Here is a 121,896-nt window from a genome sequence, read left to right on the forward strand (position 1 = left end):
GCAAGCTTTTTTCCCAAGTCCACGTCCATTTTCCAATCCCAAGCAACCTGCAGAATGCTTACATCTTTTGATGTTATATGGTGCTCTGGAGGTTGCCCTGCTGGTACAAATCGTGTGATGTGGACATTTCCTGCCGATGTTTGTGGGAGAGCATTTGTGGTGATTCACCTCTGTTCCAAGGTTGATGCCAGCTGTCTGAGAACTTGGTTATGCCACCAAATGTACCACCCCTGGGTGAGGCTTGTGGTGTATCCTGTTAAAAAGAGCCTTAGTGAGGCAGGTGCTTGGCAAAGACAGCAAGCGGGGTCTTCTCCCCACCACTGATTCAGGTTCTGGGATGTGGGTAGGAGGTCATAAGTGGCTCTGATGACAAAACTTAGCTGAGATCTCTCCATCTCCCAGATGTCATGCCAGCTAAGTTTCCTCTTTTCCAGGCTCTCCCATTGGCCCTGCTTGGCCATTGAGACGGCCCTGGCATGTCGCTCTACCTCCTCCTGTCTTCTCACCATGAGCCGTCTCTTCTGCACTGATGTTGCCTTGTGCCATTGAGGAGTTTTTGGGACAAGCCCGAGCCCGGCTCTCCCATGTTGGACTTGGCCAACCACATCCCTGAAGCGAAGAGCAGACTTAGCACTCTGAACGGCATCAGATGGGGTTCACTTCCTCCCCGTTGCCACACGGGGGGCTGTTGTTCGAATAACAGTATCTTCAGATTCAGTGAGGGTCATGACCAACCTTGCGTTGGTGCATTTGAATTCTTCCACAAGACTTGCAATTGGTATTTCCAATTTGCCTTTCCCGTACAGTCCAACGGGACTTAAGCATCGTGGAAGCCCAAGCCACTGTTTTACATGTGTGCTGATCACTAGAGCTTTTCAATCTTGTTGATGGGGATTTCATACACTGTTAAAGGCCACATGAGTCTTGGAGTATGCCGAACTGGAAGCACCACAGCTTGAGTTTTCCTGGCAGCAAGGTCTTGTTGATGCGAGCTGTGTACATGATGGTATCCTTTTTTAGTTGTTTAAACTGCTCAGTGTCCTTGAGCTTAGCATCATACCATCGGCCCAAGCTCTTCACTGGCATTTCTGAAGCAGTTGGGACAGGTGTCCCGTCAATCTAAAATCTTTTATCCGTGACTTGACCTTTGACGATGGAGATGGTTCTGCACTTGCTGGACTTGACCTTCATCCTCGCCCATGTGGTGTTTTGATGAAGCTTTTCCAGAAGTCTCTTGGTGCAGGGGACAGTTATCGTCAGTATTGTTATATCGTCCATATACTGTCATATGGGTGGTAACCGTTGACCAAACTGTAGCCTTTTTCCTCCCGCAACCCATTTTGAGGCTCTGATAATGAGCTCCATTGCCATAGTAAAGGCCAATGGGGAGATGGTGCACCCCGCCATGATGCCTACTTCCAGTGGTTGCCACGTTGTGGTGAAGTCTGATGTTGTGAGACAAACTTGCAGATCCTGGAAGTAGTGTTTTACCAGATTTGTTGTTGTTGCAGGCACCTGAAAGAATTCAAAAGCAGTCCACAGTAGGGAATGAGGAACTGATCCATAGGCGTTGGCCAGGTCGATGCAGATCCTTTCTTTCTTTCTTAGCCATCTGGATTTGATGCCATATGATGAGGGTATGTTCAAGGCATCCCAAGAAGCCTGCTATGCCAGCCTTTTGGATTGACGTATCAATGAAATGAAATGGTAATAATCTGATTTTTCATGTTTCCTTCCAAAGTGGATGACCCCGCTTTTACCAACATTGTACTCCATCCGCTAGATCCTTGCCCACTCACTTAACCTATCTATATCTCTCTATAGTCTCTCCATATCTTCTGCACAATTTGCTTTTCCACTTAATTTAGTGTCATCAGCAAATTTAGATACAGTAGATTAGATTATAAGGACACTCAGTCCTCGTTTATTGTCATTTAGAAATGCATGCATTAAAAAATGATACAACATTCCTCCAGAATGATATCACAAAAAATAACACAGGACAAACCAAGACTAAAACTTACAAAACCATATAATTATAACATATAGTTACAACAGTGCAAAGCAATACCATAATTTGATAAAGAGCAGACCATGGGCGTGGTAAAAAAAGTCTCAAAGTCCCGATAGCCTCATCATCTCACGCAGGTGGTAGAAAGGAGAAACTCTCCCTGCCATGAACCTCCAAGCGCCACAAACTTGCCGATGCAGCACCATTGGAAGCGCCCGACCGCAGAGAACTCTGAGTCAGTCCGAAAACTTTGAGCCTCCTACCAGCCCCTCTGACACAGCCTCTCCGAGCACCATCCTCTACCGAGCACTTCGACCCTTCCCTGGCCGCCGAGCAACAAGCAAAGCCGAGGACTCGGGGCCTTCCCCTCCGGAGAATCTAGACCACACAGTAGCAGCAGCAGCGAAGCAGTGAAGCACTACACTCAGTCCCCTCTTCCAGATCATTAATGTATATCATGACCAGCTGTGGGCCCAACACTGATCCCTGCGGCACACTGTTCTTCACTGATTGCGAACCAAAGTAATACCCATGTAGCCCAACTCTCTTCTTTCTGTTAGTTAACCAATCCTCTATCCATGCTAATCCATCACCCACAACTCTATGCATCCTTATCTTATGGATAAGTCTTTTATGTGACACATTATTGAATGCTTTCTGGAAATCCAAGTAAATAGCGTTCATCTGTACCCCTCTATCCAATGTGCTTGTTATATCCTCAAAGAGCTCCAGTATGTTTATCAAACAGGATCTGCCTTTGCTAAATCCATGCTGCATCTGCCTGATGGATCTATTTCTCTCCAGATGTCTCACTATTTCTTCTTTAATGATAGCTTCAAGCATTTTCCCAACTACAGATGTTAAAGTAACTGGCCTATAGTTACCTGCCTTTTGCTTACATCCTTTTTTGAACAGTGGCGTGACATTCGCCTTCTTCCAATCCACTGGGACCTGCCCAGAGTCCAGAGAATTCTAGTAAATTATCTACTATAACCTCTGCCATTTCTTTCAGGACCGTGGGATAAAATCCATCAGGAGCAGGGGACTTGTCCATCTTTAGGCCCACAAGTTTGCTCAGCACTACCATCTTCAGTGATAGCTGTTGTATTGAGGTCCTTGCCTCCCATTGCATCCATATCATCTCTCTTTGATATGTTAGATGTGTTCTCCACTGTGAAGACCAACACATTCAAAGCCTCAGCCATTTCTTCATTACCCAATATCAATTCCCCCTTTCATCCTCCGAGGGACCTACGTTCATTTCAGCCACCCTTTTCTGCTTTATATAATTATAAAATCTTTAACTATCCATTTTTATATTTTGTGCTACTTTATTTTCATAATCTATCTTCCCTTTCTTTATTGCTCGCTTAATGGTTCTTTGTTGCTTTTTAAAGTTTTCCCAATCTTCCAGTTTCCCATTACTCTTGGCGACTTTGTATGCAAGAGCTTTTAGTTTGATGCCTTCTTTTATTTCCTTAGTTATCCATGGCTAACTCTCTCCACCCTTACTGCCCTTGCTTTTAACTGGAATATACTTTTATTGAGCACCGTGAAAAATCTCTTTGAAAGTCTTCCACTGTTCCTCAACCATCCCACCAATAGCCTGTGACCCCAGTCTATAGTAGCCAAATCCTCCCTCGTCACATTGTAGTCTCCATTGTTTAGGCATAATACACTGGTTTTAAATCGAAATATTGGAAACTCAATCATACTGTGATCACTCTTTCCAAGAGGATCCCTAACTACAAGATCACTGATTTTACCTGCCTCATTGCACAGGATCAGATCAAAGATAGCACATTCCTTTGTAGTAACATGCTGTTCAAGAAAGCTATCATGTATGTATTCTATGAAGTCCTCCTCAAGCTTTGACCAACTTGATTCATCCAATCTATGCACGAGTTAAAGCCCCCCATAATAACTACTGTTCCATTGTTTGATGCCTCAGATATTTCTCGGTTTATTGCCTGTGCCACTGTAATGCTGCTATTCGGTGGCCGTTGGACAACTCCCACCAGTGATATTTCCCCTTTACTATCCCTAATCTCTACTCAGATGGATTCAACATTCTGCTCCTTAGATCTTATATCGTTTCTCACTATCACCCTGATCTCATCCTTAATTAAGAGTGCTACTCCACCTCCCTTACTTTCCTGCCTATCCTTCCATATAACCTGATATCCTTGGAAATTTAGTTCCCAATCCTCTCCACCCTGCGACTACGCTTCTGTAATGGCCACTAAATCATACCCCTTTGTATTGAGTTGTGCCGCAAGTTCACTGACCTTGTTTGGAATGCTACAGGCATTCAGATAAAGTGCCTTTACACTCATTGTGCTTTTAAAATATAGTAATCTTTATCTCTTTTGTGCTCCACCCTTTCTTTTCTCTTTTTTTATCTTTTACTTTTATTTTATATTTATCCACACTTTTCTCTTTTACTTTATCCGTACTTCCCAATCTGTTGAACCCACCCCCTGCTATTCAGTTTAAAGCCCTATCAAAGCCGTATTTATATGATTTGCCAGGACTCAGGTCCCATCACGGTTCAGGTGGAGCCCGTCTCAATGGAACAGTTCTCTCCTTTCCCAGATTCCCATGAATTCAAACCCATTTCTCCTACGCCACACATTTGACTCTCTAATCTTCTTAACCCTTTGCCAATTTGCATGTGGCTCAGGTAGTAATCCAGAGATTACCATATTTTTGGTTCAGTTTTTTAACTGTGAGAAAGGTGGTTTGTGAGAATACACAATAGACAATTAATCTGCTCTCCCAAAACATCAAGTAGGAATGTAATAGTAGGTGATTTTAACTTTCCACATATTGACTGGGACTCTTGTACTGTAAAAAGGCTGGATGGGCAAGAGTTCGCCAGATATGTTCAGGAAAATTTCCTTAATTAGTACATAGAAGTCCACCTAGAGAGAATATGATACTAGATCTTCTGTTGGGGAATGAGTCAGGGCATGTTGCAGAAGCTTGTGTAGGGGAACACTTTGCATCTAGTGATCATAATGCTATTGGTTTCAAGGTAATTATGAAAAGGATAAGTCTAGTCCACAGGCTGAGATTCTAAATTGGAGAAAGGGCAATTTTGAAGTTATCAGGAAAGATCTGGCAAGTATGTATTAGGACAGGGTGTTTTCTGGTAAAGGTGTACTCAGTAAGTGGGAGGCCTTAAAAAGCGAAATTTTGAGAGTAGTCTGTATGTTCCTGTCAAAATAAAAGGCAAGTGTAACAGGTTTAGTGAACCTTGGTTTTCAAGAAATATTGTGGCCCTGGTTAAGGAAAAAAAGGGGTGCATAGCAGGTATTGGCAGGCAGGAACAAATAAAGTACTTGAAGAGTATAAGAAATGCAAGAGAACACTTCAAAAGGGAGTCAGGGGGCTGAAAAAAAAGACATGAGGTTGCTCTAACAGAGAAGGTGAAGGAGAATCCTAAAGGCTTTTAGAGATAAAAAAAACAAACGGGACAAAATTGGTCCTCTGGTAAATTAGAGTGGCAATCTAGGCATGGAGACAAAAGAGATGGGGGAGAACTTAAATGGATTATTTGCATCTGTATTTATTTGGGAGATGGAGACAGAGTCTAAAGAAGTGAGGTAATGCAGCAGTGAACTCATAGACCCTATGCAGATTACAGAGGAGAAGGTGCTTGCTGTCTTGAGGCAAATTAGGGCAGACATATCCTCTGGGCCTGAAAAGTTGTTCACTTGGACCCTGTGGGAGGCCAATAGAAAAATTTGAAGAGGCCCCTAGCAGAGATATTTTAAACATCCATGGTCACGGGTGATGTGCTGGAACGTTGAAGGATAACTAATGTTGTTCCATTGTTTAAGAAAGGCTCTAAGAATAAGTCAAGAAATTATAGACCAGCAAGCCTGATACCAGTAGTGGAAATGTATTGGAAGATATTCCAGGGGACCAGATATTAGTAAGTATTTGGATAGCAGTGTCTGATTAGTGATAATCAACATGGCTTTGTGTGTGGTAGGTCATATCTAACCAATCTTGTAAGGTTTTTTGAGAAGTTACCAGGAAAGTTGAAGGCAAGGCAGTAGATGTTGTCTACATGGACTTTAGCAAGGCCTTTGACAAAGTCCCACATGGGAGGTTGGTCAAGAAGTTTCAGTCCCTTGGCCTTCAAGATGAGGTAGTAAAATAGATTAGAGTTACACACTTTTGTGTTAATAAAAATGAAAGGATAGCAAGGGACAAAATTAATCCTCTAGAAAATTAGAGTATTAGCACATTTTTTTCTTGTTTTTAAAGTGGATTAGGTATTGGATTTGTAGAAGAAGCCAGAGAGTGGTTGTAGATGGTTGCCTCTCTGACTAGAGGCCTGTGACTAAGGGTGTGCCGCAGGGATCTGTGCTGGGTCTGTTGTTGTTTGTCATCTATATCAATGATCTGAATGATAATGTGTTAATCAGGAACAGCAAATTTGTGGACACCAAGATTGGGGGTGTAGTGGACAGAGAGGAAGACTATCAAAGTTTGTAGGGGGTATCTGGACCATCTGGTGAAATGAGCTGAAAAATGCCAGATGTAATTTAATGCAGACAAGGTGCTACACCTTGTGAGGATCAACCAGGGCAGGTCTTGCACAGTGTGCTTTAGGGCACTGAGGAGTGTGATAGAACAGAGGGACTGTGTCTAGTTTTGTTCACCTACCTACAGGAAAGACGTAAGTAAGATTGAAAGAGTGCAGAGAAAATTTACAAGGACATTGCTGGAACTTCAGGACCTGAGTTATTGAGAAAGATTGAACAGGTTTGGACTTTATTCTCTAGAATGCAGAAAGCTGAAGGGAGATTTGATAGATGTAAAATGTAAAATTATGAGAGGTATGGTTAGTGTAACTGTAAGAAAGCTTTTCCCACTGAGGTTGGGTTAGACTAAAGCTAGGGGGCATGGGTTAAGGGTGAAAGGTGAAACGTTTACAGGAAATATGAGGGGGATCTTCTTCACTCAGAGTGTGGAGCGAACTGCCAGTGCAAGTGGCAGATGCAGGGTCAATTTCAACATATAAGAGAAATTTGGATAGGTACACAGCTGGGAGGGGTATGCAGGCCTATGGTTCAGGTGCAGGTCGATGGGACTATGTAGATTAATGGTTCAGCACAGATTAGATGGGCTGAAGGGCCCTTTTCTTTGCTGTAGTGTTCTATGACTCTATGGTTGCTGATGCAATCCTCTAGTGCTGTGGTAGTTACCATATAATAATAGGCATATTACATGATATGAGCATCATGGCAATGTCTGGGAATTCAGGGAGAACTACCAGTTTTTCATCCACAAATCATTGTGTTTCCCCACCTAGTCTTTCTGAATATGGTCTCCTTGAATGGGGCCAATCAATCTCCATGCTTGTAGTAACACTAAAGGAATCAGTTTTATTTTGCAATTTCTCTGCAGAATTGCACAGATAGAGAATACACCTAAGAATCAACCTAATTTCTTGACATGTGTTACATGAACTTATATATTTCCTTTTAAATAACCCATTGGCCTATTTTGGATCTTGAGATGATTGTGTGGTTTCATTTTAATGTAAGCTTCAACCGCAGGGTCAGGAAATGACATGAAATAGCACAAACGGAAATAAACTACGGCACAAACATTATATAAGAAATAAATGATTAATGATTAAATGTCACTGTTTTAAGCATTAATCAATAACATTTTATTGAAAAGGTCAAATAAAATTCTTACGATATTAAGAAAATGAGAAAGAGCCATTTTTAACTAATAGTAATACCCTGGAGAGATGACGTCACTCTGAACACTGACCTAATTTTTGTTAGAACATCTACACAAAATATTCCTACTTATTAAGCTTAATATTTCCTGTATTGGGTGGTTAGACATTTATTCATCAGTAGGTTTGAACTTGTGAGTTGCCAGAGAAAAACCTTGACAACTGATGAACTCAGTTGCCTAGATTTTCCACTCTCGTAATACTAACAGAAGTGTGTCAGGGTGGGACTTCCACCCAATCTTCAAGTTTGACAGACAGCCAGCTCATTTAAACCTCTGCCGTTGATGTTCCCAAGAATGGCTGCGAAAAGAATGAGGCTAGCTACCCCACCCCATAAAACGTAGAGCTACAGAAATGCCAGGAGAAGCTCCAAAGACCTCATCCCTGGGACAGGAATAGAAGGCACATCGGGGACACCTTGCAAGACTGGCCCAGGACAGAGGACTCTGGTGAGCTTCGGCCAGCATCCAGTGCCCCAGTAGGGGTGATGGGCTTAACGCTCTCCTCATTTAAACATTGCTGAGTGTACAGACACATTAATCACTTCACACTGAGTAGGGGCAGGGATGTGACACACTGCAAGGTTGGAGGTCATGCAGTAATCAGGGAGTGGCTATCCAGGCAAGTCTACCAAGGAAAGGAAGATTCAATTCAGGGTCTGAATCATATATTTCCATAATATTGAGCAGAAATTCTCACATAGCAAATAGATATAAGCAGAGGCTCTGTATTTGTGCTGACAGTGGTAGTGTGGGGCATTATCAGGGAGACACCAATGTGGTAAGTGGCCCTTGCAGTCTCTTTCCCTGCGATCCCTCTCCAGACAAACAAATAATGTGAAAAATATCTAAATGTGAGATTCTAAAGGATGAATAAGGTATTGCAACCTCAAGTACACTGTCCCAAAGGATACTGTATGACTTATTCCATCATCACTTATATAATTCTTCGCCTGATTTTTGCTACTTTCTTATTACTGCTCCATATCTACCTATTCATCTTATTTCATTATCTAGACTTTATGCTTCCATGTGAAAGGCACATGGATTTCATGCTGTTGCAAACAGCAGGTGTTGGTATCATTGATGATCTATTATAAGATATAGGAGCAGAATTAGAGCATTTGGCTAATCAAGTCTGCTCTGCAATTCCATCATGTCCGATTCATTACCTCTTTCAACTCCATTCTCCTGTCTTCTCACCATAACCTTTAATAGCCTTTATTAATCAGGAACCTATCAACCTCTGCTTAAATATACTCAATCACTTGACCAGTCATCTGTGGCAATGAATTTCACAGATTCACCACCATCTGGGTAAAGAAATTCCTCCTCATTTATGTTCTAAAGGAACGTCCTTCTATTCTGAGGCTGTTCCACCTCACCCTAGATTCCCCCACTATAGGAAACAGCATCTCCACATCCACTCTGTCTAGGCTTTTCAATATTTGCTAGATTTCAAGGAAATCTTCCTTCATTCTTGTAAACTCCAGCAAGTATAGGCCCAGAATCATCAAACGCACCTGATACCTTAACCCTTTCATTCCCAAAACATTCTTGTGAACCTCCGCTGGATCCTCTCCAATGCCAGAACATCCTTTCTTAGATCATCATCATCATCTGGCCGTGCCCAGTTTGAGCTTTGACTGCCATGGCCAACACACTCCTGTTGCAGGTCAAGTGGATCAGTTCATTGGTATTCATTTCCAGTTCTCTGGCTGCTGTCTCCATCATCATTTGTCTTTGTCTTCCTCTTGCTTTCTTCCCTTCAATCTTTCCCATAATTACTGTGCATTCTAACTCCTCTTTCCTAATCACATGTCCAATGAAGTTACATTGCCTTTTCATGATTTCATACATTATTTCTCTTTTTGTGTTTGCTCTGTTCATGACATCCTCGTTAGATATTCGCTTTGTCCATGATATTCATTGCATTCTTCTCAAAAACCACATCTCTGCTGCTTCAATTCATTTCCTCATGTTACTAGGTATTGTCCAACATTTTGAGCCATATAACATAACTGGATAAACGTAACATTTCAGTACTCTGAGGTGGGTTGTCATGCCTAGTTTAGTGTTGGTCAGTATATTCTTCATTCTCGTAAAGGTGTCTTTTGCCATCCCTATTCTTCTTTTGATGTCCATGTCGCACCTGCCAACTGATGTCACCCAGCTTCCTAAGTAGCAAAAGTTCTTTACTTGTTTTATGTCTTCCCCATTTATTCTCAGCCTGAAGATAGCATTCTCCTTCTTTTTGGATATCACCATACATTGTCTTTTTGCAATTGATGGATAGACCCATTTTTGCACTTTCCTCAAGAATTATATCAATTAAGTTTTGTAGTTCTTCCTCCATACTTGCAACTAACACAGTGTCATCTGCATATCTGAAATTATTGATGTTTTCACTGCCAACTTTGATTCCCAAGATTTCTCTTATTTTTTGTAATATTGTTTCACTGTACACGTTAAATAAATCAGGGGAGAAAACACACCCTTGTCTAACGCCTCTCTTGATTTTCGTAAATGGACTCACTTTTCCATCTATTCTTACACCGGCAGTTTGTTCCCAGTACAGATTTCTGATTAGGCGGAGGTCTTTCGAATCTAGATCTAGAGTTTTCTGTAATATTTCAAATAACTTATTGTGCTTCACTTTATCAAACGCTTTTGTGTAGTCGATAAAACAAACAAACAAATCTTTTTGCACTTGAATAGCTCGTTCTGATGGTATCCTTAACATCAATTTTGCATTTCTTGTACCTTTGTCTTTCACAAAACCACACTGTTCTTTACCTATTTCAGCTTGTATCTTACTTTTAGCTCATCATCAAAATTCTTAGAAGTATCTTGGATAAGGGGCCCAAAACTGGTTTCAATACTCCAAGTGATATCTGACCAATGCCTTTCTCAAGCTTCAGCATAATGTCCTTGCTTTTATACTCTAGTCCTCTCAAAATAAATGCTAACATTGCATTTGCCTTCCTATTGCCAACTCAACCCACAAGTTAGCATTTAAGGAATCCTGCACACATCTGATGTCTGAATTTTTTCCCTATTAGAAAATAGCCAAAGCCTTTTTTTCCTTCCACAAAAGTGTACAACCATTCACTTCCCTGCGCTCTATTCCATCTGCCACTTCTATGCCCATTCTCCTAATCTGTCTAAAACCTTCTACAGACTCCCTGAACACTACCTGTCCCTCCAACTATCTTTGTATCATCTTCAAACTTGGCCACAAAGCCATCAATTCTGTACTTCAAAGCATTGGCATATAACATGAAAAGAAGTTTTCAATACCGATTCCTGTGGAACACCACTAGTCACCAGCAGCCAACCAGAAAAGACCCCTGTTATTTCCATTCTTTGCCTCTTGCCAGCCTGCTGATCTATCCATGCTAGTATCTTTTCTGTATTACAGGAAAAATGTCAGTGGATGTTGTTCACTTGGATTTTCAGAAGGCCTTTGACAAATAACCACACACGAGGCAGCTAAACAAGATAAGAGCCCATGGTATTATTGCTTATCAGACTCACATGCGGCACCTTGTCAAAGGCCTTCTGAAAATCCAAGTAAACAACATCCACTAACATTACTTTGTCCATCCTGCCTGTTATTTCCTCAAAGAATTGCAACAGGCAAGATTTCCCCTTAACAAAATCATGCTGATTTTGGCCTATTTCATCATGGGCCTCCAAGTACACTGAAGCCACGTACTTAATAATCGATTCCAACATCTTACCAACCACTGAAGTTAGACTAACTGGCCCATAATTTCTTTTCTTCTGCCTCCCTCCCTTCTTAAAGAGTAGAGTGACATTTGCAATTTTCCAGTTTTCTGGAGCCGTTGCAGAATTTAATGATACTTGAAAGATCATTGATCATACCTCTACAATCTCTCCAGCAACCTCTTTTAGAACTGAGGGGTGTAATCCATCTGGTCTGGATGACTTACCTACCTTAAAACCTTTCAGTTTCCCAAGCACCTTCTCCCTAATTATGGCAACTACACTCACTTTATCCCCATGATACTCTTGAATTTATGGCATAATGCTGGTGTCTTTGAAACACGCACCCTTTTTCAGGAAGGACTGCACACTAACAGCTCTCCGGTCATTTGTGAGAAAAGGCATAGTGAATGAGGTGAAGTGAGGGTCTGTGTGGGAAGACATGCCTAGTGCAATAGTCAGGAAACAACAAAAAAGGCCAATATGCACATGCAGCAAGTGATTAATAATGCAAATGATTAGTTAACCTTCATTATGATAGTTCTTTTTAGATTATGAGAACACTCAGTCCTCATTTATTGTCATTTAGAAATGCTACATTAAAAAATGATACAACGTTCCTCCAGAATGATATCACAAGAAAACACAGGAAAAACCAAGACTAAAACTGACAAAACCACCTAACTCTAACATATAGTTACAACAGTGCAAAGCAATACCATAATTTGATAAAGAGCAGACCATGGGCACGGTAAAAAAAAGTCTCAAAATCCAATAGCCTCATCATCTCATGCAGGCAGCAGAAGGGAGGAACTCTCCCGCCATGAACCTCCAAGCGCCGCCAACTTGCCGATGCAGCACCATTGGAAGCACCCGACCGCAGCGGACTCTGAGTCTGTCCGAAAACTTCGAGCCTCTGACCAGCCCCTCCAACACAGCTTCTCTGAGCACCATACTCTGTGGAGCGCTTTGACCCCGCCCCGGCCACCGAGCAACAAGCAAAGCCGAGGACTCTGGACCTTCTTCAGAGATTCTCTACCACACAGTAGCAGCAGCAGCAAAGCAGGCGTTTCAGAAGTTTCACCAGATGTTCCTCCGTGCTCTCACGTCCGTCTCCATCAAATCAGGATTGTGCACGGCACCATACTTGACAAATAACAGACATCACCACTGGAGTGGCCGCTGCAAGCTATATCGCGTCGCCATCTTCTCTTCTCTATTTGATTATAGTGTAATGCCCTGGTTCATATTTTTACTGTTATGCTGTATGTATTTCATTTTGGCAGTTCTGTAAGAGCAGTCTGTTCTGTTTTCATGCTTGTTTGGGTTATTGTTTAAGATAAGAGATGAGAAGAAATGTGTCCATCCAATTAGGATGGTTGAATCTAGGGAGGTTTCTCTGGTGAGGGACACCAAGGCTGGGCTTGGGGCTTTTGTTCAAGAGGAGATGAAGAGAGAGGATGTTGGGGAGAACCAGTCATAGCATATGATCCGGTGAGAGACCCGTTTGTTTGAGGTGGATTGAGAGCGACGTTCAGAAGATGGTGTGTGCTTTCACATTGACCAAGGGCCCAGTGTGTGAGTGATAGAGAAGTTCAAGATGAACTCCAACTTGTGCACATTTGACTGTTTAATTAGAATGGGCCCTTTTCTTTGTCTGTTATTTCGTGGCACTAATTTGTAACAGGGTAGCAAATTACACAGTGTTGTTTATGTGGCCTGGTTACACAACAATGCTATTATTAAAAATGCCAGAGATGGGAGCTAAGGTTCATGGTTCTTTACTGACAGAAACTGAACTCGGCACACACGTACAGATCAATACGTGCCTAATAGCGCATGCAACGACGTGTTACTAAAACATAAAGTAGTCCCTTATTATACTGTCACCTATATGGTACACACAGCATCCATACAAACAGGGGTTTGGGGTGGGATCGGCCTTCTCAATCTTACTAGTTTGGCAGGGCTTGAATAGGGATACAGGAATAAGGAAGTCTCATTGCTATTGTATAGAGCTTTGATGAGACTCTATCAGAAGTATCATTTCCAGTTTTATTCCAAAGAAAGAACCTACTCTTAACACAGGAAGTGCAATAAAGATTTACTGTGGCAGGGCAGCTATAAAAGAAGAGATTTTTTAGACTGGGATTAGATTCACCAGCGTTTAGAGGAATAACAGATGATCTCATTGAAACTTGTAAAATACATAAATTACTTGACAGGCTAATTTTCAGGAAAGGCGTTTCCTCTGACTGAAGAGGGTAGGACAAGGGACACATTTCTGGAATACGGGGTATGCTATTTAGGACTAATATTAGGAGAAATTTCTTCACTTATATTGTGTTAAACTTTTGGAATTCTCAACCCCAGAAGGTTGCAGAGATTTAATTTCAAAGCACAAATTGATAAAATTCTTGACAATAAGAGAATTAAGGGATAGAAATTATTTCAAAATAGCACACATATCAGCCACCATCTTAATGAATGGCAGAGCAGACTCAAAGAGTTGGTTGACTTCCTTCTGGTGTTGCTATGTTGTTACAGTTGCCTTAAGGTCACTGCCCTCCTTCTACAGCCAGTATGAAATGCTACACTGCTAGAAAAAATGCAGAAGAAAATTACTGACAAATGGACAAAGTGTATAACTGTATCAAGGGTTCTATTCTCACAAAACTCTGTAACAGTACTGATGTAACCAGAGCCTGACTTGTGATTCCTTGGGTTGTCAACTGATCATTTCTCTTCAGAATGCAACACAATTTTTCTTGGACTCTTTGTTCTAAAGAAAGATAATTGATCAGAAATGTTGGCTCACTTTCTCTCTCTACAAATGCTTGCTGATGTGTTGAGTATTTTCAACATTTTATTCCATCCATAAGCAAAACTAGTTATAGAATAATGATAAGTAGGTAGTGAGGTGCCCCTTTCTGGTCCTATTATCTTTCTGCCTCTGTGGCTCATGAGTATGTTTTGTGCTTGTGTGGCATACAGAGCAGAGTAGTTTGGTAGTCATACATCTCAAAAACTTTTAGTCATTACTTTAACTGGTTTTAATGCAAAGGTCAAAAATTCTGTAAGTTTCTGATGTCATTATTTGCCTTGCTTCTAGTGCTTGTAGTAAGCCTTTTTCGGTCAGGTTATGGAAAGATCATGAATAGCCACAGTTTCTGAGTCCGCTCTTACTCCTTTTTCCGATTGAGGTATTTGAGCTTCACAGTTCTCCTGCCAGCCCAGACATTGGTGCTCCAATAATTTGAAGTTAAACAATTAAGGATCCTCTCTGTTGGTCATCCTTGATATGTTGAGGATTATCCATGATGACTTATCAAGAAAATCTTGAAGAGATATTCCTGCAACAGAACATGCCAGGTTGTCCAACAGGTTAAATATATAATACCAATTGTTTTGATCCACATTGTGTATTGAGTGGACACTCATTGTTATTGAAGTCAACAATAATGGATCTACCCTCAACTTCTGCCTTTTCTGATTCATTTCTGTTTCTGAAAACTCTTTCCTTTCAATTTCAATGAATACCATCCCTAAAGTTTATGAATCATCATGAAAAAGAGTAAATCTGATCTCAAGAGCATTTTTCCTATGTTAACTTCTATTGATGTTCTGATAAAAACCTGTTAGTCTTGGTGCTGACTACATGTTTTGTCAAGTATGACAATGTGGTTCATAGATTTGTTTCTATGACCTTTCCAGCCCTTCCTCCGTTTCAAGGTATTGATCACCATATTTCTGTTGGGCTCAATTTTGGTTCTGAAAAATTAGTATGTTTGTTACCCCAAAAAATGATTCAGTACCTTTATCTTTTCTTCCAAATTTCTTTATGGAGCTTCTGCTTCAATAATCAGCCAAAAAGCACTTCCATGATTCCAGTCTTTGGCCTTCTTTTTCTTTCCTTTCCATTTTACTTTGGTTCAGACTCATCTTCATCTTCTTTTAGCATGCTCACCTTTCCAGACTCCAGATTGTCTGTGTTTGCTGTGCTTTGACTGCTTTGCCGTTAGCACTGTGACCTAATTTCTGATAGTATAAACATCAAGTTACTCTGATAGATCTGAATAGTTTCCTTGACGAAGATAACAGTCTTTTCTTGTCTTATTGCTTCACATGGCCTAGATCTGATGTACAAACCCTTTTTCATTCAAGGCATACATGTGCATATCTGTCTCCTGCATCCTAAATGGAAATTCTCTTTTCAAATACAATGTATTTAAGAACTTTGTCTGAAACATGCTTGTCGACAAGTCAACAAACAAAGCAATCTCATACGATATTCCCTGCGAATACTTTAAAGTTAAGTTAGCACAAAAAATCATTTAATTCATTGTTTCCCTAAGTTTTTAATTGTGAGGTACAAAAATGTAACTTTCAGTATTTTCTGAGGGTAATTGATTAAAGTTGTGAATAAACTCTTCTGAGACTTCAAGTCAGGTGTAGGTATCAATTGTAACTGACGATTCAATGACAAAGTCTGCCATCTTCTTCAGGGATGATGCCAAGGCATGTGCAGTCCACTGGTATTTATACCACTGTTTATTTGTCATATATGCCGGGAAAGCACTAGATCTTTTTTGATTAAAGTGGCCCCATAATATTACAGCAACTGTGTTGAACTGGGTTGCAAGGTATTTGTAGATAAACTAACATGTCATAATTATCCTGGCCTATTTCCACTAGCAGGGCAGACTTCTTATACTCCCATCTGCCACCTCTGTTGCATTATTAACATGGAAAAATAATTCCAAAAAGATACCAAGCATTTCCTGCTTCTTTGTGTACTCTCTGATTTCTATTAGCCTGCCATTTTACATAACTTTATGTTTGTTTCTTAGATACATCTCTGGACTTGCTGCACTTGCTTGCAATGTTCTCAAATTCACACACTTTCTCTAGTCCCGACTTTTCATAGGGACCGATGCTTATTACCATTGTCCGGGTTGTCTGCGCACCCTAGTGAGTGAAGAGCCAATCAAAGTCAAACACACTTCTGAAGGAGCAAACACACGTGACTGTTTATTCCAGCAGACACTCTAAATTGAACCAACGTCTTTGTAGACATTGGTCCAAAACCTGGAAATAATCAGCGGATCAGACAACTTTTACAGGTAAGTACTACAGAGAGCTATTGATGATATGATTCTGCTGAATGAGGTAGTAAGCTTAAAGTACAGATATTCTGTAAAACCCATTACTAGGTATGTTACAGGATCGGTTTATAAGTAAATGTTGTGAGGTAAAATAGCAGACCATATTGTCGTATCCTGTCAGTGCCAATTTCCTTTATCTCACTCCAGAGTTTTCTTTCATAGGTCCCAACAACTTTTTCTCTCTTGAGGGTAACCTTACTAAAATGGCAAGCTATCCTTTTGTCTCATTTTACAATACTCTTGTCTTCTTTCGGCTTGACTATCCTAAACCATCAATGGAAAACATCGTTTAAAAACTGGAGTAAAATCATATGTGTAGCACATTACATGACACTGAATTCTGTGAGCCAAAACTTTAAACTGATGTTTCCTCCCTTATTGCCAGCCATGACACTTTCTAGATTGTGCAGTACTTCCTTAGTATGGCCTAGCAGTGGATGCCGCTTTTCAAGGGAGCTGTGAGGGAAAACTGTCAATGGACAGTTGAAAAGCTGATCCAACAAATGCCAAACACAAAAGATTCTGTAGATGCTGGAAATTTTAAGCAACACACGTGATGAAGAGTCGCAGCCCACAACATCAGCTGTTTTTTCCCCTCCATAGATGCAGCCTGACTTGCTGAGTTCCTCCAACAAATGTTGTCAGGTTTAGCTCTATAGTACATCAGTGGACAGAAATCTAAATTCATTAGTTTAAAATACAGGATTTCCATTAAGATTTTGCACATGTGCACTATTTTTTAAGATAAGATAAGATAAAACTTTATTTATCCTGAAGGAAATTATTGTTGCAAGGTTATTCAGTTAGAGATATACACTTTAAAATACAAAATGTAAGCATTGAGATATGAAACAGAATACAAAATGTGTATTAAAAAGTAATAGTGCAAAATACAGACGTGCAATGAAACCATACACTGATATATGTGAGGAGGACGAGTTGTAGAGTATGATAGCCACAGGGTGAAAGGATCTCCTCTGGTGTTCAGTGGTGCACCCCGGTGAAATCAGTCTTCCACTAAAGCTGCTCCTCTGTTTGTCCAGCATGTCATGGAGGGTGTGAGAGGGATTGTCCATAATGCTCCGTAGCTTCTGCAGCATTCTCCTGTCAGACACAATCACCAAGGAATCCAGTTCCACCCCCAGAACAGAACCAGCCTTCCTGATGAGTTTATTGATCTTCTTGGCGTCAGCAGACTACAGTGTAGAGTAGAAGGCTGGCCACCACTGAGTCATAGAACGTCTGCAACATAGCACTGCAGACGTTGAATAACTGGAGTCTCCTCAGGAAGGAGATATAACTGGAAGGTAAATCTAAAGGATGTCCTTTTAAGATGAACGAAGAAAAGTTTTGGAAGATATCAGAGGTTGGTTTTTACACGAGAGTTGTGAGTGCCCCAAATCACTGTCAGGGTGGTAGCTGAGGCTCTACATTAGGGACATTTAAGAGATTCTTAGATAGGCACATGGATAAAAGAAAAATAGAGGGTTATGGGTTATGTAGCTGGGAGGGATTCGATTGATTATGAAGTAGGCTTATAAATTGGCAGAACATCTGGACCAAGGGGCTCATGTTGTGCTGTATTTTTCTGCGTTCTGTGTAATGAAAATGTTGTTACCAATTTACTGTGTCCTTGACAGTTGACATACTAACCATGAGGTTATGTTGTAATGAAAAGTCACAGTTATTAAGCCTATTGTGGTCAATGTGTCGTAGATTGAGGTTAACACTTAGCACACAGCTAATACCACTTAGAGAAGTTAAAAATGTTAATCAGTTTGATTGAAAATCATCATAAAAATTAATTTTAACAGTATCAGTAGAAGGCAGAATTTTTTGAAGGTATTATTCAAAAGATTAAGATATGCTATGGCATTTAAATAGAAATCCATATTTTTGATGAATTATTTCAGAGAAGCCTAAAGGAACAGAAATCTTTTATAGACCACAAGACCATAAGACATAGAAGCAGAATTAGGCCATTTGGCTCATCTGCCATGGCTGATCATTTTTTTCCCTCCTCAGCCTTCCCACTCCCCAGCCTTCTTCCCGTAACCTATGATGCCATGTCCAGCCAAAAACCTATCAAGCTCTGCCTTAAATACATCCAACGATCTGGCCTCAACAGCTGTCTGTGGTAATAAATTCCACAAATTCACCACCCTCTGGCTAAAGAAATTTCTCCGCATCTCTGTTTTAAATAGATGCTCCTCTATCCAGAGGCCGTGCCCTTTTGCTCCAGATTCTCCCTCCATGGGAAACATCCTTCTCCAATGCCAGCACATCTTTTCTTAGATGAGGAGCCCAAAACTGTTCAAAATACTCAAGGTGAGATCTCACCAGTGCCTTATAAAGCCTCAACATCACATCCTGCTCTTGTATTCTAGACCGCTTGAAATGAATGCTAACATTGCATTTGCCTTCCTCACCACTGACTCAACATGCAGGTTAACTTCTAGGATGTTCTACATAAGGACTCCCAGGTCCCTTTGCATCTCAGATTTTTGGATTTTCTCCCCATTTAGAAAATAATCTGCACATGCTAGCAGTGAAACTGAGCTTGAATTAAAAATAAGTCAGTATGGCAATATTCATTCCAAGAATCCAACATATGAAGTTCCAAACTAAGTTTAACGGGCTCAGTATTTGCATTGTTACTCCCTTTTAAAAGTCATGAAATCAGAGATCATGATAGTTACAGCATGCTTAATATGAATATGAAAACTCCTGTAATTCTCTCTCTGGTCCATTGTTGGTGAGACTTTGAACACTTACTTTTGCACTTGATTAATATATTGAATTTAAATTGAAGTCCATATTTTTGACGACTTCTAAACTTGGAGATATGTTTTCATGCATTGTAGAAGTATTGTCCCTCTCTCCTACTGTAGATGTAGACTAAGAGAAGGTGCCGGAAGGAAGTGACACCATGGCTCCACATGTGTGGTTAATTCAGACCACACATGATTGGATAGAACTTGAACTTGCTGGAAGAACCAATCACTCAGTTTAGGATTGAAAATACAAGATAATGCATTATTAATTATAACACTGCAATAGATTGAGAGGGTATTACAGGAATAGAAAAATAATCTGGTAATCCTGTGAGTTGTTTTCTTTCTGCTGAAATGTTTAAATGGAGGGTAGTACAAAGGGATCAGGGAATCCTGGTACATGATATACAAAATGTTAGCATCCGATTAGGAATACCAAGAAAATGTTGAATGTTTTGATTCAGATAGGTGACTTTGTATCTGGAATACTCCATTCAATTTTAATCTCAGCGTTAAAGGAGGATATACTGGACTTGCATTGGAGGCAATGCAGAGAAGATTCACTAGGCTGATTTTTGAGTTAAGGATTTAGTGCGTAAAAAGAAGTTGAAAACATTAGCTTATTTTGATTGTAGCTTAGAATTAATTATAAGAAAATAACTTATTGAAAGATTAGATTCTCAGTGAGATTGATATTATTGATATCGAGAAAACATTTCCCCCAGTAGGGGTGATAAGGGTATTCTCAGATTCCTGTAAATAATGATTAAGGTTGTGTCTGTGTATTCTGGTTTGAGAATGGCTGCAGCGTGTTTGAGCAGCTGCTCTTTGGAGTGAGATAAGTTTTAAGAGCTCACAAAACCTACAAGAGGATATCTCCTGACTTTTCACAATTTTGGTTTCGACAAAAATCGGTTGCTGATGGAAATTAGACAGGACATTCCTTTCTTAATTAAAGCATAAAAGTTGGTGGGTGTTCTTATCTTTGTAATTAAGTTTTGGCTCCAACAAAACAGGTAGGGCATTCCTTTAAAATGGCTGGAGCGTCTATCAAACTGAATGTCCTTTTGTATCAATAATCCACTTACTTGACTGGAATATCTATTTTGTTTGAGGTGATTAAGTGGTCTTTGTCTCGGACTATCACTGTTGCTGAGCATGTGACTGTGAGGGTTAGCTAGAAATAGTTTTCTGCATACGTGCAAAGATGTATAAAAACTCTGTATCTCTGTGCTACGACAGAGAGAACTCCGTGGCTGTGAGAGTGCAGAAAGAGGGCTCTCTCTCTCGTAGCTTGCTACTAATAAAGGTGGAAAAGAATGAACTGTGGTTCTTGTTTCATTACATTGGGTTGATCACCGTTAACAATTTGGTGAGCCAGCCAGGAGTTCAAACGAGTGATCTCCATGAGACGGCGTCAGCGATAATCTGTGTGGCAACGACCTGAGACAGATGAGCCCACAAGGTAAGATTCACCTTGATTTCTCTCACTAGCCAGTCGCATGGAAAATCCATTCGTCTCATGGGCTACTCTCTAACGGACTCCTGCAGAACCTAGTTAAGGATCACCCAAGTGCCATGGTTAGATCTGGGTTTGAGTCCTCGGCTAAGCAAAAAGAGTTGGGTTCGAGGCCACATCTTGAGTATCTACACCCTGCCTTAGACCGGTTGTTAAGAGGGGAAATCCCCCATGCGAAGGTCAGGAACCTGAAGTGGGCGGAAGGAAAACAGTGGCCGATTAGTGCTTGAGAGACGAATATATAAAATTGTACGGAACGGTGGGTCAGACCTTAGATAAAGCGGGAAATAACACACTGTTATTTAAATTATGTAAAGATGATCCAGAAAAAGAAAACAACTATCGTAGGTTATCAGCATGCTTAAATAAGTAATTGGGTAATGATATTTGGCCTTTGGGGGAAACTTGGGATATTGATAAATGCCTCAAAGCCAAGAGGTGATTTGGAAACACAACACCGGGCAGAAATGAAAAGTCTTAATGTCTATTTGGAGAAAAACAGCCGAAGAATTAACCAATAGATCTAAACAAACTAGCTGGGAGCACAACATGCATTGGAGAGTTACCTGATACCGAAGGGGAATCTGAAGTCTTGGGAGACATTGAGGGGTCAATGTGAGGATTATGATAATCAAGAGCAGAAGAATTATAGGCAAGGTAGTAAGGACAAAAGTAATAAGAAAGAAAAGGATAAAAGGAAGGCTAAAGCTGGCAGAGGTAAAACTGAGGTACCTCTTGACCTGTCTGGACTGACCATGCTATTTGACGATAATGAGACCAAGCAGAAGGAGGACTGGAGAGATCAACCCATGGTCCCCATCCACCCCTCCCTTCTACCACCACCACAACCGCCATATAATGCAAGTACAACCAACAACCAACCTACGCAGAGTGCCTCCCCGATCCAATCCCACGATCCCATAGCCTCCCGAATGAGGGGCCAGCTCAAGCAGAGGCGTAAGAGGCCTGCAAAGAGGCTCTGTATACCAGGCACTTAAGCCCTGTGGCCTCCAGTTTGGCCAAGGGACCAAAAGAATTGCTAGAACAGCAGAAAGAGGCCTTCGAGGAACTGAACAAGTCCCTCTCCAGAGCGCCGGCACTTGGCCGCCCGCTCTATGACCAGCCATTCCAATTTTCTGTCAACGTCTTAGATGGATGTGCCACCGCAGTGTTTACCCAGACCCATGGCAACAGGTGCAGACCCGTTGCTTATTACTCTACTAAACTAGACCCCCTAGCCCAGGGACTGCCCCCTTGCTCACAGGTGCTCCCAGCCATTTACTCCCTAGTTACAGGGGCATCAAACATCACTCTCCAACAGCCGGTGACAGTTTATTCATCGCACACCATTACGGCTCGACTTACCTCGCACCAGACACAGCAGCTTACCCAGGCGAGACTAAGCCGATATGACCCACTCCTTACCTTCACCCTATTGTAACACTATCAACCCAGCAACATTCCTAGAAGCACCCCCAGCCGAGTTGGGAGAACCTCCTCATGACTGCCTGCTACGGAACCATCTTCTCACCTCACCCCGACCCGACCTCTCAGATACGGCCATACATGGGGCACAACTCACCCTTTACGTTGACGGCAGCTCGACAGTCTCTGAGACTGGGGAACACCTCTGTGGATACGCCGTTACAAACGATGCCCAGACCTAAGAGAGTGGCTCCCTTCAGCCCCCTGTCTCTGCCCAGAAGGCAGAGCTATTTGCACTCACCCAAGCCTGCATCCTGGCCAAGGGTAAAGATGCAAACATTTACACGGATTCCCGCTATGCTTTTGGGGTAGCCCATGACTTTGGACAATTGTGGGCTCAAAGGGGGTTCCTGACCTTCTCTGGTGGGCTGATTCAGAATGCTACCTATGTAAAGAACCTCTTCCAGGCTACCTTCCTCCCTGAGAAATTGGCAATTATAAAATGCTCAGCTCACCTACATGATGATTCTGCAGTGACTAAAGGAAATAATCGGGCAGACTTAACAGCCAATCAGGCTGCGCAAGAGGCAACTATTGTAGTTTTAACTGCAGAGAAATCAGCCTTTACAGTAAGTCATCCCAAGCACCGGGCACTCCAGAGATGGCCACAATCCAAAAACTACAGGGGAACGCCCCTGATTCCGAGAAAGAACTCTGGAAGACACAGGGATGTGCGCGTTCGGTGTCCATAGGCCTCTGGCATACCCCAATCGGCCAAGTCTGTACTCCTAATACATTACTGCCAATGTTGCTTGATTGCGTGCATGCAGACACCCACCTTGGCACGGAGGGAATATTTTACACCGCACATGGTGACATCCAAGATTGGAAGAGGCTGCCAAAGTAAAAATACAATCCTGTTTGATCTGCCAGAAGACTAATGCAGATAAGGGGATAAGATGCCCCACAGGAAAAACTCCCTTGCCAGGTGAGCCATTTGAATGCATTCAGCTTGACTTTATTGAGTTACTGCGGGTGCACTGTTATAAATATTGCCTTGTTGTGGTAGATGCTTTTAGTAGGTGGATCGAAGCCTTCCCAACTACCAATAGTAAAGCCTCAACAGTGGTACAATTAGTACTGACAGAGATCATATCAAAGTTTGGGGTAACTCAGCAGATTAGTTCAGATAATGGCCCACACTTTGCGGGAAAGATTAACAAGGAGCTGTGTGAGGCCTTGCACATTGAGCAGCAGTTCCACTGTTCCTATCACCCCAAAGCAGCAGGTATTGTGAAAAGGGCAAACGGAACGCTGAAAAACAAGCGAACAAAATTGACCTCAGAGACGGGGCTGAATCAGTTAAAGGTGCTTCCCTTGGCCCGATATCACATGAGAATTACCCCACACTCTGCCACAGGGGTATCCGCAGCAGAGATCGTCTATGGCCGACCAGGAAGAACACTCTGGGATTCCAATATAACACCCCCCGACTCAGGTGGATCTCCACATCATGTGGGAGGAACTGCAGAAATATTTTCACCAGTTAACACCCTCTTTAAAGTTTCTCCACTCTCAGGTGCAGAAGACCTTTAAGGAACCCAGGCAAGAGGCAGACCAGCCGGACCTAAGGATTGGAGACCGAGTGCTAATTCATGACTGGGAACGACCCAAGCTTGGACCTAGGTGGAAAGGTTATCTTCAGGTCCTGTTGCAAATGCCCATAGCCGTTCAGGTACAAGGCCAGGAACATTGGATACACCTCAGCGACTGCAAGAGATGGCTCCCAGCCCAAGATTAATCATTTACAGACTTATCTCTTTGCTTTATGATGAATTTAATGCTTTGGAAGATAACCTGTTTTATCAAACACATATGCGATTGCCTGTAACCGTACTGCATGCTATTCTTTGGCACAATCTGCAGAAGCACTGTTTATAGCTAACCCATCAGGGCTACTCTGGAAGGAGCATGATCTAACAGTGAAGGATGGATCAGGGGCAGAATGTAGAGGGAGACGGGGAAAGTTTTGGAAAGGGATATGGGGACAATGTATTGACAATCTAAACGATACGACTATAGATAATCATGCCAGTGGTAAACAGAACCCTGGGTGCCTGGGAACCCGCAAGTGGCATGGGGTAAGGGATGGGGGAGAGTGGGTAACTAGCCCGTGCTGCAAGAGCACAAGGGACTACCCCTTCTGTTTCTTGGGGAAAGGATGGGGGTGCGTCACAGCCCAGGTACCCAGAGAAATACCTTGCTTGGAGAAACATTGTTTGGACCACCAATGTAAGATAACGAAGGGAAAATTCTCTTGCGAATGTATCCAAGAGCAATGCGTGCCCCTTTCAAAGGGAATTCAGTATGTATGTGGATATTGTAATGGGACTCGTGTTAGCTGGCTCAGGGACTTTTGAATACTCCTCCCTGTACCCCAAGGACCATTTATGGTATGATAAAATGTTAGCTGGTAATAACACTTGCTATTGAGCCAAGAAAGGATACGTATTCTTGTTCAACGGCACCTATACTAAGGCTACCACCAACCTGCCTCCATTCTTCACGATCAGGACAAACGGTCCCCTTTCTGTTCCCTGCCCCACATCCGACAGCGACTGACAGCCCAGTCTGTGAGTAAGAAATTCTGTACAGATTGGAAAGATCTTGTTACTCTGGGCTCCTCTTTGGGCCATGGGTTTCTGAGTACTCTCTCTCTAGGGGGTTCGGCAGGAACCATAGCCGAAAAGAACGTGACTACCTCATTTGTGAAGGCTGACGGCACTGGGAAACAGCACTATGAAAGGATTGGAGGCTATCAACCAGGAGATGGCGGAACTACAACTCTATGCACAGCAGACTCGATATGCTGTAGATTACCAGTTAGCACAACAGGGAGGAGTATCTGTGATTGTGGGAGGCAAGTGTGTTACCCATGTTAGGGTTGAGTCCTATAATGTATCTCCAGGAGCAACTAGACAGTTTTAGACAAGGACCCACTGGAGGGGATGGGTGGTTAGGCTGGTTACTAGGAGGAGATCTTGGACATCTTATTTGCTACACGGAGCAATAATACTGATATTAATTATCATAGCATGCTGTGTATTGCTGACTCGCTTTAAAGGCTGCTGTAAAGCCTTTAGGAACAAGCTCTCTGATCCATTCTCAGCACTACTTTAGTTTATCATCAGATGATAAAAAGGAGGGAATGATAAAGTCTTAAGGAGATTCTCAAATTCCTGTAAATAATGGTTAAGGTTGAGTCTGTGTATTCTGGTTTGAGAATGGCTGCAGCGTGTTTGAACAGCTGCTCTTTGGAGTGAGATAAGGATTAAAAGCTCATAAAACCCACAAAAGGATATCTCCTGACTTTTCACAATTTTGGTTTCGACAAAAATCGGTTGCTGATGGAAATTAGACAGGACATTCCTTTCTTAATTAAAGCATAAAAGTTGGTGGGTGTTCTTATCTTTGTAATTAAGTTTTGGCTCCAACAAACCAGGTAGGGCATTCCTTTCTTAATGAAAGTTGCTGGAGTCTCCATCAAACTGATTGTCCTTTTGTATCAATAATCCACTTACTTGACTGGAATATCTATTTTGTTTGAGGTGATTAAGTGGTCTTTGTCTCAGACTATCACTGTTGCTGAACATGTGACTGTGAGGGTTAGCTAGAAATAGTTTTCTGCATATGTGACAAAGATGTATAAAAACTTTGTATCTCTGTGCTACGACAGAGAGAACTCCGTGGCTGTGAGAGTGCAGAAAGTGGGTTCTCTCTCTTAGCTTGCTACTAATAAAGGTGGAAAAGAATGAACTGTGGTTCTTGTTTCATTACATTGGGTTGATCACCGTTGACAGGGATATCTAGAACTATTCAGTATTAAGATAAAAATGTGGAAGAATTTCATCACTCATTTGGCTGTGAATCTTTGGAGAGTTGTTTAGGTGGAGAGTGAGCTATGATGTTGGTGAATGGAGTAGACTTGACAGATGAACTGTCTACTCCTGCTTCTATTTCTTATGTTCTTATATCCCCACCTGGAGATGATCATGGCCCACATTCCAAAGGATGACAAAGAGATACTCCAGGGTGACTACAATGAAAGGGCTGGAATGTAAGCAAGCCTGTGGTAAGGCTTAAGAGGTAAAGAATGAGCAAGGAAAGGCAACAACATTGGAATTCTCCACCTGACAAAATGTTTGAATAAGGTATTGTCATAACCGAAACTTGCTTGGATTGAGAGACAAAAGTCCTCAAAGCAGCACATTCAATCCAGGGATTGACAATGTTCGGATTATGTCGTTATCCCAGCGAGAGACTGCAAGGATGTTGGCATCATCCATGCCATGACTGGTATTGATTATAGTTTGACTGACCACTGCCTAGTCCACTCTGTTATCTCTATTGGCCCCAAAACAAAGAAAATGGCATAAATGATACTGCAGGTCCTTAGGACTTCTCAAAGAAATCTCTTCTCAGAAGTACTCCATCAACTGGCAGATGAGTCCCACCCAATGAGATGTAATGTTGTCCGCCGTTATTAACACCTGCAAAGGAACTTACCAACTAAAAAATACCAGGAAGTGTCTGAAGAATACAACTATAATATCCAGGAGCTAAATAACCTCAAACCCAATACATTCTTAGATTGGAAACTTCACCAAGGGAAATAGTAGCTTTAAAAGCATCTGAAGGTCAAGGTCTAAGGAGGGCCATGTGGGAGGGAAGAGATAGATTGATGTTGGAGTAGATTAGAAAGTCAGTATAATATCGTGGGTTGAAGAGCATGTACTGTGCTGCACTATTGGATGTTCCATGTCCAACAAAATAGATGTGATCTGAATAAAGTAAGTGAGTAGGAAGAATGTGGGAGATCCTGCAACTCACTGATAGTCACAACTTGTATGGATTCTGCAACATTGTCAAAACTATCCACGGTCGAAACACACAGTACTGCTGAGAGCCAAACCTGAGGAGAACTTGTCATGGACAGAAAGTCAAGCACCACCTGTTGGAAGAAATATTTTGAAAAACTCATCAATTTAGACTCAGTCCTTTGAAGGAATGCCCTTGACTGCATCCCACAGTCCACTGTCCATCCAGTCTTGCTGCCATCCCAGAATGACAAGAAACTGGAAAGGTCTCATGGCAACTGAGAAAGATTGTGTCCTTTAAAGCAGCAGTATCCTTGTTGAAATCCAAAGTTTTGCAGGAAAGGACCTTTAGACAAACATTTACAACTTCGTCTCCTACGCTTGGTATGAGGAGGACTTGCTATGGGCATCAGGGATACTGTTATCAAGATCATCGACAGGAAGGGAGACAAATCTGGTGACTGTAGCTGCAGAGGAGCCTCCTGTTGGTATCTCTTCCATCGCTTGTTCCCAGTGACTGAAGAGCTGCTTCTGCAATAACCACCCTGCTCCTGGCACTAAAAGGCCACAATGAAACATTTGCATTTCTTGGGGATCATTTCTCAATGAAGGTGAGACATTGATGATGAAATTCTCATCCCTTGCAATATGGCAGCAGGGCCTTTAGCCATCTGAGAAAAAATGTGTTTGAAAGTAACAATCTCAAGCCCAACACAACTCTATTGGATAGCAGTAATCCTTGCCCTGTTGTACACTTCAATGAACACTTCACTTTATTTTTTGAAGTACTTCAAAGCCCTAGAAAAGTACCTCTTGTGCCAATGTCTGCAGATCCTACATTGACCTCACTGGCCACCTCAAAAATTAGATGGAAGACAGTTATCTTTAATCCCAAGGGCCATGTAGGAAAGACAGGATTAGATTCAGAGTACTGTTGTAAACAATATACCCTTGTGCTAAATGAGGTTGTGTTTATGAAACTAATATGCAGTAAATGCAACTATGTCAAGATGTGGGTGCAAAGGACATGTTAACTTGACTCAAGATCAATATGTATTGTTATGGTGAGGTAAACTCTCAATCTCAAGGCAATACAGTTGAAGCAAACATATCATCTGGTGCTAACGCGCGAAAGGACCGTGGTAAAGCTTGCTGTGTAGGTGGTGATCAAGAGAGATATGATGCAGTATTCATTGCAGCATATCAGAAAGATGTCCAGTCTATAACACGGAGTGGTTGGTATTCCAGTTGGGATCGATAAAGGTACACTATGGCAGTAACATGACTTCAATGCAATCTTTTCAGCTGCCCACTTCAAAGAAGAACGTGCGGATGTTTTTAGTCACACTTGAGAGAAAATAGCCAATAGTAAATCCATCAAGGTAAGCTCCACTAATCTACCTCAATGCACTATTTAGTAAATATCTTTGAAGGAAAATGCCATTTGGAATCAGTGCAGCACTGTGGGGATTTCAGAGAAAGTTGCATGATATTTCTGTAAGTGTTGTTGAGTACAGGCCAAAACTGATAATTTCTTCAAAGAAAAAGGACAGTGGAAAATGTCATGCTGTATCAGGACTGAACACAGCAGATACTCAAAAAAAACCCCACTCAAACTGTAACAGATATCATCTGCACGATTTGCATCTGCTTTCTATAGTTGTCATTTCCTTCAAGATCTCAGCTTGAGCTTAGCTCTGGCTTTTTTTTCTCCTCATCAAAGGGGAGAAATTAATTAGTAAGTGTGGTACATCATAGAGCAGCACAGAAGGACATCCATTGGCCCAGATACTTGCCATGCTCTATTAGTGGGGTTCTAGAGCCCTTTGTGTGTAGCCATCAACTGCGTATGCAGTAATGATTGTCAAGTACTGCAACAGACTGCTCCAGGCATTTTCTGTCCTCTTGCAGATACCAGTACTTACTGTCTACAAAAGGACTGGTTAGTACAGTTCTTAGCACATGTAGTATTTTGTTTCGTCACTAGGATGTTGCCGCTTCAGAGGGCACCAAAAACAGGTGAAGCCATATTAAAAACTGGAAAGAAGATAGCAAGCAACACACACAAAATGCTGGTGGAACGCAGCAGGCCAGGCAGCATCTATAGGAAGAAGTACACTCAACTTTTCGGGCCGAGACCCTTCATCAGGACTAACCGAAAAAAGAAATAGTAAGAGATTTGAAAGTGGGAGGGGGAGGGGGAGATCCGAAATGATAGGAGAAGACAGGTGGGGGAGGGATGAAGCTTAGAGCTGGAAAGTTGATTGCCAAAAGGGATACAGAGTTGGAGAAGGGAGAGGATCATGGGACGGGAGGCCTATGGAGAAAGAAAGGGGGAAGGGAGCACCCGAGGAAGATGGAGAGCAGGCAAGGAGTTATTGTTAGAGGGACAGAAAGAGAAAAGAGAGAGAAAGAGGAAAAAAGGAAAAAAATAATAAATAAATAGATAAATAAATAAATAGATAGATAGATAGAGGGATGGGGTAAGAAAGGGAGGAGGGACATTAACGGAAGTTAGAGAAATCAATGTTCATGCCATCAGGTTGGGGGCTACGCAGATGGAATATAAGCTGTTGTTCCTCCAACCTGAGTGTGGCTTCATCTTGACAGTAGAGGAGGCCATGGATTGACATATCATAATGGGAATGGGACGTGGAATTCAAATGTGTGGCCACTGGGAGATCCTGCTTTCTCTGGCATACAGAGCATAGGTGTTCAGCGAAGCGGTCTCCCAGCCTGCATCAGGCCTCACCATTATATAGAAGGCTGCACCGGGAGCACCAGACGCAGAATATCACCCCAGCCGACTCACAGGTGAAGTGTCGCCTCAGCTGGAAGGACTGTCTGGGGCCAAATAAAGTCAGCAGCCAGCACTGGGAGTAAATAATGTTAAACATTGTCATTGCTGAAATACTGTACAAGAGAGAAAATTAAGAAACTGGTGGCATGGTGCGAAGACAATAACCTATCCCTCAACGTTCTCAAGACGAAGGAATTGGTTGTTGATTTCAGAAGAAATAGCGGACCGCACGACCCAATTTACATCGGTGGTGCACAAGTGGAACAGGTCAAAAGCTTTAAGTTCCTCGGGGTCAATATCACAAATGACCTGACTTGGTCTAACCAAGCACAGTCCACTGCCAAGAAGGCCCACCAGCGCCTTTACTTCCTGAGAAAACTAAAGAAATTTGGCCTGTCCCCTAAAACCCTCACTAATTTTTATAGATGCACCGTAGAAAGCATTCTTCTAGGGTGCATCACAACCTGGTATGGAAGTTGTCCTGTCCAAGACCAAAAGAAGCTGCAGAAGATCGTGAACACGGCGCAGCACATCACACAAACCAATCTTCCATCCTTGGACTCAGTTTACACCGCACGCTGTCGGAGCAGTGCTGTCAGGATAATCAAAGACATAACCCACCCAGCCAACACACTTTTTGTCCCTTCTCTCACTGGGAGAAGGCTCAGGAGCTTGAAGACTCATACGGCCAGATTTGGTAACAGCTTCTTTCCAACTGTGATAAGACTGCTGAACGGATCCTGACCCGGATCTGGGCCGTACCCTCCAAATATCTGGACCTGCCTCTCGGTTTTTTTGTACTACCTTATTTTTCATTTTTCTATTTTCTATTTATGATTTATAATTTAAATTTTTAATATTTACTATCAATTTGTAATCCAGGGAGCGGGAAGCGCAGAATCAAATATTACTGTGATGATTGTACATTCTAGTATCAATTGTTTGGCAACAATAAAGTATGAAGCTGACTCAAGATATAAACAAGTCCAAAGAAGGCCTACAGATTCTAATGCCCTGATAAGGATGCACTGAATATGTGTGTCAGTGGTCTCAGCTGCTGCCTAACATCTGAAGTTATCCAGAAATTTCTGGGCTAGTGATGGCCAGTTCTGTGGCCAAGGGAGAAGAGGAGCTGTGGAGTCTAGCAATAGGTAAGGTGAGGGTTGGGTGAAGGGAAGAGGGAAAGAGACTTTGAAAATCCATGAGCAGAAAAGCATCAAAACCTGGAGATGGGTGAGTGTACATTGAGGAAGAGGAATCAGTGGCATTACATGATAGATTGTCAAGAGGGGGGTGGTGTTGGGAGATTGAGAGTTTTGAAGTGATAGACTAAGGAATAGAATATCAAGTTAACATGGTGTTCAATTCTTGTACGTGATACACGGCAGCCTTCATCCTTCTAGATGGTAGAGGTTCTGAGCTTGGAAGGGTCTATCAAAGTAGTCTGGCTATAACTACAGTGCATGTTGTAGTCATTGTGGGCTAGTGGTGGAAGTAATGTATGTTTAGGTTGGTGAATGAGATACCAATTAAGGGAAATGCTTTTTCCTAGATCACCATGGAGTTATGGAGAGAAGCAGCTTGGAAACTGGACTTTGACCCACCAAATCAGTGCCAACCATTTCCAACCTGTCATGGTGCACTCACAGGGGACTGGACCCAGGAGCGGAAGAATAGCAGGATCCCCAGGAAGAGTCAGAAACAGGAGACCAAACATCGGAACCAGAGCCTCGAATGAGCGACCGAGCAACGCCACGAGGTAATTCATCTTCTCCAGCACAAACCTACTCTTCCCAGGAACTGCAGTCAACAGGCTCATGACTCGAACCAGGAACAGAGGAATGGATCCCCAGGAAGAGACGAAAACAAGAGGTTAGACATTAGAATACCAACAGAGTCTCAGAAAAGCGACTGAGGCTCTGTTCATTCTCTCCGACACAGTGACCCTGTTAGGCACTGGGAAAAATGTGCCAGCCACAATTAACGACAATATTAAACCGAAAATCCAGGGGCTTAACAACTCCCTTTAAGATATTGGTTCGTAAATACAGGTGTTCAAAAACCCTATAAACTCAATGTTCTATGGCAAGCCACAGGGCTCATGACACAACCATTGATATCAATCCTATATTTTTCCTTTTTTATTTTCCTCACATTCTTATCAGTTACCTCCAGATTTTATGAGTCATTGCACACTTGAGGCCATTTAGAGCAGCCAGTTCACCTCGTAACTCTCATGTTTCAGGGATAAGGAAAGAAACTGGAACATCTGGAGGAAAACATGTGGTCAAAGGAGAACAGGCAAACTCCATGCAGGCAATGCCCAAGGTTAAAATTGAACTCTGGTCTATGGCACTGTGATGCAGAGGCTCTACTAGGTACACCACTAGTCCACCCTCTTGCGTCAAGGGCTGCAACAATCAGTCCGATCGTTCAGACAATAGATTTCATAAAGTTATAGAAGCATACAGCATGGGAACAGACTATTTGGTCCAATTTGTCCTTGCACGCTTCCATATTTACACACTGATCAGCACTTGTCCATATCCCTCTATGCATAAGCAACTCAAGTGCTCATCTTGAAACTTCTTAAATGCTGTCAATGACCCCGCTTCAGCCATTCTCTTAGGCAGAGCATTTCAAATGCCTACCACTCTCTGGATGAAGACTATCTCCCTCGTATACCCTTTAATCCTTCCCCCTACCCTATAGTTTTATTTACCTCTGATATCGGGAAATTCTTCCTGTTTTCTACCCTAACTGTGCCCCCCATAATCCCATATACCTCAATCCTGCTTCCTGTTAACCTCCTCCACTTCCGGCAGAATAGATCCAGCTCCTCCAGTCTCTGCTCACAACACCCTGCTCCTTTCACCAGCACTCTCACATCTTTCCTCTACCTTGGTGGCCAGTGTAAGCAGTAGCTCAGCTGAAGTCTGAACAAGGTTTTATAACTTTGGAACACACTGATATTGCCAACCTTTGACAATCTTTGGACCGTTTCTCCAAGGTCCCTCTGTTTCTCAGTACTCCTTAGGGCCCTATTATTCATCTTGTGTGCCTTAGCCTCACCAGTACTCCCAGAATGCGAATCTTCACATTATTCTGGATTACACTCCATCTATCATTTTCCAGCCTATTCATTCTCACATTGATATCTCTTTCTCTTTATAGCCTAGGACTACCATCCACACTAATGCAACACTGCCAACCTTTGAGTCATCCACAAACATGCCTCCCACATTCAAATCCAAGTCACTTATGTATATATCAAACTGCAAGGAACCAGAACTGATCCTTGTTGGGCACAAATGCAAAAACAACCCTCTACCATCATGCTCTGTCTCCTATTGCCAAAACAATTTTGACTCAGTTTGCTAATTTGCTTTAGATTCCATGGGCCCTAACCTTTCAAACCAGCCTCCCATGTGGTACTTTACTGACGTGTGTGTAAATCACATCTACAACCTTGCCCTGATTGATACACTTCATTACCTCTTCAAGTAATTCAAACAAATTGGTCAGACCGATCTGCCCCTGGCAAAGCCACATTGGCTGCCACTGCTGCTGCCTTTCCAAGTGATTATTAATCCTCCACCTCTGAATTTTGTTTTGGTACCATCCCTACAATTGATGTCAGGTTTACAAATCTGTTGTTACCCGGCTTTTCCCTGATGCTTTTCTTGAGAGGGGGAACCACATTTGCTGTCCTCCAGTCATCTAGTACTTCACTTGTGCCCAGAACAAGTGATCAGAATAAATATTGGTTCATCCATAGCCACCTCTATAATCAATTTAAAAGATAGTGGATTCCAGTTCATTGGGGCAGCTGCTTATTTGGGACAACTCTTAAAGAAGAAAAATGAATCAAGAAAATATCCAGGATTCCCTTCATTTATTTGGGACACTGTGCTGCTTAATTGGGACAGGGTCTATTGCTGAAGTTTCTAACTAGTGTGCACTTGTGTGGCTGTTAAACACTGCACCTCGATGTTCCCTTACTCATTTGGTTTGATTACTGGATGTCAATGCCACTGAATGTACAATTGACTGGTTGGACTCTCTTATTTTGGAAACATTTGTTGCATGGCACCTTCTGTGCTATGAATGTTGCTAGCTGCTTAGTGGCCCAAATCTAAGTGCTTCAGGATTTCTGGATGTTGAGATGGGTTACTTTATTTGCTGAGGAGTGGTGAACATTACGCAGTCATGAACTAATGTGTCAGCTTATGACCTTCGCTGATGGCAGTGAGGAATCCCTACAGTGACGTTCTGCATCTGGGATGATTAAATTCCAGCAACAGTAACTATACTCCCATGCAGTGCTTCCCCATTGCTCCCACTGACTTCAGTTTGGCCAGAGCTCTACAATACTTTTGGTCCCTTGATGTCATAAAAAGTCACTCACATCTCATCTGTGGAATTCAATTGTTTGGTCCATGCTTTGGACTCTGGTCATGATTAAGTCAGGAGTCGAATGGTTCTGACAAAACCCAAGCTGGGCATTGATAAGCTGGCTATTGGTGAGTAAACGCTACTTGAAAGTAACACCAACCAGCATGTTTCTTTTTCTTTTTCTCTCTCTCAGGCTGCACCAACGTCATTGTTTATTTTGCTGTGCAAGTTTATGTCAATGTGTGTTTGTATACTTGTACAGTGCTTCTGCTACAAAGGAACAGGCTGATTTTCTTGGTATTTATACCCTGTATATGTATGCCTATGACAATGAACTTGAACTTTACTCATGATTTAGAGTAAACTGACTGGACAGTAATTAGTCGAATTGCGTTTGTTGTGTTTTCTGTGAGCAAGATGTATCTTGGCAAATTCCCAAGTTGTTGGGCAGAGTCCTGTATTGCAACTGCATTGGAAGACCTTGGCTTGAGGTGCAGTGAGTTCTGGAGCACAGGTCTTTAGTACTACAGCTGGGATGTTGTCCTGCTCTATAACCTTTGCTGCATCTAGTGCTTTTGGCCACTTGTTGATATCACATGGAGTGAATCGATTTGGCTTCTGTATCATCGGGGATCTCTGGGGGAAGCCAAAATGAATAATTGCTTTTGCGATCCTGGGTCAACATGTTCTGAATGCTGCTGTCTTGCCTTTAGCGTGCACATTGCTGAGCTCTGTCATCATTGTGAATGGGGATATTTTTGGAGACTTCTCTTCCTTTTAACTACTCACTTGCCCATCACCATTCTTATCAAGATATGCTTGGACAATAGAGCTTCAATCTGTTCAGTTACTTCTCTACAGTGCTCAACTACACACCAAGAGTATTTATTTGGCTCTAAAGCATTTGTGATCAAAGCCCTTTGTTGCATACAAGTGCCTCTTCAATTGCCTGTGATGCTGGCAAATAAAAGGCAGCATATTTGTTGATGAGCAGCAGCAAAACCCAAATATTCCAGCAATGGGTAAATAGCCCCACTGCCTTGTGGGCAGCCTCAGGAGAGACGAAGGCTACGGGAGTAAACACAGACAGAAAATCTAGAGTGGAGGCCTTAAGGCAGTTGGACGTCACTGAACATTCTCCAGGAGCTCCTGAAAACAAGCTGGTGCCAAATGTATTGCTTCATAAGCTTTCCTTTGGACTACACTGGTGAGGCCAAGAAAGGAATCTTGACAACTGGTCATCTCACAGCCTCCATACCTTCCACCCAGTCTTGTGCCCCGTGATGTCAGTCACTCCGTTGTTCTTTGAGACAGACGGATGCCATCAATCAATCATTTCAGATAAGCTTCATCATTAAATAATCATTAGTTGAATAAGCTTCAGCTGAAATTTCATTCCCCCTTGTCTACAGAGGTAAGATTATTCAAGCAACCTAATTAATATTAGGTAGCTCAGTGGAGATCAAACATTCAATATGGGACCTATTTTGTTTGGCCAGCATTTTTATCTGAACTTATGAAAAAAATTGTATTCTGCTACATTTTAAGGATTAAATGTACATCTATATTTGATTACTAATAGCAGAATGGAATTTTCTAATAATTTGAAATTAATAACCACATAATTGAAAAGTTCACAACCTTTACATATTTTTGTGAACTTGATCTCTACTAAAATTAAAGCAAAGTTTTTTTTTGACATAAGCATTTTGCAAAATTGAGCCATGGGTGAACAAAGTGGGTCAGGATCTCATGACATAAAAGATATCATCAATAATTGAAAATAATTCAAATGTGAAATGTATGCTGGGTTTGAAGTATGTTCTTTAAAGTAGGAAAATCTATTATGTGCTTATATGTTTTTTAAATATATTAGTTTTACTGGCATAAAATGTACAGAATTATATTAAGTTTATAATCTATTTAAACAAGAAATAGATTTTTTAAAAGTTGAGAGATTCCATGCCCTTTGTAACACCATGTGTTTTTTTTAAATTATTCAAATTTAATGTTCAAAGCAACTGGCTTTTTGTAAAGTATGAAAAATTGTAATGGATCCTTGCATTATTTAAAATTATATGTGAGATATCATTCATGTTTCTTTAAACAGCAAAACAAAATCTTACAGAAGTCTAAGGGTTATATGCATAAATCAAAGTTTCAGTCATTGCATGTGTGCTTCTTAAAAATAAGCTTGAGGATAGAACTTCTGCACGTGTTGGAAATATGTTACCAAGTCTCAGCAAGAGCAAGACATAAGTCAGCAAACAAGGGGGTTTTCCCAATGAGTCATGTGATCCAGTCAGTACTCAGATGGAAAGTATAGTACTGTACTGAAATTAGTGTCAGCCTAGATTCAGTGGTTTTACTATAATCTGTGTGAAAATAAGAGTTCGTTGTTAAGAAGGCATGCAGGTCCAAAGACTGCAGCAAAAAAACCATCAGGAAGTTCTACACGGCAATCGGTGGAAAGAAACGCACCTTCATTGGAAATAAAGTAAGGCAAATTGATTTCTGTTTATTTTAACCCTGAGAACAATTAAGTGACAGATTCAGAATTAATATTTTTGTTAATGAAAAGAATATGTCACTGTTAAAGGGCTTTGTTCTTGAGAAAAAGCTACCTGGCGTACAAGAAAATACATTCTGTAAGTCTACCACTCGGTATAAATTCAGGACAAACTATTTCCAATGGCAGAGTATAACTTTATGGCTTAACTTTAAGAACATCAGCAAAGAGAAAGGGTAAGTATAGATTTTTTTCTTCTTACTAAGATTGTTAGAGCATATTTTTGATATGTTTATTTTTGGATTCTAGAAATCGTTTGGAAGCCTAGATCAAAAATATACATATACATTTGTAAATGTATAATTCTGGACATTCATATGCTGCTATTCACAGGACAAGACATACCATTCCATTTGCTAAAAAAAATTTACATTGTGTAAGGATAACATCAAGCTTTTGAAAGAAGTTTCTGTTAGTGTTAAGTCCAAAGAATGTTTACATCAACTCTAGCCCCTATGGTGGAACGGCATTATATTGCAGTATTTTCCTATTGATCGTAAGTGGTGGCTGTACCACTTAATGTATCAATATATCTTTCAGCATTTAGTAAGGCACCTTGGAACATGTCAATCTGTAGCATTTAGTTGTGAACAGCTTGCACTGCAATACTCGCAAACTTGAATACACCTTTCAGAAAAGGTGAACAGCTGAAACAGTCAAACGTAAAAATAGAAAATGCTGGAAGTGCCCAGCAGATCAGTCGACATTTGTGAGAAGAGTAATCAGAGACAACATTTCAGGCTGCAGACCCTTTATTTGAAAGGGCTCACAGAAGGAGATCTGCTGGATAGTTTTCTCTGTTAACTGGGGAAGAAGTAATGGTCCAAATTCTATAACATCAGTAAATGGTATTCATTTCTAGTCATTTTTTAAATTTGATCCAGAGTAAAATGTAGATGGATCAATTACTTTTGTCCTTTTTGCCAACCATTGCCCAGTGTAACACAGCTAAATGGTATGTGTTATACTATTTATTCCAGCTATTTATGAGTCTCAGCCTCAGAACAACATTCATATGGCTTAGAATCTGAGTTAGATTGAAAATGTAGCTCAAATGCAGCTCACTACCAAGCAGTTGACCAGTAAACTTACCCTGAAATTCATCTTGTACAGAACATTTGAGTTCAGCAACAGAGGAATCCTGTGTCTTGCAAGATAATATGCTAACTCACTGTCAACAACAAAATGCAATGTTGTATAGGGACCACCATTAGAACAATACAAAATGAAATTTTGGAAGTGAGTTAGGATTTTTTTTCCCAGAAAGCCCTTTTTACAAAGGATCGGGTCATGTAGCACATTGGAGCATAATAGTAATGCAGATTTAATTTCCAGCAAGGTTTATTGGATGAGAGATGTTTGCAGTCTTCATGAATATCATCTCCATTTTTAGCCGATATTCTCTAATTGTAATAACAAATGAGAGTCTCATCAGACAGCATGGTCGACAGCTTAACCAACCATTTTACTGAATTAGAATGTAAACATTACTGAGCAGCTCATTGTCACTAGAATGTTCCTTTTCCATACTGATGGGATGATTGCTAGCATCCATTTGGCTTTCCAGACTACACATTCCAGCTTCTCTCTTGTTAAGGTTAGCTTTATTTCTCACAGGTACATCAAAATGCATCATTTTGCATCAACAACCACGCAGTCTGAGGATTGTTCTGGGAACCCCACAATTGTCTCTATGCTTCTGGCCCCAACAAAGCATGGCCACATCTCACTAACTCCAACCGCATGCCTTCGGAATGTGGGAGGAAACTAGAGTACCCGAAAGAAACCCATGCAGTCATGGGGAGAATGTACAAACTCCTTACAGACAGTGGTGGGAATCAAATCCTGATCTCACTGCCAGTGCTGTCACAGTGTTACACTAAGCTTTCCACTACTGTGCTGCCTAACCTATCACGTGGCTGTACAGTGTGTCCCACATAGACTTTTCTTTTCTGTCTCATCAACTGTGTCACTAAGGCAATGTCGTTTCCTATTTGTACTAATCTTTTCAGTTATAGTGGGAGAGATATTAAGTTCTGTAAAAGGCTTTATTACCCAGGAACATTGAGTAAGAAAGCACTTTGCAGGCTGCTGATGATGTTATTAAATTGTGGTCAATCTTTTTAGTTTGCTCTTTCTTTACATGATAATAAAAATAACATTGTGTATTTCATAAACATTTTATCTTGCATCTGTGTTCTAGCATTGGCCTTTTTATAAAGTAAACTGGGTTGAAATATGGGTTAGCAATTAGAAATTATTCATTGGTCATTATCTTGTATTCATTGTGGTACAGATAATGTAACTTGAATATTCCTGATATCTTATATTCATGAACATACTTTGTGAATGATTCTTTAATTTAATCAGTATTTTTGTCTATAAAAATTGTTCTTTCATCTTCATATTTATCTTGCCCTGCTCCAGCATTTTCTTTAAATTGTGCTGTTTGATCCAACACTCAGTCAAAATCTTTTAAGCAGCTACTTTGCCTCTATTGCTAACATAACATTTTGGAATTTCTTTCACGTATTCTTATTTTTTCTACTCTTGAACTGATCAATAATAATAATGTTCTGGTCAGTAAAGTGGGTGTCAGATTGTGTGTTATAATGTAAGTTTTCTTTATAATGGTGAACTGAACGGCTAGATTAATGGACTTTTCCACATGTGTGATAAGTGATTTCAGCTACTTGAGAAACTTGAAAAGTTTATTACTATAATTATACCACAAACAACAATATATCTTACATAGTAAGCTATTCCAATGATTTTTTTAGCTAATTATGAATTACAATGAAAAACAGAATTTCTACCTTGCTAGGCAAAATCATAACTTACAGGAACAGATCTGATGACCTAAATAGCTTTATGACATTCTAAGAAAAATACAGGGGAAAATATTGCTCGCAGAGTCTGATTGAGATGTGAAAGTAGCGAAAGACATTTGCTTTAGAACAACTTAATGTAATGAGTAGAGTAATAGTTTTTTTTAAATTTTGAATAGGTGTATTGTGATCTACTTGTTATTAAACACTTTATTCCAAAAGATGTTATAAATACAGCTATCTGGTATGCCATCCAACACGAATATGCAATTTGTCCATCTCTGTAACATTGTCCACCACCTCTTTTGAACAGCCCCCTCTGATGCTGAGCTACAACCATGTTTGCAACATCCTGTAACTTCTTGATTTCCTTTCTTGTCTTTTTGTACAAACTTTAACTGGCCCAAAGCTCTGCGCATTCTCTGTTTTAGTGAGGGACAAAATACACGTACCCTTGTCTCCTTAACAGATTGTAGCAAATATTTCAATGCTTGACAATAGTATAAATGTCTTTGTAACTATTGTAAAGTAGCATTGCGTAACAGCGCATAAATCCATATAATTTGTAAATTGATGGGAAATGCGTTTTTTAGATTTTAGGAGGTAGATGTCCATTCTGGCTACTTGCTTGTACTATCTGTTTGCCTGATCTGGTGACAAGGAAGATTACTTACTCCCCATGTAATAACACTAGTAATAGATATATACTACAAACACTCCGACAACAAAATGCATCTTCCATCTTTCCTTTCACTAGGTCTCAGTCAAATTCTCCATTGCTCTAGCTGTACCACAGTTTCTTTGGTGACTCCACTTTCAGAAGAAGTCTCCTTTGTCTTCACCAATAGCACCTGAATACATTTGTCTCACTTCTCAAATATGTCTTGTCAAATTATCTTTCAGGTAGCAGAATTGTTTTGTCCCTCTGCCCAACTATATCTATTACTTACAATATGATTTCCCCATGGAACACATTTTCCCTCCCCTATCTGGGGGACGGGGGGAAACGAGTCTCTCTATAATACTTTTTTCTGCCTCATTACCCACTCCATGCCCCACTTTCTGATTTTTTCAAGTAGTTCCCTTTGTCTCCTCTCACATAATTGCCTAGAACTGCAGTCTACTTGTTTCAGTTGTACTTGTTTTAATTTCATGATATCCACATTTACCAGCCAACATTATTATAATTCAGACTCAAGTAAAAGAGGTGAAGTGATTCTTACAGTTCAGGTCCCACTTGGATTGCACAAATCAAGATTTGTATACATGTATTTTCCTCCATTGTTCCTCTCTTGTCTCAAAGTATGACCACTACTACAGTTTAAACATTGTTAACCATTTTTATGTTAGCACACAAATCATTAATGGTCTGTAGTTCATTTGACTGTCATCTATGAAGCAGTTTGTAGCAGACTTAATTGACTCCCTGTCTGAGACTGTAGTGTCAGTTGGCTCTATCCACATTTCAATGTTATATTTCTCTAATCTTAGTAGAATGTATGTTTATATTCCTTCATGTGTTTTCCTAAATGCATGTTAGTTACCAGCAGTATGCTTCCAGTATGCTCTGTTTAATTTCAGATTTATGGCATCTACTCTTATTCCTTTTCTTTAAATTTTGTAACATATTCCAGTGTATCAATAAAACAATTTTGTATTTTTCATTTTCCTATCTAATTCCAAATTGTAACAGTCAGATGTTCCAATCTGCCTATTCAATCACAATCCCGGGTACACAGTTTGACACAAATCAACATAATATGTACTTTGAAAAAGATTAATTAATTATAATAATTGGACAGAGGAAAAATGGGAACTTTTGAAACTTGTTTAAAATCATTACATGTGTTTAATATCATAAGTTTGAAAAACCAAACCAATGAATCTTTCTTATTTATATAGCTGCTACAAGTATTAAAAAGCAGAAACTTCACAGTTTGTACTAATGTGGAAACGTTATTTCTGTTGTTACTAAGGCTGTGTACAAAATACTCTTTTACAGGAATGTTTAATGACTTCACCATGGGTCTAGCTAGTATAATAAAGACATTAATGGCAATAATATTTTACATCAAATCTTTTGGTGAGTCTTTTGTTTCTATTTTGCACTGCTCATTTAAATGTTAATGACGTCAGATACCCCCAAAACAATTCACGGATAATAATACTTTTAAATTGCAGTCAATATATATTACAAGAAAATACATTTTTGCAGAAACAGCTTTTATGTGCAATGAGAGAAATAGCCAGAAGGAAGCTTCAGATTTGAGGACAAGGTTTGACACTGCTGGGATATCTGTGTCACCACCCAAACAACGTGAGAAAAGGCTTGTGGGCGTATTGATGATTAAGAAGTTCCAGCAAGGTACCAGAAAGCTGCAGTCAGGGCAACGCTAAAGCAAGCAGAAAGAATCAGTATGTTATCTTCTTCAAGGTCTGCTCAGTACATCAAAAATTTTGTTAAATCATTGCAGGTGCGTGAGCTCTGTTCCACACTTTGCATACCCCCACACTCAGTACATCTAACACCTAAAATACTATGAGAATTAAGGCAGATGTGTCTCTAGCAGTGAGCGACACTGCAGAAAGCTGTGAAACAGCTGAGGAATTCTGAGGGCGGTAGATGTAAATCTTGAATAAGGAAAGCTGAGGTGCCCTGAGCACAGCTTATGATTCTACATTGATAAGAAGAAGATTGATCACCTCTGCAATGATTACAGATACTGAGATAGCACCATGCATTTTAGATTTGTGCTTCAATAAATTTGTTTAATTAGTTATAACATTTATGTTGAATTGGGTTAATGAAACTGTTAATGAGTCTACTGACAGAATTCTTTATTTAATTGATGCTACGTGAGCAAGTAAGATTAATGCATGCTGTAATGTTGAACACTTCCACAAGTGGGACTAACCTGTCAAGTGATAAGAATTGTGTTGGAACTGCTTTTGAACCAGCTGATTTAGCAAACACCAATAAAAACAAAATGTGGAAGATCAAGCAGCAAGTATAGGGAGATAAGCATCAGCAACCACTTGTTCTTTAAGATAAGAAATAGAAAACATGCAACATTGTAAAGGGCATGTGTTCTAAAATGGCAATTTAGAATTTATTGGGAAAAGCAAATAGAACTCTGTTTTGCATACATCTTAAGCTGTGTATACCATTGTCTAATTGTAGAGTTGAAAAATCTTCCCATACATAATGCTTTAATAAAATTAAGCAAAAAAGAAAAAAAACTGCCGTGATCTCAACACATCCGTTCAGAAAAAAATACTACTTCTCAATTGAAATAATAAATAAAAAGTGAAAATGTTGAAATTACCCAGCAGTATCTATGGGAAGAAGGAGATAATGGGCTGAAACTTGCAAGTAAATGTAACCTGCCAGGATGTCTCTTCATAAATGTACATCTAAACACAGAAGTCCTAAATTTGCTAATAGACTATAGCCAGTGAAAGTGTCAGTATTCTCCACATGAAAGCAAGTGGTGGAGCTCAGGCTTGCTAAGCTTTGCCCTGTAGGCCCTGCTTGTGGACCCTACACCTCTTCTGAAATGGTACAAGATCTGGCAGCTCATTCATTTAAAGAGATGTTTTACAGATTTCAAGAAGAAAGATAGGAATTAAGTAGATTACATTTATTTGATTATTTATTTCAATTTTTAATAGTCTTTGAATTAATATGAACTAAATATATTCTATATATATGCAATCTAAATCTTGATAGTCTTGACAGATTGCAAAATGTGGGATGTAGCATTGCTGTCTGACAAAGATTTAATCAACAGTTTCCTGGCCTAGGCTTGTTCAGGCCTACCCATGTGACCTGATTTCATTGAGTGCAGCACAAGGGTTAGCCAATCAAATCTGGGACACTCTCAGCCCGTCGAGTCAACCTTCAGGTAAACAAAAGGGCAATGAAAATAGAGCATAAAAGAAAAGAACCAAACGCAGTCGAACATTTGGCTCCTCATGCTCGTTCAACTTTAAGTCTAATGGCAGTTGATGGAAGAGTGGAGAAAATAAAATGAATTAGCATAGATTAATATAAAATTATGTTCTTAATGTTTGTCATATGCATGGTAGACTGAAGGGCTTGTTCCTGTGCTCAATTTCTCTATGAGACTCAAAGATTCGATTCTTTTGACACACCCTGTGAGGTGGGATGCTAAGCCTTGTTTCCAATCAAAAGCACCTGTGTGGGTGTAGGCGAGTTAGGCCAAAGGGCCAATTTCTGATTTCAAAAACTCTATGACTGTCCATGACAATGGTGGATCTTTTACCACAGCACCACCTTCCTGATCTAATCCCATATCCCTCAATTCCCATAAGATCTAAAACATTATCAATCTTTATCTTGAAGGTCTTCAATCTTTTTGGGTAAAGAATTCCAAAGATTCACAAACACTCGGGTGAAGAAATTTCTCCTCACCTTAGTCTAAAATGGTCAGCTTTTTGTGTAGAGATGTCGTCATCTGGTTCCAGACTCTCTTGCCAGGGGAAGCATGGTGCTTGCTACTCTGTCAACACCCTTTAGAGTTGTGTACATTTCAGTCAGATCACAGATCATTCTTCTCAGCTCTAAAGCTAGTGCTCAATGTGAGCAGCAGTTGTTATGTTTGTTGGATGGCCTTTTCAACTCTGTTTTCTCTTTCAGTGGCAGCTATTTCCCTTGTTGAATTTCCTGGTAGAGTCGTGGTAAAGCCGGCTCCTGTCTTCTTGGTGGGTTCAAACATTTCAATCACCTGTGTGACTGGGAACCAGCAGTGTAATATCAATGAATTTAAACTTGATATTAATAGAAAAACAGTACAAATGAAGCGCTTTAATAATACTGCAGCTCATCACTGGATAACCAACGTTACGACCCATAACTCCGTAATAACCTGCTACGTTCAGTGCATTGATGGGACCGACATGTTGGTTTGTAGAGCAGACCTTCAATCTGGTTGTAAGTATGTTATTTCTAAATTACTATCCCTTATTGTAGCTTCATAAAGATGCAAAGGATTTTCTTCCCACTAAAATATCCTTCCTCCGTGGCAAAATGTATGCATTCACACAACAGGGTTGGTTGTTCTACGTCATAAGTACCTGAAGTGATGTAATAATGATGATGTCCGTCCTTGAGTTATGTCAATGCTGAAGAAGCACTGGAAAGGCATGCATTACAAATGGTAGATTATAGCTCCAGGAATGCTGTTGGTAGGCGGCAGGTAGAACGTCCGTGTTAGCGGGAAGGCTGACATGAGTGATGGACACATTTCCATACTGCTGGAACGCTGCACACTTTGGATGGGTATTTCATGCAGCTTTCGTCTGCCGCAGAATTGGTGACAGAGAGCTTGAGAAGGAGCAAAGAGCATGGCACCTCTCCCTTTCCGATAAAGCCCGTGCTCTGTTTTTCTTCTAATTCAAACATCTTTCTTCCCCTTCCAAAGTAAAAAAACATGCAGCTCTTCAACAGGTACAATAGGTAGTCATCTTGGATTCATTTTAAAACTTCCTTGTTGCTACTGTTGTGTTTTGTAACTTCAGAAACTAATCAAAAGAAAAATACAGGAACTGGGAAATGTTTTGTCTGCTTAGTTTTTCTTTTAGTACGGCAAGCACTTGTGATGTGGTGGTGTAATGGCGTATGCCATTCATGTACTACTTACGTATAACCCAAAATGAAAAATGTAAACAACAAGAAAGCTGAATCAAACAATATATTTGCAATATTACTCAAATAGGCTGGCTGGTGACACAGCGAGATCAGTGCCGGACTCCAGAGCGAAGGGTCCCGAGTTCGAATCCAGGTCAGGCCACCACTGAGCACACTTTCCATCCGTGCCGGGTTGAGTGTCAAGCTAGCCACTCGGCCTCGTAAAAAATACAAGGGTCGAGTCAGGAACATTCATAGCGTGACCCGGTTAATCCTGATACCACATGCCAGACAAGAATGGCTGAATGTCTGGTACAACGCACTTAAAAAAAAACCTCAAATAGCAATATCAAACTATGTTGCTTCTAAAGGATTTAAGAAATCATTATATTTACAGACATACTGTTAAAAGTACCCCTTGAAGCATGATGGTAGATCTCAAATTATATAAAGACTTTATCAATGCTGTGATTTATGTTGTTAGACCCACCAGGCCAGCCAAGAGATCTGAAGTGTGTTTGGAGAAAAAACTACATGCAATGTATGTGGAAAGCAGGGAAAAAGACATTTCTAGCAACACGATATACTCTCCATGTCCAAAGGTGAGTGAACACTTTTACATACTGGTATCTGAAAATAACAATGCTGTTCGCGAGAATACCAAATGTCATCTTGGTGGTTTGGCTGCTTCCTCATGGTATCTTAAGAAGGTATTTGAAAAGGTGATTGATCTAACAATTTTTCATAAATCTCTCTTTCAAGAATCAGGGACACAAACAAGGAATGGCAGTTGCAAGTTGCTTGAGGTGTTTTTACCAACTTGGCTCAAAGGAAACCTCTGAGCTTGGGCATCTCTGCCCCTTCCTTATCAATGGCCTGGTTAGGGTTGGAGATTCCAGGAAAATTACCAGGATAAGCAGATTCCAACTTTGATCATGTACTTCCAGTGGAATTATGTGGAAAAGCAGAGGAAGCACTGAGAATTCTCCAGCTTTCAATTCAATTAATATCAAGAGAAATTCCTTTACCTTGAGTAATTAGGCAGATGTCAAAGGAACAAATAAGTTGTGCTTCAAAGGTGCTGGAATGTATTATCTATCTTCCTGCCTGGGCTGTGCCTCAGATGTGGGTATATCTGAAATGATATAGTTCATTGCCAATTTCAAAATCCACTTTGAGAAGCATCTTAATCCAGCCCACTGCAGATCTTCATATGGGCACTTACAGGCATGATTCACAGTTGCCATCTTTGCCACATGATCAACATGGTTGATGCTCATTTTGCCCGTACAAGCAGAGAATGAAGTAACAATGTGCCTTCATTTTTAACAGCCAATAAAACAATTGGGCATAGAAACACAGAAACATAGAAAACCTACAATACAATACAGACCTTTTGGCCCACAAAGCTGTGCCGAACACGTCCCTACCTTAGAACTACATAGGCTTTACCCATAGCCCTGTATTTTTCATAGTAGTAGTCATAGTCATAGTCATACTTTATTGATCCCGGGGGAAATTGGTTTTCGTTACAGTTGCACCATAAATAATTAAATAGTAATAAAACCATAAATAGTTAAATAGTAATATATAAATTATGCCAGGAAATAAGTCCAGGACCAGCCTATTGGCTCAGGGTGTCTGACCCTCCAAGGGAGGAGTTGTAAAGTTTGATGGCCACAGGCAGGAATGACTTCCTATGACGCTCGGTGTTGCATCTCGGTGGAATGAGTCTCTGGCTGAATGTACTCCTGTGCCCACTCAGTACATTATGTAGTGGATGGGAGACATTGTCCAAGATGGCATGCAACTTGGACAGCATCCTCTTTTCAGACACCACCTTCAGAGAGTCCAGTTCCATCCCCACAACATCACTGGCCTTACGAATGAGTTTGTTGATTCTGTTGGTGTCTGCTACCCTCAGCCTGCTGCCCCAGCACACACATCCTCAGCATCGTCCGGCAGATGTTAAAGGACCTCAGTCTCCTCAGGAAATAGAAACGGATCTGACCCTTCTTGTAGACAGCCTCAGTGTACTTTGACCAGTCCAGTTTATTGTCAATTCGTATCCCCAGGTATTTGTAATCCTCCACCATGTCCACACTGACCCCCTGGATGGAAACAGGGGTCACCGGTACCTTAGCTCTCCTCAGGTCTACCACCAGCTCCTTAGTCTTTTTCACATTAAGCTGCAGATAATTCTGCTCACACCATGTGACAAAGTTTCCTACCGTAGCCCTGTAGTCAGCCTCATCTCCCCTGCTGATGCATCCAACTATGGCAGGATCATCAGAAAACTTCTGAAGATGACAAGACTCTGTGCAGTAATTGAAGTCCGAGGTGTAAATGGTGAAGAGAAAGGGAGACAAGACAGTCCCCTGTGGAGCCCCAGTGCTGCTGATCACTCTGTTGGACACACAGTGTTGCAAGCACAAGTACTGTGGTCTGCCAGTCAGGTAATCAAGAATCCATGACACCAGGAAAACATCCACCTGCATCGCTGTCAGTTTGTTGAACACACTGGAGAAGTCAAAAAACATGACCCTCACAGTGCTTGCTGGCTTGTCCAGGTGGGCGTAGACACGGTTTAGCAGGAAGACGATGGCGTCCTCAACTCCTAGTCGGGGCTGGTAGGCAAACTGGAAGGGATCTAAGTGTGGCCTGACCATAGGCCGGAGCAGCTCCAGAACAAGTCTCTCCAGGGTCTTCATGATGTGGGAGGTCAATGCCACCGGTCTGTAGTCATTGAGGCCGCTGGGGCGTGGCGTCTTCGGCAGAGGGACAAGGCAGGACGCCTTCCACAGTACAGGAACCCTCCGGAGCCTCAGGCTCAGGTTGAGTACATGGCAAAGTACTCCACATAGCTGAGGGGCACAGGCTTTGAGCACCCTGGTACTGACACCATCCGGTCCTGTAGCCTTGCTTGGGTTGAGACGTTTCAGCTGTCTTCTCACCTGTTCAGCTGTGAAGCCCACCGTGGTGGTTTCATGTGGGGAAGGGATATAGTCATGAGAGCAGGGTGGGGGACTGTGAGGAGGGATAGGAGGGGAGAGTGGAATATGTGTTGGTTGGGGGCCAACAACAGATGAATCATGTGGGGGATGGGCAGGGGCCACAATGTCAAATCTGTTAAAGAACAGGTTAAGTTCGTTGGCCCTGTCCACACTGCCTTCAGCTCCTCTGTTGCTAGTTTGCCAGACCCAGTGATGGTCCTTATCCCACTCCAGACCTCTAAGCTCCATTTACCTATCCAGGAGTCTCTTAAAAGACCCGATCGTATATGCCTCCACAACCGCCGCCGGCAGCCCATTCCACACACTCACCACTCTCTGCATAAAATCTTACCCCTGATATCTCCTCTGTACCTGCTTCCAAGCACCTTAAAGCTATGCCCTCCCATGCTAGCCATTTCAGCCCTGGGAAAAAGCTTCTGACTATCCACACGATCAATGCCTCTCATTATCTTGTACACCTCAATCAGGTCACCTCTCATCCTCCATCGCTCCAATGAGAAAAGGCCGAGTTCACTCAACCTATTCTCATAAGGCATGCTCCCCAATCCAGGCAACATCCTTGTAAATCTCCTCTGCACCCTTTCTATGGTTTCCATGTCCTTCCTGTAGTGAGGTGACTAGAATTGAGCACAGTACTCCAAGTGGGGTCTGACCAGGGTCCTATATAGCTGTAACATTACCTCTTGGCTCTTAAACTCAATGCCACAGTTGATGAAGGCCAATGCAGCGTATGCATTCTTAACCACAGAGTCAACCTGCGTAGCAGCTTTGAGTGTCCTATGGACTCAGACCCCAAGATCCCTCTGATCCTCCATACTACCAAGAGTCTTACAATTAATACTATATTCTGCCATCATATTTGACCTACCAAAATGAACCACCTCACACTTATCTGGGTTGAACTCCAACTGCCACTTCTCAGCCCAGTTTTGCATCCTATCAATGTCCCGCTGTAACCTCTGACAGCCCTCCACACTATCCACACCTCCAACCTCTGTGTCATCAGCAAATTTATTAACCCATTCCTCCACTTCCTCATCCAGGTCATTTATAAAAATCACAAAGAGTAGAGGTCCCAGGACAGGTCCCTGAGGCACACCACTGGTCACCGACCTCCATGCAGAATATGATCTGTCTACAGCCACTCTTTGCCTTCTGTGGGCAAGCCAGTTCTGGATCCACAAAGCAATGTCCCCTTGGATCCCATGCCTCCTTACTTTCTCAATAAGCCTTGCATGGGGTACCTTATCAAATGCCTTGTTGAAATCCATATACACTACATCTACTGCTTTCCCTTCATCAATGGGTTTAGACACATCCTCAAAAAATTTAATCAGGCTCGTAAGGCACAAACTGTCTTTCACAAAGCCATGCTGACTATTCCTAATTATATTATTTCGCTTCAAATATTCACAAATCCTGCCTCTCATGATCTTTTCCATCAATTTACCAACCACTCGCTGGTCTATAATTTCCTGGGTTATCTCTACTCCCTTTCTTGAATAAGGGAACAACATCCACAACCCTCCAATCCTCATGAACCTCTCCCATCTGCATCGATGGTGCAAAATGCATTGATGGACAAGGAGGCATAAATTAATGAGTTCCCACACAAAAAAAAAGTACGCATCTGCGTGCCTGATACTTTAATGCTCTGCCGTCTATGATTGGGTCACTGACCTAATGCGTTCATTGACACAATCACTGTCCTACTGTATTTTCATATGCCCTGCTGCTACTTGGAAGAGTTCCTCTTTCCAAGAGTCACTTTGTCACTTATTTCCTGTCTGAGGATACAGATACTCCTGCTCCTAGTGTTATTTTATGTACATACAATCAGTCTATGTAGATAATCTGATTTTACCTATATATGGCCACCCTCAGCAGTTAGTTGTATGTTGTCTTTTTAGTATATAGGATTGCTTTTATATTTATATTTATTGTGTTTTTCACACTTATGGTTCATCAGATCTGGAGTAACAATCAGTTCACTCTCCTTTATACTCATTGTCATGAATGACAATAAACAATCTTGAATCTCAGTCGATGGGCCTGCTTTTAGCTATGCACACCTGCAGTACATATTGCAATAAAGAGTCAGAGTCTTGAATCTAGTGCTATTCACATCACTGGGCTCAATCTATGCTGACAACCACCAGGCTGAAGAAACGCTGAAGTAATGCCTTTCCCCAGTCTCCACCCTGAGTATCACTCACTCCCACTGGTTTTCTAAACCCCGAACCCTATGTTTTCCCTCACTTCCATGACAGACTTTTACACTTCTCCATTATGGCTCTGTGTTATGATTCCTACCGGTAAAGATCCATCAGCACTGATCATTGCAGGCATCTGTTTCCAACATTGCACCTGGAGAGAAAGCAACCCTTAAGAGTGTTTTATATCATTTTTCCTAATGTTATTGTGTTTCTTTTGGGGCAGTGGAAGATATCTAATCAGATGTAAGTGCTTATGCAGCTCTCATTTCACACACTGCATTATTGTAAATTCCAGCTTTGAGGCAGGAGAGAATATATCATCACCTGCTGTGAAAATTAGGGCAGTTTTCACTCCATGTGGAATGTTAAAATGGAGCTTGCATGGTTCCACAGTTGGAAAAGAGGGTCAGTTACGAATTACCACCATGTCACCTTCCTGACCGTGTCCTTGTATGTAAGGATGATTGGAATAAGGGTTTGAATGGTCACTTTCTTCCAACCAGCTGGCCTCTTGCAGCGGTCAATTGTTCTGACTCTGCTGGACCATGCTTTTGTTGCACCAATATTGCCTTTCGCACCAGACTCTATGCTTCATGTTGGAGGAAGGGAATCGTAGGGAGAAAGAAAACATGACAGAGCAGCAGTGAAAAAAAGCAACCGTTCAGCATCAAAAGAAATAATCTAGAAAGAGCAAGCTTTAGGTGGAGGACAAATATAAAGTCAATACAGACCACAGTGTTGAATACAGTTGTGAAGTGTTTCTTTAAAATGTTGTCACCCTTTTGGCCTGGCAAATCTTTTAATCTAGTTTCCCCAGACTATCTTAATAACTATACTGCACAGCTATGTAATTGGCTTTAGTTTTCTTGAGTAAGCTATGTTCTTCACAACTAAATGTAATTACCTATCAGCAGAACAAGCAGCTGTTGGACGAGCTCCGTGGGTCAGGCAAAGGTATAACCAATGTTTCGGACTGAGAGCCTGCTATTATATTCTGTATTATTGTGCTCTCATTTCTCTAAAAATCCTTTACTACTTACTACTGATTGACAATATATCACAACACAGACTCCTAACACACTAACATCTTTTTACTGTTGCTGTCCATTTCACCTTTACTCATCCTACTTCCCATTCTTCAAGGCTAAGTTTATTAACTATTGTCCTTGTTTTGTAGAATATAGAACAGTACAGCCAAGGAAAGGGCTGTTTAGTCCACTATGATTGTGCTAACTACAATGCCATTTTAGATTGCACATCTACGTGCACATGGTCCAATCCTTCCATTCTCTGTCTGTTTATACCCCTGTCTAAATATCTCTAAAAAGTTACTGTTGCATCTTCTTCTACCAGCTCTCCCAGCAGCACTTTCCAAGCACCTACACTCTCTGTTAAAAGAGCTTACTCCTTTCATCCTTAACTATGCTGCTACTCCAACATGTCCTTCTCCCCTTTGTTTTTCTGCTAATAGTTCTAGCTGCACAGTTCAGACACCTGTCTTAATCTACTTATCGACAGAGATACAGAACATCAACCACTTGTGTTCATATGATGCCATTAATGTGGTGAAATGTGTCAAAACAGTAAACAGATCCTTCTTGAAGCAAAAATTGACTCCAAGGACGTCAAAGAATACTGGGACAGATGACTTCTTTATAAAGTAATGTGCCCTGTGGACGACGAGGAGCTGATACATGTACCATGCTTAGATTTCTAGAAAGTATTGGATAAGGTGTCACAGCAAAGATTGTAAATTTTTTAAAATCTCCATATTTTGGAAATCTGAAACAAACGCATAATTATTGAAAGCATTCAACAGGCCATGGTTTTGACTGCAAACTATTTTTCTTTTCCAGTATTTTACATTTTTGTTCTGAATGTAGGTTATTTTGGAAAATCAAAGCTCATGGTGCAAGGGGGTGTTGTTTTGGTATGGATAAAAAACTGGCTGGTTAATAGGGAAAAGGGAATAGTCCAGATGTAATACAATGTGCCACAGTGGCCAGCCAGAAAAAGTCCTCAACTACTGCGATTTATATACATGGCTTGAATAAAGACACCAAAGAAGTGGTTGCTAAATTTGCTAATAACATAAAGATATGCAGAGAAATAAGAGTGAGGAAGGTACGAAGGAATATAAATGGTTAAGTGAAGGGGTAGAGCTGTGAAAAATGGAGGATAATGTGTAGAATATATAAATTTGTTCAATTAGGTGGGAAAAATTAAAATGGTGGGAGATTAAAGAGCTCGGAAATGCAAAGAGATTTGTGTGTCCTAGGAAATACAAAAAAAATATTTATTGCTAAAGGAATTGCATTCAAAAGTAGGGAGGTTATGCTTTGGTTGTCTAGCATATTGATAAGACTACATCTGGAGTATTGCTTAAGTATTGATTTCCTTATTTAAGAACGGATATAAATCTTTTGAAGCTGTTCAGAGAAGGTTTGTTATATTAATACTTGAAGCTGGCAGGCTATCTTCTGTATAAAACTTGGATCTGCTTGTGTTTAGAAAGGTGAAGAGAGATTTAATTGAAACATAGAAGATCCAGAGGGAATAAGACAGAGTGGATGTGGAGAGGATGTAATAATATAGAACTGGGCATTGCCTTTTAAAAGTAACGGGTTGCCCACTTGAGATTGAGGTGATATTTTCTTTCATTGGTTCATGCCTTTGCTATTCCCTCACAAAAGGAGTTTCTGCAAATATTTTGACAATGGAGGATAGACATATAGTTGATAAGTAGGGTGATAAAGGTTGTAATCAGATCAGCTATGATCTTACTACACAGCACAGGCTCGTTAGGGTGAGTGGGTCAGCTTTTAGTGTAGTTTGAATCAGGATGGGTTGCTTGGGGGAGCTGAAAACAATGTATTAAAATGTCTAAAAAACATGTAAAGTGCTTTGAAAAAGTATTCAGCCCCAATTCTTTGTTTACTAAAATAAATATTACAACCAGGGATTTTGATCAATTTAACTGAAAATTTTTATTTGTGAATCACATGCTTCTTTATTTTCACTGTAGAGCCCAAAAAACAGGGGAAATTGGAAAGCATGATAAACTAAAAATTCAAAAGCTGAAATGTCGACAGTTCAGAAGTGTTCATCCTCCTTTGCTCAGTACTTAGTTGAACCCCTCTCACAGATATTACATCCAGGAGTCTTTTTGGATAAGTTTCTATTAGCTCTGCACAACATGATGGAGCAAGATTTGTCCATTCCTCCCTGCAAAATTGCTCAAGCTATGCCAGGTTCGTTGAGAAGCAACGGCAGACAGCAACTTTAAGGTCTTGCCAGAGATGTTTAATCAGGTTAAGATCCAGACTCTGACTGGGCCACTAAAGGACATCCATTTTCTTCATTTGAAGCCACTCCATAGTTGCTCTGGCAGTGTGCCTTGGGCCATTGTCAAGGTGAAAGACAAACTTCCTCCCTAGTTTAAGCTTTCTGGCAGAGGCTAGCAGGTTTTTATCCAGGAACTTTAGTAGCATTCATTTTCCCATCAATCCTGACCAGCTTTCTGGACCCTGCTGCTGAAAAGTGTCCCCAAAGTATGATGCTACCTCCACCATACTTTACACTAGGGACTGTGTTACCTGGCTGATGCACCGTATTAGATTTGCACTAGACATGCCACTAAAAAAAAAGCATATCCTTGCCTGTAAACACTTTGCAAAGTGTCACTTAGAAGATATTGTAAAGATGAAGAAGGGCTTGTGGTTGGATGAGAGTAAAGTGAAACTTTCTAACATCAACACTAAGCTGCACATTCGTGGAACGTTGCAGAACCGCCTTCCTGGCCGTTGAATCTCACTGTAGATCTCATCTGCCTAGTCCTCTGGAACTGACTTGGCTTGGTAGGACAGGCATGTCCCTATCTCACCAGGGTATGAAACTCTCACCTAGTTTAGTCCGTCAGTCGAAGCAGTGTACCAGGTTGTGGCCACTGGTGGATGCAAACAGCTACTTGGAGCCACAGGTGAGAGCTGAGTGTCCAGTAGAGACCAAAGGTATCCTTCAAGAGGATTGTCAACAACTTCAAATTCTTTGTAGTTCCGAACTTGTTGAAGTAGTGAAGTTATTTCATTTTCACTCCTAGTGGTTTCTGGCATTTCCAAGTCTGAATCCTTGAAACCACAGTGAGCAAAACAGTTCTAAGTTGTCTTACTGCTTATTTCTCACCAACTATCAGTGATTAAAATCACTGGGTTTTGAACATGAACATATGCAAATGACGCCATTTAAAAACTGTTCACTCTAAGCACTGTGTAGTGTGTAATGGCCACACAAGCACACGCAACTGACACTAGTTAGAAGCCGTTCTTCAACAGCCTCCTCTCCCAATTAAGTGGCATCATGTCCAAAGTAAACAAAGAGAATCCTTGATTAGTTTTTGTTCTTTAAGAGTAGTCCTAAATAAGCAGCTGTCCTGATTAATTGATGTCCCAATTAACCGGAATCCACTGTAGTATATACTGAAATGCTGTGATCTGTAAGGTTAGTAACTAAACTTGAGGTAGAACAAGTCCTATTATGAATAGCATGAATGTACATAAATTAATGGCCTCTTTATATGCTTACTAACTCCATTTTATACCAATGTTAGATGACATGCATGAGTATTTTGTACATATATTTCGAGAATAAGGAGGCTTTTCCTTGTCACAGAATGAACATCATGTGGGTATATTTCCATGCCCAAATTAAGCAAGTATAAGTACCGACCATGAATTGCTTTTTTTCATTGAACTTTCCCAATTACTGGCATTTGCTGTGCATTTCTGTGGAAAGGTGCATTGTGGTCAGAGATGTTGGGCCTGCAAAACCGAAAGAATATTTTGTATTCACAGCTTTCCTATCAGTAGTAATTTGATAACCTTGCAGTAAGATACGAGGGGTGATTGATAAGTTCGTGGCCTAGGGTAGAAGGAGTCAATTTTAGAAAACCTAGCACATTTATTTTTCCTACATTTGCACACTTAGTCCTACGGTCATGGAGCATACGGATCCCTTCTTTGTAGCAGTCGGCGTCTTGGACCTCCAGAAGTGGTCCACAGGAGGGGTGATTGATAAGTTCATGGCTTAAGGTAGAAGGAGATGTTACTAACTTCAAACTTTCTGCATTTTCACTCAAAGAGTTGAACTGCATGTGAATGTAATGAGAGCTCTATAACTCATCTCTGTCTACTTTAGGCCACGAGCTTATCAATCACTCCTGCTATGGACCACCTGGAGGTCCAAGACGCTCTCATTACATGCACGTGCAGTTCAACTCTTTGAGTGATAATGCAGAAAGTTTGAAGTTAATAACTCATCCTCTTCTACCTTAGGCCACTAACTTATCAATCACCCCTGCTGTGGACCACTTCTACAAAGAGGGGATCTGTATGCTCCACGACTGCTGGACTAAGTGTGTACATGTAGGAGGGGACTATGTTGAAAAATGAATGTGCTAGGTTTTCTAAAATTGACTCCTTCTACCTTAGGTCACGAACGTATCAATCACCCCTCGTACCTTGTTCTATTAGATTAACTTATAAATCTCTTTTTCTGGCACTTATTTGTTTCTTTAAAACGTCATCTGTGGCCAGGATAATTCTAGCCACAAAACCAAGCTGTCATTACATGTCGATTTTCATTTGAAGTTCTGATTTCAAGAATAACTAATGAAGTGTTAAACCATGAGTTCCTCTGGTAATTAACCTCAACTACAAGCTTGCAAAGCTGAAAGTGAAACCCTCCAAAGGGTAACTTGGATTTGTTAATGTATCTGTAAGCGTTATTTATTGAAGTATTACTATCAAGGTGAAAGACACCCACCTTTTACTGAGAATGATCAATGGATTGAGCCATGCTCCATTCATGAGCTATCCATTATTCAGGTACAAATACCTGATGCAGTGTTCAGACAAGAAAGCAAATGTTGTTTGGGATAGTGTTGAGGAGCTTACTGCCTACTTAAAAACCTCTCCACCACTGCTGAGATAAATTCAACTAAAATTTCAAAACTGCGATTGATAGATATTTATCATATAATGTAACGAAAGGTTATGAAACCAAAACTGCGACATGGCGTAAACACTGGAGCATCATCCAAAATGCCTTGCATTGGTTTCCATGGCACCCAGCTTTATCATGCTGCCATCTCCCATGTTCCATCGTTCTTCTCTACCCTGTTGTCTCCAAGTTGTCAGTCTGCTAATCCGACAGTCAGAAATGAATGAACAAAAAAATTTTCTAAATAACTACAGGAAAGTCAAAGCAAGTGTTTTCAATCAGTGCCGTAAATTCCCTAATTGCTGATTTGCCCCTCTCCCTACCAGCGTTTGAAGCTGAATTAGACTATTCAGAGCTTTTTGATCATGTATGACCAAAGAGTAAATCAAAGCCAACACTTGGGCTGCCTTTTCCTAGTTGTGGAATACTATTTGATTTTACCCATTACCACAGCTCATCTGCTGAAATCACAGCAACATCTATTCACCTGTAAGCATTCCAACAGGTGCCCCTGTCCCAATCTCTGTGACAACAAAACCATTGAAACTCAGCTGCCTGTATATTAACTCACTTCACATTCTGTTCACCCATTCAAGTTCAAGTTCAGTTTATTGCCATTCAACTGTACACATTTATACCACCAAATAAAACAAAGTTACTCTGGACCAAGGTGCACAACACAGTACATACAGTACAGCTCACATACATACACACAAAGTAATATTACCATAAGACCATAAGACGTAGGAGCAGAATTAGGCCATCCAGCCCATCGAGTCTGCTCCACTATTTAATTACGGCTGATCCTTTTTTTCCCCTCCTCCTCAACCCCAGTTCCTGGCCTTCTCCCTGTAACCTTTGATGCCATGTCCAATCAAGAACCTATCAATCTCTGCCTTAAATACACCCAACAGCCTGGCCTCCATAGCTACATGTGGCAACAAATTCCACAGATTCACCATGCCTTGGCCAAAGAAATTTCTCCGCATCTCTGATTTGAAAGGGCGACCCTCTATCCTGAGGCTGTGCCCTGTTCTCCTCGACGCTCCCATCATGGGAAACATCCTTTCCACATCTACTCTATCTAGGCCTTTCAACTTTTGAAAGGTTTCAATGAGATCTCCTCTCATCTTCTGAATTCCTGCAAGTACAGATCCAGAGCCATCAAACGTTCCTCATATCATATCCCTTTCATTCCTGGAATCATCCTTTTGAACCTCCTCTGGACCCTCTCCAATGCCAGCACAACGTTTCTAAGATGAGGGGCCCAAAACTGTTCACAATATTCAAGGTGAGGCCTCACCAGTGCCTTATAAAGCCTCAGCATCACATCCTTGCTCTTGTATGCTAGACCTCTTGAAATGAATGCGAACATTTGTCTTCCTCACCACTGACTCAACCTGCAAGTGAACCTTCAGAGTGTTCTGCACAAGGACTCCCAAGTCCCTCTGCATCTCAGATTCTTGGATTTTCTTCCCGTTTAGAAAAGAGTCCGCACATTTATTTCTATTACCAAAGTGCATGACCGTGCATTTTCCAACATTGTATTTCATTTGCCACTTTCTTGCCCATTCTCCAAATCTGTCTAAGTCCTTCTGCATCCTACCTGTTTCCTCAACACTACCTGCCCCTCCTCCAATCTTCGTATCATCTTTGTAAAATTTATTTATTGCCACAAATAAATTTACAAATAATAAAGGCATGTACAATTCAAGTTAAAAAGTAAACAGTGTAATGCGTGATGAGACCTGGGTGGTGGCAGGGACTTCTGTAGTCTCACAGCCTGAGTGAAGAAGCTTTTTCCCATCCTAACAGTTCTTGTCCTAATGCTACGGTATCTCTTGCCTGCTGGTAGGAGGTCATAGGGATTGTAGGATGGATGGGATGGATCATCGACAATGCTAAGGGCCCTTCATGCGCAGAGCTCCAGATAAATAACTCTGATGAGCGGAAGGGAGACCACCCCAGTGACCCTCTCAGCAGTCCTTGCAATCCTTTTAGGGACTTGTGGTCAGATGTCTTGCAATTCCAGTACGAGACAGTGATGCAGCTGGTCAGGGCACTCTTGATAGGGCTCCTGTAAAAATTGATTAAAATGGAGAGGGGCAGGAGGCCTCACTCACCTCAGTCTGCCCAAGAAGTAGAGATGCTGCTGTGTTTTCTTGTCCAAAGAGTTGGTGTTGAGGGTCCAGGTGAGATTGTCCATTCTCTTCTACCCTTTGACCTATCCCAATCCTCACTTTAAGTGACACTTCAGTTTTAAAACCTCCCCAAGCCTCGACTGATGTTATCCGTAACACCTTCTATCCTCACAAATTACTGAGATATCAATTCTCCTCCAATAGTCTCTTGAACATCCCCAAATACAGTCACTTCACAAATGGCTGTCATGTCTTCAGATATCAAATTCTGGAACTTATGCTTTTCTTCCTGTTATTTCTCTTATAAAATACTCTTTAAATAAAGATGCATACATCAGGATGCTCTTTATCAATTACAGCTCAGCATTTAATATCATCGTCCCCTCAAAACTCCAAGACCTGGGCCTCCATACCACCTTGTGCAATTGGATCCTGGATTTCCTCCTTGCAGACCCCAATTAGTTAGGATTGGCAAAAACATCTCCTCCACAATCTCTGTCAGCACAGGAACACCGCAGGGATGTGTGCTTAACTCCCTGCTCTACTCATTTAACACCCATGACGGTGTGGTTAAGTACAGCTCCAACACCATATCCAAGTTTGCTGTTGTGGGCTGTATCAAAGGGGGTGATGAATCAGCATACAGGAGGGAGATTGAAAATTTGGCTGAGTGGTGTAATAACATCAACTCTCACTTAATGTCAATAAGACCAAGGAACTGATAGTAGACTTTAGGAGAGGCAAATCAGAGATCCATGAACCAGTAATCATCGAAGGATTAGAGGTGGAGAGGGTCAGTAACTTTAAATCCTGGGATCTCAAAGGACCTGTCCTGAACTCATAGTATAAATATAATTGTGAAGAAAGAACAACACAAAAAAAAAATCTCAGGATTGTGTGTGGTGACATGTATGTACTCTGATAATAAATTTTACTTTGAACTTTGAACTTTGATTCTAAGAAAATTTCTAACCCTTTGTTTTTGTGAAAGAGATTGCACAGCTGTAACATAGCATGACAGCTATATTATCTTGTGTTACAGTGTGAAAACTGGCAAAGAACAAAGATTTCCAGCAGAATCCAGAACCAGCAATGTCACTGTCCCCAGACACCATCTTAAAGACGCCTTGGTATACAAGGTTTGGGTGCAAGCTGTGAATGCATTAGGAAATGCAACGTCCAAGAGGTTGACTTTTGAGCTCAATGATATAGGTAAGAGTTATAATTGAAATAGTTACAAATGTATTTTACTATCTGTAATTTCAGGGCTCGCAACTCTGGTTCAGTAGGCGTATAGTACATTTAAGCAATTTACTGTTGAGCCACATCGTTAGAAATGTGCAGTCTCCCCATTAACCATCATCTCATTCCTGAGGGCAAATGCATTTTTGTGAACAAGACTGGATTTAGTTGTAATGAATCACAACACAGAACAAACCAAAGGGCTTATAAACTGTGGCCATTCACAGCTGTCTACAACTGTGTTTTAGACGGGTCGTATTATGCATGGAGGCCGGTGACCAGTGGTGTGCCTCAGGGATGTGTTCTGGGACCCCTACTCTTTGTGATTTTTATAAGTGACCTGGACAAGGAAGTGGAGGGATGGGTTAGTAAATTTGCAGATGACACAAAGGTTGAGTGTGGAGGGCTGTCAGAGGTTACAGTGGGACGGTGATAGGATGCAAAACTGGGCTGAGAAGTGGCAGATGGAGTTCAACCCAGATAACTGTGAGGTGGTTTATTTTGGTAGATCAAATGTGATGGCAGAATATAGTACTAATGGTAAGACCCTTGGCAGTGTGGAGGATCAGAGGGATCTTGGGGTCCAAGTCCGTAGGACACTCAAAGATGCATTGGCCTTCATCAATTGCGGGATTGAGTTTAGGAGCCAAGAGGTAATGTTGCAGCTATAATGGACTCTGGTCAGACCCCACTTGGAGTACTGTGCTCAGTTCTGGTCACCTCACTATAGGAAAGACTTGGAAAGCATAGAAACGGTGCAGAGGAGATTTACAAGGATGTTGCCTGGATTGGGGAGCATGCCTTATGAGAATAGGTTAAGTGAACTGGGTCTTTTCTCCTTGGAGCGATGGAGGATGAGAGGAGACTTGATAGAGGTGTAAAAAATAATGAGAGGCATTGATTGTGTGGATAGTCAGAGGCTTTTCCCCAGGGCTGAAATAGCTAGCATGAGAGGGCATAGTTTTAAGGTGCTTGGAAGTAGGTACAGAGGAGATGTCAGGGGTAAGTTTTTTTACACAGAGAGTGGTGAGTGCATGGGATGGGCTGCCAGCAGTGGCAGTGGAGGCAGAAATGATAGGGTCTTTTAAGAGACTCCTGGATGGATACATGGAGCTTAGAAAAATAGAGGGCTATGGGTAAAGCCTAGGTAGTTCTAAGGTAGGGACATGTTCAGCACTGCTTTGTGGGCTGAAGGGCCTGTATTGTGCTCTATGTTTTTCTATGTTTCTATGTTTCTATCCCAATTTACTCTTGCTGTCACCTTGACATATGTAAAAGAGATGACGAAGTGGATTTCAGTTTGGGACCCATGTGTATGCTGTTCTAAGCCAGCATGAAGGTGTTCATAATGATCCAATGGAGCTCAAGTTCCATTTACCCCAGATCTGCTGTCAACACAGAAATGTGAGACCAGGTGGGGATCAGGAACTGTTCAGGAAGCAAGTAATGCTTTAAAAATCATCTGAAATCATAAGGAATTTCCAACCCTGAGTTCCAGAGCCACCTTGATACAAAATTTTCTGTAATTTGAAACCATGGCCCCCAGTGACAGAGGACTCAGTCAAACTCTCCACTTGAAAGGAATTACTTCGGACTCCACAGAAGTTTGTCAGGTTACTGGTGGAGGCCACCAGTGGGTATGCTTAGGTGTAACTAACCCAAGGAGTACTGTGACCTTGATCATGAACATAGAGGTAAGTGCAAAAGCTGCAAACATATCCTGCATGTGTCTGCTAGGTTGAATGTCCTTTGAATTTCTTCTGGAGGACTGCCATAACCATAGCAGAAAATTAGAATGTCTGAAGCACTGCAAGATGGAATTCTGCACTAATAGAACCTGACACAAAATAAATTCCCCAAGACCAACTTTTACAGAGGAGGGGAGAAAGTTGGGAGAATTATAATCTAATTTCAATACCAATTTCTAACAATGTCTTCCATTCAAATAGTTGTGCCTGACACTCCGGAAATCATAAAAGCTGAATTTATAAACAATTCATCATGCAAGGCTATTATTCACTGGAAAAAATCAACACCAAGTGCAAAATGTGATGTTGAAGTGAAATATAAAGTAACTTCAGAGCCAGAAATCAGCTGGACTCGGGTAGGTTCCGAATTTGTTGCAGAATTCAGATTTACATTGTTTATACTGTTCTTTTTTGTCTTTCTGGTCCTCCCTGGACAGGATTAGTAATAAATTTTCACCAAGAGTAACACATGGTGTCAGTTTCTTTATTTAGAGAATCTTTATTTATAAGATAATATTCACAAATGGAAAAATTGTACTGAATGGAATTGAAATTGTAATTAACCTCTCTCCCTCCTGCAACTGTCATGCCTTTTATGTTACTTTTAACCAACAAATATGCTCCTGCAGAACTTCTAGGAATCATTTCAACCTTGAATTTGGTACAATGGATGTGGTGGGGTGGAGGAATCTTGAGACAAGCTTTATTGTTTACTTTTGAAAACTTTGTTGTAGTTCTGCATTTTCCTCTCCTCTGTGGGTTCTGACGTGGCAGATGAAGCCAGTGAGGGAGCCGCAGACTGTGCCACAGTTGGGGCAAAAGGTGCTTGATGGAGAGGTAGTATAGGAGGTGGAGTGCCCCTCTGGCATTCACACAAGGCTTCTGTATGTACTTAGAGCATGAATCAATACGTGGAACTATTACAGAGACTGGGATGTCTCAGGGGCAGGAATGGCTGCTGAGTGTGTTAGGCTTGAGATGTTTCAAAAAAGACAGGAAGGTGGGGGTGTGGCATTGCTAATCAGGGATAGAGTCACTAAAAGGAGGAAGTCATGGAGGGATTATCTACTAATTCGGTGTGGGTGGAAGTCAGAAACAGGAAGGGGCAATAATTCTACTGGGTGCTTTTTATAGACCCCCCAATAGTAACAGAGACATTGAGCAGCAGATGGGGAGGCAGATTCTGGAACAGTGCAACAATAATAGGGTTGTTGTGATGGGAGATTTTAACTTTTCTAATATTGACTGGCATCTCCTTAGAGCCAGGGGTTTAGATGGGGTGGAATTTGTTAGGTGTGTTCTGGAAGGTTTCCTGACACAATATGTAGATAAGCCAACTAGATGAGAGGCTGTATTTGATCTGGTATTGGGAAATGAACCTGGTCAGCTGTCAGATCTCCCAGTGGGAGAGCATTTTAGAGGTAGTGATCACAACTCTATCTCCTTAACCATAGCACTGGAGAGGGATAGGAGCAGACAATTTGGGAAAACACTTGATGAGGGTAGGGGGAAATATGATGCTATTAGGTAGGAACTTGGGAGCAGATGAGCCATGTGAGAATAGGACCAATCAGGTGCAATAGTGGAAATGTGTGCATGGAGTAGGAGGAGGTATTTAATGAATACTTTGCTTCAGTATTCACCAGAAAAAAAGGACCTTAGCAATTGTGGGGATGACTTACAGCAGACTGAAATGCTTGAACATACAGACATTAAGAAGGAGAATGTGCTGGAGCTTTTGAAAGGCATTAAATTAGATAAGTCACTGGAACTGGACAAGATATACTCCAAGCTACTGTGGGAAGTGAGCAAGGAGATTGCTGAGCCTCTGGCGATGATCTTTGCATCATCAATGGGAGAGGGAGAAGTACCAGAAGATTGGAGGATTGCAAATGTTGTTCAAGAATGGGGGTAGAGATAACCCAGGAAATTATAGAACAGTGAGTCTTAATTCAGTGGTGGGCAAGTTGTTGGGGAAGATCCTGAGGATTTATGAGCATTTGGAGAGACATAATCTGATTAGGGATAGTCGGCATGGCTTTGTCAAGGACAGGTCGTGCCTTACAAGCCTGATTGAGTTCTTTGAGGAATTAACAAAACACATTGATGAAGGTAGAGCAGTGGATGTACTATATATGGATTTCAGAAAGGCATTTGATAAGGTTCCCCATGCAAGGCTCATTCAGAAAGTAATGAAGCATGGGATCCAAGGAGACCTTGTTTAGTGGATCCAGAATTGGCTTGCTCACAAAAGGTGGTGGCAGCTGGTTCGTATTCTGTATGGAGGTCGGTTACCATTGTTGTTCTGCAGGGATCTGTTCTGGGACCTCTGCTCTTTGTGATTTTTATAAATGACCTGGATGAAGAAGTAGAAGGTGGGGTTAGTAATTTTGCTGATGCCACAGAAGTTGGGAGTGTTGTTGATAGTGTGGAGGGCTGTCGGAGGTTACAATGGGACATTGATACGATGCAGAACTGGGCTGAGAAGTGGCAGATGGAGTTCAACCAAGATAAATGTGAAGTGGTTCATTTTGGTAGGTCATATTTGAAGGCAGAATACAATATTAATGGTCAGACTCTTGGCAGTGTGGAGGATCAGGGAGATCTTGGGGTCCGTGTCCATAGGACACTCAAAGCTGCTGCGCAGATTGATAGTGTTGTTAAGAGGGCATATGGGTGTTGGCCTTTGTCAACTGTGGGATTGAGTTCAAGAGCCGTGAGGTAATGTTACAGTTATATAAGACCTTTTTCACGCCCCACTTGGAGTACTGTGTTTAGCTCTGCTCGGTCACCTCACTACAGGAAGGATGTGGATACTGTAGAGAGAGTGCAGAGGAAATTTTACAAGGATGTTGCCTGGATTGGAGAGTGTACCTTATGAGAATAGGTTGAGTTAACTTGACCTTTTCTCCTTGGAGCAACAGAGGATGAGAAATGACCTGATAGAGGTGTTTTAGATGATGAGAGGCATTGATCGTTGAGGGACTTTGAGGCATTGAGCGGCTTTTTCCCAGGGTTGAAATGGCTAAGACGAGTTTTAAGGTGCTTGGAACTAGGTACAGAGGGGATGTAAGGGCTCAGTTTTTCACACAGGGAGCCATGGGTGCGTGGAATGCAGTGCCGGTGACAGTGGTGGAGACAGATACAATAGGGTCTTTTAAGAGACTCAGCTAGCTACATGGAGCTTAGAAAAATAGAGGGCTATTCGGTAGGGTAACTCCAGGCTGTTTCTAGAGTAGGTTACATGGTCAGCACAACACTGTGGGCCGAAGGGCCTGTAATATGCTGTAGATTTCTATGCTTTATGTTCTATGATATTATATTTTTTCTCAGAGACTTTGAGAATAGTTTTGAACCACTTTTGCAGTCTTCTTTTTAATTTCTTAGGAACGGTGTGCCTTTTTCAGGAGTTTGGTATTGTGCGTGCAAATGATATGGTTTGTCCATTGCAACTGATTGACTGTAATTAGATCTACCACGGGATATTAATTTTACATTTGGTGGTACATCTCCAGTGTTTTGAAGTGCCTACTATGAGTGGTCAAAGTCTCTAAAGTGTGTAGCCAGGTAGGAATCAACACTTCCTGGTAGGGCCTCCGTTCTGGTGTGGAGACAACAAAAATGAACAGTTTTCCACTTGTCTTTCAAATTACTTCCATTTCAGTAGGAAGAATTTTGGAAGTGAAGTGCAGCAGTGTGTTGAGAAAGGTGAAGAAATTAGCAGCAATGGTATAGCCTTCAGTCCAAAGTGGATTTGGTTCTGTGGCAGGCTCACTGTGGTCAGTTAGTCTCACAGTCAATGTGTCTTCACATAGCAAAATATGGGATGGAAACCATTTTCTAAAGGCTGTGAAGCTTGAGTGGATTCTCTAGATTCCTCCAAAGATACATTGTACTGTCTGCCGTAGGGAAGGCCTATCAGACTGTTATCAAAGCTTATCTGACTTTCATGAGAGGAGTTCAGCCATCCTTAACTAGTTTGGACTACATTTGGTTCCAGGCACAAAACAATGTAATTGACTCTTAAACATCCTCTGACGTGATCTATTAAGACGCCTGTTAAGGGGAAAATATGACAGATATGAATGTTAGTCTTGCCAGCCGTGCCCACATCCTGAAAAAAAATAAAGTTAATCTGAATCTTCCCCTTAACCTGCGGTGCAACACTTTAATATTAGTGCAAAATTCAACTGGGTTTTCTTCAGTGTATCTCTTTTATAAACAGAATAATGACAATTATATATTATGCTCCTTTGAACAGATAACTGAATAATGTGCATATGCGTTGTGATAACAAAGGTACTGCGCTGTGAGATTTTATTGTGTGGCAAGCACTGTCATATGACAATATATTTTAATGCCGTGGATTTAAAATGAGATGATTTTATGGATTGTTTTCCTGTCATCTATTATAGATTGCTAAGAGTAATATCACCGGCAATTCGAGCTATCTCAGCCATTGTGAACCCTTCAGAGAATATGAATTTCAGATCCGCTGCATCCGTGTTCAAGGCTATAAGTACAGCAGTGAGTGGAGTAGGTCATTCATCACCAAAACCCCTGAGGCAGGTGAGTTGAAGCAATTCAGTGAGATAATAAAAACAAATATATACCCATTAAACCCATCATCATGTATGTTAAATATGTACAACAATGGTCATTGAGCAAGTGTGTGTGTGTTGATGGGGGAGATTAGATGTGGACTGTAAATTTAATGTTGTATACAATTGCTTCAAAAGAAATGTCTTAATACAGAAGAGATTATATTTGGTGATCTTAGATTGGGTTCCCTTTCTCTTCAGACCATAAAAACTTTAAGTTTTCTGTTTAGTTGGCTATATCCTACCCTGATCATTAATCTCCATCAATTTTTATGCACCACCTTTCCTAACACTTCAGCTTTCCTTCCTTGTCTCCCCACCCATTACTCCCACTTCTTGCTATTTTAACACAAGAGATCTTTCTGATATTATGTGAGATCTAATTACTTGAACACAAGAGTATTTCAAAAATTCATGTTGAAACCGGCATTCCCTTGGGCACTAGGAGGTTAGAATATATTGATGTTGACTAAGCAATGACTAGGTCTCAAGCAGATGATTACCTTGTTACAAGTGAGGGGTGTGGCAGTAAAGCAAGCATTCCTTACATGTGAAATTACAAGCATTCATTGTATGGTACTAGGCCCTATTACTGAGTGTGGCCCAAGAATCCAATACGTTGTCTGGGATCAAAAGGTGGTAGTAGTGGCATTGCTGGACTAGGAAGGGAGGGAAACATCTACTGGTGATGCTGTTGTGCGCAGTATTCAGTGTTAGTCACTGGAAGTACACATCTGGATTTTGGATATACTTGGGGGTCAAATGTAACACTTGCTGTGATCAGCTAGCCTTCCAGTGGTCATTTGGATGCTGCTCTGCGGAGCTATTACTGTTCATGAACTACTAAGTTCAGGTTAATAAGAACAACAAAAAAAAAACAAATAAATCTCTTGCATCGCATGGAACTTTATTCAATTCCATCATGCCAATATTTTTGCTGTTTACTTAAGTACTTTCAGATTCAAATTATATGGCAATGTATTTGTGAACCTTCTAATTTAAGAAAGGAGTGTGATCCTATTGAGTGTCATTGCAGGTGTGAAGTGTAAACTGGAGAAAGCGGTTCATTAACAGTTCATCAGTATAACCCCTCAACTTTCAGTCCCTGTGCAAAACATAATTTTTCCATTAAATGCAGCATCATTGGCTTTGAAGGAGAAGAATGTGGAGGATAGGGAGATCAGTGTAGAGCATGCTAATTTGCTGGGGCATTTTGAGATAAAGATAGAGGTAGTATTGGATCTTTTATGAAGTTCAAGTTAGACCACGCGTGGAATATTGCATTCATTTCTGGTTGCACCATTACAGGAAAGGCACTGAGGCTTTGGAGAAGGTGCAGAAGAGGTTTATCATGATACTATCTGGAGCAGAGGGCAACTGCTATAAGCAAAGATGAGACAAACTTGAGTTGTTTTCTCTGGAGTGGTAGGGAGGGAACGTCGACTCAGACCATGAGAGGCCTGTGTCAGGCATTTTCATGCCTTACAAGGCGCAGATTGGAAGTCTGTGTGGGGCACCACTCCTCGCACAGACACAAAGGCAATGTGCGATTAAGTTCCTTGCTAAAGGACATAAACGCATTGCCATAGCTGAGGCTCGAACCAGCGACCTTGAGATCACTAGACAAAAGCCTTAACCACTTGGCCATATGCCCAACCCAGAGTGGTAGTGGTAGTTGTAGAGGCTGAAGGAAGTCCTGATAGAGGTTTATAAGATTATGAGAGGCATAGATGGAGTAGACAGCCAGTATCTTTCTCCCAGGATCAGTGTCTAATGCATTTAAGGTAAAAAGGGGAAAGTTCAGAGGAGATGTGTGGGGGATGTTTTTTACACACAGTGGTGGGTACCTGGATTGTGCTGCTTGGGGTGGTGGTAGAGTCAAATACAGTAGAGGTGTTCAAGAGGCATTTGGACAGGCATATAAATATGCAGGAAATGGAAGGAAACGGACATTGTGTAGGGAGAAGGGATGAGTTTAGTTGGGCTTTTAATTACCAATTAAATTAGGTTGGACTGAAGGGCTGTTCCATGTTCTGTGAGTCGAACTGTTATGAGCTCACACCCCTATTGTTCCACCTGCTGGAAGAGCTATTATACGTCCAGGCCTCCCTGTCAAATGCTTGCCTTGTAGTAACTACTGTTACTGGTACTTAAATATGGTTTGTAATGACTCATTTCCCCATCACACACTCCTGGGTTTTGAAGATGCAAGATTGTTTGATGTCATTTCCAGTATACAAGTGTAAAGGAGAATAAAATAATTGTTACTCCAGATCGAATACAACACAAAGAACACAGCAAAATAAAGAACACCATAAAAATAATCTAAAAACACAGTATGTATAAATACATGAGATAGCTTATACACATAGATTGATTGTATGTCCATAAAGTGACGGTAGACACAGTAGTGTCTGTACATAAGGTAACTGACAAGAAATGATAACATAGTAGAGGAGGGGGTATAGTGGAGTGGGTGGAGGTATTGGTCAGCCTTACTGCTTGGGAAAAATAACTACTTTTGAGTCTGGTGGTCCTGCTGTAGATGCTACATAGCCTCCTTCCTGATGGGAGTGGGACAAACAGTCCATGAGCAGGGTAGGTGGGATCCTTCATGATGTTACAGGCCATTTTCCAGCACCTTCCTGTATATGTGTCCTTGATGGCATATAGGCTGCTGCAGGTGACGCACTGGGCAGTTTTGGGCAGTACCTGTTGTAGAGCTTTCCTGTTTATCACAGTGCGGTTTCCATACCATGCAGTGATGCAGTTTGTAGGATGCTCTCTACGGCACAGCTGTAGAATGATTCATGCATAAATGTGCATAGTCCAGCTCTCTTCAGCCTCCCCAAAAATTGGAGATGTTGGTGAGATTTCTTGGCTGTGTAGCATGTGTTCTGGGCCATGAGAGATTGCACGAGATGTGTACTCCTGGGTGATTGAAACTGCTCCCAGTTTCCACTGTTGTATTACCAATGTAAAATGGGCTGAGAGTGGGGTGTGAGTTCTCCTGAAGATGATAACTGTCTCCTTTGTCTTGCTGACATTGAATAAAAAGGTCATTTGCCTGGTGCCAGGCCTCAAGCTCTTCCACCTCATCTCTGTAGGTTGTCTCGTTGTTGCTGGTGATGAACTCCAGCACTCTAGTGTCATTGGTGAACTTGACAATGTGATCGCTCAAGTGTTTGATTGTGCAGTCACGTATGAGCAGAGTGTACAGCAACGGGCTCAGTCCACAGCTGTGAGAGGCACCTGCGTTGAGGAGAGCAATTTTGTGAGGGGCATTCTTGCAGCATTTTAGCATTACCAAACTTGGTTACATTTATTTGTCTTGTACTAATTGCTGATTTTTTTTCCCCTTTTTCCCTTTCCAAAAGAAACTCACTCATTTAATTATTTGTTTCTCTTAGAACTGAGCACTGTATATTGTTTTAATGTCATGTTAAAGCGCAACATTCATTTGATTTCTCATAAAGCTTACTTTCATTCTTTGGGGTTTCTTGTTCCATGGATGTCTGCGAAGAATTTCAGGTGGTATACGACATACATTCTCTGATATTAAATTGAACCATTTGAAGCTTCTAACACTCCTGTCATTCTCAGCCCCTTTAGTGTCTGTACCTCTACCATGTCAGACATAGCCGCTACTTGTCATGTGACTTGTATGGTAGAATGCCCTTAACAAGCCCAATCAGACTCCAGCAATCCTTAAACAATCCTCAACATAATAAGAGAACAGAAAGTAACTTTGCTTGAACTCCTGGCTTGTTCTCACCTGAAATTTGCAGTCATCAATAACGCATTAGTGACAAGATCTATAAATCCATTCATGCTGGGTGCATTTCATCCTTGCCTATATTGAAGAAGATGTTTATAAGTATCTGTATCTATATGTTCGGGCAAATATAATGAAAGTCCACGCGACAAGGTTCACTGCCCTGACCTGTAGACATACTGTATGAAATGAGTTATACTGTCACAGTTGAAAGTGTGGAAATGTAATACTTAAAAGAGTTAAAATTGAATTGTGTTTCTGTTAAAAGCCATTATTCCAGCAGAAAACGTTATTTTTCTTCCCTGATTAATTGTTGCAGAACCAGTGGGAGTTTTAGATGCATGGAGTTTACATGAGCCAGCCTATCTGAACAAACATAGAAAAATAATCATCTGCTGGAAGGTTTGTTGAACACTTCATACCTAGAATGTTGTTATAGTCAAAGGCACAAATAGCCATCAGCAGCAATGCTTTCATACATTATGTTCGGACAAAGGGCTGTAATGAAAAATTCCTGAAGTTATTTCTGTCAAAATGCTTGTTAGCACCCAGTATAAGTGGTGATGCATTAAAATGGGATGTGGGTTATTTTACCTCTAATTACATTTTTGGCATTTAAAAGTAATCCAAACAAGATGGAAATTTAGTATAAATTCAGTTCCAAAGTGCAGAATTCTTTCCTGGATCTGTCTTTCAGTGCTTGCAAGTAAATATCTTGTAAATATGCCACAATATCCAGAAAATGTATTTTTCATTTGCTCCCAATACTTGTCTGCATGGATGAGTGTAGTGACTAACATGGCTACCTACCTTCCACTGTCATTTCAAACTATGCTCCTGATTGAAAAACACCCCACAACTTTAGTGAGATTCCTTCACAGTTCCTGGTGGGGTTGCCTTTTCCAGAGCACACCGCTCAGAGAAAGCAAGCCTGTTCTTGATGCTGCTCTTCTTACAGACAGCCGGACTTTCCGCAGAGTTTTGAAGGCAGCATTTGCAGAGCAGGTTTATTTCTGAAGAGCAGCTTTTTTTCTGATATCCAATTCCTAAATACCCTGTATTCTTCATACACAGAGATAGATCTGCTTAATACATTGATGCAAATTGAAATAAACTGACAAGGATAAATCAATTTTCCATGGTACTCTTCCAAAATGAGTGTGACAGAACGTGTTCCCACTGATACTCCTACCTATAGTCCCTGCCTGTTGCCTTTTGCCAGGTACTTCTCTATACACAGAATCTGTCTCCATGCTGTCCTTTAAATCAGTGGTCCCCAACCTCCGGGTCACGAAGCATGCAGGGGTACAGCGGTAGCTGGAGTGCACCCAGCACGTCTTTAAGAAAAAAGCCGAAATAAACAAGCTAATTAATTAGGTGCCACCCGGCACGTAAATGTTGGCCCAGATCAGAGGTGAGTGCCGATTTCACTTGCTCTACATAATGTTCACGCCTCTTTCCAGGGCGCTGAAGCCTTTAGCTGTTCCATTGTTTGGTCAATTTAAACACCAGCCCAGACAGGCTGAAAAGACAGAGCTGTCAGGATCGAGGTGACATGCTGAATCTACACAAACTTCTAATAACGTATAGGCACTGCCATGCTTTCTTTGTAATGACAGTTACATGCTGGTCCCAGGACAGATCCTCTGACACTTTTCAGAGAGAGAAACGTCAATCCTTAATGCCGAAGAATTTAAAGTTATTGACCCTCTCCACCTCAGTTTCTCTAATGAAGACTGGCTTCCGGGTGGCAGCTAATTAATTAGCTTGTTTATTTCGGCTTTTTTCTTAAAGATGTACTGGGTGCCTCCCGGCTACCGCTGCACCCCTGCATGCTTCGCGGCCCGGAGATTGGGGACCACTGCTTTAAATTATCCACCATTTAGGAATGGTGAGTGCAGGTCTGGTTGAAAATGAGCATATTGCTCTTTGGTTTGGTATTAATTTTGCACATCAAATTTCCTTTAGCTGGATTGGATAAATATTGCAGAAACATTTCAGTGTTGGCAACGAAATGCAAAATGATCTCCTGTGGGACCATGTAATTGCTCCAAGTTAACTGATTTTAAGAGAGCTCCCTCTTGTGACAAACTGTGAGATTACAGAATTTACAAATCTAATTTCATTTTTGACTTCTGCCTTCCCTTTCTCAGTTGCACTGTGAAGACAGTGAGCCAACAGTTTTGTGAGGCTCTATGGAGGATGGTAATGAGGCTGAGACAGCTCTTCCATGAGGCCAGTTTTAGTGCTATCAAAGTTGAAGCAGAGAGCTTGCTGCTGTGCCCATCCAACCCCCCCTGGGTCTGCGCTTTTTCATTTGCGGCTTTGAGAAAAGAGCTGAATGAGTTCTTGCCAGAAATATGCAGGAACCTCACAATCTGTGCAAATCAGGTTCCTCTGATGTCTGCATGACCCTGCTGTAATTTTGAAATGTCAGCGGGTTGAAAGGGAGCTCTGGCCATTTATCCATGTTTATTCATTCTTCAGGGTAGTGGAGTTACTGGCAAGGCTAGCCTTCGCTGTCCATTCTTAAAAATGATAGCAATGAGCCATTGCCTTGAACCACTGTAATTCTTCAGTGCTGTTGAGGAGAGAGTTCCAGGCTTTAGACCCAGCAATGATGAATGGATAGCGACTGTATATGTTTACAAGTCAGGCTAATGTGCCAGTTAGGAAGGACTGGGTGGCAGACTTGTGTAAGTTGCTCATAAGGGGGGAAAGGTTTGTAAATATTTGTTTTTAGAAGCACTGATGTAAACCTCCTAAAACTGAACTCTTGCAGAGGTAGATATAGGTTACTGACTGATTGTTCTCCATGGTGAGTCCTTATGTTTTTCAACACTGCCCCACTAGTGAGCTGCCCAAATGTCAAACACTATATGGATGGTGTGATCTGAGACTCAAGTATGCATTCTGTTTGGGTCTCGACTCCAACTTCCCTCCAGTCCAGTGGAAAAGTTCACAGAAACATCCACCCCATGATTTTATTAGAGATGCAGTCTTTAAGTCTTTCCTTACACAGTTCATTTAATATGTGCATCAATCAAGCCTCAACACTGGAAGGAAAACCTGTCAATGCCGGAAATCTGAAATTTTGATGCAGTTTCTTAAACCTGAAATGCTGACAGAGTTCAAAGTACACTTATTATCAAAGAATGTACACTGCCCTACGCACAACCTTGAGATTCGTCTTCTTGCAGACGGCCACAAAACAAAGAAACACAATAGGATCCACCAAAAAACACACACACAGCAAAGGCCGACAAACATCCAGTGTGCAGAAAAAAAGTACAAATCAGGCAGATAATAAAAGAGTAAAAAATAATACACAGAACAAGCACAGCAGAGTCCCCAAAAGTGAGTCCACAGCTGAGGAGGCAGTTCAGCGAGGAGGTGAGTGAAGCCTGTCCAGGAGCCCGATGGTTGCAGAGTAACAACTGCTCCCGACCCTGGTCGTGTGTGACCCAGGACTCCTGCCACCCCACCGCCCGATGGTAGTAGTGAGAAGGGAGGAAGATGGGTTAAATGCAAGCATTCGGGATGGGCTCAGGTGGGGGATCTTGGCTGTTTCTCTCTCCATGGATGCCTCCTGATCTGAATTGAATTGAATTGACTTTATTTCTTATATCCTTCACATACCTGAGGAGTAAAAACCTTTACGTCTCCATCTGAATGTGCAATGTGCTAATTATAGTAATCTGTAATAAATAGTACATACAGTAAAATATACAACAGGATGGTCAATACACCTTAGAAATTCAACTGTGTCAGTGTGAATTAATCAGTCTGATGGTCTGGTGGAAGAACCTGTCCTGGAGCCTGTTGGTCCTGGCTTTACTACGGTACCGTTTCCCAGATGGTAGCAGCTGGAACAGTTTTTGGTTGGGGTGACTCGGGTCCCCAATGATCCTTCGGTCCCTTTTTACACACCTGTCACTGTAAATGCCCAGAATAGTGGGAAGTTCACATCTACAGATGTGCTGGGCTATCCACACCACTTTATGCAGAGTCCTGCAATTGAGGGAAGTACAGTTCCCATACCAGGCAGTGATGCAGGATGCTCTCAGTTGTGCCCCTGTGGAATTTGGGGACTCATGCCGAACTTCTTCAACCATCTGAGATGAAAGAGGTGCTGTTGTGCTTTTTCCACCACACAGCCGGTATGTACAGACCACGTGAGGTCCTCGGTGATGTGTATGCTGAGGAACTTGAAGCTGTTCACCCTCTCAACCCCAGATCCATTGATGTCAATAGGAGTTAGCCTGTCTCCATTCTTCCTGTAATCCACAACCAGCTCCTTTGTTTTTGTGACATTGAGGGAGAGATTGTTTTCTTGATACCACTGTGGCAGGGTGATGATTTCTTCTCTGTAGGCTGCCTCGTTATTATTTAAGATAAGGCCAATCAATGTAATATTATCGGCCAATGTAATTAGCAGATTGGAGCTGTGGGTGGCGAAACGGTCATGGGCGTATGGTGAGTAAAGAAGGGGGCTTAGGACACGGCCCTGAAAGTCCCTGAGTTGAGGGTCGGAGGGACAGAGGTGAGGGAGCACACTCCTACCACCTGCCAGCAATCTGATCCAGAATCCAGCTACACAAGAAAGGGTGAAGCACTCTGTTGAGTGTTTCCAGAATTTTTATTTTTCATCATCAGTACTCAGTGATTTTTAGCAATGGCAGTAATTGGATCTTCTGTCTCTTCCTCTCCCAGGAAAAACCTGATCATTTACAAGCGAAGCATTTGCCCCTGTACTGACCTAATCCATTAAACTGCCAACAGTAATAGATAAATTCGTGGTGGAAGGCAAAATTCTAACAATCACTTGGTGTTCTACAAATGTAATCCTTCATTAAGGAACTTATTGATTCTTTTTTGCCAAGAAATTTCTGCCATTTATTAACATAATATTTTCCTTTCCCTAGCCTCTCCGCCATCCTCAGGAAACAAGGGGAATTATTCTGGGTTATCATCTTTATTATCTACAAAATGGACAGAGAAAATTCATCCAGCAGAATGTAACAGAAACCCAGTACAGCTGGAGAACACCCTGGGAATCAGACACGGTCTTCATCACCGCATTTAACTCCAAAGGAAACACAACACCCTCAGTTCTCCACATAGGAGAAGCAAGTAATTTCTATTATTTTCAGGAGCCTTGCTCTGAAGCCAAATTCTCCATTTATTTGTATTTACACATACAACTATTTCAAGAACTGTCATTTCCTGTCACAGGTTAGAGGCTGATATAGATTTTACTCCCACTCATTTCTTAGAACAGTCGACATTGAACAGGAAGGTGTAGATTTGACTCTGTATAGAAAAAGGGTGAGACTCTTTGATAGCAGACAATTAGAAAAGGCAATGGCAGACATTAACTCCTGCACCTACTCCATTAGAGCAAGCCCAGGAACAGAAAGTAAAACTAGGGAGCAATTTTGCTTAATGGTCCAGAAAATGATTAATAATCAGTGTATGTGGCACAGTTACCTAGCAGTTATTGGAAATTTCAAATCTAGCATTGGCTGTACTTCTGTTTCATTGATAAACTATCTTTTTGTCTCAAGTCTTCAATGAGCAAAGATATCACACCGATTGGTGCTTAGGAATCAGGTCAAAGGGCAGAGGAAAGAGGTCAAAACCACACCATGACTGTGAGCTGAGACCAACGGTTGCTAACTTGCCTTACTGGTATAAAATAGGATTTTACTTTGTATTGGGTAGGGTATGCAGTTGTAACAGGACAAAAGGCAACATTTTTCTGCAGCAGCCTGAGCTTTTGAGTACTGGCTTCCAGTAAGGGTCTCTCGGCAATTCAATATGCCACCCACCCTCTCGGGAAAGAAAGTGTCAGTATTGGGAGACTCAAGCATGAGAAAATCTGCAGATGCTGGAAATCCAAGCAAAACACACAAAATGCCGGAGAAACTCAGCATCTGTAGAAAGAGTAAACAGTCGGCATTTCAGCCTGAGGGTCCTGACGAAGGGTCTTGGCCTGAAACTTCAACTGTTTACCCTTTTCCATAGATGCTGCCTGGCTCGTAGGGTCCCTCCAGCATACTGCATGTAGGATTGGTTTATAAGTCCTCTTTGACACAGGTATAATGTGAACAATATGATTGAACAATATGATTGTGCTTTTATTCTCACCAAACAGAACTAAAGGCTCCCAGAAACCTGAAGGTGGAACGGGCTAAAGACTTCGGAGTACTTGTCAAATGGGAGCCACCAGATGAAACCAGTGAGCCAGTACTAGGCTATGTAGTCGACTGGATAGAAGCTACAAACAGAGACAAGGAGCTGCTTAGTTGGAAGAGACTTCCTAGAGCAAATCTTTCTTTGTTTATAGCACAGACTTCTTCATCTCAGGACTTTCTAACAGAAGAAAGTAAGTTTACAATGAACTGCAGCTGTCATTGCCTGCTGTGTCTCAGAGTCATGTCTCCATCCTCCTTAAGTAACCAGTGAATTTGAGTACTGGAGGTCACCTCCCAATACAGGAAAGTAGTTCCTGATTTTCCTGAGCAGATTTGTACTAGATTCCAGGGATTGGTCTTGGCTCCATGGTAGACTTCTACTGACTGTGCTATTGCTGTCACAGAAATATCACTGACATAGAACAAAATTACGAAAGAGGACAATAGGTATCAGACCCCCCATTGTAGTAGAGGTCATAATAGATTATACATGTGTGGATTTGTACAGAGTGTTTATTTTATATTCTTTGTGTTCTGTTGTCATAAAGCAGTTTTGTTTAATATAGCAATTTATCTTCATTATTTAGGAGGCGTTATGCCAAGAAAACGCTACAATATTTCTGTCACTGCAGTCTACCAGAATGGACGAGGAAGATCTAGCTTAGTCCAGGGATATTCAGTAGAAGGAAGTAAGTGATTGGTATTCTTTATTCTTTATTCTTTTTTTCTATTTTTTTCATATATCTTTAATTTCCTCTCTAGCAAGTAAGAGTGACTGATTGTCAGACTTTGTTCCCTTGTCTGAGAGATCTTAGAAGCCACAGAATCATTTAAAGATACAAAAAAATTCAAATCAGTGTTCTTCTGGGGCCCAGACACTTAACGTACATTCAAAATAATGAGAGAGAAACAGAACATACATGTCGTTATGCAAGAAAACACATGCACAGTCCGAGTCCCTAAGCAAGATGCAAATTGATGGTACAGCTCCTGGCAATCCAGCCTGTCCTTCCACCGGCCGAACACTGGAGGGCAGCACAGATGGGACAGGCCAGCTCTGAACCGAGCACAGATGCCAAACTGCACCGCATGCAGCGTCATCTCACCGGGACTGCAGCAGCAGGCAAGCCTGCTTGAGGCCTCGTCAGTGCTACAACCTAGGCCACACTGCTGCCTCGTTACCTGTCTGTCCACCAAACAAGGGAACCAGGCCTGCGGCATCTCACATCATCAGTGTCCAACAGAGTCCTGTGATCACAAGAGAAATTTGGGCATTCATTCACAGTCACACTGCACTCTGCTATCGCACACCAACTCTAATGTCGTTGAGTGGCAGGCAGCAGCAAGGTATGCACCCAGGTCAGCTCCTCCAAATCTTCTCTGCCCTTCCGCCAGCTTCACCTTCTCTGGCCTGAGCACCGGTTTCTCCTTCTCCCAGCGAAGCGCCAGCTTCTCCTTCTCGCGGCCGAGGACTGGCTTCTCCTCCCAGCTGAGCGCTAGGCGTTGCGCTTAGAGTCCAGTATAGTCTTCACATCATAAAAAACACATTTTAAAAAGAAAAGGGCACAGTATGGAAAAAACCCTTTAGCCCACCATCCAAACTGACCGTCAACCACTTATTTATACTAAAATGACATTAATCCAATTTTTAAACTTTTTTCGTATTTTTCACCACCTCTTTCCCCACTCACATACTAGGAGTAATTAACAATGGCCAATTAATTTACCAATCCACACATCTTTGAGATGTTGGAGGAAACGAGAGCACAAAGAGGAAACCCACACAGTCACAAGGAGAATGTGAAAATTCAGCAACAGCAGCACCCAAGGTTAGGGATTTTTAGATTATGAGAACACTCAGTCCTCTTTCATTGTCATTTAGAAATGCATACATGCATCAAGAAATGATACAATGTTTCTCTGGAGTGATATCACAGAAAACAGTACAAATCAAAGACTAACACTGACAGAACCACATAATTATAACATATAGTTACAGCATTGCAAAGCTATACCATAATTTGATGAAGAACAAACCATGGGCACGGTAAAAAACAGTCTCAAAGTCCCCGAGTCCCCAATAGCAAAAGGGAGAAACTCCCTGCCATAAACCTCCAGGCACGGTCAACTTGCCGATGCCTTGGAAGTAGTCGACCACAGCCGACACTGAGTCCGTCCATCCGAAAAATTCAAGCCTCTGACCAGCCCCTCCGATACAGCCTCCCGAGCGCCATCCTCTGCCGAGCGCCTTCGACCTAGCCCCGGCCGCTGAAACAAGCAAAGCCGAGGATTCGGGGCCTACTGCTCCGGAGATTCCTGTTACCACACAGTAACAGCGGCAGCGAAGCAGGCATTTCAGAAACTTTCCAGATGTTCCTCCGTACTCTCACGTCTGTCTCCATCAACTCAGAATTGTGCACGGTCCCCTACTTGACAGATTACAGATATTCATCACCGGAGAAGCTGCGCGCGCTGCCATCTTCTCCTCCATTGAACCCCATATCACTGGCTCTATTTCTACCACCTTCTTGTGTCATGTAATGTCACAATCAGTTCAATCAACCTCACGCAATGTCCCCATAGTTTGCATAAGTCACTGATCAGAACTAGGATTCCAGCTGCTTTTCTTTAAGGGCCTGACAGCAACCAGCAGCAATCCTGCTGTCATGCTCGCTCTGATCAAACAACTTAGTACAGATTAGGTTCAAGTGTAGAAACTAGGTGATTCATTTACAAACCACACAGAACACTTGCAAACTAAGCCATTCGATGCCTGTGTTTCGTCTTTTCATTCATTTACCAGAACTCTGTCCCAATTTGAACAACAGATAGGACATTTCTGCAGCATGGTTAACTATAGCCGGAGTACTTCACAACACGGACACATTCTCCTGTGTGATTTTTTAGATGCGTTCTCCTGTTTAGGTGTGCAGCAGAATATATATCAGCAATCTATAGTGAATTTGTAAATTCATGTCAGGCTTTTTTTTAACCTTGATTAATGCTGAACAAAACACAGAAATGTAACTCAAACAATTTGTAGAGAAGCTATAGCTTCAAGGAAACACTGAAAATAGGAGGAGTAAGAACGTTTGTAGATATGAAACAGATTCCAGGTACTAGGCATATACAGTGGAGCTAGAAAGTTGCGAACCCTGTAGAATTTTCTCTATTTTTGCATAAGTATGACCCAAAATGTGATCAGATCTTCATCTAAGTACTAAAACTAGATAAAGAGAAATCAATGAAATAACTAACACAAAAAAGTTATTCTTGTTCATTTATTTATTGAGAAAAATGATCTAGTATTACATGTATTTGTTGGAAAAAGTATGTGAACCTCTGGGGTAATGCCTTCTACAAAAGCTATTTGGAATCATAACCAGGTTACAGACAGCCTGCTCTTCTCAAGAAAGATCTGTTTATGTACGTCATGCCTCAATCAAAACAAATTTCAGAGGACCCTAGACGAAGAATTGTAGAGATGCATGAGGCTGGAAAAGGCTTAAAAAGCATTTTCAAAGACCTGAGTGTTCATCAGTCCACAGTAAGAGAAATTGTGTACAAATGGAGGAAACTCAGTACTGTTGCTACTCTCCCTAGGAGTGGGCATCCTGAAAAGATCACATCAGGAGCACAATGTGCAATGATGAAGGAGGTGAAAAAGAACCCAAAGGTAACAGCAGAAGACCTGCGGAAATCTCTAGAACTTGCTAAAGTCTCTGTTCATGCGACCACTTCAAGAAAAACACTGAACAAGAATGGTGCTCATCGAAGGACAGCATGGAGGAAACTACTGCTCTCCAAAAAACACATTGCTGCACATTTCAATTTTGCAAAAGACCATCTGGATGTTCTACAACACTTCTGGGACAATGCTCTGTGGACAGATGAGGCAAAAGTTTAACTTTTTGGCAGAGATGCATGTAGCTATGTTTGGAGGAAAAAGGGAACTACACACCAATACCAAAACCTCATCCCTACTGTGAAGCATGGTGGAAGGAGCATTATATTTTGGGACTGCTTTGCTGCCTCAGGGCCTGGACAGCTTGCAATCATTGAGAGAAAAATGAATTTAAAATCGTATCAAGACATTTTACAGGAGAATGTCAGGGTAGCAGTCCGTCACCTGAAGCTTAATAGAATTTACTACAGTCCTCAAAACGACTTGCTCCTCCACCTACGCATTATCTGTAATGCAACAAGACAATGATCCAAAAGACAAGAGTAAAGCAACAGCAGAGTGATTTAAAAATAAAAAAATTTGTGTTTTGGAATGCCTGAGTCAAAGTCCTGACCTTCATCCTATAGAAATATTGTGGAAAGACCTGAAGGAACCAGTTCATGCAAGGAAACCCGCCAACATCCCAGAGTTGAAGCAGTTTTATAAGGAGGAATGGCCTAAAATTTCTCCAGGCCTCTGTACAGGATTGATCAACAGTTACCAGAAACATTTGGTTGAAGTTATTGCTGTACAAGGGGGTCACACCAGTTACTGAAAGCAAAGGTTCACATACTTTTTCCAACAAATACATGTAATATTGGATAATTTTTCTCAATAAATACATGAACAAGTATAACATTTTTGTTATTTATTTAATTAGGTTTACTTAATCCAGTTTTAGGACTTGCATGAAGATCTGATCACATTTTAGTTCATATTTATGTAGTGTTACATAACCGGCAACAGTGAATATCAATTGAGACAGGTTATATGAAAACAACCAAACATTTATTAAACACATATAAACGATAAGGAAAAAAAAAGCAAAGGAAAACTTTAACCGGAGGCTAACAAGTACGCAGCCGTGAACCAACTCCACTCAGCTCTGATTCTTAAAGCGTTAAATGCGAAAACTGTTCTTAAAGCGATACAGTCAGATACAGTTCTTAAAGCGATAACTTCGGAAGTCCAACAGTTTTACACATTCAATTGGGAGTGACTTCTCTGGAGAACGATCTCTTCACAGACACACCTTTACTGCTGGTTCTGTCCACAGAATTCACGATGCCAAAAATAAACAGTTTAAATCGACTGATCTTAAATTCCTTTAGAGAGAGAGAGCACCTTTTTGCATGAACTCATTGCCCTTTTGCAAGAGTTATTTCGATGCAGGTTCTTTCTAACGAAGATTCAATAAGTTGGATTCTTTATTAAACTGCCAAACGATGCTGACTTCTCTCGATCCTTCACTTCGTTGAATTCTTCACTCTCCCTTCAAAACTGTCGGAACTGAGTGAATTGACACTTCCAGCCACAAATTTCCAGTCCAAGTAATATGGAATCTTTCAACAGAACCTACAACCGTTTTAAAAATGAAACTGCGTCACAAAAACAAACACGCAACAGAAACGGAGGCACAACACGTTCTACCTGGAAATCTACAAACTCAAAATCCTACTGCATCACCTGGGTCGACCCTGATATAGTCACGGGGCACATGTCATCACGTGACCTCACATTGGTGGGAAAATCACATCAGGTGACCTCCAAAAGACCATTACATCATTCTCACAAAAAAAATCTCCTTGAGCATGTAACAGTAAAAATAGAGAAACTTCTACAGGGTTCACAACCTTTCTAGCACCTCAGTACAGTGTTGTAGAGGAGGTAATGTCTCTCACACAACAAGCAGGAGCAGGTTAAATCAACAATTAATGAAACCTCCCTGGGTCTGTTTTCACTTTGAAACTGGAATAATCTAAGAAGACCTTAGTCATAGTGTTCAAATGTGGCTCTGTACCAATACTTCGGTGGTGATTTAAATTTAATGTCTCCCATAAGACCATAAGACATAGGAGCAGAATTAGGTAATTTGGTCCATCGCATCTGCTCCACCATTTCATCATGGCTGATTCAATTTTCCTCTCAGCCCCAATCTCCTGCCTTCTCCCCATATCCCTTCAGACCCTGACCAATCAAGAATCTAATCAACCTCTGCCTTAAATATACATAAAACTTGGCCTCCATAGCTGCCTGTGGCAAAGAATTCCACAGCTTCACCACTCCAGCTAGAGAAATTCCTCCTCATCTCCATTCTAAAAGGACGTGCCTCTATTCTGAGGCTGTGTCCTCTGGTCATAGATTCTCCCACCATGGGAAATATCCTCTCCACATCCACTCTATCAAGGTCTTTCACCATTTAATAAGTTTCAAATAAGTCACCCCTCATTTTTCTGAATTCTAGTGAATATAGGCCCAGAGCCATCAAACGCTCTTCATATGATAAACCATTCAATCCTGGAATCATTTTTGTGAACTTCTTTTGAACTCCCTCCAGTTTCAACACATCCTTTCTCAGATAAGGGGCCAAGACTGCTGTCAATGTTCCAACTGAGGCCTCACCAGTGCTTTATAAAGTCTCAACATTACATCCTTGCTTTTATATTCTAGTCCACTTGAAATGAATTGCCTTTGCCTTGCTCACCACAGGTTCAACCTACAAAATAACCTTCAGAGAATCCTGCACAAGGACTCCCAAGACCTTTTGCACCTCAAATTTTAGTATTTTCTCTCCATTTAGAAAAGAGTCAGCCCTTTTATTTCTTCTACCAAAGTGCATGACTGTACACTTCCTGACACTGTGTTCCATCTGCCATTTCTTTGCCCATTCTCCTAATCTGTCTAGGTCCTTCTGTAGCCTCTCTAATTCCTCAAAGCTACCTGCTCCTCCACCTACATATTGTCTGTAAACTTTGCAACAAAGCCATCTATTCCATCATCCAAATCATTGACATATAATGTAAAAAGAATTGGTCCCAACATAGACCACTGTGGAACACCACTAGTCACTGGCAGCCAGTCAGGAAAAGCTCCCTTTATTCCCACTCTTTGCCTCCTGCCAATCAGCCAGTGCTCTATCCATGCTAGAATCTTTCCTGTAATACCATAAGCTCATAGCTTGTTAAGCAGCCTCATGTGTGGCACCTTGTCAAAGGCCTTCCGAAAATCTAAGTACACAACTTAAGTTGATTCTCCTTTGTCTATCCTGCTTGTTAATTCTTCAAAGAATTCCAGCAGATTTGTCAGACAAGATTTACCCTTGAGGAAACCATGCTGACTATGGCCTATTTTACCATGTGCCTCCAAGTACCCTGAGACCTCATCCTTAATAATCGACTCCAACATCTTCCCAACCACCAATATCAGACTAACTATAGATTACTTTCTTCTTCCTCTCTCCCTTCTTGAAGAGTGGAGCGACATTTTCAATTGTCCAGTCTTGCAGAACCATTCCAGAATCTAGAGATTCTTGAAAGATCATCACTAGTGCCTCCAAGATCTCTTCAGCCACCTCTTTCAGAGCCCTGAGGTGTACACCATCTGGTTCAGGTGATTTAGCTACCTTCAGTCCTTTCAGTTTCTCAAGAACCTCCTGTCTAGTTATGGTAACTTGACATACTTCATGCCCCCTGACAGCTGGAACCTCCACCATACTGCAAGTGACTTCCACAGTGAAAAGTGATGCAACATACTTATTCAGTTCATTTGCCATTTCATTGTCCTCCATTACTACCACTCCAGCAGCATTTTCTAGCGGTCCAATATCCACTCTTACCTCTCTTTTGCACATTATGTATCTGAAGAAATTTTTGGTATCCTCTTTAATATTATTGGCTAGCTTACTTTTGTATTCCATCTTTACCTTCTTAACAACTTTTTTAGTTGCCTTCTGTTGTTATTTAAAAGCTTCCCAATCCTCTAACTTCCTACTAACTTGTGCTCTATTATATGCATAAGCCCTCTTTGGCTTTTATGTTGGCTTTGACTTCTCTTGTTAGCCACAGTTGTGTCATCTTTCCTTTAGAATACTTTTTCCTCTTTGGGATGTATATATCCTGTGCCTCCCATTTGACATTCCCAGGGCTTAGGAATCCTTGATTGATGAAGGAATATGGAAGCTGCTGGAACCAGCAAGTGCTTTTTGGCACTGTTTGTGGACAATGTAAAGCAGGAATACCCCCCACTGTCAGGAAAACACAAACTTATTGAAGGCTCAAAGGTTTAAAGGTTCATTTATTATCAAAGTATGTATGCAATATACAATTCTGAGGTTCTTCTCCAGATAGCCATGAAACTCAGAAAACCACGGAAGTAAGTTCAAAGAGCAACAGCAAACCCATCCTCCCGCACAAATAAAGAACCGCACCATGATCATCAACCCCCCTCCAATCGCCCTCACCCCCACAAAGTGCTCTTCATGTCCTAACTTTATTTCATTTCATCGTAGCCTACCCAGCTTAACCGCTACTGCCTCCTGATAAGGACAACATTGAGTATTGGGCAGTGGTTTTCATGGGTGAAAACATAACTAGCCCATCGAGCTATTTTCTTGCCTAGCAATTTGAAGATGTGAAAGTCTTTTGCATGCATAGAGAGTTCTTCCAATGAATAAAGTTCAAAGTAAGATTATTACCAAAGAATATAAATGTCAGCATGTACAACACTGAGATTTATTTGCTTGCAGGCATACACAGTAAATCCAAGAAACACAATAGAATCAATGAAAGACTGCATCAACAAGATGGACAAACGATCAATGTGCAAAAGACAACAAACTGTTCAAATACAATAGATAGATAGATAAATAAATAAATAAGCAAGCAATGAACATCGAGCATGACGTGAAGAGTTCTTGAAAGTGAGTCCATAGGTTGTGGGAACAGTTCGATAGGGATCAGTGAAGTTGTCCCCTGTGGTTCAAGAGCCAGATGGAGCCTAACAGGAGTAGGATTGTCACAGAAATTGGGAAAGACCACCCGATCTACTCTTTGGTGCAGCTATGCAGCCCTGATAGTTAGCAAAATCAGAAAGCTGCAGCTTTTGCCTGCAAGAGAGCTTTTTATATGTTTATTTGTATTTCAAATTCAAAAAAGTAAAGACGTGAGCTTCCTGCATCTCCTTTTCAATGTTACATCTTTCTTGTTTCAGAACCTACAATGGGACCAAATGTTTCATTGATGAAATTGGATGGACCACAAGTTCAAATAAAATGGGAGGAGATTCCACTCGAACAACGGCAAGGGTTTATCATAGGCTATACTATATATGTGAAAAGAGGTTCAGATGGATCCAGCCTTGTTCCATGTAAATCTATTTCTTTTATACTCTTTTTTTTTAATAATGAGTAACTTTACTCTTTCTCTTCTTCCTGTCCTGAAGAGGTAAAAAGGTTTTAGTGCAGTTAATGCTGCTGCAAAACTTCTCTATGCTGGTGCTATGACAGGAGCAGGGTCACTTCTAATCTGTTCCCCATTAGTAAATTACAGCTCTCTCTGTCTGTGCGAGGTGGAGACCGCACTGTGCCAGAACCCTATCCTCCACGACCCTGAGGTCCAAACACTTCTGCGTCCAAAACCATTTGAACTTTCAACTCCATCTCTAGCAATTGTTTGATGCCAATGTTGTATAATCTTACACGTCATTTTGATTATTAATGTAAACAATATGTGAGGCTTAGTAATCAAATGCAACAAAGCAAAGTTGTAAGCTCACTAATTCTTTGTGCAAGCTGCTAAGCAAGAAATAACCCTCATCATTAACTCTTCAGTGAAATACACATCAGTTTACAAGTATGATGTTCACTAATAAGTTTAAATAATTACTGCATTAGGCAGCAATTATTTAAAACTGAATAACATAGGAATTTAAATGCAAACAACAGGAATTCTGCAGATGCTGGAAATTCAAGCAACATACATCAAAGTTGCTGGTGAACGCAGCAGGCCAGGCAGCATCTATAGGAAGAGGCGCAGTCGGCGTTTCAGGCCGAGACCCTTCGTCAGGACTAACTGAAGGAAGAGTGAGTAAGGGATTTGAAAGCTGGAGGGGGAGGGGGAGATGCAAAATGATAGGAGAAGACAGGAGGGGGAGGGATGGAGCCAAGAGCTGGACAGGTGATAGGCAAAAGGGGATACGAGAGGATCATGGGACAGGAGGTCCGGGAAGAAAGACAGGGGGGGGGTGACCCAGAGGATGGGCAAGAGGTATATTCAGAGGGACAGAGGGAGAAAAAGGAGAGTGAGAGAAAGAATGTGTGCATAAAAATGAGTAACAGATGGGGTACGAGGGGGAGGTGGGGCCTTAGCGGAAGTTAGAGAAGTCGATGTTCATGCCATCAGGTTGGAGGCTACCCAGACGGAATATAAGGTGTTGTTCCTCCAACTTGAGTGTGGCTTCATCTTTACAGTAGAGGAGGCCGTAGATAGACATGTCAGAATGGGAATGGGATGTGGAATTAAAATGTGTGGCCACTGGGAGATCCTGCTTTCTCTGGCGGACAGAGCGTAGATGTTCAGCAAAGCGGTCTCCCAGTCTGCGTCGGGCCTTTTATATATTGGTGACACTAGGAATAGGGTTCCCCTGGTCCTCACCTACCACCCCACCAGCCTCCGGGTCCAACATATTATTCTCCGTAACTTCTGCCACCTCCAACGGGATCCCACCACTAAGCACATCTTTCCCTCCCCCCGCCTCTCTGCATTCCGCAGGGATCGCTCCCTACACAACTCCCTTGTCCATTCGTCCCCCCCATCCCTGCCCACTGATCTCCCTCCTGGCACTTATCCGTGTAAGCGGAACAAGTGCTACACATGCCCTTACACTTCCTCCCTTACCACCATTCAGGGCCCCAAACAGTCCTTCCAGGTGAGGCATCACTTCACCTGTGAGTCGACTGGGGTGATATACTGCGTCCGGTGCTCCCGATGTGGCCTTTTATATATTGGTGAGACCCGACGCAGACTGGGAGACCGCTTTGCTGAACATCTACGCTCTGTTTGCCAGAGAAAGTAGGATCTCCCAGTGGCCACACATTTTAATTCCACATCCCATTCCCATTCTGACATGTCTATCCACGGCCTCCTCTACTGTAAAGATGAAGCCACACTCAGGTTGGAGGAACAACACCTTATATTCCGTCTGGGTAGCCTCCAACCTGATGGCATGAACATCGACTTCTCTAACTTCCGCTAAGGCCCCACCTCCCCCTCGTACCCCATCTGTTACTCATTTTTATGCACACATTCTTTCTCTCACTCTCCTTTTTCTCCCTCTGTCCCTCTGAATATACCTCTTGCCCATCCTCTGGGTCACCCCCCCCCCCGTCTTTCTTCCCGGACCTCCTGTCCCATGATCCTCTCGTATCCCCTTTTGCCTATCACCTGTCAGCTCTCGGCTCTATCCCTCCCCCTCCTGTCTTCTCCTATCATTTTGCATCTCCCCCTCCCCCTCCAGCTTTCAAATCCCTTACTCACTCTTCCTTCAGTTAGTCCTGACGAAGGGTCTCGGCCTGAAACGTCGACTGCGCCTCTTCCTATAGATGCTGCTTGGCCTGCTGCGTTCACCAGCAACTTTGATGTATGTTGTAACATAGGAACTTGTAATCTGGTGAATCTTGAAATTGACTCTGGAGGGTCACAGAGTTGGAAATAATTAAACTTTGAATGATTATGGGGAGCTGGTGGAGAAGAGATGAGGACTGGAGAACTGGGGCAAATCAGTTATTGTCATGGTCTGGTCCATGATGTCCGTATTCCGGTTCATGGTCCGGTCCATAGCTCCTTATTCCTGGGTTTCTGGAGTTTTCCCCAGTTCTGTTGTAGGCACATGATTCTCGGTTTGGGGCTGAGACATAAATACCTCCGCAAACCAGGGATTCCCTGCAGGACTGTTCTGTTTCCCTCCTTGTCTTTTCCCCCCTCGCCTGACTCTCTGCCTGGATACCTCGCCTGACTCTCTGCCTGCTCACCTAGCCTGTATACCCCGCCTGTATCGTTGAAGTTTTACTGCCGGAGCAAGACTGGAGCCTTGTTAGGTCAAGATAAGGAACTGTCTTTCGTTGTGTGGAATTGTCTCTCTGTGCCCACGCCTTCGCTAGGTGGGTCCAGCCTTTTGCCGCCACCTTGTGTTGGGATCCGTCTCTTCATGTTCAGCATTCTGTGTATGAGTCCCAGCCCTACATCCTGTTCCCAAGGAGGGGTCCCAGCTCTGTGTTCCGTGCTCCTGTCTCTTCTAGTCCAAGGTTCCGTGCTCCTGAAGGCCCTCGTCCAGTCCATGCCTACTCCGGTCCGATCTGAGTCCTATCCATGTGCCTTTACCTGTCCCTGTGTCTCGCCCTACCCAGGAGTTCCTCACCCAAGCCATGTCCAGCCCTGTAGCCTCGTCTTGTCCTCACCTAGTTCTGAAGTCTGAGCCCAAGTCAAGTCCCAGGTTCTGGGTCCTTGCCCAGTCTCTGGCTCGGAGTCCATACCCAAGCCTCGAAGTACTCTAGACCCAAGACCCAAGACCCCAAGCCTGTCTCCAAGCCTCAAGACCCCCAGCCTTTCTCCAAGCCTCAAGATCCCAAGCCTCAAGCCTCAAGACCCCAGCCTCCAGTCCTGCAGTTATGTCATGTCCTTGCCTGGTTCTGGGGCCCAAGCCCGAGGCAAGTCCCAGGTTCTGGGTCCTTGTCCAGTCTCTGGCTTGGGGTTCAAGCCCAGGCTCCTAGTTCATAGTTCCTTGTCCAGTTTCCCTGTTTCTTGTCCATGTCCTAGCCCAGGTCCTGCATCCTTGTCCTGTTCCTAGTACTTCAGTGTCTGTGTCTTGCATTTGGGTCCGCCATCAATCCCCCCCCCCTCCATTGTGACAGCCCATCGAGGTGCAATAGGGTCAGTGAATGAATGGATCTGGCCTGTTCCCTTTTGACATTGTTTTGCTGTGTGTTTCCAGAGCTGTTTGAGGGAACAAAATAAAAGTAGCAGAGCTATGGTATACATGCTTTCAAAACGAACAGAACAGGAAGTAAAGCATAGGTTACTAGTTCAGTGGAGATCCTTTGGTGTCTTGAAAGACCTGTCTCAGTTACCCATTATGAACACTGCGTACGTGACGAGTACAAAATAAACATGAGAGTGCAAAAGGCACTGCTATGTATTTCAAGTTTCCATGTCTATCTTATAAAATTATGCTTATCGTAATGAAAAGTTTTCTCATTTATCTAAACAGTATTTCAGAATATTTCTATCAATGCAACGTAGGCCTTCAATTTTTACACTTTTTATTTGTATGTGTTGCATTGTACATCTTCCATCTAGTGTAACCATGCAAGCGAAGGAAAAAGCAACGTAAGCACATATTTAAGTTTCTGCCATCTGGTCAAGACCTTTGTTATCTACGTCGGGGACTGAAAGAGCCAATTCTCTGTCTGCATCACAACCAAGTGTAGTTTCTTAAGCATCATTTACGACAGACTGAAATCAATCCTGGTAAAAGGTCATAATTAGTTTCTACTTGTGTCACATACATGAATAGTGGCATAAATTAGAGATGACTACATGTTGCAAATGACAGCCAAGTGCTAAATAAATGCCAGTAGAAACCTTCAAGCTGCCTGACCTTCAGTGACTCACTTGGACAACACCAGCAACGGAAACTTGGCCACTCCTAGGCCACCAGTTTTAAACAGTAGACCATAAAACATAGGAGCAGAATTAGGCCATTCAGCCCATCGAATCTGCTCTGCCATCCCATACACCTGCCTTCTCACTGTATCCTTTGATGCTTTGACCCATCAGAGAACAATCAACCTCTGCCTTAAATATACGCAAGGACTTGGCCTCCACCGCAGTCTGTGGCAGAGCATTTCACAGATTTACTACTCTCTGGCTAAAAAAAATTACTCCTTACCTCTGTTCTAAACAGTCACCCCTCAACTTTGAGGCTGTTCCCTCTAGTTCTGGATACCCCACTATAGGAAACATCCTCGCCACATCCACCCTATCTAGTCCTTTCAACATTTGGTAGGTTTCAATGAGATCTCCCACATTCCTCTAAATTCCAGTGAGTACAGGCCTACAGCTGCCAAACACTCCTCATATGTTAACTCCTTCATTCCTGGAATCATCCTTGTGAACCTCTTCTGAACTTTCCCTAATGATAACAGATCCTTTCTGAGATATGGGGCCCAAAACCGTTGACAATACTCCAAGTACAACCTGACTAGTGTCTTATAAAGGCTCAGCATAATCTCCTTGCTTTCATATTCTATTCCCCTTGAAATAAATGCCAACATTGCATTTGCCTTTTTTACCATAGACTCAACCTTTAAATTAATCTTCTGGGAGTCCTCAGTCTGTCTGCGCCTCTGATGTTTGAACATTCTCCCCATTTAGGTAATAGTCTGCACTATTGTTCCTTTCACCAAAGTGCATAATCATACATTTCCCAACATTGTATTCCATCTGCCACATTTTTGCCCATTCTTCCAATTTGTCTAAGTCCTGCTGCAATTGCATTGCTTCCTCAGCACTACCTACTCCTCCACCTATCTTCGTATCATTCGCAAACTTTGCCACAAAGCCATTAATTCCATTATCTAAATCACTGACAAACAATGTGAAAAGCAGCAGTCCCAATACTGACCCATGAGGAAAACCACTAGTCATCGGCAGCCAACCAGAGAAGGCCCCTTTTATTCCCACTGGCTGCCTCCTGCCTGTCAGCCATTCCGCTAAGCATGCCAGTACCTTTCCAGTAACACCATAGGATTTTATCTTGTTAAGCAGCCTCATGTGTGGCACCTTATCAAATGCCTTCTGAAAATCCAAGTGAGTGATATCCACTGCCTCTCCTTTGTCCACCTTGCTTCCTCGAATAATTCCAACAGATTTGTCAGGCAAGATATCCCTTTACAGAAGCCACGCTGAGTTTGACTTATTTTATCATTAGTCTCCAAGAACCTTGAAACCTCATCCTTAATAATAGACTCCAACACTTTCCGAACTACTGGTTAGATTAATTGGGCTATTATTCCCTTTCTTTTGCCTTTCTCCTTTCTTAAAGAGTGGAGTGACATTTGCAATTTTCCAATCCTCCGGGACCATGCCAGAATCAAGTGATGCTTGAAAGATCATGACCAATGCATCCATTATCTCTTCACCAACCTCTCTCAGGATTCTGGGATGTAGTCCATCTGGTCCAGGTGACTTATCCACCTGAAGACCTTTGGGTTTGCCTTGCATTTTTTCCTTTGTAATAGCAATAGCACTCACTCCTGCTCCCTGACACTCATGGACCTCTGGCACACTGCTAGTGTCTTCCACAGTGAAGACTGATACAAAGTACCCATTAAGTCCACCTGCCATTTCTTTTTCCCCCATTACTACCTCACCAGCATCATTTTCCAGTGGTCCAATATCAACTCTGACCTCCCTTTTACTCTTTATATAACGAAAAAACACTTTTTATCCTGCTTTATATTATTGGCTTACCTGCCCTCATATTTCATCTTTTCCCTTCTTATAACTTTTTTAGTTGCTTTTTGTTGGATTTTAAAAGCTTCCCAATCATCCAACTTCCCACTGACTTTTGCTACCTTATATGGCCTTTTCTTACCTTTCATGCAGTCCTTAACTTCCCTTGTCAGCCATGGTTGCCTACACCTGCCATTTGAGAACTTCTTCCTCTGTGGGACATATCTGTCCTGCGCCTTGTGACCTGTTCTCAGAAACTTCAGCCATCTCTACTCTGCCATCATTCCCGCCAGCATCCTCTTCCAATCCACCCAGACAAGTTCCCCTTTCACGCCTCTGCAATTCCATTTATTCCATTGCAATACTGATGCACGTGAGTTTATGCTTCTCCCTCTCAATTGCAGTATGAATTCTATCACTGCCTCCTAAGGGTTCTGTTATGTTAAGCTCCCCAATAAGGTTTAGGTTATTACACAACACCCAGTAGCCTTTCCTCAAGAAGGCTCAAGCACAAGCTGCTGTAAACAGCCATCTCGTAGGCATTTAACAAATTTCCTCTCTAGTGATATGACACCAACCTGATTTTCCCAATCCCCTTACATATTGATGTCCTCCTTTACAATTGTGACATCACCCTTATTACATGCCTTTTCCAGCTCCCTTGCAATCTCAACCCCACATCTTGGCTGCTAATTGGAGACCTATATGTGATTCCCATTATGGTTTTTTCACCCTTGCAATTTCTTAACTCCACCCACATAGATTCAACATTCTCTGACCCTGTGTCACCTCTTTCTAAAGATGTAATTCCAGCTCTTACCAACAGAGCCATACCACCACCTATGCCTTCTTGCCTGTCCTTTTGATACAAAGTATGTCCTTGATGTTAGGCTCCCAACTATGGCCTTCTGTCAGCCACGACTCAGTGATGCCCACAATGACATACCAACCAATCTGTGATTGCACCATGAGTTCATCCACCTTATTCCAAATGCTACATGCATTTAAGTACAGCACCTTGAAGTCCTGCATTCTTCACCCTTTTGAATTTTGCCTCTGTGGTACAAATTAATCCTTTGCTCTGCCTGCATTTGTACCCAATCATTGGCTTGTCCTTCCTCGCATTCATGTTACACCCATCGTCTGCTTGTAAACCTGCTGCTCACCCTCAGCTCTAGAATTCAAAGGAAAAAAATTACGAGAATTTTAATGACATTGGCCTAGGTTTGTTTATTTCTTAGAAGTTGGATACCCTAAAGCAGCTTGTATTTTAGAAGTCACTTAAAATATACTTTATTGTTGCCAAACAATTGATACTAGAACGTACAATTATCACAGCGATATTTGATTCTGCGCTTCCCGCTCCCTGGATTACAAATCGATAGTAAATATTAAAAATTTAAATTATAAATCATAAATAGAAAACAGAAAAATAGAAAAATGGAAAGTAAGGTAATGCAAAAAAACCAAGAGGCAGGTCCGGATATTTGGAGGGTACGGCCCCGATCTGAGTCAGGATCCATTCGGCAGTCTTATCTGCTTCATTATTACTGCTTTATGTTTCTATTTTCCTGACTTCTTTATGTATTATGAGCATGTTCATGTTTCCACAGCATGCTTTTGTTTTCTCATTGCTTCACTGGAATAATTTTTAATTTCATCAAATGTTGCTGCTTTCGAGTCAGTCATACAGCACTGTAACTTATTTATTTATTTCTATTTAGAGATACAGCACAGCTATTGATCCTTCCAGCTCAACGAGCTCATGTCACCCAGTTACACCCATGTTACCAATTAATTAACTAACTTGAATATCTTCAGAATGTGGGAGTAAACCAGAGCACCCGGGTGAAAGCCATGCGGTCAGAGGGAGAAAGTACAAACTCCTTACAGACAGTAGTGGAACTGAATCCTGGTCTCTGGCGCTGCAATAGCGTTATGGCTACTGCTTTCCTCCCATAAAGTTCTTCGCTGCCATTGGGGTTTGTTTATTTTCCACTTTGGAGGAAATGAATGAATGATAATGCAAGTTAATACCTATTTTACGATATTTGTTATTTTCCTGTATGAAGATTTACAAGTACGCCATTAACATACATTGCAGAGAACTGGCTCTACATCTCAAAAGAAATTAGAGCTTAAAGGATAGATTTGCAGATGAAATATTATGGAATGCAAAGTCTTTTATAAATATTAAAAATAGTGAAAAATTCTGGTGTCCAAAAAGGTGATCTTCACCTGATATGGCTGCGATAGTAAATATGTACTTTGAATTTGTATTCAGCAAAAAGGAGAAGGTGAATGACAGATTAAAGGAGAAGATAGCAGAGAAATAGCATTAGATTTAAGTAGATGAAGAGGATTAAAAGGTTAGCAGTGCTCTAAGTAAAGCAGTTAACCAAATGGAGAAACTGCAGAGGTTCTGACCATTGTTAACTCTTCTTCAAAAAGCCGAATGAGATCACCTGCCAATTACAGGCCTATCAGTTGGTTTGGGGAAACGTTCAGAAACATGAAATCATTTTTCTTTAAATGGATATTAGAAGGTAGCTAGCAAGAAATTATAAAATCAAATTACTAAAACACCATTTGCTTAAGTAGCATTTAACATAAATTAATATAATATGATTGATGTTATGTTATGTGCAGTTCCAAATTATTGTGAAGTACCACCTAACAGTTGTTAGCAAAATTGTTATCCATGGGATTTAAAATGAAATGGATGAATAGATATTACATTAGCTATGAGAATATTGGGTTTGGAAATTCAATTATGCGATGCATGTATTTTAATTGCTACACGACTCAGTGACCCAAATAGTTTTAAGTCTGCTTTGATGCCTGAAGGAATTGCAATGTAAAATCAATTGTGAATTGATACCTCATAAAAGCAAAATGTATTATACAACTCTCAACGACATGTTTTCTTGTCTACTCAAGCATATCATACCTGTCCTCTTATGACCAAGGAAAGTTCCATTCCATTAAGCTCAAGGAATACACGGATATGTCCTCAGCATCATTTGGACCAGACATCAGGATCATTATACAGTACAGTATCCAACTGGGTTTTCGTCACTCTGGCAGCATCCTTGCACAGTTGCTTAATGTCATCGTGTAGGGGCCTAGGATCCACTGGGAGAACTTTACATTATCATCAGCTCTCTACGAAACAAGCATCTGGACAGTCTGCTCATTACGGCTGGAGACTTCAATCATGTTAACCTACAGGACATTTTACCCAAATCCACCAAAATGGCACCAAGGCCTTTACGGGAACAAACAAGCTGTTCCATGTTTACAGACGTAGTACTTACAAAGCCATCCCATGCCCTTTATCTTGGCCACTCTGACCACAACTACATAAAGTTAATTCCAGCATACAGACCACTGCTGAAAATGGAGAAACCAGTCAACAGGACCATCACTGTATGGCCTAACGAGGCAAACTCTATGCTTCAGAACTGTTTTTAATGGACCATCTGGTAGATGTTCAAGGAGGTCGCCACTAATGGAGTAGACACAGACCTCGAGGAATACTCCTCATCTGTCATCGGCTACATCAAGAGCATTCATCTCACAGCCCAACCAGAAGTCCTGGTTGAATGCAGAGGTATGCTCTCTACTAAAAGTCCGGAAGACCAGTGATAGAACTCCTCTCAGAGCAGCCAGGAAAAACCCCATCGTAGACATCAAGAAAGCAAAGACCGCCTCTGCACCAGTAGTTCAGGGAGTCCTGTCTGATAATGGTCCCCAGCGTATGTGGCTGGGCATCAAGGGCACTACTGACTATACAAGGCAAAACAGCATTGACTGTACCAGTGATGCCTCCCTCCCCGATGCTCTAAACAATTTCCACATGCTCTTCGAGGCATGCAACACAACACTGGCCACGAAAACCACCCCCTTCCCAGATGAGCAGTCACTGTCTGTAACACCAGTAGACGTGAGGAGAACTGCAGAGAGTCACCACTCCCCCTTAAGAAGTCCAGGCCAGACCATATCCCAGGCCGAGTACTCAGGGAGCGTGCACACCAACTCCCTGGCATCTTCATGGTCATCTTCAATGCTTCACTCATCCAAGCTGCCATTCCCACATGCTTCAAATCAGCCACCGTCATTCCGGTACCAAAGAATTCTATACATTCAGAACTAAATGACTACAGCCCAGTGGCACTGATGCCAAACATCATGAAGTGCTTTGAATCCCTGATAATGACACACATCAAAATCTCCATTGCTGCCATGTTGGACACTCACCAGTATGATTACCGACAGAATCACACCTGGCCCTGACACCTAGAAAACAAAGACACTTATGTCAGAACGCTGTTTCTGGGCTTCAATGTGGCATTCGGTACTATTGTCCCACAGACTTTGGTAAACAAATTCTTCCTCCTTGGTCAAAATACACCACCATGTAGCCCTTTCTAACGAACAGACCTCAATCAGTCGGGATGCACAATCATTCCTCCCTCATTCTCAACACGGATGCTCTCCAACGCTGTGTGCTGAGCCCCCTGCGGTACATTCTGCTCACGGCCAAACACTCAAGCCATCACACCGTCAAGTTTGCCGACAACACAGCGGTGGTGGGGCCCATCACCAACAACGATGAGATGGCCTACAGAGAGGAGGTGGAAGAGCTCGGGGCATGGTGCCAGGAAAATACCCTCTTCCCTAATGTCAACAAGACAAAGGAGATAGTTATCGACTTCAGGAACAATCACATCATTAACAACCCCTTTACATCTTGGCACAGCAGTGGAAACTGCGAGTGGTTTCAATCTCCTGGGAGTGCACATCTCACAAAACCCCTCATGGTCTCAGAACACCTTCTTCACAGCTAAGAAAGCTCATCAACGCCACTACTTTCTGAGGACACTGAAGAGAGCTGGACTTTGCACATCTATACTCACGTTATTCTACAGACGCACAGCAGAGAACATCCTGACATGCTGCATCACTGCTTGGTACGGAAACTGCACTGTGGCAGACAGGAAGTCTCTACAATAGATGGTCAAAACTCCCCAGTGCATCACTGGCACCAGCCTACCTTCTGTCAAGGACATGTATATAGAAAGGTACCAGAAAAGTGCCAACAACTTTGAAGGATCCTACACACCCTGCTCGGGGACTGTTTGTTTCAGTCTCATCAGGAGGGAGGAGGATATGTAATGTTCACACCAGGATCATAAGACTCAAAAACAATTACTTTCCCCAAGCAGTAAGGCTGATCAACACCTCCACCCACTAACCAGCCCACCAGTACTTTATTATTTCCCATCAGTCAGCTTAAGTACAAGGACATACGATAAATCTATGCATATAAGCTATCTTACGTATTTATATGTATTGCATTTTATTATTATTATTATTATTATTATTATTATTGTGTTCTTTATCTTGTGTGTGTTTTTCTTGGTGCTGCATCGGATCCAGAGCAACAATTATTTTTTCCTCCTTAAACTTGTGTACAGGAAATGACATTAAACATGAAACAATCTTTATCTAGGATGTCAGTGAAACATATCTGAGAATTGTGTTGACATCCTCTTTCCCACTGCTCATAAAGTTGCAGGGTCACTTCCAGCAGTGATTGGATGTGCTGCTTGCCTCCCATTAAGACTGATTGGATTTGTGGGACAGAACTCTTGAACTTACTCCGGCATAATCTACGTGAATGAAGATTACTTCATGATGGGCATTTTCTAGCTATTCAAATCCTTGCATAAAGTGCTCACAGGGAAACCATATTCTCGTGGTAACGGGCCAAACTGGCCTGAGTCTCCAGTAAATTGCTGTTTTAGCTTGTGTCTGATGGACGATTGGGTTTTTGCAGATGTTCAACGCCCTGGTAGATCTCCGTACTTCAGAGGAGTACCCTTCATGCTACTGTGTAATGGCTGTGAGATATTTGCACTGTGATTTGGATCTGAATAGACAGGACGTAACTTCAAAAATGGCAAATAACAAAACAACTCGCAAATGTGGTGCATTGTGGGGAGACGTGCTGGACACTTCAGGAAGATAGGAGGCAATGAACTAACACCTGCTGGATAAAATTTAGGAAGTTAGGAGGCGTGATACATAGAACTTTGGTGAGGCAGAAAAAAGGAGAGGCAGCATAAAGTAAGTGGATATGCACTTCCAAGGACTCCTGTTAAAAAGGCAGCTCAGTCCTGGGTCCCACAATGCAGGCGTAGAGTACAAAAGCTAGGAAGTCAAACATGGAATGGAATGGCCTGCTAAGCTGTGGTCACAGAGGGGGTTTACTGTAATGAAACCAGGGATGTGGGACTTTTCAGAAGGGTGGCTAAATAAAATGGGTTTTTCCCCTTAGGTCTAGGTTTTTATTGTGATGGTCAGAATGTTAGAAGATTTTGATAAAGCAAGTGACAAATGCTGGCAACCAGAGGATTCTCATACTGCTTGGGGAAAGAAGCTCAGACGTCATGAAGAGAAATATTTTAAGCAGTGAGCTGCCACAGGCTGGAATGTATTGACAGAAGGGAGATGAAAGCAGATTCTATAGGAATTTATGGAAGCAAATTAGAAAGATGTTTCAAAGGGAATCATGTCCCTGGCTCTGGGAAAAGAGCTATGAAATGAGACTAATAAAGAAAAGGGTTTTTCCCAGCTCTTGCTGAATTTTACAGCAGGACCTGAATGATCATTTTTGAATTCATCTCCTGGTATTCAGTATTCCTAAAAATGTGGCAGGTTTATTACCATAAACATTAGCAGATTTAATTGACTAACTCAATTGCATTCATAGGACATTAAAGGATTTACTTTACCTTGGTAGATAATATCACCAACATTGCTACGAGGAGCTATTGGCTGACACTTGAATTTGACATGGTTTACACCATTCATATGACTGCCACAACATCTGCAGGAGAAGGGGAAAAGGGAACAGAGATACCCATCAAACTTGGTGAGTAAAACACTTTTAACCTTGGATAAAGGAATCCACCAGGGTTGGGGAGGCAGATGTGAAACTAAATTTTGGGTTGTATGATAACAAGCCAGCTCCACTCTGCCTGTAAATCACCTGCTTGCTAAACTAAGAGGAGGCATTAATCAGTAAATACAGTAGTTATTCCTTTTATCTTTAGGATAACAAATTCAGAGGTGATAAATGGTTTTGCTGGAAGTTGGAGTGGAGAAGGGAAGACACAGTCAACAAATTTTATTTTGGTCTTGAGATTTTGTCCCTTAGTGTCCCTAAGAAAATGTTGATGGGCATTTCCTCGAATCACTGAATATTTATTTATTTTATTTTATTTGGTGATACAGTTTCCAACCCTCTGATCAATGGCGGCCCAGCAACCCCACAACCCTGATTAGCGCTAACTTAGTCACAGGACAAAGATTGGAGGTGCAAAGGGATTTGGGTGTCCTAGTGCAGAATTTCCTAAACATTAACTTGTTGGCAGGAAGGAAGGTAAATGCAATGTTTCAAGAGGATTAGAATATAAGAGCAAGGAAGTACAGTAATGCTGAGGCTTTAGAAGGTGTTGGTCAGACCACATTTGGAACAATTTTGGATGTCCCTTTAGAAAAGAGATGAGGAAGGATTTGTTTTTAGCCAGAGGGTGATGATTATGTTACCACAGATGGCTGCGGAAGCCAAAGTATCGGGTATATTTAAAGTAGAAGCTGATAGTTTCTTGATTATTAGGATCATCAAAGGTGACAGGGATAAGGCAGGAGAATGGGGTTGAGGGGGAACATAAATCATCCATGATGGAATGTCAGCGGAGACACAATGAGCTGAAAGGTCTAAATCTGCTCCTATGTGTTACAGTCTTATTAAAATTATTTTTGTCTATCAGCCAATATTACAAGTTATAGGGTGATGTTTTTACCATATTTGTTGTAAACCAATAGTACCTGATGCAACTGAGATAATTTTGTTGGAAAGCAAAGCAGGTGTAAGTGTCTCTCCTCCATCATGCAATAGGTGTTTTTATTAATGTAGTCATTCGTGGGCTTTTCTCCACAACCTCTGAATCTGGCCTTCATTTGTTATCAAAGATTCCTGACTGAAAAATCAAAGTAAATTTACTATCAAACTACATATATCACCATATGCAGACCCGAGATTCATTTACTTGAGGACATAGTAAATCCAAGAAATATCAATGAAAGTATCAATGAAAGACCTGATCCAGTAGGATGGACAAACAACCAGTGTGCAAAAGACAACAAACAGTGCAAATACAAAAGAATAAATAAATAAACGTCAAGGACATGAGATGAAGAGTCTTTCAGGTTGTGGGGACAGTTCAGTGATGGGACGAGTGAAGTTGGGTAAAGTTATCCCCATTGGTTCAAAAGCCTGATCTTTGAGGGGTCATAACTGTTCCTGAACCTTGTGGTGTGAGTCCTGAGGCTCCTGTACCTTCTTCCTGATGGCAGCAGCAAGAAGACAGCATGACCTGGGCGGTGGGGTCCCTGATTATGGATGATGCTTTCCTGTGACAATGGGAAAAATGTATGTGGGAATAGCTGTTCAAAGGTTCAAAGGTACATGTAATGTCAGGGAAATGTATACAATATACATCCTGAAATGCTTTTTCTTCGCAACCATCTACGAAAACAGAGGAGTGCCCCAAAGGATGAATGACAGTTAAATGTTAGAACCCCAATGTCCCTCCCAGCTCCCCCCCCCCGTGCGTAAGTGGCAGCAAGCAACAATCCCTCTCCCCCCACCGGCAAAAATAAAGTGCACCCACTACCAGCACTCAAGTGTGAGCAAAGCAATAGCAAAGACACAGGCTTGCAGTTACCCCAAAGACTACATTGTTCACCCGATAATTTGACATGCTGCAGGCTCTCTCTCCTAATAAGGGAAAAAGAGGTGACTCCATTTTCCAATGAGTGGGGTCTGTGCCTGGAGATCGCAAGGATCCCGGGTCCCCAGGCACACAACAGATGTTCCGACTCCCCCAATGACACACGGATCTCCTGTGGCGACACCGACCCTTGATTTGCCCATCTCCAGTTACTCGAGATCCTAGGCTCCTGAAACTGTGCCGAAATCTTAGGCCGAGACTTTGACAACACGAATAGCAGCCGATTGTGGAACCCTGGAGCGGGTCCCATTCCCGTAAAGAACCGTAGTCAGCGTGTAACTCCAGGTGAGGGTCTTCAAAAGAACCCTGAAAGGGAAAAATAGCGATATTAAAGATGGAGGTAGGACTGTTTTCGAAGATGCAAGCAAAGGAGTTGCCGTAGGGCGCCATAACTACTTAGCCCCCAGTAGTTGGGGGGAACAACTTTATAAGTTTGAAATCCGGTAGAGTTGATGGGAAATAGAGCACGTTATTTCAGAGCACCACCCTCAAGAAGACAAAATATGAAAATACAAACATTTTTAATTTTATACAGCCTTAACAACCATAATCTGCCCAACACACATGAAATGCTGGAGAAACTCAGCAAGTCAGCTAGCATCTATGATGGGAAATAAACAGTCAACATTTCAGGCGAAGACCCTTCATCAGAACTCAGTCCAAATATTGAATCTTGTGTTGCTCAAGATTTTCAGCATCAGCAGGATCTCTTGTGTTTTGATCCACCCAAGTACTGTGCAACTAATGTAAGTGTAGTCATTTTTTTAAATATAGGGAATGTGGTGGTCAGCTTATGCATAGCAGACTCCCAAAGCAGCAATGTGATAATGATTAGTTAATCTACTTTAGTGATAATAATGTCTAAATATTGGCCAAGACACCAGAATGCTCATCAAAGTGCTCCTATGGAATCTCATGGGTCCACCTAAGATCTCTGGTAGAATCTTAGTTAAAAAAAGAGTCATAGAGGTCTACAGCACAGAAACAGGCACTTTAACCTATATAGTCCATGCTGAATTATTATTCTTCCTAGTCCCATCGACTTACACCTAGATAATAGCCCCCCATATACCTCCTGTCCATGTACTTATCCAAATTTCTCTTAAATATTGAAATCAAACCCGCATTCACCACTTCTGCTGGCAGCTCATTCCATGCTCTCACCAAACTTTGAGTGAAGAAGTTCTCCTTGTATTCCACTTGAACATTTCACCTTTCACCTTTAACTCATGATCTATATTTCTAGTCTCATCCAACCTCAGTGGGAAAAGCTGCTTTACAGCTACCCTATCTATACCCCTCATAATTTTGTATACCATTATCAAATCTCCCCTCAGTCTTCTATACTTCAGAGAATAAAGTGCTAACCTGTTCAGTCTTTCCCTCTAACTCAAGTTCTCAAGTTCCAGCAACATCCTTGTGAATTTTCTCTGCACTCTGTAGGTGACCATAACTGCACACAGCCTAAGTTTCGCCTCATCAAAGTATTATACAACTTCAACGTAACATCCTAACTCCTGTACTCAATACTTTAATTTATGAAGGCCAACATGCCAAAAGCTCTATTTATCTACCTGTGACGTTATTTTCAAGGAACTATGGATTTGTATTCCTGGATCCCTCTATTCTACCGTGCTCCTCAGTGCCCTACCATTCACCATGTGAGTCCTACTCTGGTTTGTTCTCACAAAGTGCAACACCTCACACTTGTCTGCATTAATTATCTCATCCAAAAGGTGTTTTTTCCATCAAGCATTGGAGAGCTTTCCTCTTACTGAGTGGCTGTGTGTTTTGCTCATATTTTTGAATCATTAATAGTACGAACTTAACCATCATATTTGCTTATTTCATTGTACATATTTCTTTTAAAAAACATCCAATTGTGAAAATAACTGTACATTCTTATCTACTATTGGCATTTTTAGAATATTATGGCATTGCTCTGCCACTGCAGCTAAGCCTGGGAATAAGCATTCCAACAGCCTTCCTTTTGGCTCTAACGCTTGCAAAATCAGTCAGGAAAAGGTGAGTACTTGGATTGATCAACAACCTCATCAAGCAAATTATTAAAGTAGAAAGTGTTACTGTTAATGCTATCTTACAGCATAGACTTTGCCAAATTTGAAACTGAACCTTAGACACTGAGAAACAAAAGGCACACTTGCAATCTATGATGAGATGCTAACTTCAGCTGAGACGAGAATATAGCTATTGAGCTGAGGTGCAAATCTAAATCGAAATCGTTACCCAGGAAACTTATCTCTTGATTAACTGTTTATTTTGTGGTTTACACCTTGATAGATTTTAACTTTCACATAGGTTGGCTGGTTTAAAATGAACCCTGCTTTCCTGCCCCTGCCCCCATCCCTACCCAGAGTTTTTTGTTAACTGCAAAATTCAGAGTATACCTTGTCAAGCTCTCAAGTTCCAGAAGAGTAGACGTATTTGTAACCATTTAGGTAAAACCTCCAACATTTGTTATCCAGTTTCACCCATTGAGAATGGTCATTCATGCAGTCTCATGAAGAGTTCATACCTGAAGAGAGGAAAGAAAATACTGGTGCAGAAACCAAACTTCCCATTGAATATTATTAAGCTAATAAAGCAAAGTATCTCTTTAGGCGCTTCCTTCATTCACAAATTAAAGTAAAAAAAAGTGTCACTGTTGGCCTAGTAAGGATCTCCAAGGAGCTCCAGTAATACTTTGCTACAACATAGAGGATCAATCATTAGTATTTGGTAGCCACACATTATATTATTAGTACAATAATGGAAAATGTGTTAAACAAAGTCTTTGGTTACTTTACAGCTAAAGATTATTTATCCCTGAAAATGTATTACTGATGCTTTTGTCTACATTGAATTAATGAATTTTTGATGATTCAAAATACCTACTTGTCTATTTGATAACTATTTATACACAATTTTACTGAACTAGTAAGAGTTTGTTAAAACCCAGAGAAATTAAGTATATGTCTTCAACATTTCTGTTTGTTTATTGTGGGTTTCCCTGCTGATATGCAAAGAGTGCTCCTTCTGGGAACAGGAAGTTCAACAGGAAACAGGAAATAGAAAACATAACAACAGAAAGATTTAACAGTCCTGAACTTAATCTTGGCAACTCATTTCTCATCAATGTGAAAGGTGTTAGTAAGAAATGGAAATTTTCAGTATTTCAATAGAACACACTTTCACTACTACTTACATCAGCATCAAGATTCACTGATGGATGTGCTGATTCCTAACTGCCACTGATGAGGTGATGTTGAACTGGCTTCTAGAGTCTCAGCAGTATGTCCTAAAAAGCTACTCCTATGTTGTTGTTGGGATGAGAGTTACAGTATGTTAGCAGGGCAGGATGATCTATGGCCTTTCTATTCATTATTTTTTGTTATCTAATCATCACTTGCATGTATTACTCATCTTTAATATCGTTGTGAAGATGGTGGTGACCTATTGCCTTGAACCCCTCCTGCCCTTTTGCTAAATATACTCACAGAGTGACATCGGGAGAATTAAGCACCACAATGCTGAAAGATCAGAAAATATTTCCAGATCAATTTGAAGGGAAAGATGCAGGTTCTGGTATACCCATGTGCCAGTTGCCCTTGTCCTTCTTGGCCGTAAAGGTCATGGATTTGGGTAGTGCTGTTAGGGTAACTTAGATGAGTAATTTATGTGCACTGCAGCCAGTGTGCCTGTGCTGAAGGAAATGAACATTTAAGCTGATGGAAGGGCACCAACCAGGTGATTTGCTTTGCCCTGGATAGCCTCAAGCTTCAGGAGCCTTGTTGAAACTGCTGTTGTCCAGGCAAGAATTCCATCATACTCCAACCTTGTGGGTTGTAGATAACGAAGTTTCAGGGTATCAGGAATTAGTTAGTCACTGCAAGGCCTGTTCTTGTGGCCACAGAATTTATGTGGCTGGCCTGTGGAGTTTCCATTCAATAGAGACTGTTAGGATGTTGAATATTAATACAAGTGAATGACGTGGGTGATCATGCTCTTTTAGAAGATGGTTAAAACTTGGCACTTTGTGGTGTAAATGCTACTTGTCACTTCCAAGAACATGCCTGACTGTTGTCCAGGTCTTGATGTATGCAGGCATGGGCTGCTGCATTTACTGAGGAGTTACAAATGGAATTGAACTCTATGCAATCGTCTGAGGATATCCTTATTTCTGTTATGGGTAAAACAATTGAAAATGGGCCGGCTGAGCACGTGCCCTGAGTGATATCCAGGGATTGAGATGAATGAACTACTACAGCAATCTTCCCTTTGTAGAATGACTCCACCTATTGGGGTATTATTCTATTTATGTTAGTTGACTAGTTTAAAAAATATTCCCTAAAGCCACACTTAGTTGAATGCTATCTATGGAAAGGAATAAACAGTTGATGCTTCAGGGTGAGACCCTTCATCAGGACTGGAAAGGAAGAGGGAAAGAAGCTAGAAGAAGAAGGTGGGGAGATGGAAAGGAGTACAAGCTAGAAAATAATAGGTGAAGGGGGGAAGGGTGTGAGGTAAGAAGCTGGGAGGTGATAGGTGGAAAAGGTAAAGGGCTGAAGAAGATGGAATCTGATAGGAGAGGAGACTGGACCATGGGAGAAAGGGAAGGAGGTGGGGCAACAGGGGAGGGTGATGGGCAGGTGAGAAGAGAAGAGGTAAGAGGGGAGCCAGAATAGAGAATGAAGAAAGAGGAAAGGGGAAGGTGGAAAAATTACTGGAAGTTAGAGAAATCAATGTTCATGCCATCAAGTTGGAAGCTACTCGGGTGGACTATGAGGTGTTGCTCCTCCAACCTGAGAGTGGCCTCATTGTGGCAGGAGAGGAAGCCATGGACTGACATGTTGGAATGGGAATAAATGTTGTTAGTCTGTCAGCATTTCTGATTTTTCTTCTATCTTGAACATCTCTCCACATTAGAATGCAGGTTATGATAACAAATATCCCAAAATTTGGCACATTATTTAAGTACTACGTGACGTTTTTTTAAATCCTCTCTTGAACTCTGTAGTTATGAAAATATGAATTAGGAGCTTCCCCTTTCCTAAGACAATGCTGACTTTTCCCAATAGCCTTGTTTTTCTTGTGCCCTATTATAATGTCTTCAATAATAGCATCCAACATTTTCACCATGATAGAATCTTTTGTGTGTATATCAATGATGTATGTCAATGACTTCGATGAAAATGAAGATGGATGATGAGTAAATTTGCAGATGACACAAAGAACAGTGGAATTGTGGTCAGTGTAGTGCAGTGATTCTCAACATGGGCCATATTGTCTCCCGGGAGGCCATACTTGTTTCCAAAGAGGCCGTAAGTAAAAAAACAAGAAACTGGGAGCGCACGAGTTTCTGAATGGGCCATGATAAGTTTACTGTTTTAATGAAATATTACTAAAATGTGTGTGTATATATATGTACATAATTTAGTTGGAGCTCCAATGTAATGAATGGAAAAATAAGCTAGATGAGGCAGCAGTACAGCTTAGCCTGTGTGGGTATGGGGTGTGGGGCGTGGGGAGTGCAACATGTCGATCATTATCTCTGTTCCTGCTTCACCAGACACAATTCACCATTCACAGCTGCTGAGGTGAGTGTTGCAGGGCGCTCCACATCCACCCCCAAATCTCTGACGATACAGTAGTGGGCAGGCAGGCGTGGCCCAGCAGGAGAGCCTGCAATGCGCCCCACCAGTTAGTGATTATGATTACTTTGTTATAGATAGTTACATGTTAGACAGGAACCATCAGCACCAGTCGCGAGGATCTCAGTACATAGCCGAGGTAACAATATTGATGTATGTTGCAACAATATTAAGTGTTTTTTTTCATTGCTGGTTGGAAGAATATTTTATATATATTATATATCAAGTATCCTATTCAGAGCTTTGGAATAGTTTTATTATTCATATACAACTGTAACATTATATTTAAGGTACAATAATACCTATAACCTGTTAAAACATGAACATTGATGATATTTTAGAATAATTAGTACAGTTACCCCTTGGTTGTAAGAAATAAAATAAAATAAATAATACATCAACAAATAAATACATACATTGCAGAAGTTAACTCTGAATGAGGAACAGAGACAAGATTACAGCTGATGATAGTCTCCAGGGTAATGGGATGAAAAATCATTCTTGCTGTACATAGGAAATGTATTTGATTGTCAATTGTCTTGTGGCTGATGATATTTCATTGAAGAAATAAACTTTAAAATCATCCTCTACCCTCTTCAGGAGCCCAATACACTAGAAACATTCTTACATTCTTGTATCCACAGAACAAGGATAAAAAATCTAGATGTGTGTTTAACTATACATATATGTATTAATTCTAAGTTTCATTATTTAATTTTATTTCAACACGGAAAATAAATGAATAAAAATTGACTGTTGCACTCAGTGTGATGACTGGAGCTGAATACTTTCTGCTAGTTCCCTGAAATTTGGCTCATAACTACAGACAGCCAGTTTGAGACAGTCTGTGAGGTGTCTGTCAGTAAGACAGCTCCTGTACTTAGATTTAATAATTTTCATCTGTGAAAATGCAATTTCACACAGATAAGTTGACCCGAAGAGGGTACTGACTTTTAGTGCACATGTGGTGAGATGAGGAAACTTCTCCCTCCTGACAAGCTCCCAAAAGTCACCGTTCCTTGATCTTGCTTTAAGCTCGATGTCATTTTGCAAATCAGTCATTTCCATTTCAATATCACTTGGCACACCAAATACTTGCTGGAATTTGGCTGCTATCTGTTCTATACGGATTGGCAGAAATGGGTTTGAAATAAATGCAACAATATCTTTCATAACGTTTAACTCCCCAAAACGCCAATCAAACTCTATTGCCAGATTGTCTAGGTAAGCACAGTACTGCTCAGGGCAAAAAGCGTTTTTTTTCCTTGATGGCCTATAATAGTTTCTCCAAGTTGGGAAAGTGTGTCAGCCTCCCATTCTTTAAATTTGAAATCCAAACACCGAGCTTGGCCTTAAACACATTTTCTGCGCTTATCATGTGGGGTAGGTGTCGGTCTTTTCCCATGAGCTCGTTGTTAAGTGCGTTTAATTTAGCCATTAGCTGTCAGAAACCCTAAATCCAGTAGCCATGCATCACCTGACAGCTCCTTGTGCTCCTCGTTTCTTTATCTCAGGCAGCAAGTCAACAAACCGTTGCAGCACAGCACCCTCGCAAACCACCTGACAGACTGAATATTCAGTCTGTCAGGAGGTTTGTTAGACAGAATGTTGAATATGCCACGTTTTTCAGGTGTTTTGTATTGGTAAACTGTTACTGAAGCACTAGTATAAGTTTCAGGGGTACGCAAGCTAATAACACCACTGTTTTTTGTTTCCCAGTTCTTTTACATTTGGGGAATGTTGGAATTTAAAGGGGGAGAAGTGTTGTAATGTGAGCATTATAAAGATAAGTTAATACCAATTAGGATAATGGTAATATAGCAATACTCCCGCTATGGAAAGCTGTTTGTAAACAGAGGTTGTTTCTGGGATTGCAGGGTTTTACTTCCGGTCTTTTCTGCGCATGTGTGTATAAGCCCCTCCGCCGCATTGCCATCCCAGATAAAGTTGCTCCTTTGGACATGAAGTTGTCGAGTGGTCCTTCTTCAAAGTAGAAGTTACTACATATGACTCACATATGCGCTTTAGGGGTAAAATTTGCTTTTGTATCAAAAGGTTTATCAGGCATAATGTATTTGTGTATATATTCTTCATTTATTTTCGGGATCTACTGGGAAAGTCTCAAAGATCGACCGGTCGATCACGATCAATTGGTTGGTAACCAGTAGTGCACGGAGTACAGGGCAAGTTTTTTTACTAAGAGAGTGATTGGTGCCTGATTCAAGAAGGACTGGTGGAATAAGGAGTGGTGGAAGCAAATACAATAGTGATGTTGAAGAGACAGTTAGACACACACGCAAATACAAAGGGATATGGATCCTATATAGGCAGGAAAAAAATAGTTTAATCCAGCATCATGTTCAGTACAAACATAGTGGTCTGAAGGTCCTGTTTCTGCTGTCCTGAGCTACATACATGGTGAATGTATGTTGTGTGCTATTGGAATTATATGTGCTGTGTGACTGTTGGCAGCTTGTTTTGTACATTCATGCCAAATGAATGCTGGTTCATTTTGACTGTATTCACGTGTGTGGTTGAACAACATATATGTATAGTTAAACGCACATCTAGATTTTTTATCCTTGTTCTGTGGATACAAGAATGTAAGAATGTTTCTAGTGTATTGGGCTCCTGAAGAGGGTAGAGGATGATTTTAAAGTTTATTTCTTCAATGAAATATCATCAGCCACAAGACAATTGACAATCAAATACATTTCCTATGTACAGCAAGAATGATTTTTCATCCCATTACCCTGGAGACTGTCATCAGCAGTAATCTTGTCTCTGTTCCTCATTCAGAGTTAACTTCTGCAATGTATGTATTTATTTGTTGATGTATTATTTATTTTATTTTATTTCTTACAACCAAGGGAGTAAAAATCTTTATGTTGCCCAAACACTAAAATTGTATACATAATTGTTTTGTATACATGTATGTACAGTCAGATACACAATCAGATCAATGTACAGTCAGACACAATCAGATCAATGTACAGTCAGACACACAATCAGATCAATGTACAGTCAGATGCCCAATCAGATTGATGTACAATCAAATACGCAATCGGATCGACGTACAGTCAGATACGCAATTGGATTGATGTACAGTCAGTCAGACAATCGGATCAATGTACAGTCAGATATGCAATCAAATCAACGTGTATTGATAAATCTGGTGGCCTAGTGAAAAAAGCTGTCCTGGAGCCTGTTGGTCCTGGTCTTAATGCTATGGTTCCATTTGCCTGATGGAGCAGCTGAAAGAGTTTGTGGTTGGAGTGGCTGGAGTCCCTGATGATCCTCTGGGCCCTTTTTACGCTGCTGTAAATGTCCTGATTAGGGGAAAGCTCACATCCGTAGATGTGCTGGGCTGTCCGCACCACTCTCTGCAGTGCCCTGTGGTTGAGGGTAATACAGGTCCTGTACCAGCCAGTGATACAGCCAGTCAGGATGTTCTCAGTGGTGCCCCTGTAGAAAGTCCTTAGGATTTGGGGACTCATGCCGAACCACTTCAGCCATCTGAGGTGAAAGAGGCGCTGTTGTGCTTCTTTCACCACACAGCCAGTATGTACAGTCCACGTGAGATCCTCGGTAATGTGTATACCGAGGACCTTGAATCTACTCACCCTCTCAACTACAGTCCCATTAGTGTCAATAGGGGCTAGTTTGTCTCCGTTCTTCCTGTACTCCTTCACTTTTTCGACACTGAGGGAGAGGTTGTTCTCTGGCATCACTGTACCATGGCATTGACTTCCCCTCTGTAGGCTGACTCATCATTGTTGGAAATAAGGCCTATCAATGTCGCGTCATCTGCAAATGTGATCAGCAGGTTGGAACTAGTCAGGAATCTAGAAGCCAATTTATATGGCTTCAATATGACTGATGTTTAGTGACATCAGGCTTGGTGACTCATTCCATTGAAGTTGCTTTGGATCTTGGCCCAAGCACAGATTCCTATTTAACATGAGTAAGTTTCAACCATGTGACGAGGCCTTGCATGCTTGAACAGCACGTCAAAGCAAAATAGTAAGTTGACAATTAAAGTGTGAAAATGTAAGCAAAGTAACAGAGGAGAGCTGTACCTCTTAGGGCCGTATCCCTGTATGTCTGAAAACCAGAAGAGGAGGGGACAAGAACAGACGGTAAATAACAACATCCTCACAAATGAAACCTCCTCAACTATACTTTAATTTCTGATTTTATGAGCAATACTTGTGTCAATATCTTGACAAGTAGACAAAAGAAGTCAAAACCATTATCACTGAGAAAAATAAAAAGGGAATTAAAAGGAAGGAGAGCTCAAGTGTATTAAATAGTGATCTGTAGTCTAGACACTAGCTCAACTAGTTCAGAAAGTGAGCTAAAGAAGCAATAACCTTTACTCCTCTTGCCTGTGTGCAGAGGAAGTCAATAATGACCAAATACAGGGGATTTAGTATGAGTATTCAAAAAATATTTTTAAGATTTTGGGTAAAAATTGCACAATAGCGGGAGCTAGATTGGTTAAAAAGGTTCATTGTAGTCTTATACAGCAAATTCGGTCACAACATCCAGTTAATGGTGACTTAAAAAGTACAATTCCCTATGTTTCTATCAATGCTTTATATTTTTATAGAAATTATTTGTTTACCTTTTAGAATTAAAACAACATTGAAAGTGTTTTTGCCTGGCTGGGTTCATGAAGAATTTCCAGATGTGGAAAACAGCAAAGTGGCTAAAGGACTGGAGGTAAGTATTAAGGGACAAATTTTCTTTGTATTTAATGTTAATATAGAACATTCCATAACTGTTAAATGAATACTAAAACTAGTTTGTTCACGGAGGAGTTAATCTACTGTATGGAATATGATATATCAAGGAAAATAATACAGTACAAGCATATAGAATTTCAGTACTAATTATATGACAATACTAGAAAATAATCCAGATATATTTTATTTTTGGCAGGAATCACCAGCACAAAACTTCTCTTGAATTTCTCCACTACTAACTTAAAAAGTAATCACAAGTAACTTAAGAGTAATACATGATACTGAAAAACTGTAATGCTGCCTATCTTGTCATTGAACTCGAGAATTCATGCACAACTAGCACTGGCTGCTTGTTCCACACCCTCTGAGTGAAGAAGTTTCCTCTCACATTTCCCTTAAACATTTCACCTTTCACCCTTAACCTGTGACCTCTGGTTGTATTCCCACGCAACCTCAGTGGAAAAGCCTGCTTGCATTTACCCTATCTATGTCCTTCAGAATTTTGTACACCTCTATCAAATCTCCTCTCAATTTTCTACGTTCCAGGGAATAAGTCCTAACCTATTCAATCTTTCCTTATAATCAGGTCCTCCAGACCTGGCACCATCTTTGTAAATTTTCTCTATACTCTTTTAATCTTATCTACATCTTTTCCTGCAGGTGGGTGGCCAAAACTGCATAAAATCATTATCATCCAGATCATTGATATAGATGACAACCAACAAGGGACCCAGCACTGATCCCTGCAGCACGCCACTAGTCACAGGCCTCCAGTCAGGGGGGCACCCATCTACTTCCACTGTCTGGCTTCTCCCACAAAGCCAATATCTAATCCAATTTACAACCTCATCTTGAATACTGAGTGACTGAACCTTCTTGACCAATCTCCAAACAAGGAACTTTTTCAAATGCCTGGCTAAAATCTATACAGACAACATCCACTGCCATGCCTTCATCAACTTTCCTGATAACTTCCACTACAGGAAACATTCTTTCCACGTCTGCTCTATCTAGTCAGAACAAGTCATGACTACTGACCCTGATGTGTGCTCTCTGACCTATTCCCACTGACTCTATGATCCTTCACCCGACTCATCCAACACCACATTCCTTGGCCCCACAATACTCAATCACCTCAGCATTTGATCACTAATTTCTTTAGTTCAGCTCAGCACTGTGGGCCAAAGAGCCTGTCCTGTGCTGTATTGCTCTATATTCTATCATTTCTCATGCCTAACCATTTTTAATCCCTTTGTTTATTAATCTAATTTCTAAATGCTTATTGCTTCTGTGTTAACTTTCAGAATGCAGGTAATTTAACTCTGAGATGAATGCTGCTAATTGCATTCAATTCTACTGAGATGAAAAACTCACATTTAGTACTTAGGAGTTTGCATTATCACCGTGTATAATATTTTCTGCATTAAAGTGTTTCTCATGAAATGCTTAATTTAGCAACTCAACGCAGGCAACCTTGGTCACCTCGTAATTATTCACACTTCCACAGAATGAGCAAATGATAAAGTCTTAGGGGAAAATGAAACTTGATGCTGCAAACAATAATTGAAAAATGCAACTTATTATGTTTATCTTCTCATTCCATCAAACAGCATGCTAAATAGTTGTGAAAAGAAACTGAACACAAATCATTTCTTTTCTACATTGTTGGTTAATTTAGACTTGTTTGTACTCCATCTATGACAAAAAATGTTCTCAAGACTCTACCGCAGTATTGTGCAATTACTTAGTCATAGAGTAATAGAAAAGTACAGCAGAGAAATAGGCCCTTCAGCCCATCTAGTCTTTGCCAAACCATTTAAACTGCCTACTCCAATCAACCTGCACCCGGACTATAGCCCTCTATACCACTGTTGTCCATGTACCTATCCAAACTTCTCTTGGTGTTGAAATTGAGCTTGCATGCACCACTTGCGCTGGCAGCTAATTCCACACTCTCACAACCCTCTAAGTGAAGAAGTTTCCTCTCAATTTCAGCTTAAACTTTTCACCTTTCACCCTTAACCCATGACCTCTAGTTGTACTTCCACCCAATCTCAGTGGAAAAAGCCTGCTTGCAATTTACCCTATCTATAACCCTCATAATTTTGGATACATCTATCAAGTCTCCCCTCAATCTTCTATGATCCAAGGAATAAAGTCCTAACCTATTCAATCCTTTCTTACAACTCAGCTCCTCCACTCCAGGCAACATCCTTGTAAATTTTCTCTGTACTCTTTCAACCTTATTTATTTCATTCCTGTAGGCTAGTGACCAAAACAGCACACAATATTCCAAATTAGGCCTCATCAACATCTAATACAACTTCAGCATACCATCCTATCTCGTCTACTTTGATTTATGAAGGCCAATGTGCCAAAAACTTTCTTTATGACCCTATCTATTTGCAACACATCTTTCAATGGATTATGGACCTGTATTCCCAAATCCTTTTGTTCTACCACACTCGTCAGTGCCCTGCAGAAAAACCTACCCTGGTTGGTTCTACAGAAGTGCAACACTTCGCACTTGTCTGCATTAAATTCCATCTGCCATTTTTTAGCCCATTTTTCCAACTGGTCCCGATCCCACTGCAAGCTTTGATAGTCTTCTTTACTGTCCACTGCACCCCAAACCTTGGTGCCACCTGCAAATTTGCTGATCCAGTTAACCACATTATCATCTAAATCATTGGTATATATGACAAATAACAACAGACCCAGCACCGATCTTAAGTGGGAGGGTGAGGGCCAGAGATCATGGTTCACGTCAGTACCAATGACATGGGTAGGACGACTGATGAGGTTTTGCAAAGTGAGTTCAGGTAGTTAAGTGCTAAGTTAAAGGACAGGACATCCAGGGTTGTGATCTTAGGATTGCTACCCATGCCACATGCTACAGAGGTGAGAAATAGGAAGAAGTACAGTTTAACGCGTGGCTAATGAGTTAGTGCAGGAGTGAGGGCTTCAGATTTTTTTATTATTGGGCTCTCTTCCACGGAAGGTGGTACCTGTACAAAAGGGATAGTTTGCACTTTAACTGGAGGGGGACAAATACCCTAGCAGAAAGGTTTGCTGGTACTAAATGGGGTGTGGGTGGGGTTGGTATAAACTAGAGTTGCAGGGGTTGGGAACCAGAGTGCCAGAACTGATAGTGGAGAGATTGTGGAGACAGATATTTTTAACACCCCAGACAAGGTCAGGAAGCGAAAGGTTGAGCGGGGGGCGGGGGGGGGATGGGGACTAATATTCTGAGTTGTGAATATTTCAATGCAAGAAGTATTGTAGGAAAGGCAGATGAGCTCAGAGCATGGATCAACACATAGAATTATGATATTGTAGCCATTAGTGAGACTTGGTTGCAGGAGGGCAGGACTGGCTGCTCAGTATTTTGGGGTTCCGTTGTTTTAGATGTGATAAAGCAGGAGGGATTAAAGGGGGAGCTGTGGTGTTACTAGTCAGCAAAAATGCCATTGCAGTGCTCAGTCGGGACAGACTGAAGAAGTTGTCTAGTGAGGTTTTATGGATGGAAATGAGGAGTGAGCAAGGTCTATATTATCAATGGCCCAACAGTCCGCTGGATTTAGAGAAACAAATTTGTAGAGAGATTGCAGACTGTTACAAAAAAACATAAGGTTGTTATAGTAGGTGATTTTAACTTTCCACATATTGTCTGGACTCCCATAATGTAAAAGAACAAGATGGGATAGAGATGGTCAAATGCATTCTGGAAAGTTACCTTAATCACAACATAGATGTCCCAACGAGAGAGAGTGTGCTACTAGATCAATTAGGGAATGAGACAGAAGTATGTGTAGGGGAACACTTTGTATCTGGTGATCATAATGCCACTAGTTTCAAGGTAATTATGGAAAAGGATAGGTCTGGTCCGTGAGTTGAAATTCTAACTTGGAGAAAGGACAATTTTGATGGTATCAGAAAGGATCTGGCAAGTGAGGATTGGGACAAGTTGTTTTCTGGCAAAGGTGTACTTGGTAAGAGGAAGATCTTCAAAAGTAAAATTTTGAGAGTACACTGCTTGTATGTGTCTACCAGAGTAAAAGATAAAGATAAAAGGTTTAGCAGGCCTTAGTTTTTGAGATATTTTGAGGCCCTGGTTAAGAAAAAAAAAAGGATGTGCTTAGCAGGGGTAGGCAGGTTGGAACAAATGAGTATTTGAGGAGTATAAGAAATGTAAGGGAACACTTAAGATAGAAATCAGGATGGGTAAAAGAAGGCATGAGGTTCCTCAAGCAGACAAGGTGAAGGAGAATCCTAAGGGGTTCTACAGGTATGTTAAGAACAAAAGGATTGCAAGGGACAAAATTGGTCCTCTGGAAGATCAGAATGGTAATCTTATGTGTGGAGCCAAAGGAGATGGAGAACAACTTGAACGAATCAGGAGATGGACACGGAGTCTATAGAAGTGAGGCAGAACAACACCAACTTTGTGGACCCTATACAGATGACAGAGAAGGAATTGTTTGTTGTCTTGAGGCAAATTAGGGTGGACAAATCTCCAGGGCCTGACAAGGTGTTCCCTCGGACCCTGTGGGAGGCAAGTGCAGAAATTGCAGGGGCACTAGCAGAGATACTTAAATCACCTTTATCAACAGGGGAGGTTCCAGAATACTGGAGGATATCTAATATTGTTCTGCTATTTAAGAAAGGCTCTAAGAATAAATTAGTAAAAGATAGGCCAGTGAGCCTGACATCAGTAGTGATAAAGTTATTGGAAGGTATTCTAAGAGACGGGATATATGGGTACTTGAGATAAACTGAGAATGATTAAGGATAGACAGTATGGCTTTGTGTATGGTAAGTTATGTCTAACCAATCTTGTAGAGTTGTTCAAGGAATTTGTCAGGGAAATTGATGAAGACAAGGCAGTAGATGTTGTCTACATGGACTTTAGCAAGGCATTTGACAAGATCCTGCATGGGAAGTTGGTCAAGAAGGTTCAGTCACTCAGCATTCAAGATGAGGTAGTAAATTGGATTAGACACTGGCTTTGCACGAGAAGCCAGAGAGTGGTAGTAGATGTTTGCCTCTCTGATTGGAGGCCTATGACTAGTGGAGTACTGCAGGATCGATTCTGGGTCCTTTGTTGTTTGTCATCTATATCAATGATCTGTGATTACGGAGTACCTGGAAGCACATGACAAGATAGGCCAAAGCCATCATGGTTTCCTGAAAGGTAAATCCAGCCTGACTGACCTACTGCAATTTTTTGAGGAAATTACAAGCAGGGTAGACCAAGAAAATGCAGTAGATGTGGTGTACTTGGATTTTCAGAAGGCCTTTGACAAGGTGCCACGCATGAGGCCCACAGGGGTCAGTTTTGGGACCACTGCTTTTTACGATGTATGTCAATGATTTGGACGATGGGATTAATGGATTTCTGGCTAAATTTGCCGATGATACAAAGATAGGTGGAGGAGCGGGTAGTATTGAGGAAACAGAGAGCCTGCAGAGAGACTTAGATAGTTTAGAGGAGTGGGCAAAGAAGTGGCAAATGAAATATAATGTTGGAAATTGTATGGTCATGCACTTTGGTGGAAGAAATAAATGAGCAGACTATTATTTAGATGGGGAGAGAATTCAAAATGCAGAGATGCAAAGAGACTTGGGAGTCCTTGTGCAAGATACCCTAAAGGTTAACCTCCAGGTTGAGTCGGTGGTGCAGAAGGTGAATGCAATGTTGGCATTCATTTCTAGAGGTATAGAATATAAGAGCAGGGATGTGATGTTGAGGCTCTATAAGGCACTCGTGAGACCACACTTGGAGTATTACGTGCAATTTTAGGCTCCTTATTTTAGAAAGGATATGCTGACATTGGAGAGTGTTCAGAGAAGATTCACAAGAATGATTCCCGGAATGAAACGGTTACCGTATGAGGAACATCTAGCAGCTCTTGGGCTGTATTCCCTGGAGTTCAGGAGAATGAGGGGGGATCTCATAGAAACATTCTGAATGTTAAAAGGCCTGAACAGATTAGATATGGCAAAGTTATTTCCATGGTAGGAGAGTCTAGGTCAAGATGGCATGACTTCAGGATAGAAGGACGTCTATTTAGAACAGAGATGCAGAGAAATTACTTTAGTCAGCAGGTGGTAAATCTGCGGAATTTTTTGCCACATGTGGCTGTGGAGGCCAAGTCATTGGATGCATTTAAGGAAGAGATCGATAGGTTCTTGATTAACCAGAGCTTCAAAGTGTATGGGGAGAAGGCAGGGGAGTGGGGATGACTGGAAGAATTGGATCAGCCCATGACTGAATGGCAGAGCAGACTCGATGGGCTGCATGTCTCCTATATCTTATCGTCTTATGTCTTATAATGTGGTTAATTGGATCAGCAAATCTGTGGATGATACCAAGACTGGAGGTGTAGTGGACAGCGAAGAAGACTACCAAAGCTTGCAGCAAGATCAGGACAAGCTGGAAAAATGGGTTGAAAAATGGCAGATGGAATTTAATGCAGATAAGTGTGAGGTGTTGCACTTTGGCAGGACCAACCAGAGAAGTTCTTACACACTAAGCAGTTGGGCACTGAGGAGTGTGGTAAAATAACGGAGTCTGGGTATACTGATCCATAATTTGTTGAAAATGGTGTCACAAGTACACAGGGTCCTACTGAAAACTTTTGGTACATTGCCCTTCATAGATTAAAGTACAGGAGTTGGGATGTTATGTTGAAGTTGTACAAGATGTTGGTGAGGCCTAGTTTGGTGAATTGTGTGCAGATTTGGTCATCAATCCACAGGAAATAAGATTAAAAGAGTACAAAGAAAATTTACAAGAATGTTGCCAGGACTGGAGGACCTGAATAATAAGGAAAGATTTAATACGTTAGAACTTTATTTCCTAGAGAAGTTGAGGGCAGATTTGGTAGAGGTATAGAAAACTATGAGAGATAGAGACAGGGTAAATGCAAGCAGGCTTTTTTTTCCACTGAGGTAGGGTGAGACTACAACTAGAGGTCATGGGTTAAGTGAGAAAGGTGAAATCTTTAATGGGAATGTCAGAGGAAACTTTTCAGTCAGAGGGTTGTGAGAGTGTGAATGAGCTGCCAGTGCAAGTGCTGGATGTGATTTCAATTTCAACACGTAAGGGAAGTTTACGTAGGCACGTGGATGGCAGGTGTATGAAGGGCTATGGTCGAGGTGCAGGTCAAATTGTCTAGGCAATTTAAATGGTTCGGCATGAATGAGATGGGCCGATGGACCTGTTTCTGTGCTGTAGTTTTCTACAACTCTATGCCCTAATAAATGTTCCAATGTACTCATTAATTTTTATAGAATTAAGTGCTTCTCTGGGCAAAGACTTCTCTGTTTACATCATGACACAACAGATCTTAATCACTTACTTAGTAGAAAATTGGCAACTTTTAAAACAACACACATCAAAGTTGCTGGTGAACGCAGCAGGCCAAGCAGCATCTGTAGGAAGAGGTGCAGTCGACGGTTCAGGCCGAGACCCTTCGTCAGGACTAACTGACGAAGGGTCTCGGCCTGAAACATCGACTGCACCTCTTCCTACAGATGCTGCTTGGCCTGCTGCGTTCACCAGCAACTTTGATGTGTGTTGCTTGAATTTCCAGTATCTGCAGAATTCCTGTTGTTTAACTTTAAAAACAGTTGAGTTTGCACATTTTGAGTCTTTAGCTCTTTGAGGCTTCAGCGAGGAGAGCCCTGAGTGAGAGATGGTAAAAAAAAAGCATCAGGTAGATTTTTTTCTCCCCCACAGTTTATTGTTTTTCCTCCTTTACAATTGCTCATTTATCAACACTGGAGATGCCAGGCAGCATAGTGGAATGCTCCTTTTGCAGGATGTGAGAAGGCAGGGAGACCTCCAGTGTCCTTGTCCTGCAAAAAGTGCATTCAGTTGGAGCTGGATCCTGATGCACTATGGATTATTTGGCAGGCTGAGGGGGTGATAGATAGGACATATAGAGAGGTAGTTACACCCAATGTGCAGAATGCAGGAAATTGGGTGAGAGTCAGGATGGGGAATGGGGTTAAATAGCAAGAGCAGGGTACCCCTGTGGCCATCCACTCAACAACAGGTTTGGAAACTGTTGGAGGGCCAACTGTTCGTCCTACTAAAATAATCCCTTGTGCCTACACAATGTCCATATCCCTCCATTTTCCTTATATTCATGTGACATTCAATAGGTTGAGATGAGATCTCTCCTCCTTCTTCTGAATTCCAGTGAGTGCAGGCCCAGAGCCATCAAACACTCCTCATGTGATCAGCCTTTCAATCCCAGAACACGCTGAATTTAATTAAAATAAATGTGCCTTGGCAGTGCTTTACCCTTAAGGACTGGATAACAATGAGCCTCCTATGAATCATTTCCAGAGCTCCATCTGCCAAGATGCTCAAAACCTCTCAAGGATAGGTTCCAATCACAACATGCTACAGTCACAAACATCTCCTTGTAGATTCCAGAGCGCAAATAGCAGAAAAATAGGGGAATGCTTTTAACCAATTTGAGTTCAATTTAACATACATCTTGGACATTGGAAATGATGCACTGTATTGCAAAGTGTGCATCAACTGATCCAGTTCAAAGCAATTTTGCTATGCGTAGGCTTGTCCAAGGATTAACAGCCAGTGCCAGTCATTTTGTTGAAATCATCTTCATTTTGCCTAAACTTCAGAAGTGAAAGTGAAATCATTGAATTTATGTTAATTGAAGTGAAAAATATAGCTAATTACTTAATAATAAGAACTAACTCAGATAACTGCTGTGGCAAAGGGTTTGTAATCTTATTCATCAATTCTTTGAAAGACCATTGACACCTTGTTTGAATTTCATACAGTTTTGCATTTATTTCCATTGTAGAAGAAAGATGAATATCCCTTTCCACGCTCTCCAATGCATCGGATGTACAATGATCCACCAATAACAGAGGTGCAGGAAGCTTTGCTACCAAAAAGCAACAGAAACTCAATCCAGAACTTTAATGAAAATTTGAATCACGAAATAGACCAAGGAGATTTTAAGATTCATATATTGGACACTCCAGAAGTCCAAAATTCTGATGAGTGTCAAATAATTGAGGAAGTTGAAATTGGCTACAAGCCTCAAAGCTCTGTGTGTCAGGTGCCAACTTTATCACATAATGAAGACCAATCCATTCGAAAGGATGAGATTGCTCAAGATGAGGAGTACAAAGGCTTCAACATTCCAGTGTTTCACGGAGTAGCAGATATTTCCACCATTGTGGATACAAGCATTGATTTGAGCTCAGGCCATAGAGGGGCACCAGAACCTTTAAAGTACTTGCTTAGGAGAGAAGAGACTCACTTCCCACTTATTGAACATCATGGAATGTATGCGACTGAGAGCTTACCTCAAGAACAAACTCTGCTTCCAGATGAACTCGTCGATTGTCTACTACACCTGGAAGAAAACTCCACTGGTTTCAAATCTTACTTTCCCCAGATTGTGGCTATTCAATGACACTGCTTAAGTAGATGCCAAATTCTGTGTTTTACCTCGAGACTCTAAAAGTTGGATTTTCTTTTAAATTGGTAAAAAAAAGTCTATGAGCCATTTAATTTAGATTGTACATAGAAGATATGGGTTGGAGTATAACAGTCTGAAGTCTTCAAAAAAGTAAGAAAAGCAAATAATTTATCTTTTGTTCTTCACTGAATAAGTGTGGAATAAAAAACAATACAGACAAAATGCTGGAGAAACTCAGCAGGTCAGGCAGCATCTGTGAAAGTAAATAAACTCTCGGCGTTTCAGACCGAGACCCTTCTTCGGGACTGAAGTGTGGAATGAGCTGCTAGTAAACACAGTTAATTTTACATTAAGCACACTGCCTTCCCCACCCCTCATCTCTGCATGGAAAATCTCTGAGAACAAACAGAACTAACAAATTCAAGGTTAAGGGCTGATATAAATGGTCAGAATTTCTAAGGGCATGATGCTTATTGTGATTCTTTGGTCCATGAGTATGCTAAATGTGCCCTGTTAAAATGGCATTGGATGCAGGTTTAGATTAGTATCCCTTGAATTTAATATTAATATAACCTCTTGATCAAATAAAGCAATGGGAATAGAGGTTGATTTGAATATTATGATATACTGTAATTACTCGGTTTTCTTCCACTGTATCTGAAAAATACTGATTTCTCAAATCAACACTTTTTTCAATTCCATGTGTCCACAAATATGCGTTCAATATGCTATCCTGGAAATACTGGTTTTGTGCTAAGTAGCCACACAGTTGTGATATTGAACTAGTAACCCAGAGCACCAGTTAATGACATATTGTGGTATTAAAATCACTTGGGAATTTGTGTGTTAATACTAGAACATAACTGTACTAAAAGCTGCTGTATTAAAGTAAAAAATTCAGAAATTAATTAATCACTTTCAGGAAGTGTTTCAGGAGGAACTCTGTATACACATTTTCCTCAGGCAATATAGACAGGGCTCTATTAGGGAGAACGCAAAGCTCAACCTGTTCTGGGGTAATTGGGGGTGACAAGTGACTGAAGTGATGGGGGAAGATGAGGAGAGCATTTTAGGAACATTGACCATAGATCTGTTAGTTATAAAATAGTTATGTTAATGGATAGAACTGGTCTTAGACAGGAACTTCCAAAGGTTGATTGGAATAGACTGTTCACAGGCAAAGGAACCTCTAGCAAGTGGGAGGATTTTAGAAGTGAGATAACAAGAGTTCAGGTCCACTTGTTAGAATGGAGGACTAGAGACCCTAGATGACAAGAAATAGTGAGCCTGCGCCAGGATAAAGAAGAAGGCATGGGTCAGGTACAATCATCTGGGATCAAAGGAACCCCTGGAAGAGTATAGGCATCTAGAATCACCTCTATGTTCAAGAATGAGTATTCCTGATCCAGAAATATACTCAAGGATGAGTGTAAGAAGGGCATAAGATAGCTTTGGCAGAGAAGATTAAAGAGAATCCAAAGAGATGTTAT

General features: G+C 41.4%; 1 protein-coding gene across 2 annotated transcripts; it reads left to right on the forward strand.

Annotated features, from left to right (window-relative positions):
• Positions 1-36,824: 36,824 nt before the first annotated feature.
• Positions 36,825-121,264, forward strand: LOC134355172 (interleukin-23 receptor-like). 2 transcript variants are annotated; one of them, XM_063064951.1, is made up of 17 exons: positions 36,893-36,958; positions 37,061-37,206; positions 41,861-41,941; positions 44,519-44,812; positions 45,993-46,110; positions 59,919-60,088; positions 62,068-62,222; positions 66,282-66,435; positions 70,562-70,644; positions 75,168-75,375; positions 76,400-76,630; positions 77,027-77,128; positions 85,372-85,527; positions 98,479-98,610; positions 102,460-102,559; positions 110,820-110,910; positions 119,780-121,264. In XM_063064951.1, the coding sequence occupies exons 3-17, from the start codon at positions 41,863-41,865 to the stop codon at positions 120,398-120,400; spliced, it is 2,694 nt and encodes an 897-aa protein (XP_062921021.1). In that variant the 5' UTR covers positions 36,893-36,958; positions 37,061-37,206; positions 41,861-41,862; the 3' UTR covers positions 120,401-121,264. The 2 variants fall into 2 exon arrangements, with proteins under 2 accessions (XP_062921022.1, XP_062921021.1); XM_063064952.1 differs by lacking the exon at positions 37,061-37,206 and having other exon boundaries at positions 36,825-36,958.
• The last annotated feature ends 632 nt before the right edge of the window (positions 121,265-121,896 follow it).

This window comes from Mobula hypostoma, chromosome 12 (assembly GCF_963921235.1).
Source record: "Mobula hypostoma chromosome 12, sMobHyp1.1, whole genome shotgun sequence".
Classification (NCBI taxonomy): domain Eukaryota; kingdom Metazoa; phylum Chordata; class Chondrichthyes; order Myliobatiformes; family Myliobatidae; genus Mobula; species Mobula hypostoma.

What these genes read in the sequence shown, in the direction of transcription:
- LOC134355172 (XM_063064952.1), top strand. Translation starts at nt 41,863, where the DNA reads ATGTTTAATGACTTCACCATGGGTCTAGCTAGTATAATAAAGACATTA. An exon ending in ATTTTACATCAAATCTTTTG is followed by an intron (nt 41,942 to 44,518) that starts GTGAGTCTTTTG and finishes TTTCTCTTTCAG; the next exon opens with TGGCAGCTATTTCCCTTGTT. An exon ending in TATACTCTCCATGTCCAAAG is followed by an intron (nt 46,111 to 59,918) that starts GTGAGTGAACAC and finishes CTTGTGTTACAG; the next exon opens with TGTGAAAACTGGCAAAGAAC.